The sequence below is a fragment of the Acipenser ruthenus genome, chromosome 2 (assembly GCF_902713425.1).
Source record: "Acipenser ruthenus chromosome 2, fAciRut3.2 maternal haplotype, whole genome shotgun sequence".
NCBI lineage: Eukaryota > Metazoa > Chordata > Actinopteri > Acipenseriformes > Acipenseridae > Acipenser > Acipenser ruthenus.
In genome coordinates, this window is record NC_081190.1 from 38,838,915 (window position 1) to 38,953,671 (window position 114,757).

General features: G+C 38.2%; 5 protein-coding genes across 11 annotated transcripts; 3 read left to right on the top strand and 2 right to left on the bottom strand.

The window, feature by feature from the left end:
* Window positions 1-4,715: 4,715 nt before the first annotated feature.
* On the top strand, window positions 4,716-19,385 carry il7r (interleukin 7 receptor). Of its 3 annotated transcripts, none has more exons than XM_034014596.3 (8): window positions 4,717-4,916; window positions 12,212-12,332; window positions 12,976-13,142; window positions 13,561-13,727; window positions 15,253-15,418; window positions 17,826-17,922; window positions 18,039-18,114; window positions 18,344-19,385. In XM_034014596.3, the coding sequence occupies exons 1-8, from the start codon at window positions 4,841-4,843 to the stop codon at window positions 18,770-18,772; spliced, it is 1,299 nt and encodes a 432-aa protein (XP_033870487.1). In that variant the 5' UTR covers window positions 4,717-4,840; the 3' UTR covers window positions 18,773-19,385. The 3 variants fall into 3 exon arrangements, with proteins under 3 accessions (XP_058851653.1, XP_033870487.1, XP_033870488.1); XM_034014597.3 differs by lacking the exon at window positions 4,717-4,916 and adding an exon at window positions 6,325-7,125; XM_058995670.1 differs by lacking the exon at window positions 18,039-18,114 and having other exon boundaries at window positions 4,716-4,916; window positions 18,344-18,632.
* A 1,016-nt stretch (window positions 19,386-20,401) lies between these two features.
* On the bottom strand, window positions 20,402-35,553 carry capslb (calcyphosine-like b). Of its 4 annotated transcripts, none has more exons than XM_058995671.1 (6): window positions 35,403-35,553; window positions 33,247-33,390; window positions 30,764-30,941; window positions 29,304-29,513; window positions 24,179-24,217; window positions 20,402-22,425 (listed from the first exon to the last, which is right to left on the bottom strand). In XM_058995671.1, the coding sequence occupies exons 2-6, from the start codon at window positions 33,381-33,383 to the stop codon at window positions 22,324-22,326; spliced, it is 666 nt and encodes a 221-aa protein (XP_058851654.1). In that variant the 5' UTR covers window positions 33,384-33,390; window positions 35,403-35,553; the 3' UTR covers window positions 20,402-22,323. The 4 variants fall into 4 exon arrangements, with proteins under 4 accessions (XP_058851654.1, XP_033870493.1, XP_058851655.1 ...); XM_058995672.1 differs by lacking the exon at window positions 24,179-24,217 and adding an exon at window positions 24,008-24,134 and having other exon boundaries at window positions 22,239-22,425; window positions 35,403-35,550; XM_058995674.1 differs by lacking the exon at window positions 24,179-24,217 and adding an exon at window positions 24,020-24,134 and having other exon boundaries at window positions 22,336-22,425; window positions 35,403-35,551.
* Window positions 35,554-50,091: 14,538 nt separating this feature from the next.
* Window positions 50,092-65,052, top strand: LOC117408821 (UDP-glucuronosyltransferase 3A1-like). Its single transcript, XM_034014151.3, has 7 exons — window positions 50,092-50,249; window positions 56,766-56,867; window positions 57,169-57,289; window positions 57,768-58,302; window positions 59,057-59,288; window positions 60,895-61,114; window positions 62,556-65,052. The coding sequence occupies exons 1-7, from the start codon at window positions 50,159-50,161 to the stop codon at window positions 62,830-62,832; spliced, it is 1,578 nt and encodes a 525-aa protein (XP_033870042.3). The 5' UTR covers window positions 50,092-50,158; the 3' UTR covers window positions 62,833-65,052.
* Window positions 65,053-66,126: 1,074 nt separating this feature from the next.
* On the bottom strand, window positions 66,127-99,065 carry lmbrd2b (LMBR1 domain containing 2b). 2 transcript variants are annotated; one of them, XM_034905054.2, is made up of 19 exons: window positions 98,902-99,065; window positions 94,375-94,449; window positions 93,669-93,895; window positions 93,051-93,157; window positions 89,894-89,992; window positions 89,307-89,480; window positions 88,653-88,863; window positions 88,060-88,134; window positions 83,813-83,926; window positions 83,241-83,424; window positions 82,374-82,555; window positions 80,192-80,325; window positions 77,595-77,700; window positions 75,277-75,374; window positions 75,082-75,185; window positions 72,176-72,222; window positions 71,916-72,027; window positions 71,102-71,231; window positions 66,127-69,752 (listed from the first exon to the last, which is right to left on the bottom strand). In XM_034905054.2, the coding sequence occupies exons 3-19, from the start codon at window positions 93,840-93,842 to the stop codon at window positions 69,692-69,694; spliced, it is 2,112 nt and encodes a 703-aa protein (XP_034760945.2). In that variant the 5' UTR covers window positions 93,843-93,895; window positions 94,375-94,449; window positions 98,902-99,065; the 3' UTR covers window positions 66,127-69,691. The 2 variants fall into 2 exon arrangements, with proteins under 2 accessions (XP_034760945.2, XP_033871020.3); XM_034015129.3 differs by lacking the exon at window positions 94,375-94,449.
* A 770-nt stretch (window positions 99,066-99,835) lies between these two features.
* Window positions 99,836-111,763, top strand: skp2 (S-phase kinase-associated protein 2, E3 ubiquitin protein ligase). The gene is made up of 10 exons (XM_034015133.3): window positions 99,836-100,195; window positions 101,544-101,788; window positions 103,346-103,457; window positions 103,878-104,021; window positions 104,170-104,304; window positions 104,755-104,853; window positions 105,333-105,460; window positions 108,484-108,535; window positions 108,781-108,888; window positions 109,488-111,763. The coding sequence occupies exons 1-10, from the start codon at window positions 100,182-100,184 to the stop codon at window positions 109,699-109,701; spliced, it is 1,251 nt and encodes a 416-aa protein (XP_033871024.3). The 5' UTR covers window positions 99,836-100,181; the 3' UTR covers window positions 109,702-111,763.
* Window positions 111,764-114,757: the final 2,994 nt, after the last annotated feature.

The following is a 114,757-nucleotide window of genomic DNA, read 5'->3' on the forward strand; positions in this document are numbered from 1 at the left end:
AGTTCTACCTGCAACATGGGAACTAGTTTCAGCTATGGTACATTTGGCACATGGATTAGCATTTTCCACCGTTGGTTATGGTCTGCATCTTAATCAATCTGAAAAATAAATAGCTTTATTGTTTGAGAATTTTCATTTAGCTGAGTACTTCAATGTTCAGGTCTTGCAGGACGCAAAGCAACTTTTTTTGGCAACCGCGGAAACAACTACTGTACAGTCAGCACTTACATATCCGACCCTATAAAATTTTGACTTCAGTGACTGTTAAACGAGTGTGATGCATATCTGATTTTTTCATCTGATCTGAGTGTATGTAGGTGAGCACGTTGTAACCTGCCCCCTACCACTCAAACAACCCCTGTCCTGCACACACACACACACACGCACATACACATACGCACACACACACACACACACAAACACACACACACACACACACACACACACAAACAACACATTTCATATGGAAAGAAAACATATGACTTGGGTTTGAGGAACTTTACAGAGAGACGTTAATTCCTTCATTGAAATTTATTAGCGCATGAGTTGGGGGAATAACACAGCAGTAAAAGACAAAAACTTGTCTGTTTTTTAAGGGAAAAGAAAAAAGATACAATGTCAAAAAGGTTAAAGGGCTGTGTTTTAAAATAAGTAGGCTTCCATTTAGATGTACTGTCAACAGAAGTAGTATTTTAATTCAGAACAATATGATTCTGAAAATATCATTTGCCAAAAGAGACGACTGAACACGCGAACTGTAATACAGTACATACTTTTAAATCCGGTGCGTATTGTAGCAGTAAGTAAAATTCCCCATTAACGACCCAACAGCAGAATGAAATCAAAATGTTATCCATGCACAGAACTGCATAAAACATAAAAGGCAATGCAATTTAGCAAAATATACAAAAACAACACAGTTTCCAGAATTAAAACAGTATCCAAAGTCAGTCTTCAAAATTGCAGAATATAGTGCTCGATAAGGCCCTTAGGCCACAATACACTATTTTCATGCAATCGGATGCGATCGCTCTGGACAAGTATCCAATCAGTGAGCAAGGAGGAGTCACATGACAACATCTACGCTGACAGGAAAGAACTTGAACTTGACAGGAGAGAGCCGGAGAAGCAATTTCCTGCTCTGCTCCTGTACTCATAGTCATACACATGAAACTGTGGTAAACTGGTAAAAGTTTTCTATGAACGTATAAGTTTACAAGAATCTGGTCAATTTAAACATTTTAATAAAAAATAATGGAAGGGGAAATAAAACTACAAAGTAATCAATCAATTTAAGTAGCTAACCAAGAAAATGTTAGCAAATTAATTCAAAGGTACGAAAGGTGAGTTATTTGTGGGGTTTAATAAAGTGTATACGTGTTGAGTGTTTTAAACATAAAACTTAAACCCTCACAAATATTTCACTTTCATACTTCGGTAATGTTTAAAATAACAATGAAAATAATATGCCCATCAATTAATGAGACAATTTCTCCTGTTTACTAAGAATAATGGCCTATATATATATATATATATATATATATATATATATATATATATATATATATATATATATATATATATATATATACACACGCATACATCCGTTACAAAAAAATGTCGGATTGCACCGAAATGTCACAGTTCACTTGCAAAAGAAAATGCACAAAAGCAACTAAAGATCAGAGATTTTTAAAAAACGCATCACAATATCCAAAACTGTTTAATAATTAACTTTTAACTTTTATCATATATCCGAGTGCTGACTAGTTGTTTTCATATGCTGCCGGCACCCTCACATTTACCCTTTGACTGCTCTTTTGCATCCTACACTGGGAAGTGCATGGCCTTGGAACAGTTATAAAGATGTGTTTCTTCCACAATTTTGTGAAAGCCATGGGTTAATTTGTCTGACAGGAGTGAATTATACTGTTTGAAAATAATCAACTGTATTTATTTGTTGTTGCAAAACATAACTATTTTTATACATAACATGTACAATAAAAAACCCTTTCCTGTTCCATGAATTGAATGACAAAAGTGTACTGTAACCCAAAGGGAAAAATGCCAAAAAACAAACCAAAAAACAAAAACTGCAACTTATAACTCAAAAGAAAAACCAAAAACAAAAAAAAGCTTCTACAACACTGAAATGTGTAAACCTATTGTTTGAAAGTTCTAAGGATGTAACTTTACCGTTGTAGAGTATGTATGTGATTTTAATTTTGGACCTAGAGTGGTTATGTTTTATGGAGCTGAACCACGTACGGGTTATCGATTCGGTTCTGAAGTATCTACACATAAACTAAACATCACTAAGGGGTCAGCCTGTACCTCAAGCTTTACTTTGCTGTTTTGTTGTTGCTGTAAGCCTCCGAATGACCCTGGGGGTAGTGTCCTGGGATTACATAGAGAAGAACGAGGTTCACGTCTGGGCTGGGAATATGTGGCTTTCATAGTTAGGCTTCCAGGCCCATAGGGCTGGGAAGCCTTTTGTTACTGCTGTGATTCTTCTTCTTTTTCTTCTTCTTCTTCTTCTTCTTCTTCTTCTTCTTCTTCTTCTTCTTCTTCTTCTTTCCACCAAAACTTGCTTGAAAACTCACCAGATTCGGTAGGTTGGTAGATGCTTATGCGAAGATGGAAAATGCTAATAAACATATGTTGTGAGTCACATGATTTGGCCGCCATTTTTGATTGAAAAAAAACATTTTGCCTAAATGTAAAAATTTGTTTTCGATAACCACTTATTGCAGAGTGCTGAAAGTTGGTATAGTTGTTGAGGGATAGTCCAAGATTAACTGGTGTTTGTAAGAAGCTGATAGGTTGTGTGGTATGGTGGCCATGCTGCATGACGTCAAAATCACACGGTACAGAGGTCATAATCACAAACTACAAAGATTTTCTTCTCCCAAACTGCTAGTCCAATTGAAACAAACCCAATGTCACATATGATCGTAGTGTGGTTGTCTTTAAAGGGTGTTAAAGGGAAGATGCTACATTAAAAAACATGGCGGCCACATTGCATGACATCATCAACATACAAAACTGGCTTAAAAAAACTCTCTGAAACCGCTAGTCCGATTGAACCAAAAATTGGCACACGTTGAACACATATAGCAACCCATGTATGCTCTATCAAAAAATGTCATTGCCTGTGACCTTTGACCTCTCCTAAAGGTCAAATGTAAAACTGCCTTATAACTCATAATAGAGTGCACATAGGGTCATGGTTACTATGTAAAAATTCCATTCTGCACTATTTGCTAAAGTATATTTTGTATTAGTTAGGTTTTATCAGGGCTAAAGAAACTAAAAAGTATATATTGTAATTGCCATAAATTTAGTTAAGGGGAAACAGATACCAGTAGTTTATTTACAAATTCATATGATTAGGTTAAGGAAATAGTTAAATGTAAGCTATTCCAGGAGCATCCTGTACAATTGATGGTATTATTTACTTTAAAGTGAATACATTCTATGTACATCTTGAGGTGAGAGCTATTTGTTTATGCAGAGTTTGTCTGTAGATACTCCTTGAGTCTCAGATGTTCCTGGAGTCTTTCAGTAGGCAAATTGATAACCTGGTAGGACATGATCTCTGATGTCCTTTAGCAATGATCTGTTAGTTTGTTGATCACAAGATGAGCAAGAGCAATGATTTTATTGGGGGTGTGATATTGGGTGTCCAAGCTCTGTATTCAAGGCTGAAAATCTGCAATGACTTCTAGCTAATGAAAAACAATACATTAGGATATAGTTATTTGTAATATAACATAGTTATATATGCAATATTACAATTTTAAATTCTAAGGGGAAAGTTATAAGAAGTAGGCAAACAATTTCTAGTCCAATTTCAGTTTTGTCATCCTTTTAAACTGATACAGAAATAAATTATTGCATTTATTTTCACCCAGCCTCAGATGTGTAATCTGCCTGCAGTCTATAAACCACTTCCTGCGGGCTTGTCTGTTATATAGTTACAATACAATAGCAGCTGTTTTTTATCAAAAATACATTGGCAAAGCTATACAGATAAAAGCTTTATTCATCCAATACCTTTAACTGTTAGAAAACTGAATATTTGGAGGCAGGGGAATGCACTGTGGAGATGTGTTAGCATACATTTATATCTAGGTACAGTGTTCCCCCTTTATAACGCTGTAGTCGGGAGCCATAGTTAAGAGACTGTGCTGTTTGTGTTCTGCCTTATAACGAGAATACTAGTGTTAGTGTAATGGCATTATGGGGCAAATGGAAGCCATGACCATACCGCCTTATAACCTGTTCCGCAGTATAAAGGGCCGCCTTATAAAGTAGCATGCATGTTGAATCAGTGACGTCCCAGCTGCCCATGGTGGCACTACACCCCTCACCTTATTTATATATGCACATATATGTATACAGTATGTAAATGAGATAAAATCCAAGATAATAGCAGTAAATACTTTAATTTAGTCTGTTATACGCTGAGTTCACAGAAAGAGAAAGTAGACATATTTATACTTAATCTCTTAATTAAAATATTTAGAATTTCCTGTATTTGTTTTTGCCAATTCACAAACCTCATCTCATGCTCCTCTCTCTCTCTCTCTCTCTCTCTCTCTCTCTCTCTCTCCTCTCTCTCTCTCTCTCTCTCTCTCTCTCTCTCTCTCTCTCTCTCTCTCTCTCTCTCTCTCTCTCTCTCTCTCTCTCTCTCTCTCTCTCTCTCTCTCTCTCTCTCTCTCTCTGCCCAAACAGATGGATGTTGGTTTTTATCAGTGAGTCAACTTAAATATACACACAACTTCAAGTCAATGCACCACCACACGTCTGTACCTTAGATGTGTCTATAACCAAAAAAATGAAACCTTTAATATTAACCATTCTACTCATGGTTCAGCCATCTGTATTTGGACAAAGTGGATCAGGAGATGATGGTAAGTGCCATTGCCTATATATACTGGGGTATTTTGGTTTTTGTTTGGAGTCAGTTTATATTTATCATTTGTGTCTAATAATAAATGGTGTTGACATGGCTTGTAGTGGGCTCTGCTAGTGATAACAGGATGTATTTTCAGGTGTCGTGTATTTCATACCTTGAGTGTAACCAAAACGCCTAAATGTTTTTTGATTCACTTGAAGTTAGATATTAGATTTGCAATGGTTTAAAACAAGTTTTTTTAGAAAACACACCTACTGTAAATATTATGCTCATGATTTTGAAGCACAATTTTGTTGCATGCACAAGGGTGTTTGCATACATTTTTGGGGGCAAATTGGAAGTAAATAGCTAATCTAATAGTACCTACAGTAAATGTGTTGAGCTATTTAACTAGCAGTCTGGATTTTAACTGTGTGTTTAAGTTTGTACTTTCAGTTTTTGCTCTTAGTTTAGGTTACATTCCATGTGTTTTTTATTCTTCCTCATACACTGCATCTGTTCTGAGTTTCCTAATCACATGTACAAAATGTCAACCAAAAAGCATTTACCTAATATCTTAATTTAGTGTAAGAATATAGATATGTCAGCATCTTTGTGGAATAAGAGCCTTTGGAGTGATGAAGTAAGTATAACCTGGGTATGGTGGAACCCGTCCATTTTTACTTGTTACTGGAAATGTTTTATAGTCACTGTAGGGTAAGATGATGTGACTATTGTACCATAATCTTCGGTTACTATTAGGGGTCAGGTTGAACAAATGAATAGAAGCTAGACCATATAGACAATTATTTTTGTTTTGTTTTCTTATATTGTTGCTTTGGTTTTGTTTGTCTTTTGTTGTTGTTTTTTTTTAGTTTTTGGATATATATTTTTTAATTTACTTAATGTGTTATGCTCTGGTATTTTTGTAATAGTTCATGTTCTCAGCATCGTCATGTTGAATTTAATATCCTACATAAAAAATGATCATAAAAAAATAGCTAATATTACGGGTAGTTAATAGTACAGTTTAAAAAAAGGGGATGCAGTTTGAAGCTAATGTGCAAATAGTTCAACAGATGTAGGTCTGCATGAAAAAGAGGCTGATTCAGTTCATGCATTGTGGCCATATAAGCAGGATTGAACTCATTCTGAAACAAGGGTAGTATCAGTGCTGTTGCCGGTCTGAGTTGTCAGTCTGAGCCTCTGGCAATAGGTCCATTTAAAGTAACATCACATGTATGGCTGTAAACTAGCAGTACTGTTATGACTTTATAGTGAAAGCCTTTATCATTTTTTTTTAATACGTTCATAGGTTGCACATGCTTATGGTTTAAGTGGAAGTAAAATGTAATGGGGGGGGGGGGGGGGGGGGGGGGGGGGTCTACCTAACATGGCCCCAGAAACTGGTAAATGAGCAGAAAGGTTCTGGCACAATAAACGTTTCTATATTTTGCTTGCGTAACAGTGCCATCTCAGATGACACCCTTTTGCATAGCTGTAGCTGTAGTAGAATGAGTTCAGCGATCACGTGATGATAATGGAAACCAGTGACCAGTGAAGAGACCATGGGCAGCACCAGTGGTACTGTTAAGGAAGGTGGAGGTTTAATATTAAGGGTATTAGTGGAATGAAGAATGCAGCTACACTTTATGGCATCAACACTACACCTTTTCAAGGATTAACAATTTTCTCACTCTTGACCCAGCCAGTGGGTAGTGGAAGTGAAAAAAAGAATACCAACAAGCCTTAAAGCTCATACAGAGACTGATTTCAACTGATTATTGGTAGTTTAAACAATACATTTTTTGGGTTGCCCGATATGCATAATAATAATACAAATCGGAGCATCTGTACCACAGACAACAAATGAAATCAGGAAGTCATTGACCACTGCACCACAGTGTGACAGAGAAAGAATTAATTTTGGTTATAAATCTCCCTCCCGACCTGTGAGGGCGCTGTGTAAAGGGAACAGTGTGCCCCGGACTGGATGGTTTGGCATTCATTCCAGGGTCAGTCGGACATCCAGGAAGGGGGCGGAGCCACAGTACACCAAGTCATCACCGCAGACGGGTGGCAATGTGGCAATCGCGGATTGGAGGAAAAGTGATTGCAATCGCTAACCAAAGGGCCGTGGCTGAAGGTACAAAAGGGAATGTGGCCTAGCGAACTGCTCCTTTGTTATGATTGCAAGAGAACTGCTGAAGGACTGTGATAAAACTGTGAGTGTTTATTGTTTGTTTGTTTTGTTGTACTAATTGTACTCGTTTGTTCTTGTTAGACGGCTAACACGTACCGGGAGCTGTCACTAAACACCAGCACCAACCCAGACAGCACTACACTACTGTTCACTAATAAACTGTATTTCACCACTTGCACGTTAGCACTCACTCTGGACTTGTGATGGCGTTTGTGTTCTGTGTGTGTTTATACGGTGTTTATTATTTCCGGTTTGGTGTGTCCGTGGTTCTGCAGGAAGAGGGCAGCAGTCTCGCTAGATCCACCTGTCAGTCATGGCGATGACACAGAGAGGTGGGGAAGAGGGTGTGTTGGCTTCCCTCTCTCTGAGTGGCTGAGAGGCGGGCCTTGGGGGATTGCTTGGCCCATAAGAACTGTGCTTGGTTGTGCATTCGGGTGGCCGGAGAGAGGATACCCAGTGACGCTGGCGGAAGGCGTCAGTGTAGACAAAGAATAGGCAAGCACGGCTGAGTGAGATAGCCTGCCTTAAAAGAAACTAAAAAATAAAATAAATAATTAAGTACCCGAGAGGACGTGTGTAGTTGTACGGGGAACTCTGGCCACCCCAGTGCATAGGAATGTGCGTATGTCGGAGGCTCGTACTGACAGGCTTAGTGGCAGTGGGGGCACTGCGTAAGCAGCACTTTTGTTTTGTAGTTTTATTACTGTGTTTTATTTTCCCTTTTTCTTTTGCCTTTTGTTTTCCTTATTATTTTTGAGCACTTGTATGTGCACTGGACTGTATACCAGCATTGGTAAACCCGTGGTCCTGTTTACTGTTGCCAGTATTCAGGCCACGGACAACAGCGCCCTCTGCTGGTAAAAATAAATCAGTGCGCCTGAGCGGCGTTACAAATAAAACTTCTGTCTCCCGTGTGTGTCAGTGAATTGCCTACCACCCTTCCAGGGCTGAACCCCAAGGTTTCACTGTGCAATACGCATTGCTGTGTATTGCCCGGGATTATTATTTACAGTCGCTAAACAACCTGGATTATAAAAATAAAGAATTGTTTGGACCATGAACTTTGTTGTCTGTCATCTGTTTAAGCACTGCATCACATCTACACCTGCACACTGCAAACCACTTTGCCACACGTGGTGTTAGCAGTGGGATGGACCACATAACACTATCCGCGCTGCTGGAGGTGCTGGACCAAAGATGGGAGAGGAGGAGAGAGGAGAGGTACCCAGCGCTGATCGAAAGAGTGGGAATAGTGTTACAGCCAAGCGCACCAACAGGACCCGTGATGACGGCCCCAAAGGCAAGGGCGCAGAAAATGACAGCGGAGGATGACCCGGAAGCATGCCTGGTCACGTTTGAGAGACTGGCTACCACCGCATTATGGCCTCGGGAGTTCTGGGCAAGCCTGTTAGGACCCTGCTTGATCGGGGAAGGCCAGGCAACTTAGCAGGCCATGACGGACACCGAAGCCATCGAGTATGACCTAGTAAACCTGGCCATTCTCTGACGCCTGAACATCACAGGGGAAACACACCGATGCGCTTCAGGGAGTACCACAGGATACCCGCCCCAGGGTGGTTGCCCAACGTTTGTGCGACCACATGGTACAGAAGTCGGGGGTACAGATGGGTGAGGCAATGGTCACCGACCAGTTTTGACATGTGGTTGGCGCCGAAACACAAGCGTGGATACAGCGCCACAACCCTGCCACCCTGGAAGAGGCGGTAAAACTGGCGGAGGACTTCGGGGTCTCCCTGATCTCCTCCAAGACCAGCCTACTGATTTCTCCCTCTCCACGGAACAGCAGAGGATCGGCTCCCTCCTCTACTCCACTTCCACCGGGGACAGGACCGAGACCTCCCAGAACCCAGCCCCCAGTGGGCGACCTTAGCTCCCCACCATGGAGGCAAAGGTTAGCCCCCAGCTGGGGAAGATACACTGCCCCTGCCCTGCTGCTTTTTCAACAGCGGGACAAATATGTAGCCCCAGTTCCTTCTGCCCCACCTGTCTGTTTTATATTCCATCAATCTGGACACATCGCCCGGTTATGCCCATCAGCAATGGAGTGTGACGTGGCAACGTGCTATTTGGCACAGAAAAAGGAAAGAGATGGGGAAATGGTCTGGAGGGGCCTTGTATTGTTGATGTGGTTATAGGGAAAGTGAAAACCCACGCATTAGTGGACACAGGATGCGAGCAGACCTTAATTCGGACAGCTCTCTTGGGTGTTGTGTCATGGCAGCCACAAGGTCAGGTGGCTATCTCCTGCATCCATGGAGACACAGTGATATACCTCATTCTAAAAGTATACAGATAAACAGATACAGAATAAACAGGGACAGATAAAACACCACCTGGTAGTAGGGGTGGCGGAAAGGCTACCACTGATTCTGGAACGAGACTGGCCAAACTATAAAGAATTGGTGAAATTAATGGCAGTCTCGGCCAGAGACATAAACGTGGCAGAAAATAGGAAATGGGAAATGATTGGTGATATTTTCCCCTTACAAGCTGAATTGTTTTCCCCCATTTTTCGTCTTAGAAAAACAAAAAAAGAGAGACGGATCGAGAAATGAGAGCATCAATGAGACGAGGTTGGGGTGTGGTGGGAGAAAGCTTGGCTGGTATCAGAGTCGGTACGCAGTGTGACCGAGAGGGCGAGGTTAGTGGGCCATCCAGAGCAGATGTTACTCTGGCCCCTCTCAATATACCGGACATGAAGCACAGACCTAGTGTGGGGCCAAAACAACGACCCCACACTTCTGCATGCCGACAGCCTTGCGGCATCCTCAATCTGTTGAGGGAGGGGTGGGAGGAGCACAAAGGCTCGTCCAAAAATGTAGTGCAGCATGTGCTCCTACTCCGAGATTACCTGGATTTGGTCGGTCGTTTTGCCCAGGACAATCTAAAATCGTCTCAGCAATGGCAGCAGCAACAGTACAACCAAAATGCACATATTCAAACTTTTCAGCCAGAAGACAAAGTACTGTTGCTTCTTCCCACGTCATAATCAAAACTGTGTGCTAAACGGCAGGGGCCATATGAGGTGATTTGGGCTGTAGTAAAGGTAAACTATGAAATTAAGCTGCCCAATTGCCGTAATGAACGCGAAATGTATCGTATCATACCAAGCCCTGGCAGGCAAGGGAGGCCTTATTTATAGCCCCAGGCGAAGTAGTGGATGATTTAGGACTCTGTATTGAAGCTCCTAGCACCAGAGACATTCCAATGGGGGAACAGTTACTTCCAGACAAGAGAACTGCGTAAGTTAATTGAGGATTTCAATGATGTTTTTTTCTGACTTGCCTGGTAGAAATAACCTTGTCGAATATGCTATTATCACTCCCCCAGGTATCATGGTTCGAGAAAGACCTTACCGGATCCCAGAAAGTCGATGGGGGTGGCGTTCGCAAAAACGAACTTGGGGTGATTGAGCCTTCCAGGAGCGAGTGGTGCAGTCCGATTGTGATAGTCGCCAAAAAGGACGGCACCAACTGCTTCTGCGTTGATTTACACAAGGTAAACGCTTTTGCCAAGTTCGATGCCTATCCCATGCCGCGGGTTGACGAGCTCCTCGACAGACTGGGAATGGCGAGGTTCATCTCGACTTTGGACCTGATGAAGGGATACTGGCAGATCCCATTAACTCGCAGCTCCAGAGAGAAAACTGCATTTTCTAGTCCTGATGGTCTGTTCCATTTCATATCCATGCCGGTTGGGCTACATGGTGCGCACGCTGCCTTTCAGAGACTGATGGACCAGGTCTTACGCCCACATCGTGAGTATGCAGCAGCGTATATTGACGATGTGGTTATCTACAGCTCCACCTGGCAAGAGCATCTGGCTAAGATCACGGCCGTCCTACAGTCTCTAAGGGTAGCCCGGCTGACAGCCAACTTGAGTAAATGTGTATTTGCCAAAGTAGAGACTCAATATTTGGGATTTATTATGGGAAATGGGTGGGTGAAACCCATAGCCACCAAAGTTCAGGCTTTAATGAACGCGGCAATCCCCAAAACCAAGTCCCAGGTGAAGTCTCTATTGGGGTTGGCCGGTTATTACCAAAGATTTATGTATGCCACAGTGGTCAACCCCTAAGTAAACCTCACTAGAAAGTGTGCACCAAATTTAATTAAATGGTCATGAGAATGTCAGGGGGCATTTGATACTATTAAGCAGAGACTTTGCCAGGCTCCTACCCTTATTACACCAGAGTTTAACAAAGGATTCATCCTCCACACCGACGCTCCAGATATTGGTCTGGGGGCGGTCTTGTTCCAAAAGGTAGATGGAGTAGAACACCCCATCCTGTACCTCAGTAAAAAGATGCTCCCATCCAGGAAGGGGACAGAGCCACAGTACACCAAGTCATCGCCCCAGATGGGAGGCGATGTGGCAATCGCGGATTGGAGGAAAAGAAATTGCACTCGCTAACCAAGGGGGCGTGGCTGAAGGTACAAAAGGGGATGTGGCCGAGCGAACTGCTCCTTTGTTATGGTTATGAGAGAACCGCTGAAAGACTGTAAAACAACCGTGAGTGTTTGTTTGTTTTGTCGTACTAATTGTAAATGTTTGTTCTTGTTAGACGGCTAACACGTATCGGGAGCTGTCGCTAAAGGCCAGCACCAACCCAGACAACACTTCACCACTGTACACTAATAAATTGTATTTCACCACTTGCACGTTAGCATTCACTCTGGACTTGTGATCGTGTTTGTGTTCTGTGTGTGTTTATACTATGTTGATTATTTTGGGACTGAAAATTGAGGTTTCACTGTTGCCAGGGATTATTATTTACGGTCGCCAAACGACCCGGATTATGAAAACAAATAAAGGATTGTTTGGACCGTGAACTTTGTTGTCTTTCATCTGTTTAAGCACTGCATTACATCTACACCTGCGCACTGCAAACCACTTTGCCTCACACAGGTATTAATTTATTTCTCTGCAGAGGATTGTGACAACACAGTATCACAAGTACAGAAGGCAGGTAGTAGTGATATGGGGGGTTTTCACCCAGCACTGAAAGTGAGTCCTCCTTCTAATAAATACGACCACACCATGATTAATTAATGTAGAACATTGGATTGTATTTTGCTATTTTGAAGAGACCATGGATGAGGCAATTGAACCGATGGAGTGTTTGTCCCACCTGAGTCGGCAGCTGGAACAGTCCCTGGTGTGTAATTTCAACAGAGACATAAGTTACAACATGACAGTGCAAGTATGGTAAGTTTACAATAGTTTTTTTACAGTTTGATGTCAGTAATACATGTCATACAGTAAATAATTCATGCTTTTAACAAACTGGTTTAATTTTTGTATAAGGCTTACTCCATAGATAGCCTATCAACACATCCCACTTTCTATCAAATCTGTTGTTCATCACTTAAAGCATACTGATGTTTAGTTCATGCTCATCACTTGCTAAATCAAGAAGTTTCAAATCCACTGATAATAGTTACACACAAACTGTAACCACAAAATACAAACTATTTTCTTTCAGATAGCTTACATGATCAGTGTACAAATCAAGGGATTCAATAAAAACAGAATAGGAAGCAGCAGCTATCCATTATGCACCCTCATATTGTAGCTATGCAGCAAGCATAAAACATATTCAAACCACATGAGACTGAGGGACAGGGTGTGTGAAAGAGATTGAAGTAGATGCAACAATTAATTATTGATTACAAAAGTAATTTACCTCTTGGGTGATGTAATGTAGTTGTAGACTATTTAAAACCATTTAAATAAATAATCCCCTAACAAAATAATAATATGATTATTTTTTCAACTGTGGACTGTTATCTGTTTGCATTTACATTTGCTTAAAAAAAAAAAATCCTTAATTGTATTTATATTCCAACAGCGGTGAATATGTTAATTTTAAAGGCTGCATGAACATGACAATGGATGACCATGACAACAGATACGTACTAAACACAAAAGAATTTTTAGCTGTCGAGAAATATGAAATTCACACCTTCACCACCTCAAACCGATACATCTCTCAAGTAATAGACTTGAGACTTATTAGTAAGTATTCATTTGTAACATACTTACCATGAATGTGATCCAGAAAACGAGTTTAGTGTTTGCATCTATTAAAAGAAAGCATGGGTCCTTATGAAGGCTGGTTTTAGCCCTGTGTAGTGGCAGTGGCTTGTGGTCACTTTACTTTCGACCTGAGCTGCTTCTCAGTTCTCGTTGTTAACCATCGACATGAATAGCAAAGGATACAAGTCAAAGTGTTCCTATGTAAGTAAGTGCTAGCTCTATCGTATGAACATTCACAGCACAGTAGTAAGCTTCCCTGTTTTCACTGAAAAGCCTAGTAGTAAAAGCTAACCATTAAAGACTTTGTTTATGCTATAATAAATTGTTTAATTACAACACACAATTACTCCATGCAAAGACAAACCTTTTGCTAAATACTGTTTCTTATTTTTTTTAGTTAAACCAATGGCACCTTACAATGTGAATGCTTCTTATTCAGAAAAACACCATGCATCTTACATAACATTTGACACGCCATATTCTGCATTACCGTCAAAAGATTACTTGACAGAAAAACTTGTCCATTCTGTTGCCTTCAGAATTCAGAACAATGGACAATGGGAGGTACGTATGTTACTTTTCTGTTATGTTTTGTGTTTGGTAATTAATCTTAAAAAGTCATCTTTCTTTTGTAATTCATTTAAAAATGCATTTTTTAAACTTATAGTAAGAAACCTCTGTTTAAATGTTGACACAGTTGCTATTATTTATATAAGGAATATTTAAAAGCATCAATGACTTTACACATTCTATCAAACATAGTGAAGTTGCCCAATATGCCAAAGTCTTCATCTAGTAGCCCAAATATTTGTCCACTTTACTTTGTTTGGTTTTTACATTAAAATTATCAGAAGCATGGTGGTGTGCTGTAGAGCACAGTACTATTATGGGCTGTAGATGTGCCTATTTTTCTTCATGATAAATCGAGATAATTAAGTCGCAAATCCTGAATCATGACACAAATTACTCCTTTTACAGTTGCTTTTGTAATAGGGTGAAATGTTCCAGAAAGTAAGAGAATACAATTAGATGCAATGTATTTACATTAAAATAGCATGAGTCTAAAAGCATACCAGTTTTGTTTAGTTGTTATGCCATGAGCAGGAAAATACAGTGAATGTCTCCTAACCTATCCACGAGAACAGCAGGTGTCATCTTATCTTGTGCTCACATGATATAGGGGCTGATGTAAGAAGCTGCAAAACACCCATAACGCGGCCAAAATCTGCACTGCACGAGTAAACCTTGTTTAGCGACCGAAAAAAAACTTTGCCCCTCCTCGTACAAGGTGCAAACCATTGAAGAAGCGAAAACTTTCCTTTTCTTTTTCTTGCGCCAAGAGGACTTGGCTGCCCTTCCTCTGACATTTTTTTGTTTGGCTTGATTTTCATGCTCCACAAATCTCATACAGCGCACAGGCAGCACTCATTGCAACCGTCTTTATCATGATTGCAGCTCATTATTTGTGCGTGTTGAGTAATTTGCATTGCTCTTAAGTTTACATAGGCCACAGTGCAAAATAATTGCCTGGCTGCTAGGCAATTTGGATTATGCAGCCGCAATTGTTTGCACTACGTCTATACTTACATCAGCTCCATTATGTCGTGCGCCCTAAAGACTAACCTTCTATTTGAATTCACATCATATCCCTTTAGGAGTCTGTAACATAGTAATCACCTACAAGCTTTTACATTTTTAACTGCAATTTTCACAAGAATCGACATAAGGATCTTAGGAAATAATTATTCAGAATAGTTGTGTTTGTGTTTTCCGTTAGGCTATCTGTCTGGCACGAATATGTTTGATGCATGTTAGTACTGTTTATCTGTAGTCTTTATTATAGTATATTTATGTGGTACAATATTTCAAAGTGTACTTTTTTAATGCTTGTCTTTACTTTAATTATTTATAGTAGTAGACTAGTTTTTTGTGTTTGAATGTTAAACATGAATGCAATATATATATATTGTTTTGCCAGACAGTCGGTTTTGTTTGCGGGCAACCACTGACCTGCCTTGCACTTGTCTGTGGGACAATCAGAAAAAAATAATTTCAAATCTAATCCTATTTTTCATCCTTTGCTTTTTAGTATCAAAACATAACATACCAGCCCCTCAAGATTGAAGGGAAGTATCTAAAACCTGACTTCACTTATGAAGTTAAGTGTCGCTCTATCCCTAATGGGGACTATTTTAAAGGCTATTGGAGTGACTGGAGCAATGTGGCAACTTTTAAAACTCCTGCAGTACATAAAAGTAAGTATATATGTCTTTTAAGTATTTGGCATGGCCATCTTCCCTATATTTGGCAGAGTAAAACATTTTCTGGGAATGGAGCTAACCATGTTTTGTCTGACAACATACCTGAAGCATATAATAGTGTAAATGGCTGACACGGAGGTCAATAAAAATAAAATATTACTACACATTTTTGCAGATTTTATTTAAAATTAAAGTTATGAAGCAGTTTCTAAATATAACACAAACTGTGTCAAAGCCTGTCGTACATTTGTACACGTGCAATGCAATGCTAGCAAATGATCTGTATGGTATTTTTGATTGTGTACGCCTTCACACATATACAGTGGCTCTCTTTGACTGGGCCAGTCCAGGACATTGACCTTTTTGCTCCAGGATTTCTCTGCTGCATCCATTTTGCCCTCTATCTTCACAAGCTTTCCAGGCCCTGATGCAGAGAAGCATCCCCATAGCATGATGCTGCCACCACCATGCTTCACGGTAGGGATGGTGTTCTCAGGATGATGTGCGGTGTTAGGCTTGCGCCAAACATAGCGCTTAGCGTTGAGGCCAAAAAGCTATATTTTGGTATCACCAGACCATAGAATCTTCTTCCACTTGGTCTCCCACATGCCTTCTGGCAAACTCTAGCCGAGATTTGATGTGAGTTTTTTTCAACAATGGCTTTCTTTTTGCCACTCTCCCATAAAGGCCAGTTTTGTGAAGCACCCGGGCTATTGTTGCCGTATGCACAGTGTCTCCCAGCTCAGCCGTGGAAGACTGTAACGCCTTTAGAGTTGCCATAGGCCTCTTGGTGGCCTCTGTGACTAGTGCCCTTCTCGCCCGGATACTCAGTTTTTGAGGACGGCCCGTTCTAGACAGATTCACAGTTGTGCCATATTCTCTTCATTTTTTAATAATGGACTTTACTGTGCTCCGGGGGATATTCAATGCCTTGGAAATGTTCTTATATCCTACCCCTGATTGGTGCTTTTGAAGAACCTTATTCCGGATTTGCTTTGAATGTTCCTTCATCTTCATGATGTAGTTTTTGTTAGGAAATGTACTAACCAACTGTGGGACCTCCCAGAGACAGGTGTATTTAACCTGAAATCATGTGAAACACCTTAATTGCACACAGGTGGACTCCATTCAACTAATTATGTGACTTCTAAAGACAATTGGTTGCACCAGAGCTTATTTAGGTGTGTCATAGCAAAGGGGGTGAATACTTATGCAATCAATTATTTTCTGTTTTATATTTGTAATTAATTTAGAGTAATTTGTAGATTTTATTTTTCACTTTGACATTATGGACTTTTTTTTGTGTTGATCAGTGGCAAAAACTCCTAATTAAATCCATTTTGATTCCATGTTGTAACACAATAAAATGTGGACAAGTCCAAGGGGGGTGAATACTTTTGAGAGCCACTGTACAATTATTGTGACCTCTGGACTTTGTGTGAAAGATTTATTGCAGCTGACATGGAATAACCCATAAGCAATAATTAACAGTAATTCAATAAGAAAGAGAGCACCATATGGGAGGCTAAAAAAGTCTATTTTTTTAAATAACAGAGCAGACTGGAGTTCTTCATAGAAACATCATCTTAAAACCTGTTAACTGCAATTTGTCAGAAAATCCAGTAATAGGCGGACACATCTAGTTACAATAGGAAATCAAATGAGTTGAGTAAAACATACCTTCAGTTTAAATTAAAGCCTTCACGTATTTCTATATAATTATTCGATTAAACATATAATCTAAGCAGAATACACAAATGAAGTAGTTGACAGATATTAATTAAGTTTCAGTGAGGCAGCTCAAAACAGTTTGCCAGCCTAATTTTGCATTTGTTAAAATAAGAGACGAGGTATATAAAGGTGTTTACAGTATACTTGCTTAATCACGGACCATGATCTAAAAATATATGGCAAGTTCAGTACCATGTCTGAGTCATCTGAAACCACATTTCCATCTTGCCAACAGCTTAATACATATTACCACAAACATTGGGCAGTCAATGTGGTCAAATTTGTTTACAGGAAATGCACTTTGTCAGAGTAGAAATTAGTATACTAAATATTTCACAGAAACATACTTGCAAGACCTCAAGAGACCCTCCAAATGTACTATTTTTTCACCCCTGGCAAATAATCTTGACTCACAGTCAGTAGTTAATATTTCATGCTGAATATTAACTGGGTGGGCCAACTGCTCAATTTGAAAGGGGGTTTGAGGGAACTAAATAACACTTAACAAAAGGCTCTGTTAAATAATAATAATAATAATAATAATAATAATAATAATAATAATAATAATAATAATAATAATAATAATAATAATAATATGATCAAGTAAAATTATTTGTTATACGTTACCAACCGTTGTTCAGCATAACTTTTCATTCTCTTCTTTTCACAGATCCTGATAAATCTGTATTACTTTATACACTCAGCCCTGCCATCTTAATTCTGCTGCTCATCATCTTTGCAATTGCTTTTGTGCGCTGGAAGGAAAAGTAGGTTTCCCAAATATATACACATTTTAATGCATATATTTACTGGGTGTACATGTACTGTTTTAAATGGGTATTACTCTTTGTAATGAAAAAAATAAATACTGTTTCTATTTCAGTATAGTATTGTGTCTTTGGCCAAGTATTCCAAACCCCAAAAATACTTTGGAGCAAATGTACAAGAAGCAAGGTCGGGTCAGTGCAGTTTTCTTTTCTAGTTTATGTTTGAAATCCAAGGAACCATAACATTGCATTAAACTGTTTGGATGTAATTTTATAAAAAAAAAAAAAAAAAAAAATTATAATACTGGCTTTGTTGTCACCAGACTGAAAAAATGAAATCACTACAACTAACTTTGCTCACTTGTGGGGCATTCCTGGCCAGAAAAAAATAACCACCATAACACATTTTGTTCAAATCTAGGGTCATAATGCAAGCTTCAACCCGGAGACATTCGGAGACCACAATATTCACATGGTTAATGGAATGGAAGAAAAGGTTATCGGTGAATGCCTGCTTTTCCCTTCTCCTGCTGACCCACCGGACACACAAGAGAGGAGTCAGGCGAGTTTGCATCTGAAAAACGAATTGCCAAATGTGGTGGTGTCCCAGGCCCAGGACCAATGGCTCCTGAGTGAAAGATGCAATGAAGATGGTGCTGACCCTCAGGCTACCTCAGATATAGAAGGCTGCTCTCCTGGGATTACAACCTCAGGAAGTAACCCCTCAAACAATGAGCCTGCACGTGACAGTGTGTGTGCTTTAAACCCTCAGGTGGGTTTTCAAGTGGGTCAGGCAACTAGACGAGATGAGGCATATGTCACAATGTCCAATTTTTATAAAACGCAATGAATTGTACCCACATGTAACATTTACTAATGCATCCACACGTAGGCATCTCCCAAGACTCAAATCAAGGAGTCAAAGGACCAACTCTTTTTGGAGTAATTTTCATATTATGGGCTATTTTTTATTACTCTATCTACAGTAATTTAATTAAGTTTCTTTGTGGTGTATATTAGCACAGTACATCAAGTAGCAATATAAAATTGACCATGGTTGTTGGCTATGGCTTACACTAACTGCAAAAGCATGTTTTTAATATTGTAAATCAAGGCATTATATAGTCACAATCCATTGCTGGTCAGTCAAAGGATTAAGTGATGTGTATTTAACTTTTTGCAATTTTAGCTAATTACATATAGTAAATGTAAGTTTTTTTTTTTTTTTTTTTTACTGTCTAAATGTGTATTAATAGTACAATGATTAGTAATAGCAAGTAGAATATTATTTTAACATGATTCATTCAAAGTGCATTGGCTGCTAATGGTCTTACAGAGTTAAAATCGTTCTGCTTTTTTATTTTGCAGTAAAAGTTTTATGAATTAAGAACAAGATTCTCAAACAATCCTGCAGTATACCTCAGAATCTCCATGGGTTTAATAAACTAGCATAATAATCTCAAGAGTTGTGTTTTATTTCTCTGCTGTCTTCATCTAATAGGTTGTCAAAGTCTTTATAGAATAATCACTCTCTTTTTGTTTATCTTACATTTTTAAACAATTTGAATACATTTACTATAAAATGAACCTGCGCACTTGATAGAAAAGCAAGAAGACGCTCTTCCATTGTCTGCAACATTAGATGCAGCCAGAGTTCTGCTTCTTGTCCTGACTTGAAAGTGCAGCTTATCTTTACTGACTTCACTTAAAAAATGCATGTTACAGTAACACTATAGTAGGTGTTAGTAATTCAAGTGTAACTACATATGAACAAACACACAATTTCTAAATGAACTCGTATTCAATCGGATTTAGACAGCATCTCTGATATATTGTCTTCATGGCTTCATTGATGTGTGTGCATTTTCAAAGACAAAATGGGGTTCCTTATATTATGTGATTTAAATATTTCACTACATACCTGTTTAATATTCTATTAATATCATAAGGCATCCCTGCGAATGAAGCAGTGGAGTAGTGGTTAGGGCTCTGGACTTCTGACCGGAGGATCGTGGGTTCAATCCCTTGTGGGGGACACTGCTGTTGTACCCTTGAGCAAGGTACTTTACCTAGATTGCTCCTGTAAAAACCCAACTGTATAAATGGGTAATTGTATGTAAAAATAATGTGACATCTTGTAACAATTGTAAGTCGCCCTGGATAAGGGCGTCTGCTAAGAAATAAATAATAATGTATAAATTGTGAAATTTGCCACTACACATGCTAATATTTCACAAACCATTTAAGCTGGCATCGCCAATCTAAATTAATCTAATGCAGATCTATAGAATAGTCGTCTGTTTTCTGTGTTATTTGGATTAAAGGTGACATACTGAAATATATTATCAAACCTCACAATGCTGTCCAAAATGGGTTTTTTGAAGAGAAATGTTATGTTACTCACAGGTCATATTCGTAAAAAAAAAAAAAAATAATAATAATAATAATAATAATAATAAAATAAATCAAGACAGATTACTACATTAACAACCTGCTCCTTTAATGTAAGGTTTGTGTCGGCACATCACAACAAATATTAACATCTGTACAACACAATTATTATTGTTTATTTTTTTTAAAACAATGTAGGCTGAAGGAATTGAAGAACAGTTATTGGTCAAATTATAAACATAAATGTTCACTGATTTTGTGACTACAACCCTAAAACTGTACAAAGAAAAATATAAAGTTGCTGCAGATATGAAAGAAAACATGTTTTCTTTTCTCATTTGTGCATGATTGTTACTGTTTTCTTGTAATTCAACTATTATATCCATGCATTGCATAATAATTGGGTAAAACTACCACATAAAGAGTACTGGACTGAAATAAAATAAATATATTCATGGCTTTACCTCAATCAAATCTTTGTCTTTATATAACCCCCCCAAGGACAGTATGCCGCTGGATGTGCAATAAAAAGTGATTACATCTAGAAGAGTCTAGCAGGCAGAAAGCCCAGCCTACCAGATAAGGAAAGGCTAACACAATAGCACAACATGATAGAATCCTCCCGTGGCTAATTGAAGGCAGTCCTGCAGAAGTACTGTAATGAACAGTTTTCCGAAGTGCTACAACAGAAGTAAGCTATTCTATTCAACTGGTTTAATAGGTACACAGAAATTAGTAATTGCTTACAACAGGATCCGTGGTTTAAATAACAAAAACACTGGAAGATCAAGGCTGTCCACCCCTTTTCTCCAATCAATGATAAACCTTAAATCTTGTACATTTTCTCGTTAAACCACTAAGCAAAAGTGTTGACACATCATCTGTTGCTTGTATATGGTTTGTAATCAGCTGGTTTCACAGTCCTTTACTATCAGTAACTTGGACTAGCTCACCAAAGGTACTGTAACATTAGGCAGTCCTTAATGGCAGTAGTGGTCTGTGAAACCAGCCATACAAGAGTTAGCAAATTATGTGAAAAATTTAGAGCTAGAAAAACTACAACAGGATCAGTGTCTCCGTGAAGGCTGTCCACACCCACTGTATGCTGATAAAACACATTAAGAAAATAAAGAGGGCTAGAAATAGTTAACACCTAGGAAAGGAACTACAGCTATGGCCAAATGTTTTGCATCACCCTATAGAATTAACTCGTTTTGCTTCATAAAGTTGAATGAAACCTGCTGAATAATGTTACGTTAACATATTGAATAACGTACCGCTTTGTAGTTTTCCATATACTTAACCAATAACTGACAAAAATTGAAGCATCAGTAGAGTTATGCTTTGTTTCTAAGTGCTTCCCAGAAAGCAAACTACATGAAAATAGAGATATGGATCTGGAACCAAAATAAATGGCCTCTTAAAAAATCTGCTTTCAAATTGGACAGATTTGAATTAAAAAAAATAAAAAAAATGTACCTCAAAAAGTTGTTGTTTTTTTATCCAAGGGAGCAAAGCTTTTGTGTCATGGACTTGGAATGCTTTGGTCACAGTAGAGCTGTTAATCTGCATATAATTGCTGTTAACATGACCAAAGAATGTTAGCGTGTGAAGACATGCCTTGCACCTGACTAGCTTTTATTCACCCTGATTTCATTATGGAGCCACACTGTGAGCACTCTCATCCACACTGAAAAGCTTGCAAAAGGGAAGAACAAAGGGGATGATCTGTTGAACACATGGAATATCATCTCCAGGTTTGTTCTGCTAAAACATATCCTTCATAAAGATCAATGTGATGTTCAGGTCCAGATATCCAATTGTAATTGTTTTTTTTTACTGTACTCATGTTTGAAAACAACATTCATTCAAACATATCTAAAAAAACAAAACCAAAAAAAAGTATTCGCTGTAAATCACGTCTGTTTTTTTTTTTTTTTTTTTTTTTTTTTTTTTTTAATTGAATACAATTGTCTCTCTGCCCAAATGTAAGTCCAGGTAAACCTCAAATCATAGTTTCCATGCATTCTTCATCATCACAATGAAATAGACATCGTTGTCAATAGAGGCACTGACTCCAGAGTAATAATTTATAAATTCCTCTTTGGTAACCTGCACCAGAATAAAAAAAAATGGGGAAAAAAAGCAGTTGTTATAATTTGCATGTGAAGAAAAAACAAACAGATACAACATTCCAGAGTTTTCTTCAATATCAGCGTGACAGAACTCCACTTCAAAGCAAATTGAAATATGTGTTCACTACTGCATGTGCACTGTATAAAACACAAGCAGACATGTAACTAGTGTTTTATTTTCACTATTATGAAACCTGTATTTAAAAACAATCTTGAATAGTTTTATGCATACAAATACTACTTATTCCAGGGCTGTCTGACTGCTCTTGAGCCATATGCTGTAGAGCTCAATGAGCAACAACATATCTCTTTTGATTTATAAGTTAATTATCTCTTTTTAGGCTGTCAATGGGTTTGAAAAGAAAGTCTCTGTCTCTGTCAAAATACAAAACAAAATACTAAAGCAGTGTTTTACTCTGGGATAAAAATGTGGATAGTATTTATTCAGCTTTTAAGTTTTAGTAACCTAAAAATATTGAGGGTTACATTCTTATATTCTGCTGTATTTTGCCGGAACATCACTGATAATGAGGTTGGTCTGTGAGTTATCATCCTGGTACACTGAGAGAATGAATACTAGGGATGAAACTGAATCAAGCACAAGTTGTTTGTTGTTTTATGATTGGTTCAATTTAGAAGGCCTGACCCTAAATTGCAAAACTTCATTTTATATTACACCCACATAAAACCAAGAAATTGAACTGGAATATTTGTACGGATTGTTAGTATACAGACACAGTAATCCTTTCAAGGCCATAGATATAGCACAATAATTTCAGTAAATTGTACCTAATATGCATTGCCATCACTTGTAAACGTGTATTAGATTTTTAGTGGAGAAATGTATTGCTATTTCAATGCTACATTTCTACTTAAAGGCCGGGCCACATACAAGAATGCAGCAGACATTGATAGCACGTGAGTCAGATGGAAAGCAGTGACTGGTTACTGGGCAAGTTTTTTTTTTTTACATTCTCATATATATATATATATATATATATATATATAAACATTCTGAGTCAGTAACCTGTTGTTGCTTTCCCTATGATGTGTTTTCAATGTCAACTGCAGACCTCCATGTAACTGCCATGAAATTACAATTCAAAAAATGAAACACACATCAACCATAATGTGTGAGTCTTAGTCTTAAAATCCACATTCTTAATTTTAGGTTTCAGAAAGACATTTGCAAGACCAGCCAAAAAAAATACATATATATATATATATATATATATATATATCTTATTTAAGCTTGAATGGGATTACTGCCTCCTAAATTCAGAAGAAAATCTACAAATATCGGCAGTGTTATAAATGAGTACTATTGACTACTGGATTAATGAATAATTCAGAAAAGGATTCAACGGTTGGTTAGTAACACACTCATATGTTAGTTCTACTTCTTTACAACAAAGAAGAAAACAGCTGGAAAGGTTTTGTGTTGAATCACAAGGTCAAGACATCAGTCTCTGTGAATTAGGAAGGAATCTCACACACATGTAATTAGTGCTGTAGTGTTTATATTCCTGAATGCAGGTGGCTAGATGGAGGTTAGTTACCCTAAAGCCCACATGTTGCATATTAGTTTAGTTTCCAGGCATTTTTCATCATGATGACAAAGTAGACATCGGTGTCAATCGAGGCGCTGACTCCAGCATAGTAGTTTAGAAACTCCTCTTTAGTAACCTAGTAGTAAAAGCAGTCACATAACAAATAAAGCAGTTACATACATGCAGGGAATAATAAGACACAGCAGCTTTCAAGCAGTCCTAAAAGAAACATTGTTTTAGTATAAACAAAAAAGGATATTTATTTTATTTATATATATATATATATATATATATATATATATATATATATATATATTATTTTTAATTCAAGAATATGCTGATTTGTCCAATACAACACTATAGATTAAAATGATGTACAGTTGCTCCCTTCAAAATGAATTCCTGTGTTGTGGGCAAATTTAACTGAAGTGAGCATAACTGTAATCTGAGCATATGAACTACAGTACAAGAAGTGATTAGGTAATGGTTTATTTTATTTTGCATTAGCATTATTTTTGCAATTGAAAAATCTATGTATCCAAAACTGTTTATTAAAATGGTTTCTGTTAATAAAAAAAAACAAGAAATAGTTTTTAAATCCTTGGTTAACTTAACACCCACAACTACCATTTCTGTGTTATATCATCCAGTCTGATTGATTTCAGCCCATTGAATGGAAGATTAAAAGGATCGTCATCACATATTATTATTATTTATTTCTTAGCAGACCCCCTTATCCAGGGCGACTTACAATTGTTACAAGATATCACATTATTTTTACATACAATTACTGGAGCAATCTAGGTTAAGTACCTTGCTCAAGGGTACAGCAGCAGTGTCCCCCACCTGGGAATGAACCCACGAGCCTCCGGTCAAGCGTCCACAGCCCTAACCACTACTCCACACTGCTGCCATAGGTGCCACCAGGTAAATACTAACTAATAGCTTTTGCAGCAGGATGTTATCTCCAGATAAGTTAAAGCGCAAAGCCCACATACCTGCCACCTGATTATACTTCAGAAAGTTTCATTGAATGGGTTGATAACAATCAGATCCGGTATAATTGGAATAATTTTAAGTCAGTAAAAACATTATGCCAAATATACATTTAACACCAATATCCAGCGATTTCTGCCGAAGGTTGGTTTGTACCAAATAAGTGGCCCGGGACGCTAAAAGGAAAATGATCTTATCAAGATTATGTTGAGGTGTTTAACACTGTTCGCAAGAGACAAATGAATGTGAAATAAAGTTATGTAGAAGTGTAGAGACAACTGAAATACCAATAATGTCTGTTATTTGGAGACATTTTATGAAGGGCCCAGTTTTTCTACTTACCAACAACAGCACTCTTAATAGGATCCTGAAGAAGAGATGTGTATTTAAAAAGGGCCGGTAATACACAGCACTTTGAAATAACAACTAATGTAGGTTACACTATTGATACCGAGTTTCAATTCAAAATAAAAACATCATTTTAAATAAGAATTAGGGGGGAAGAATTAGGACTTGGAATTGGAACTGGAATTGAAAAAAGGGAACTGATCCCAACCCTGGTGGAAATAGCCTGAGGACCAAGGGTAGGAGTCATTTCTAGAGTGGATAAGGTATGGAAAGCTAGCATGTTTGAGGCAGAATCCCTTGAATCCTTTAAGGCCCAGCTCAACAAAGTTCTGAGATCAATTAGCTAGCTACTAGATGGGCCGAATGGCCTCCCTGTTCTTATTTATGTTTTTATGTTGCCATTTAAAATAATTTAGACTCTTACGGCATCTTTCTTTCACAGACTGCATGGATTTTGTTTTATCATCGAGACACAAGGAGGCCTCTAAGCAGTGCTTAATTTGTACAGAAAGATGTGCCGGGGCGCAAGCAGTGACAATAATAGTAGAGTTCTTAGAACCACACATTCAAAATCATAAAAAAGTATATTTGAAAGAGTACTGTACTACTGTTACAAGTTTACAATCACATATTCAACATCATGTTTGTTAATTCTCCATGCTCAAGCATCGCTTTTTCGCCTTTCCAGTAGTTTCGCCAGGTCAGAGCAGAGAAATACACCCAATCCACCTTCAAAACAAGCCCAACCCACTTCGGGGGTGAAGGCGGATTACAAGCCTACAAGTGCATTGCTCTGTGTGTTATACACTAATAACTTTGAACACTCAACAAAAGATAAGTTGTTCAACTACATATATTACAGTGATGCCATATTGAAAGTAAACAGGTTGTCACTTTATTATTGTTAGCTATATGAAAACTTTAACTAATTATTGTACATTTTTCACACCAATAAGAAACCATTTCCTACTTGCAAAGCATGAAACACTAGAAACCCTACATACTCTGGTCTCCTCGCTGTATTCAGGCCTCAATGCTTCTGCTGCCTCGCTGCGGCACATGTTCGCATTGAAACGCTGTAGCATGTTTTGGCTCCGGACAAAATCTTTGCAGCAAATCCCCAGACTCCTAAAGCCATAACTGACTTGCAGTATGCTGGACTGTGGCAAAGTGCCCCGCCCCTGTGTGCATTTGTGTGTTTTGTGTATGTATGCGTGCGTATGTTAATGTTGGTGTATAGATTGGTACACGGGATATAAACGGGTCTGTGTTTCACGTGTGTTTAAAGTGTATAATTATATTTAGGCACGAGGATGGCACATCACTTCACGTGCAGATAAAATGTGTATAATGTGTGGCACAGGGTTGCACGTAATGAATTCACGTGCTGGGATTCAAGTGAGTAATTAATTAGTAATTGAATCCCAGCACAACAGTATATATAGATGCACGTTTTAGTCACTTGTGGTTGGTGTTCGGTGAGTGGAGAACGGGAGAGAGAGAGGAGAAACTAAAAAGTGAAAGAAAGAAAGAACGTAAATATTGCTTTACTCACCGTGTTTGTTCGTCCCTGTTTGTTAGTGTGTGTTCGTTTTTGTCTGTCTGTTTATTTTGGCGTCAAGTGCCGTGTCCTGTTTTGTATTCCATTGTTCAAACCTTTTATTTTCTGTGCTGTTTTATTAAATGCTGAGCGAAACCATTCGCTCAGCTCCACCAAAACCCCAAGTCTCTGTCTGTTTACTCCCTGCTTCTGGTCTGACGCCACCCACTCCGGCCGTCTTTGTGACATGGACAAAGACTCGTTACCTGTTCCTGTGCTTGGACTTCACTATGTTAATCTGAGAGAACATTCGTTTTCACATCAGCATTGCTTTAGAGGCCTGGCCAGTAGGGAGAGTGAACAGGGCTAGTTCTTTACAGCCCCGTTCACCACTAGTATCTGTGAAGTCGTAAACTTTCACCCCAAACTCTGCTGCATTTTTGTCCACTGCTGGAAGCTGATGTCTTGATACTGAGTACCTATGATGCCTAAGTCACCTTTAAACATCCTCATCATGGAGACAGACGTGAGAGAAGATTTGGCCTGTGAGAGAATAACTGATGGGCTAAATGCTGACATTGATTTCCAGATATTAATATTTGCTGAAAGTCTTAATTGTACTTGTTTAGCTGCTTCTAGAACAAAGTACCAGCATCTACTTTCAGTTTTGTTTCCTGTGCATTATCAAGGTTTGCATCTGCCAAAAGCAGCACTAAAACCGTCGAACATGGAGGGTGCAATAATGTTGTTTATCAATATCGTACATTTTGTATGATGCAGGTTCACATCTTTCTCAAAACATGATCCAACAAGCTCTTCCAGGTGATCAAGAGAACTAACTGCTGTGTGGCAAGCGACGTAACAGGCCAGTTTAAGCTCTGTTTGGCGCATGGTTGTAGAAGATTTAGCCACAGTAAATCCAATATCTGTTAGGCGCATGAATGAAAACGGCTGAGCATTTTTATTGTGTTTGTCTGTGCTCATGTGCAGAAAAAGGTCGGTGCGGTCACAGGAGACAGTACCTGTCTCCTGTGACTGGTTTAATCCAATCTTTTAGGTTCTTCTCTTGCTCCCACTCTTTACAATACATTCAATCGTACTTAGCCCACTTATAATAATAATAATCATAATTTTTACATAGCGCCTTTCATAGTGGACCACCATCACAAAGCACTTTACAAGATACAAGACTAGGGTGTGTGAACTATGCATCAGCTGCAGAGTCACTTACAACAACGTCTCACCTGAAAGCACAAATGACTTGCTTAGGGTCACACAATGAGTCAGTGGTTGAGGTGGGATTTGAACCGGGGACCTCCTGGTTACAAGCCTGTTTCTTTAACCACTGGACCACACAGCCTCCTCTATTTATTAGGAGGCATATTAGAAATTGAAATAGCCTTAGATTATGATATTTTACAACCAACTATGCGACACGAACTCTACTAAACATGAATAAAAATGCATTCAACATCCACGTTCAACATAGGCAAAACCGCAGTCCCAAGTGGGATGAGCAAGCAGCAATGGCCGTCAGCAAAATAGTTCAAATGTAGTGGTTATTAACCAGTCTATCTTACCACATATAGAGAAACGCAGGACCAAATGGGGGGGGGTTCTACTGTTTTAAAAAAAGCACAAAAAAAGCAACCATTTTGAAAACAAGCCCAAACAACTTTGCTTATAATATAATGCATAGACGTGGCACACTACCTTCAAGTAAGAAAACAAACACGAAAATAGGGTAGTGAATCAACAGAAAATAGATGGCTGCCGTGTGGAAGCACTGACGGCCCGCAGCATAAGCAATAGCACAGCAATGCCCCGCCTCCGCTCTCACGTCACTCAGCTGCCTCGTACCAAAAAACGAGCGTCCCTGGCAGCGGACTCTAAATGCTAAATTCTCAAACAGCATGCGTTTAAGAGCAAAGAATAGTATGACATTTTTAACTTTCATAACAGCCCCGGCACAAATTAAGCACTGCCAAGGTGGTAATATTTTGCTGTATAAAAAAGTTCCAGGTTAAAAAAAAATCTTAAACAGGAAAATTCTCCATGTTCAAGGGAGAAAGATTGTTACATTAAATCTTCTATGTTTATTTATTTTTGCTTATTTTGCTTATTTAATTTTTGCTATATTAACCTATGCTGACTAAGTGCTAATTACTTTATACTGTAATAATTAAAATCACATACTTTAGGTAAACACATCATGTAGTCAACCTGGAAAATCAATAAATCAATAAATAAAGTTTGGTTTAATTTGTCCCAGTTCTGATGACATGTTCCCATAGTCATGTCCAGTGTTGCCTGGTCTCCAGTCACCTTGCTGCAAATCAAAGTTGTTTTGCCAATACAAGAAAGTAATGCAGCAATGTCAGAAAAGCTGTGTGTTTTCTTTTATGTTTTAGAACAACATACCTTTCCATCTTTATCATAAGGAGAATCAAAGCTATCAAGGAAAGTCCTGAAAACCTGATCCTCCGTCCACTCTCCATTTTGATATTTGGGGTGATACTTTGCGTTGTAAACTCCTCGCAGGTCTTCAATCGTTATCACCCCATCACCTGTCTTGTCAAGTTTTCGAAAAGCTTGCATGATGACTTCTTTTCTTGTATTGGACATTGGTGGCTGCAGAAAATGATCATATATACTGTATTATTCAAATTTTCCAGTTCTGTTGAACCTATATTTTAAGCTTCTGCTAATTTGCTGTCAGTTATGCATGGATGGACACATGGAACTGACTGGTCTAACACACAGAATTAATGGATTACTTCATATGATGTACATTTTCCTAAAAATTCATTTCTTTACCTTTGTGTTTGTTCTATAAAATACTCCTCAAAGCTTTGAGGTGCGAAAGCATATCAGTGTTGCACAAGATTTGGTGCACAATGCTTCAGTGCTTCAGTGCACAGTGCAAAACTGATATTTCCCCACCATGAGACTTGAGGAGTCTTTAAGAAGCCATTTTTACTGTAACTTAGTAAATATGGCAAATCATGACCTAAGCAAACACAACAATGGAGATTAATACAGAACACACATAACAGGTAAGAAATTAAATATATTAGGAAAATGAAAAGGATATTGAGTATTTGTTATGCCCCTCTCAAACACATAACCATGCTTCTCCACATTTTTTGCCTGACTTTTACCAGTTAGAAATACATGCAATCGTACCTTCAATATCACAGGGAAGGTAAACAAAAAAGGAAGTGGTGGGGGCTGTCGGTGGTGTTATGAAAGTGTGTATTATGTTCATTGTTTTAGTAATCAAAACTGAACAACAGAACAGGCCTACACAAAAGTGTGTTGTTTGTTTGTGAATATAAATAATTGGTATGGGTTTGATGTTTTATAATGCTTACATATTACACTTTTTAAGTAGGAAGGGTGGGATGTGATTAAAAATACAATCAACAATTTATAAAAAATTGTTGAAGTGTCTTTCCCAGATGAGTATTACCTGTAACCATTCTCAAGGTGTTATAAAATTGGGTGTGTGCTGGCACACTTAAAAGCATATTTTACTAAACAGGAAGCAAAAAGTACAGGGCATGTTGTTTTTTTCCGGCATGACTGGCACTCAATAACATCAGTAAAAAGATGAGTTTTAGTTTTTGTGTTTTTTTCCTGTTTATCAAACTTTTAACAATCTCCTTTTTAACAGTAATGTGAGATTTTATTCGCAAAGAAAACTGCTCAGGTACATACAGTACCTACAGTATATACAATAGAAAACAATACTAATATTACAGTGATATACAACAAACACACAAATTACATAGTTATAGTTTAAGCTATACTAATATTTCCTGCTGTTGCTACTGCACATACAAAAAAAAACCTCTTGAAATGTGTGACTCAATATTTACCCTTAATGTAATGAGGAATTCATCAAAGTCTATCATTCCGCTTCCATCTCTGTCAAACTTTCTGAAAAGTTCCATTGCATCTTCCTTCTCTATCATCACTCCATAATCGTTTAACCCTTTCAGGAACTCTTTGAAATCAAGTGATCTGTTGTTATCATCATCCATTATCTTGAAAGTCCTGAATAAAGAAATACAAGCACCCTGTGAACAACATGTCAAGCCATAGCTTTTGGTTTGTTTGTCTGTGAGGCCCCCCTGTGGATCTATTCTGCCATAACACCGTCTTTCATTTTGTCTAACAGATTAATATATTAAACCATCTCAAAGCTAAATTGAGAAAATGTGCATTTAAAAATAAATAAATACAGGGTTAGAAACTCACCCTAGCCCTACACCCAGGGTTTACCAACTACCATTAATTAAGTATATTATTTAAATGATTCAGTAGCTATGAGTTTCAACAACCCATTAAACATATTGTTCTTCCTCTATATTGACATGCAGCTTCTAATAGTCAACGTACAGATGCAGGCGAGACTTATTCAAGTGCGATCAGTTCAGAGTGGATGTAGCAGGGGCCTGCTTGCTCAGACTCCTAGCACCTGTTGAATATACCTGAATAAGGGTAGTTCTGAAACCCACTACTTGGTGCAGGGCTAGCAGAAATTTCTAACCCTGTAAATACCGGTATATATGTTTTTGCTCAAAAGAGCCAACTTCCCAGTGTTTCGGTATGGGCTGTCAAGGGAAAGTGTGTTTATAAAGTTTTATTCTGTGAAAACAAACAGTGGAATTACTTATAGGCTTTGATGCCATGGTAACTACACTCACTTATTTCTATTTAAATCTATTGATGTGTTTGTGATGTAATTTATTATTATTTTATTATTATTATTTATTTATTAGCAGACGCCCTTATCCAGGGCGACTTACAATTGTTACAAGACATCACGTTATTTAATGATGTAACTATCTGCTATTCCTTTCTATTTAAATTTTCAGGCATCATTGTATTAAGTCTACTAATCCATGTATTTTCCTTTATTCCTCTGTAATGCACATTATCTCATTTTATTTCATGTTATGTTCATTTTTTGTAAAGGGTTGAACTGTTGGTTAATGTACTTTTTTATTTCTTAATTGACAGGTGATTCTGTATTCTTTTATATTATGTTGTACCTGTCTCTCCTACGTATTTTATTGTGTTTCATTTTTGGCAGAATGCACCATAAACAAGGTTGCTAGTTTTGCAAGACAGATTTACCTATATAGGTGCTTGCTAAATGCATGCCATCATTCTGCTTGTAACTTTTATTTCCAAACATAAAATAACTATTTTCTAAAACTATCTTGATCATATTTAATACCTCTTCTGTAGGTATTATGTTCTTCTCTTTGCTGTTGTCCAGTGCCTCTTTACATGCCTCTAAAGTGTAATTCCTAGGAAAACTGGGGTACAGGGATTTTACATCCATGCAAAATAAAATAGTATTCTCTGGAAGTTTAGTCTTCATTCTATTCATTCTTTTCATTCCTTTAACATTGCTAGGTAAACTTTCAACACGTGGTTGCAGCTGCTTCTCAGCTATTTCCGCAATAATGTGAGTTGAGTTATCAATTGTGCTGACAATCATTCACATCGGGTATTTTTCTTTGTGGATTTATGGATTACCTCTAATCAAACCTGTTCTTGGATTTTGTGGGAGCATGTCATTTTTTAAAATTATTTTAATATAAATCAATGTTTATACAATCTTTCTGCAAAAATTCTGCCTTTTTTATTATGTTATTAGTTTTTGCTTCATGTATTTATATTTTGCAATTCAGTCTCTCCTGCTTTCATATAATCAACTTTGTTCCTTATTACAAATATGTTCCTTATTATCATCCTCTATTAATTCATTCTGTGCTAGATAAAACAAAATACTATTTTATTCAAAATAAAAACAAATTGCACAGCCTGATTTAAACTCAAAGTATTGATCGATCTCCTATTTAAATGTATATTAGCAATGTCACCATTATCCCTGTCGCCCTCTTCTTGTGTGGAAAATATTATTTACTTGTTTTCATGCATATTTTTTGTGCTATGCAGACATATATCGAATACAGTGTTGTAGATGAAAAGCTGCTTCCTATGTACTGTACTTTCTGTGCTGTCGCTCAAACTCACTCCAATGGCATACCTGCCACCAGACCATGTGACTTACAGCACAGAAACCAAGATGCATGCTTGCATATCCTGATTAAGAAGAAAAAAAGTGAAGATTTTAATCACAAGAAAGTGATCATATATATATATATATATATATATATATATATATATATATATATATATATATATATATATATATTAAAATGATGGTTATCACTCCTTTAATCTATGTAAGAAACAAGCATTCTTTCTGACAGTTCAAAGAATTTACTTATCAAAGGTGATGTCACATTGTAAAATAAAAACATATTGCAGATTTCTTTAATACCTGCCAAGTCCTTTGATGCCAGATGATCCCCGTGCTAAGCACTGCAGTCGTAGTTTCTCAATAGGGTCTGAGCACTGTGAGAGTTGCTTTTTGGCATTTACAGACATTTCTCGGTCGTGTCTTGCTGTACCAGCCATTATGGTCCTACAAAAAAAAAAAAGGTACCTTAAAAACACGTAAAGCTGCACAATGGCAACAGAGAATGTTATGTGCATGTTTTACTTAAACAGAAGATTTGTTAGTTTCTTAAAAACAAGCAAATTCCTTCCCAGTGAATATGAAATGGATACTGTTTTTTTTGTTGTTTCTTTTTTAATTAAAAATGTTTCTAAGTACATAAAGTACACAGCAAATGTATATGACATTTCATCAGACTGAACCACTATATATAAGGGTTAAAAAAAAAGTAAGAATTGTACTTGCCAGTACAGTATATCATTCTTTTACATTAGAATTAAAAAAAACAAAAACACAGCAGTGAGATACTGATCATGTATCTGTTATCATCGTTGACCGTTTTTAGATTGTCTTCGAATGAACTAATAAAAGAGTGAAAATGATCCCAATACCAATACCAATACTCTCTTTGGAGAGGATAATTCGCACTAGAGTTCAGTTAACACCTAAGTTCGGTTCGTTTGTGCAGGTGTGAAACGTCAAAAATATTAGTTTCGCATCAGAGTGCGCACCAAAGAAGAGGGCTAGGGTTCACCTGAAAGGGTGGTCTCGGCTCGATTGAGGGCACTGTAATGCGTTTCCCCTTCAAAGTCGGCCAGTGTGAAATCGCGTTAGAATTAACAATGCAAAACAAACCGAACCGAATGTGTTTGAAGTTTGAAGTATTGGCAGCCCCTGTCTTAACTCAAATAATGAACCTGCAATCTTTACAGTACTCGCTAGCATGAATGACTGTTCAAGAAACTTCAAAAACATAGCATTGCTAAATAAGTATAGTTTAATACACAATATTTATTAAACTAAATACACCGGAGAATAACACTGTTTCCAATTCTCATTTTATTCTGCCAGGGCACTGTATATATTATAATTATTATTTTTACATTGTTATTTTTACGTTACATATATAAATAACTTGGCCTTTCGCTTAATTGGTCTTTCTGCCTTGACACACTTTTTCTGCGTTAATGGTCATTACAATACAATCATATTGAGGAATATCCACTAGAAAGTGTCCTGAGGGCATCAGATGATTCTCTGGCATTTGTCATTTACTCCCACCGTTCACTTCCACAGCTCTACAACTCTACAAAATCAAGCCACCCTGTCCCTAACCCAACCCAACCCAACCCCTGCCCTAAAACCTAACCTCAAACCCAATACCTAACCCTAAACCTAACCATTAAGAATCATCTGATGCCCTCAGGACACTTACTAGGGGTATTCCTATTACTGTGTGCTGCGGCGGACTGAATGTTTAGTGATGAACATCCGCAATCTGGGCAATAACAGGAAGATATCATTTTGGTCACGTGCACAAATCCAGCCGATCAGATTCACTTAAAAATATGCTGTATAAAAACAAACGCATTCTGGTGCGATTACAATCGATAAGACGAACGTGAACTGGTTTGAGGAAAAATGCAGTTCAGATATTCTGGCCAATCGAAGCAAAATTGCAACAGTTTAGTTCGTTTCCAATTGAATTCTAAATCGGATCTTCACAAACGAACTAGATATGAAAGATATAAACGTAAATTACAGAAATAGTGATTTTTACATCGTTTTAGGGACATTTACTGATTTAGAAAAAAGACAAAGTGCGTTATAATCCAATTTCAAACACTTTTCTTTCTTTCTTTCTTTCTTTTTTTTTTTTTTTTTTACCAGTCTCACTTTTACTACACGAGTCCCGTTTTACCAGTTCTTTGGTTTAATTAACATGGCGAGTGCCACGTATTATCTTAATATATAAAGTAAACTTCCAAAATATTTAATATTAACTTACTAAGCAGTATTCTGACATTCTATGCAACAATATTAGCATTTTGCCTAAGGTAGCCTAGTATTAAATCAGCAAATTGTGATTAAAATTAGGTCAAGTTGACACTTAAATAAAATAACCATTATATCAAAGTTAAAGTTTAAATTAGGTTTGAATGAAATACACACGTTTTTAATTGCAAGTAAAGTCTTACCTCTTTTGTAACCTGAAAACTGCAACCACAGACGCTTCGTTCCAAACTCCTACAACCTACTGTGGTAGCAGAGGTCCCTCCCCTAGCCTCGGGGGTTGTCTTGGTAACATACACACAAACCAAAAGTCTTGTGTGATTGGTGTACCAGTCACTGATAGAAAAAAAAAAACTTTTATGAACGTAGCACACACAGCAGTTGTTATTGGCTTCCACGCTTCAGTGTTTCCAAGGAAATGCACAGAGTAAGGAATGCGGATGCGTGTGTTTAAATTTTAACACCAGGAAGCTGGTAAAACACTAGGAAACGTGTTCTTTAATGATGTTTTCATGCAACTCTCCTCCAATGCATTTTACAAAGCATTATTTTTATATTAGCCTATAGTTACGAGAATGTATGTAAATCAAAACTGAGAAAAAATAAAACGACGTAATTATGCCTATAAATACATTGATCTATATCGAATAAATTTGGTAGAGCTCATCAGCATACTTTCTTTTTGTTTCATGTTCGCAAAGAAATGCACTACAGATAAGGCGTACAGGTATGCAGCCAGTGAAGCCTAGGCAAGGTAACCAGGAAAAACAAATAAGGTGCGCATCAAGCAAGTATCTGCAGAGATAAAAGGTCATACTCACTTTCCCTGTATAAACAGCCCTAAAATTTGACACTGCAGGTTAGTTATTCAAGTACAATTATGCCTACTGACAAATTGCCTTGGTGTTGGTGCTACTAGCAAGCCTGTTGATCAACATAGTGAGGACAGACAGGCAGACAATCATAGTTGGGGCTACAATTTTAAGGCATGTGGACAGAAAGTTCTAGCACAGAACCAACAGTGATAACAACATAAGAAAGTTTACAAACGAGAGGAGGCGATTCAGCCCATCTTGCTCGTTTGATTGTTAGTAGCTTATTGATCCCAGAATCTCATCAAGCAGCTTTTTGAAGGATCCCAGGGTGTCAGCTTCAACAACATTACTGGGGAGCTGGTTCCATACCCTCACAATTCTCTGTGTAAAAATAGTGCCTCCTATTTTCTGTTGTGAATGCCCCTTTATCTAATCTCCATTTGTGACCCCTGGTCCTTGTTTCTTTTTTCAGGTCGAAAAAGTCCCCTGGGTCGACATTGTCAATACCTTTTAGGATTTTGAATGCTTGAATCAGATCACCGTGTAGTCTTCTTTGTTCAAGACTGAATAGATTCAATTCTTTTAGCCTGTCTGCATACGACATGCCTTTTAAACCTGGGATAATTCTGGTTGCTCTTCTTTGCACTCTTTCTAGTTCAGTTTGAGAATTAATCTTTTATGCGGGACTTTGTCAAAAGCTTTCTGGAAATCTAAATAAACCATGTCGTATGCTTTGCAATTATCCATTGTCGATGTTGCATCCTCAAAAAAATCAAGCAGGTTAGTTAGACACGATCTCCCTTTCCTAAAACCATGCTGACTGTCTCCCAGGATACTGTTACCATATAGGTAATTTTCCATTTTAGATCTTATTATAGTTTCCATAAGTTTACATAAAATAGAAGTCAGGCTTATTGGTCTGTAGTTACCTGGTTCGGTTTGTCTCCCTTTTTGTTTTCCAGTCTGTCGGTACAACCCCTGTGTCAAGAGACTGTTGCATGATCTTGGTTAGTGGTTTGTAAATAACTTCTTTCATTTCTTTGAGTACTATTGGGAGGATCTCATCTGGCCCAGGGGATTTGTTTATTTTAAGAGCTCCTAGTCCCTTTAACACTTCTGCCTCTGAAAAGAAAAATAATTTCACAGGGCTCTACCAATTATCAATTTATTGTAATGAAATTTGCGTAGTTAATTTGATTTAACAACACTTAGGTCTCTCTTTGTATTAGTGCTGCACTATTACAACCTGTACTGTCCTGGCCCTGTGGGCACAAAGTGAATAAACTAAACTATATTTTCAGATTAACAGGTATTGGTATGATAGACACAACACGGTATTCATTTCATTTGATTGTCTTTCAACCCAAACTGCCATATTTGAAATGGAGTAATCTTCTCAGCCTGATTTTTGGGTCTCGACCAAATCCCTATTGCAATTAATGGTGTGATCCCCTCTACAATCCGGAACCTGTCTATTCTGGAATCCGGCATGATTTTGAAGTCTCTTCTGCCTAAAATCTGACTGTGCAATCCAACAACGGGTCATGTGATTTTTCTTTTCTAATTTTAGAACTAGTATAAAAAACAAAACAAAGCAAAAGCAAGAGGTTGTGTATATACTCACATGTCCCGCCAGCACCATGATGAAGTGTGTAGTTGCTGAACAGCAAATAAAGCATCTCAATGTCCACACAAGCTATCTCTTGAAATAAAATGTTGAGCTTTTTTGATAAGCGCACATTAACCAGAACACAAGAAAAAATTCAAAATCGTAAGACAAACCGTTTCAGACATTAAAGCTACATGACGAAAACTTGAATGCCAACAGAAAGCACCTGAATGCTGCATGCAGGTACAGTACGAACAAGTGAATGTGAATCGCAGGTGTAGCACAGGGCTGCGGAGATCCGAGTGAAAGGACAGCTGAACGGCTGTTAATTTCAAGTGTGTTAAGATTAGTTTAAAATAAACAAAATGGCAACCAAAAAACGTAAAATAGCTGACAAACACAGATTTTCATTACGAGAGTAGATGTTAAAACATCATGCTGATTTGAACTCGGCTCTCGCCAAGATAAGCACCAACTAACACGTAGCTTTACAGTAAACTAATGTGATCCATCTGTGTCTCCATCCATTTGGGTTTCTTTCTATCTGATGATGTAGATATCCTTCTGCCTGGTGTTGATGGCTGAAGTGTAATGCTCGCTCCAGGGTTCAACTTATTTTGCCTCCCCAGCGCATCAGCACACACAATGACTGCGATGCTGGCTCCGGGGATCAACTACAGTGCGGTCTCCCTGGTGCATCAGCATGACAACCATCTGGATTGAGCTAAGTAGGGTACATCTCTGGGGTCTTCTAGAGGGCACCTTCCATCCTCCATCCTCAGTGTTTCGTCGACTAGCCCACGACACCTCAAGAGGGCTTGACAGTGATTCTGGCGTCCCAGCATCACCCGCCTCCGTCCCTGTGACAGGCTGACCGTGGTAAGGAGACTCAGAGTCAGGATGTGCAGGGAAAATAAAAGACTTTTAATCAAACAAAATACACAAAACAAAAGGCACAATGGCCAACCAAAAAGACAAACACAAAAACAGGCTCTAAACAAACTATACCAAAAATAACCACTCACTCTCTCATACAGGTCTTCTCACTCTCACAAACACTCACCCACTAACATACCCAACCACTCCCTTTTATACAGGTGCCTGGGCTAATTGGGCAATTCGCACCTCATTAGCCCAGGCACATTCCACACATTCCTCACACAAACTCACTGAACCACACCCCAAACTCACTCTAAACAATACAAAAACCACAAAACCACCACAAAATAGGCTGCACCCCATCACAGTGCCCCACTCAACTCAGCCCAGCTTCCTTACCTGTACATCAGTGTTGCTTTCTTTCTATTGTGCTTTAGATCCCCAGCCAGAATCTTTCCGTCTCAACCACATCCAGTTCCTGCTTCTTTCTGCTGCTTCAGATAAGTTCTTCACTGTGGTACGCAATTCTTGACCACTGAACCCGACATCTCAGAGAAACCGGGTTATAGAGTGTGCCTCGACAACCCACCCTCACTGGGTAAACCTGGACTCTCCATCCTCGCTGTTCCACTTCAGCAGCTAGTTGAGCATACCGAAGTTTCTTCCTCTCATACGCCTCATACACAGCATCCTCCCGTGGCACTGCTAACTCTACCAGATGAACAAGGCGTGCTGATCCAGACCACAAGACAATGTCTGGTCAAAGGTTAGTGGTGGCAATCTCAGGTGGAAAAATAAGCCGTTAACCAACATCTGCCAGCATTTTCCAGTCTCTAGCAGCTTCCAGTTGTCCTGGGCGAGGCTTGGTTTTAACACCTTTTCTTGGTGGTTGCTCTCCTGAACAGAGGAATATTGTCTTTTGTGTGTAATGCTTTGATGGAACTGGTGGCAACTTATTGGTCATGTTACGCTTGTCTTCCAATGCTAAGGCCAAACATCGCAGCACCTGGTCATGGCGCCAAGAAAACCGTCCTTTGCTAAGACCCATCTTACATCCTATCAAAATGTGCCATAATGTTGCAGGTGATGAACACACCCACCCACCCAGAGGTTGCTGTGTCAAAAGACTGTGTCTGTGTTAAAGAAAGCAAACTTGCAACGTCACCATGATTTAGTAATTTAAGAAAAGACAAGGTACGTAACTGTCACAACTGGCTGTAAAAATAAATAAAAACGGGTTAAATTAACAGGCTGGTTTGCAATGTGTGTCTGGTTATAGCATTTAATGGGGTGGATGTAAAAGGGGACGAGTGCACTTAAGAGTTTGCACACAGCCCTGTATCTGGTTAATTGTGTACACACAGCCCTGTAGGGGGAGGACTATAAAAGGCTGACACAGGAACAGGAAAAGGTGGTGACCAGGAAGAGGAAGCACTGTTGGAGCAGGACTTGAGAGACAAGAGAAGAGAAGAGAAGAGAAGAGAAGAGAAGAGAAGAGAAGAGAAGAAAGAGAAGAGAAGAGAAGAGAAGAGAAGAGAAGAGAAGAGAAGAGAAGAGAAGAGAAGAGAACCGAAGAGAAGAGAAGAGAACCAGCTGCAGTTGGAATTGAACTACTGAAGCAGTGAAAATACTTATCTGGGAAAGAAGTATTGGTGCGGTAAAGTAACCAGTGTTGTTCTATTTGCCTTAAGAGGATTACAAATTGCGCTGTGCACACGTAGGGTACAGGGGCATTGAATTTAACCAACAAGTGCACAGTGCTACAATGAACCAGGGGAGCAGCAGACACGGCCCTGGCAGGAGAGGATTTTGGAAGTCCGCAGGCTCAAGCTGGCACCTCAAGGCCTGGCTAAAGCCCTCAGAAGTTAAGTAACAGGCTGTGCCGGAAATCCTGTTGCGTGGGGTACTTTAGCTATTTAAAGGGGTGAAGCGTTTGAGAAAAGCTACCTTACAGTGATAATTGCAACAACACTCAGGGCCGTGCTTTGTTTGTCCCCTTCCCAGGTGGCGACAATGGACCAGCCAGTGGGTTGTGGAGCAATAACATTAAAAAGGAGAGTATTTGCTACTGCAGCCAGCATACCTCACCTTTCCAGCAACACCCCAGGAACGCCCAGGATCGCAGCAACATTACACCAAGTGAGGAGCGACATTGCAGCAGGCAAGGGCCAGGACTATTGGAGAGACATTGAGAGAATCCAGTCCAGGAGAACTTAAGTACGGAAACAAAAACAATTGGGATTTATTGAGGGGATTGTATTTTGTTTATAGGGGGCACTATAATCAGTTAATAAAATAGTGCTTTATGTTCAGGATGTGAGACAGTGCACCCCAGCCAGAAGTATTAAGGGCATGTGGTTGATCACTATGTAACACAATTTTTGTTCCTGGGTAGTAAGTGTTATTTCCTAATTGCTTATGCCTCAAAAGTATAGAAAATGGCTATTATTCCCCACAAACTTTGCTTTTGTGACCAGGACAGTGATATTTTGAAATTTACCTATTTCAAATGAGAAAACGGGCGAATTTGTGTCTTTTCATTCACATAAAGTCAGAAAAAACAACATATGAATCCAAATTAACATGTATTTATACTAAAGTAATACAAAAATGACTACAAAAGATTTAGAAGTGAGTAGTTTTTCGAGATTTACAATTATACTGTAAATCACTTTCAGCCCCCAAACTACTAAATACTGTCCTTGGTAGCGGCGTTCAAAGTCCAGTATATCCTGGTGGAAGCGCTCGCCTTGCTCCTCCGAGTACGCTCCCATGTTCTCCTTGAATTTATCAAGATGAGCATCAAGGATATGGACTTTGAGGGACATCCTACAGCCCATTGTGCCGTAGTTCTTCACCAGAGTCTCAACCAGCTCCACATAGTTTTCAGCCTTGTGATTGCCCAGGAAGCCCAGAACCACTGCGACAAAGCTGTTCCAAGCCGCTTTCTCCTTACTAGTGAGCTTCTTGGGGAATTCATTGCACTCCAGGATCTTCTTTATCTGTGGTCCGACGAAGACAGCGGCTTTGACCTTTGCCTCAGACAGCTTAGGGAAGAAGTCTTGAAGGTACTGGAAGGCTGTCGACTCCTTATCTAGAGCTCTGACAAATTGTTTCATAAGGCCCAATTTGATGTGCAGTGGTGGCATCAGCACCTTCCGGGGGTCCACCAGTGGCTCCCACTTGAGAACTCCCCACAGAGAACTCTTGGAAGGGTCCATCATGCAGAAGTAGCAGTTGCTTGAGTGGTCAGTGTGTTCCCGCCAAATTCTTGGGATAGCGAACTTCATGGCTCTCTTTTCCTCTCTGTACCATCCTACAAAAATACATTTATTTCACCCATGACTAATGTGTAAGAGATTCTCGCAACATTTTTCATATATGATATATTTTTTCAATAACATTGAAAATTGTAAAACATTTTAAAATTAAAAACTTTTACAATTTAAAAAATTTTAACAAATTTTATAACATAAAATTCCGAGCAACAATTGTCCATCTTACCTTCCAGAGTTTTTTTGCAGTGCTCGCAGGTGAAATGAGGTGCCCAGGGTTTGTCTTGATCCCGGCATGCATGCCGAAATATGCCTTGTAGGCCTCACACATCTTAGAAGATGCTTCCACGGAGTAGTTTTTCGCTCTTGTCTTGATAAATTGGCCGCAGACATAGCAAAATGCGTCTGCCGTATGCTTGCAGCCTCTTGATGCCATCTCAGAAAAATGCAGATATGTATCCACTTAGGCAGCTGGAACTAAACTGAACTGGTGGGCTTAAGGCCCCTGTATTTATACTACTATTTATATTACTGGAAAGTTCTAGAAAGTTCTAGAAGTTACTCCAAGTTTACTCAGCACTGAATCTATCTGGAATGTTCTGGAACATAGGTAAATTTCAAAATATCACTGTCCTGGTCACAAAAGCAAAGTTTGTGGGGAATACTAGCCATTTTCTATACTTTTGAGGCATAAGCAATTAGGAAATAACACTTACTACCCAGGAACCAAAAAAAAAAAAAAAAAATTGTTACACGTTGTAATGTATTTTGAAGCCTAATATATTTACATAACATTTATTGTGTGGGAGGGAGGGGGTATTTTAGTACTTATGGAGTTTAATGTGTGGGATATATATGCTATCAATATTTTATGGGGTTTTAGGGGGGATAAAGAAGAGAAATGAGTGTTATTATTATTTATTAGCAGACCCCCTTATCCAGGGAGACTTACAATTGTTACAAGATGTCACATTATTTTTACGTACAATTACCCATTTATACAGTTGGGTTTTTACTGGAGCAATCTAGGTAAAGTACCTTGCTCAAGGGTACAGCAGCAGTGTCCCCCACCTGGGATTGAACCCACAACCCTCCGGCCAAGAGTCCAGAGCCCTAACCACTACTCTACACTGCTGGTTGTTAACACGTGATCAAGCAAATAATCCATTAAGTTTTATTTTATATAGCGCCTTTATCATAAAACACTGTACAGAGTATCATAATGGAATTGTGGGTAAATTGGTGGATGTAAACACTTAGTAGTAATTAGTAATTAATTACCTGCCTTATTTATAGTACTATGGTTTATTTCTGATTGTTATCACTGGAAAATTTTGGGGAATAACTTACCAGCATCACATATTAAATTGCAGGATTATACTTGCCTGTATTATCTGTAAAGAAAAAAAAGAGCAGGGCCTGGATTTGAATGGTATTTTTACGATTGAACTTGTGGATACAAATAAAATTGTCTTTGTTGAACTGACCTCCTCTGTGTCTGGTGTTTACTGTGCATGTTGTAGGGTTGAGTTCTGGGATACGGTGGTTATAGTAAATCAAATTTAGTGCCACTGCTTCAGAAACAGACCTGTGACATTTAGTTGCACGTTTTTGTGGACAGCAAAGTCTGTTTCGTCCACAGTTGAAAGATTTGAAATTGCTTGGCACCTGGCAAAAAGCAAACAACCTTTTACAGAAGGGGAGTTGATGAAACGGTGCTTCCTAGATTGTAGCGATTCTCTGTTTGCAGAGATGACATTATAAAACAGATCTCCAGATTACAAGTGTCAGATTTCAACTTTGCAGTGACCTCAAATGCTGAATATTTCAGTCTGGCACTAGACGAGTCTACTTATTGTTCTGACACAGCACAGCTCATACAGTGCCGTGAAAAAGTATTTGCCCCCTGTCTGATTTTCTGCATTTTTGCACATTTTTCACATTGTATTTGGTCAGATTTTTTTGTGGGTTGTAGTAGTATACAGAGGGAATCTGAGGAAAAAATTACAACAAAGTTTGGTGCTTCTTTCATTTGTTTGGTGTGCAAGGTAATCAAACATGCAATCTTCAGGTGTGAAAAAGTTATTGCCCCCCCCCCCCCGCCTAGTTAACTCAACCCAATTAAAGGGATAATTAGGGTCAGCTGTTTGAGTACTTTGGTTAACAACCAGGCCTGATTTGGGCCAGCCCTGCCCAATATAAATCTGACTAACTTTGGCCCTTATCATCAGAGTGAAGTTGTCAACACACAGGTTCTAGAGGCACATCATGCCATGAACAAAAGAAATTCCTGAAGACCTCCGGGAAAAAAGTTGTTGATGCCTATCAGTCTGGAAAGGGTTACAAAGCCATTTCTAAGCCTCTGGGGCTCCACCGAACCACAGTCAGTGCCATATTGTCCAAATGGAGAAAGTTTGGGACAGTAGTGAATCTTCCCAGGAGTGGCCGTCCTGCCAAAATCTCTCCAAGAACAAGGTGTAAAATCGTCCAGGTCACAAAGAACCCTAGAACAACATCCAGGGATCTGCAGGCCTCCCTTGCCTTGGCTAAGGTCAGTGTTCATGACTCCACCATCAGAAAGACACTGGGCAAAAATGGGATTCATGGCAGAGTAGCAAGGCGGAAACCATTGCTCACTAAGAAGAACATGAATGCTGGTCTCAAGTTTGCCAAAAAGCACCTGGATGATCCTCAAGAGTTCTGGAACAATGTTCTATGGACAGATGAGTCAAAAGTGGAACTTTCTGGCCGACATGGGCCCCGTTATGTCTGGCGAAAACCAAACACTGCATTCCACAGTAAAAACCTCATACCAACGGTCAAGCATGGTGGTAGTAGTGTCATGGTTTGTTGATGCTTTGCTGCATCAAGACCTGGACGCCTTGCCATCATTGAAGGAACCATGAATTCTGCTCTGTATCAGAGAATTCTACAGGAGAATGTCAGGCTATCCGTCCGTGAGCTGAAGCTGAAGCGCAGCTGGGTCATGCAGCAAGACAATGATCCAAAACACGCAAGCAAGTCTACATCAGAATGGTTGAAGAACAAGAAATTTAAAGTTTTGGAACAGCCTAGTCAAAGTCCAGACCTAAACCCCATTGAGATGTTGTGGCAGGACCTGAAACGAGCAGTTCATGCTCGAAAACCCACAAATGTCACTGAGTTGAAGCAGTTCTGCATGGATGAGTGGGCCAAAATGTATCCACGGCGCTGTGAGAGACTAATCAATAACTAGAGGAAGCGTTTGGTTGCAGTTATTGCTGCTAAAGGTGGCGTAACCAGTTATTGAGTCTAAGGGGGCGATTACTTTGTCACACAGGGGCATTGGGTGTTGCATAACTTTCTTTAATAAATAAATGAAATATGTGTCAAATTTTTGTGTTATTTGTTCACTCAGGGTCCCTTTTTTATCTAATATTAGGTTTTGTTTGAAGATCTGATAACATTCAGTGTCAAAAATATGCAAAAATGCAGAAAATCAGACAGGGGGCAAATACTTTTTCACGGCACTGTAGTTTGGGTGCGTTTTCACAACAGAGAAAAATTTGTGGAGGAAATGCTCACTCTACTTGCTCTTACAGGGCAAATATTTATAAACAACTGATGACATTTTTTGAAAGGTCTGGTAAAAATATTGACTTGAAGAAACTTGTTTCCATAATGACAGATAGCGCACCCTCCCTGGTCGCAAAAGAAAAGGAACTATTGGCTCTGTCTAGAAAAAACGAAAACATGACGGATTTCTTTGCTAAGAACAACTCTGCTGCAAACTGAAGAAGGGATATCTTCAAACCACAATGGAAAGTGTTTTAAAAATGGTGAACTTTATCATTGGACATGCACTCAAGCACAGGCAGTTCCGCTCTTTAGTGGCGGAGTATGAAATGCAATAGAGAGATTAGTCGCTTCGCGCCGAGGTTAGGTGGCTAAGTAGTGGGCAGGTTTGGGCTCGTTTAATGGATCTGCTTCCTGCTGTGAGAGGTTTTTTGAGAAGAAAAGTGTCGCTTTGGTTTGCTGTCGTTCATTAATGACAAAATATTCCTGTTTCGAGTGGCCTTTCTGACAATATCACCCAACATATGAACATGCTTAAATACAAGCTACAAAATCTTACCTACTCTGTTGAACGATGTGTCCGCAATTTAAGCTAAAATGGCTCTTTTTTCAGATCAGCTTCGTGAGAAGGGTTTCACGCACTTCCCAGTCCTGAGCTCACAGGTAACACAGTTACACAACCCTGCATCATTTTTGCCAGCGGGCCCCTGACAAGCAGGTAAATTCAGCCATTGCAGCTGTGGAACCCCCGTTGGACTTGCCAGAGGGCGAGCTCCAATGGCAGCAGGGTCTGGATGCTGAGCTGGCCCCATGCTGAGAAATATATCTTACAGGGTAAAGGGTAAGGCTCTCCCTTTATTATTATTATTTTATTATTATTTATTTCTTAGCAGACGTCCTTATCCAGGACGACTTACAATTGTTACAAGATATCACATTATTTAGTATAGCATAGAGCATAGCAGTAAATATATTATTTATCATATTTATTGCTGTTGACGCCAACAACCTACCACATTGGCTTGGTTTACATGCATTTGAAAATCGACTCTACAGTCACGACTGTGTGATGCTGTCACGCAAATACATCGTGAAACAGCAAAAACATATATTTTTGGAAGCGCGATTTTAAGGGCAGGGTCAATCGCTTTCTCACGATAAAAATAGCTGTAAAAACCCATGTAAACCAGAGCAGGAATCGTGCTTGTGGCTCACCAGGTTTCAGCAGTCAAGATCCCGTTTTTTTTTTATTTAATATCACATAATCTCCAGCAGAAAGGCCACACAAAACATAGACCCCCCCCCCCCCCCCCCAACACACACACTGTACATTTATGGACTACTGCAACACTAGAACCGCCGCGGTTATACTCATACCTGCAACCGCCGGTATATTTTAAACACCTTCAATATTAAAATGAAAGACAAACTATCGGATACAACTCAAATCAAACATCTGCACAGCCAAAACGCCGTATTTAAATCAACAATTAAACATAAAAGGGTTTATTTTATACATATAAAGCACTACTTAAAATTAAAAACTGTAATAAAATAAACATTTCAAAAGAAACTAGTGTGTAAACAGGTATGTGCACATACAAAACTGTAAAAACAAAAGTAGTTTTTAATCTAAAACGAAAGTAACATGATTTATCTTGCATGTGTGTCACTCGCTGCACAGAATCATAAAATTATTTTAGTTTTGGAGGCATAGTTACACAGCGCACGGTTTTTATTAAGACAAAAGACTTAACTACAGAGGTGTTTATATAATCTTTTTCTTTGTTTTCTTTTATTTGGGGTCCTGGGGCCAGGTTCGTTATAGCCGAAGGCTCGTTATAATGAAGGGCGAGGGTGTACTGTATTTCATTTCACCTATTGCACCTCCCTTATAAAAGTTTACCATGATCATTTTGCATGGTAATTGCATGGTTTTCCCATGCTTTTCTTATGGTTATACTATATATATATATATATATATATATATATATATATATATATATATATATATATATATATATATATACTATAGTAGTTTTCCATGTTTTTTAATATGCGTTATCATTCTTCTGTGGGCTTTTACAATGCTTGTTTGCTTTATTGCACATGCTTTTACTATTGGAAACTTTTATAGGTTTGGAGTGGAAAGGGCAACCTTGCTCTAGTGGAAAACTTTTATGAAAACAAATGGAAAGCATTACTGGGGTATGCCCAACTCCTCCCAACCTTGTTGAAGTACTTGCTTTATAGTTGAGTTGAGGCTGCTCAACCATTTATATAGCAGGATACCTAAAATAAATACTCCCCAGGCAGATTTTTTTTTTTTTTTAATACCTGCTGCAATTATTTTTATTTACCCACCACCATACTGTCGCCGTTACTTGATATTTACATTCTTCTCCAAATCATTTTTAAACAAGTTTGAATATGCCTCTGAAACAGAACAATCCATCCAACAGCTAAACCATAAACACACCAGACTCGATGCAATTTTTCATTGGGAGACAAGACACTTTCACAGCGACATGACCATATACACTAGAGGCAAAACCGAGGCGATGCGACAGATTGGAAAACTATACAGTACCTGTTATTGGGGTCTATTTTTCATTACATGTAAATGTGTACTAGTACGTAGTCTTAAATGGTTTCTGATTCATTTTGGATTAGTAATTAGTGTTCTTTTACTTTCAGAGCATATGATGATTTGGAGTAAATATGTTTGAGTGTTTTGTGAAAATATGAATTATTGCAATAAATAAAGCTGAAGTGGAAAAGAATGTATTTGAAAATAGTGTATTGTCCCCTTATTTCAAGCTACAAGGTTAGTGTGGTTTGGAATATGAAACACTTTTTGGCTGAAAGTCATTCTGGTGACCCTAGCAGCTGATCTAGCACTTGTCAGATGTTATATAAGTAAGCAATAAGCCACACCAGACATATCTTATGCACATCTGGCTTAAGGCTATAGGCTGAGTGCCGTCAACCTCCAAGAAATGCTGCAAGATATGTCTTACCACACATCCTGGAGTGGGTTATTGCGCTTCTAAAATGGCTTTATCTGCTTATTTACATGTTAAGTCCTTAACTCTCAGTATGGTGTGTGGCAAAGTGGTTTGTAGCGCACAGGTGCAGTGGTGATGCGGTGCTAAGGAATGATAGACAGTTTACGGTGAAAAAGCAGCTCTTTATTTGCTGTTAAATAATAACACCTGGCTCTACACAACGATTTGTATCGCTCAGGTTTGTCACGTGGGTTCAGTCCCGAAATAATAATAGAAGCGGACACACACTTTTAAACACACACGATCACAAGTCCAACAGTGAGTGCTCCAAGTACAAGTGGTGATTCCATACAGTTTATTCGTGACAACAATGGTGTAGAGTGATCCAGGATGGGTGCTGGCTTTTAGCAACAGCACCCGGATTAGTTAGCCTTCTACAAATGAAAAATAACACAGAACACAAGACTGGCAAATAACACACACAAAAACTCACGTTTTTCTACACAGTACATAAGAACATAAGAAAGTTTACAAACGAGAGGAGGCCATTCGGCCCATCTTGCTCGTTTGGTTGTTAGTAGCTTATTGATCCCAGAATCTCATCAAGCAGCTTTTTGAAGGATCCCAGGGTATCAGCTTCAACAACATTACTGGGGAGTTGGTTCCAGACCCTCACAATTCTCGGTGTAAAAAAGTGCCTCCTATTTTCTGTTGTGAATGCCCCTTTAATCTCCATTTGTGACCCCTGGTCCTTGTTTCTTTTTTCAGGTCGAAAAAGTCCCCTGGGTCGACATTTGTCAAAACCTTTTAGAATTTTGAATGCTTGAATCAGATCACTGCGTAGTCTCCTTTGTTCAAGACTGAATAGATTCAATTCTTTTAACCTGTCTGCATATGACATGCCTTTTAAACCCAGGATAATTCTGGTCCCATTTCTTTGCACTCTTTCTGAGCAGCAATATGCGTAACCATAACACAAGGACCAGATCGCTCGGCCACATTCCCTGATATACCTTCAGTCACGCCCCCTTTGGTAGTGAGTGTAATCACGTTTCCTCTAATCCATAACTGACACATCGCTTACTGCAGTAAGGCGCTGACTTCTAGTATTATGGGTTCGCCCCGTTTTTGGATGGCCGACTTCCAACTGACCCTGGTATGAACTGTCAAACCATCCAGTCCAGGGCACACCGTTCCTGTTATACCGTGCCCTCACAGGTCGGGAGGGAAATTGTTGACTTGGATTCATTTGCTCTCTGTCACAGGCAGCGAAAGTTTTCTTTTTAAACTGTTGATCCAGACACACTTTGATCTTCAGAGGGGATTCGCCCCAAGCCTGCAGTAATAGCCGTGCAGTAAGACAATTCTTAATGCACGGTCATGTGATCTTGTTCAGCCAATCGTGGCATTTAATTTATCCAAGCCATTTTATAATGTGTACTTATATACCTTTATGTTCTATGATAGTCGTAAAGGTTTCAGTCTGTACAATTTCATTTTTTGGTATATAAGCAGCTGATATATATTTGCTGTATTTAAAGTTTATTTAAAGCAGGTTTAACCAGAGACTTATTGAAGTTATTGAAGAGTTTTTTCCCCTTTTTTTTCGGTTTACCCATAATTGCTGTATTTTGCTTCTATGATTGGAGGGTTTGTCAATGGTCAGGCCTGAGCACTCCCCCCCACCCCCACCCCCACCCTCTCTCTTCCACACATACACAACATTTCCTCAGCTCAGTGTGCGCTGGAGATCAAACTGTCAGAAACACACACTTCCTCACCTCTCTATAAAGCTCTGAAATGGCCAGCAAAGCTTTGGTTCTTGTCCTTCTTTTCCTGGAGCAATCCATTCCTTCTGAGTGTGCAAAGATCCTGACTGTGTGCTTAATAGGTAAGTTACAGGGATGGTAAATAAGAAAGTCTATTAAGTGAAACAAAGGAGCTAACTGACTCTTCTGCAGTAAATAGTCTACTACTATACTGTTACAAAGAAAGTCATGTGTGATGTTACAGAAATCAAACATATTGCAGGTAGTTTTAACATGCTGGTACAAGTCTACGTTACGCTTTTCTGGTTTGTTTGTTTTTAAATGTTTTTTTGTTTAAGATCTGTAGTTATATTGTGAACCAGCAAGACTTGTTGGCAGTATTTGCATGTTTGGGATTTCTAGGTGCTGGGGGATAGGATGTGGTACTGAAAAAAATAACCAAGAAGTGTTGAGGGCTGTAAAAAACTGTAGTCAGTGCATTCATTACAGATTAAGTTCATTTAAAGTATTTCAAAGTTTTTTAAATAAACTTATGTTCAGGAAAATATATGCCTTTGGTCATGCAACGTATTGATAACATGAAATAACATCTGATATCTGTTCAGCTTACAGATATCCTGAAAATAAAATGCATAAATGTGTTGCATAGGGATGATTTTACATATTTACCTTATTTCAAATAATGTCCAACACATTCAAACTGAGCAGTGCAATTTACTAAAAAACTTAAATTACCAGTACATTTATTGTTTAGCATTTATGCTTGACCAGAACTTTGGCATGCCCTTCTTATAGTTTTCAGACTGCAAACATGTAATATTCTGGAGCATTTTATTTTATTTTATTTATATATTTCTTGAAAATATGTTACAATGTTTGTAGTATGACGCATGAATCATTTGTGCAGTTTTGTATTTGTTTGTTTCAGAAATTCTTTACCTGTACAGTACTAATAAGTATACTGTAGAGTTGCTTAGATTTCTTACCAGTGCTTGAATACATTTCAGGGATAAGATGTTTTCCTTTTAAATTACAGAAACAAAATGAAATAAATATAGTAGTAATCTGAACAAAAACAGTTGAAACAAACAACTGTAGCAAGAACAGGCCCCAATGATTTACGAAGAAAAATTATAGCTGCAAACCTGTGGAATTGTATGAATGTTTATTATTTCCTGTTTTATTAATAAAAAAGCACTTACTGAATACTAGAAGCATGCGCAAAGCAACATTTTTAAAATATTTTGGATGCATGCACTTAAAAAAAATGTACACAAACTACACATAATCAGCAGTGGCTGACGCATGGATGATACTGCAAAGGTAATAATAATATGGACAGTACTTTCAGAAAAAAAAATAGCTAAAATAAATATATTGCTTTAGGACATTATTCTGATATTAATTAGTATTATCTCATTAACCCATTAAGTTCCATTGTCCTCATTTGAGGACAGGCTACTTTGTAATTTTTTGGAGCATTTTTATTAGGCATTGTAACAGGGTGAAGTGTTACAAGTGTGTGTCGTCACTGAACAATATTGAGGCAGACACAGAGCATTGGGTGTTGGCACACCACACAGGCGCACAGATTTAATTAACACATGTGCTGACACTAGGGTATTCTCACGGCGACTCTGGGAGCCCAGAAGTAGGTCATAGGGGAGGTTGATCCCAAACAGTGTAGAGAGGGTTTGCGTACAGTAGTAGGTTCCTGGAGCGGGACATTCCATTTTGTTAAATGTGACACTAGGGCTACCAATGCTGGTACCTTAGTGTCAGCACCTGTGTTAATTAAATCTGCATGCCTGTGTGGCATGTCAACACCCAATGCTCTGTGTCCGCCTCAGTAATGTTCAGTGATGACCCACACACGTAACAAATCCCTGTTACATATAGTGTCAGAAGTGGGACGTCAGTGGTCCTGTTGAGACAAGACAGGATAGGCTGGCTGCAGGCCAGGTCCCCTGTTGCCATTTCTCGGGCCCTTTGAGATGGCGCCAAAGACGGCCGCGGACCCAACCCCAAACAGAAGAGGAACCAGCCGTAGGTATCGAACAGAACAGTGTTGCCATTCTGAGGGGGAGGATATGTGACAGGGAGATGGTGTCGTTGGTTCTTGGGTGCATGTGTGTCTTTATGGAAGCAGCTGGGATGTGCAACAGGAGATGCGTTGCTAAGGAACTAATTGAGCAGGTAGGCTCACCCGGTGCTGAGAAGTTTGTCCAGGGAGGCTGTGCAGAGCTCAAAAGGCATCTGCACCACAGCTCAAAGCGACTGCAGCATCATGCTACATAGAGGGCCGCTTTGTTGACATCAAGGAGGAGAGTGTCTTCTCTGCAGGATTAACTACACAAAACCCTTCCACTGCAAGACGGTACTGGTGAAGGCATTACCTAGCCAAGGCTGTTTTAAAAGGCTGTTTGAAGAGGCAGGAGTCGCCGTGAGAATGCCAGGACTCCAGGAGCATAGAAGTAGGTCAGTTTAGGGGATGTTGATCCCAAACAGTGTAGAGAGGGTTTGTGTAGAGTGCAAGTTCCTGGAGTGGGACGTTTCTTTTAGTAGGACTAGCGTCCGCCATTTGTGTGGCCAACTTTTATTTTTAGCTTTTTCTTTATTAAATGTGACACTAGGGCTACCATTGCTGGTACCCTAGTGTCAGCACTAATCAAATCTGTGCAGCTGTGCGGCGTGTCAACACCCAATGCTTTGTGTCCGCCTCAGTATTGTTCAGTGACAACCCACACATGTTAAGTCTAAATGTAATGTATCAAATTACATAAATATAGCTTGTGTTCTGACTTTTTTCAAAGAAAAATGTATTTGGTACTTTATGAATTAACACAGAACACAGAATACCAAAACTTTCTATTTTAGCAGATAAATCGGTCAGTTTGATATTTAAATATTTAAATACTACTATAGATATTCACATATGTATGATGTGAAATATAATAAACTCACAATTTTTTACATGAGCCGTTTGTACGTTGGATGAACCTTCATTGTAAAATGAATGTGCTTATTTATATTTACCAACACCTGTTTTGGACCAGGAATGGTTTGTGAGATCACAGCAAAAAAAAAAAAAAAAGGATTGTTTATCTGTGTCTGTTTTACATTCTAAGAGTTTTTTTTTTAACTGCTGCTAATACTATGTTACGGTTTTCATTATAAATATGTTGCTACCATTTTTGTAGTCCACAACTATTGTAATGCAATAGTAATATAGTTAAACCTAATTAAAGGTGCATTGCCCAATTAGAAAGTATTAATCATTGTAGATGACATTCAGAGCTGTCCACTATTGCAAGGGTGTAACTGGCTTAAAGAGTGACAGAAGTAGTAGCCAGTAGGCTTCAAGGGATCAAGGAAGCTTGTGTCCCTCCCACTAAAAATAAAGTAATTAATAAATACTTGTCCTCAGGTCAAAAACAGTGCATGGAAATATAAAGCATGGAAGAGTGTTGCAAAATAATCCTATTCCAGATGCATGTGTGGGAAACTGCAGTTTTATGCTTTAAGACAGGGGTGGGGAACCCATGTTCCTGGAGGGCTGGTGTCCCTCCTGGTTTTTGTTCCAACTGTGCCCTAAATGACTTAATTAGACCAATAATTGGTAATAAATGGTCCAATTAAATAATTTAGGGCACAGTTGGAACAAAAGCCAGGAGGACACCATAAGTTTACCATAAGAGAAGTATATATAAAATATAAAATAAAAAGTCTAAATTGTTGTTTTAGGGTACATGCTGGGTTGACAAAGAGCACAACTGATACAATCAGAGTTAACGTGCCAGGAGAATTCCAAGGCCCAAACTTCCTGCTTCTGCTTCTGCTAATGATTGTTATCCAGTCTAATCAGTTGCAGGCAGCACCCTCTGTTTTGTTTGGAGCTTGTGGCACTCAAGTCCACCTCCCTGCCAAGTATAGAGACCCAGCGCTGTGGTGGTTCACATAAGATGCTAATGTGTGCGTGCCAGCCTGTTTGATAAACAAGCAGAAAGACACAGATTGACATCAGCATCTGGAGCCTTAGACCTGGTCTAAGGGATTCTGGATAATACTTATCACCTGTTCTCTCAGTATAATATTAAAGATTTTTGGAAGCAAAGCATGCTGCCAGCTGAAGCAGGTAATTACCCCACTAGCACACAGCCAGAGCTAAAATCATCTAGATCAGGAATCTGAACAGAAAGCTAATATGATATGCAAGCTCTTCTCAAATATTGTCTGTGTTTGTAGGATGCCTTCTGTGGTGGATAAATGATACAATGTAAGGTTTAAATGTATATTATATTGGTTATAAGGATTTTACCAAACTTTATCTTTTAGAAATAGTATTAAAGATGTCTGTTGACATTAACATTTATAGTGGTATTCTAACAGATAATGATCAACTCTGTTTATTTTCAAAGAAACCAATGAATTGGATGTAGCTATACCAATGTAGTAACTATGCACTACACTTCACAAGGAGGCATCGGAGGTCTTTTGTTTCAGTGTGTTCAATAAGAGCCTGTCTCCCTCCCTCTGTCATTGGAGTTTGCTGTTCTCTGTTCTGTGCAGCATCAGCAGCAGCACACACTCAAGCTAGATACTGCATATGCTTGAGTGGGCATGAAACTAATAAGAGACTTTCTTAAAAACATTGAAAATGAACATTTCACTACATAATAATCATAGAAGGTGTGAAAACAGTGCTAAAGCTAGCCATTTGTAAATTAAATCAGTGATTTGATGTGAGATACATATCACAGTTTTTTTGTTTTTTTTTATGCCCAGATAGATAGGTTTATACATTAAAATGCAGATTTAGTGAACCAATAGTCCATATTATTTTTAAAGGAAAAGCAGTGAGTTTGCTGTCCAGCTCAAGATATTTATGAACCTTTGACGTTAAAACACAGGATATGGTCCTTTTAAAATAAATATTTTGGAATAATGGTTTGAAAAGGAGCCAGATAAACATAGTATAACCTAATGTGTTGGTTACTGACTAACCCCACGATTGGCACACAGCCAGACCAAGTCAAACCTTTTCCCATTTATGAAAAACATCACAAACACAGCAAAGCATGAATTCAACAGTGAGCGAGTACATCTGTTCAAACAGGGAATTCAACTATAAGCTGACTGCTCATTATCCATGTGTATATGTTTCTTTTGCTTTTGTTGCTGCAAAGAAAACAGGGAAACAGAAGCTTAAAAAAAACTTGAATAGGAAATGGCTTAGCATGAATCCCTCCTAGCAATAACAATTATTATTAATTGTTTATTTAGCAGACGCCTTTATCCAAGGTGACTTACAGAGACTAGGGTGTGTGATCTATGCATCAGCTGCAGAGTCACTTACAACTACGTCTCACCCGTAAGACGGAGCACAAGGAGGTTAAGTGACTTGCTTAGGGTCACACAATGAGTCAGTGGCTGAGGTGGGATTTGAACCGGGGACCTCCTGGTTATAAACCCTTTTCTTTAACCACTGGACCACACAGCCAACAATGCACTCAACTAAAATCCTGTTGGGTTTTTAGCTATTAAAAAAGCACCTTTGTTTTTTCATTGAAAAACATATGTATTGATGTTCTCAAGTTATATATATATATATAATAAATGTGAACTTTTTCCTTTACACCAAGCCAGTTATTATTTTTATTATTGATTTATTAGCAGATGCCTTTATCCAGAGCGACTTTCAATTGTTACAAGATATCACATATTATTTTTTTACATACAATTACATTATTTTTTGCATATTATTACCCATTTATACAGTTGGGTTTTTACTGGTGTAATCTAGGTAAAGTACCTTGCTCAAGGGTACAGCAGCAGTATCCCCTACCTGGGATTGAACCCACGACCCTCTGGTCAAGAGTCCAGAGCCCTAACCAATACTCCACACTGCTGGAGTATTTATGATAGGTATAAAATGATTTATAATGCTTTACTGTCCTTCTTTTTGCTTTACCGAGCTGGTGTTTACCATACTTTCAGTGTGCTTTACTACGATGCTCTATTGATGTATCATAGCACAGTCAACTTTTTAAGAGTAATTTTCTCCAAACAGAACTGTAGTTATCTAATACTGTATTGTTGTTGTGCAATGTAACCAAATGTTAAATGGGAGAGCTGCTGTAGTGATCTTGTATTGTAGTCACAGTGTAGTTCAGTACGTGGCAGCTGAACTGCAGTCTGTACTTGCCTCTCCCAGCACTGGGACAGGGCCTCTTGAGGCTCTGCTTCCTGCTTGGGAGCTTCCTGTGGCTCATGTGGCCCAAGATGAATGAGTTTTAGTCAATGACCCCTGCCATGATCCTTGTGGACAACTGGGACAAATCACAAAACCAACACAACTGTCAGTTTAGCAGCAGCTGAAACAAACACTGTGGAGACGTGGGAATGTTACAGAAGACTGGTGGATATTTTATTAGATTCTGACTGGTTTACATTCCCCTAAACAAGTGGTGAATAAAGTTAATTGTTCATGGCATCATTCATACACTAATCACCCAATAATGTAGTTGTGTAAAAATTTTGCTACAGCAGTTGTGTCTACTGTTTTTACTTGTGTTACTGTGAAGTATAAAATATTCGCCATTTTTCTTGATAGCTGATCAGTTTGTTTTGCCTTGAAGGAGGTAGTCATTACATGCTGCTGGATGAGATCTCACATACCTTCCATGAGAGGGGACACAAGGTGCGAATGCTACTACAGATGGGAACCCCCATTATTAAAGGTAAACATATCAATTGGCATCTATAAACTTATAAAGTCTATTTGTGTTAACAACTACTATTTAAAAATATAAACACATAATGGGTGAAAAAAACTCATAATGGTACTAGTACTCACTAGCTATTAATTAGGAAGCCATAAAATGTAAACAGTATAGAGTATAGAGTTCCTTTTCCTGTTTTATGGCATACAAGAACAAACAGGATATTTCTTAAACGTAACAACTTTGTCATTAAAATGGTTTTTATGTGTATTAACAAAAGATCAGCACTGCTTTTTCTTATTTGCTTTCTTATTTATAGGATTAAACTACGTGGGTCGACCAAACAGTTACCAGATTACGCAATGGTCTGTCAGTGAGGAATATATCAAGGAATACAACAAGTGGTTTTTCGAAAAACAGAAAGAATTTCTACAGGGCAGGTATAAGTTTTATTAGAAGAAAAAAACAGAATTGTGTATTCCTGAACATTTGTGTCACTATTTTAGATAATGTAAAGCAAGTGGGTTTTTATATTTATAATAACGATAATACTAATACAGCTACTACTACTAATAATAATACGAATAATAACTTGCACTGTATGGCAAGATTAATATATGCCTACAATAGACTTTCACTGTAAAACAACCTTTCGTTTTCCACATCTTACTAGTGGTCTTGACTGATTGGGTGAGGAAGCCGACATATTCTTTGAGGTTGTGCCGAGTAAACGCACTTTGTTGTGACCCAGTGGATGCTTAGTTTTTGTTCACAATTTCTAATTATTTTTTATTTTAATGATTTTTGTATACTAACTACTAAATTTGGATATTAAAGGAATAAGACAATTATGTCCTGGAACTTGCTATGAGCTATATGTTCAATAAATTATTCTATGTTTTTGTTTTTTTAATGCAGGGATTCACTAAGTGGATATATACATTTCATGGGACAACTTGCCCACCAATGTGATTATTTACTTGGGGATTCAGAGTTAAAGGAGTCTTTGAAACGAGAGAAGTTTGACATTGCTCTACTGGATGCTTTTAACCCATGCTCCTTCCTGGTGGCAGAGTGGTTAGGCTTACCTTATGTGGCATTTTTCCCTGGGAATTTACTAAATGTGCACCAAATTGCTCTCCCTAGCCCCCTATCCTATGTCCCTGTCTACCGTTCACAACTGTCTGATCATATGGACTTCTGGGGTCGTACGAAGAACGTCCTAATGTTCCTGTGTTCCAGCATTGCAGAGAGACACATACAGGCTCCGTTCCACAGTGTCATCCAGAAGCACTTCAGAACAGACGTGCAGCCATCTCTCTCAGACCTTTACAGGAAGGCTGAGCTGTGGGCTTTCAACACAGACTTCTCATTGGAGTTTCCTCAGCCTCTCATGCCAAACACTCTTTTAGTCGGAGGGTTATTGTCAAAGCCACCTGAACCAGTCCCCCAAGTAAGCATTCCCTCCAAATACTGTAATAAAATACATTTCCAAAATGAGAAAAAACTGCAAGCACATCCAAGTTTTTCATTCTTTTGTGGGAGACTGCCAAAAAACATCAAGCTCTAAAATACTGGTGTCAATTTTGATTAATACAGCCGTTCTTCAACCCCAGTGGTGTTTTCCCCCAGGACTAATTTATTGACATTGCTGCATACAAAATACATTGGAATGAAATCCGCTGTTAAATCATTAATACAAACCCCATGTTGTTTGTGGCTCAACAGAGGGGGCACTGACCCATTTGGGCTAAAACTCAAATAGTGCACCAACATGATGATTACAGGGTGCTGGTTGACTTGCCCTCCTTCATATTGTATAAATAATAGTGGGTAGCATCGCAATACCACTTTTACCACTCAGAAAGGGACACCATTAGCACTACACAGTACCTGTATTGCTGCTGTACCCAGTTACACAAATGCCTTTCCTATGTGACAGTGGCAAAATACTGCTCTGCAGTTTAGAGCCTTGAGAAATGTATCCACAACACCTGGTTTTCATTTTCTGATTGATGTTCATACACATAAAGCTCCAAAGGTGCAAATAAAACTGGAAATGGCATCTCTAATGATTTATTTATGAAGCCTTTCGAGCTATCAGGGATCATCAAGTCTTGTATTGCCTTGATTTAGGCAGTACCACAAAATCAAATACATTGCAAGCTGACTCCCAGTGACTCGGAGTTCTGCTTTTCTTATTGCAGGATCTTGAAGAGTTTATCTCCAAGTTTGGCGAGGCTGGGTTTGTGGTAGTGACTCTGGGCTCCATGCTGTCTTCTGTCCCACTATCAGAACTCCTTCAGGAGATGAATGCTGGATTCGCCCTGATCCCACAGGCAGTGATCTGGAGGTATCACCACTCTCAATGGCCAGAGGATCTCCAGCCTGCTGCCAATGTGAAACTTGTAGAGTGGCTGCCTCAGAACGACCTGCTAGGTAAGAACAGTGTAACATTTTATACATATTCTCCATGAAGGTATAAATGACTCTGAACACAAACGATATTACAATACATACAGCAGAAGTACAGTGATAAAATGTCTGGCGATAGAATTGTATTTTCGCTGCGCCAATACCTTTCACACCAGTTGTGATGTCATGGCAAATTCCCCCCCAATAACATATGTAATGAAAACATTTTTTTTTGTGTTTGTTTTACTGTAAAGGCTTTGTATTTAATCAAGCACACTTAGATCATAACAAAAGCAAGACAAGTATCAACATTACAATTAAATACTAATAAAAAACGCACAAATATATTTGAATTTTTACTGTTTGGCAGGCACGCACGGACTCTCCACTGACTTTTCAGAATGCTTTCAGTAAACGTAAACGAATCATACACACCAGCTATATCCAGTTCCCTGGAAATGGACTCCCAGATGTTCTCCCTCATTGCCGTGTCTTTATAATTTTTGTGTCCTTTATTGTACAGCTCTAGGTATTTTGGTACTGCAAGAAAATCTTTTCTTCACCATTGTTTATTGAAGCCTTCAAGGCATGCAAGGGAAGCTGTTCCTCATTGGTCAGTTCCCAATCTGTCGCATGACAAAATCACAAACTTGGACACCAATCCTATTTTTTTCGCATCGCTTCTATGTTGCTTTTGCATCGCGTCTGCGTCGTTTCAGTGTCGTTCGTTGCATCGCAGGCAGTGTGAACGTCTTGTATCAAAAATACATGTTTTATTTATATTTTGTCGCGTCCGGTGTGTGGAGACCTTAAGAAACATCAAATTTCATTTTCATACTTGTTTTTTCCTGTCCCCTTACCATTTATGATGATTGTAATCATTCTGAGGGGAAATTTCTTATTGCAATTACTCAAACGATGTTTTTTTATTCTTTGTTCACAGATTTCTCTTCAGTTCTAATTTCCTGCCATAGACATATAATGTAGGCTAGATCATCCAATGTGTCTTTATAGAAGAGTCATTACCATCTAGTCATCTGCAAGTTTGGATCAAGTTTCCTTTTGTTTTGCTGGCAATAAACAGCTTCTCACTAGATGGGGATGGCACTTACAAATATAAAGATACACTGGCCTACATTACATGTCTATGGCAGGCATTTACTTTAGATCTGAACTCCTAGCCTAAGCAGACTTATCAAAATATTTTAAAAAATACAATATTTAAGTCATGCAAAACTCTAAATGGTAGCAAACATAATAAAGTAAGAGCTCAATAAGTCACTGTAGGTGGAAGACACCAGCAAAAAAATATTATCATGTCAGTCAAAAAAATATATACAGTGTTGAAAGATGAATAAAATCAAACAGTAATAACACACTTTAACAATTAGGAGTGTGAGGTACTGTAGTTTAACATTTTGTATAGCCTGTTCTGAGAATTTGGCACCACAAAATAGCAACAGAAGTCCAAGTAAAACTGATATTGTTCTTTTTTTTATTGAATCTGTCAACGTTAGTTTTCTGAACACTAACAAATCCAAGCACAGTAACACTCAATAATGTTCCATAATCTACTCCACGAGTCATCTGGAAGTTGGGTGATGACTACATGTTCTTGTTGTTCCACAAGGACACCCAAGTGCTCGCCTGCTGGTGACCCACGGGGGGCAGAACAGCCTGATGCAGGCAGTGTACCATGCAGTACCAGTGCTTGGCATCCCACTCTTTGGAGACCAGTTTGATAACATGGTGAGGGCTGAAGTGAAGGGTCTGGGATTGGCACTGGAGGCAACTGAACTGCGAAGGGAAGGCTTCGCCCGTATCATGAAGAGACTCATCACAGACAAACGGTATGTTAGCTGTTGTAATAGTAATCTGTCTGATAATGCTTTCCATGAAAGGTCTGCCAGATATACAGTACTGTATACATTCAGCATATCATTAGTGTGTGGTGAATTACCAGAAGTGTTTAAGAGAACATCTATAACATGACCCTTATGGTTTTCACTGTTTGCTGTGGCGTTCTCTATATGTGCATGGTGATGTGTGGCTTCCTATGTGATGCTTGACATAATAAACCAGATCTGGGGCTCTATTCATAAAGCTTTCAAGAATGTTAAGTTTGTCTTTATGAATAAAATGCAGTTTAATATTCATGAAACTTCTAGACAAGGCTTGATATAGTTAATGCATTTTAGGCATAAAAACTAAATTTTGAAAAACATTCATTTTAAAAACTGAGAAAATGTGAAATGGATATATATGTTCTTTTTAAAGCTAGGACCATAGATCGGATTTTGGTCAAAACTGAGAACAGGCCTGCAAGAAGAAGGAAGGATATTACGAATGTGATAAATGGCTTTGGTTCAAAATTGGCAGAGGATCTACAAAGAGAGCAGGGGCCTTAGCAAGAGGGATCCGTTCTTGTTTATTTTCAGCAATTGTACTTTGTATTCTTTGTTATTTGGGGAAAAGCTATGGTGTGTGGTTAAAGACTTTCCAGGAAGGATTTTGTTTAGTCAAGAGATTGTCCGTAGATGTCCTTAGTAAACCACAACTTAGTAAAAGCAGTTTGAAAGCATGGCGGAGCACTACTCTCCTGGCAGAGTCTATGGAGCAAATCCTTTGCAGAAATTTTAGCTAATCGAATTCAGCAGGGGCGGGGAAAATATTTTATGAGCAGTAATCTGATAATGGTCAAATAGGTGGACCAAGCTGCTTTTTATTATAAACAGGCACTAAGGGATTGATTTGATTAACCTATACCCAGTTGATATAAACCACAGCTGGATTTTTTTTTGAGAATTTTATAGCACTGGGGAATCACTCTGAATTGGATCAACCACCTATCTGTGGCTATCCCAGGATTACCCCTAAACTAAATTATTTATGCAATCCAGGTGGATACTCTGGTACTATAATATGCTTTAAAAGCAGGGTATAAGTTGCTCCAATTGTCAACCCTTTAGACTTCCTTCTCCCCCACAGAGGTCTTCAGGTCCACTTTATAACAAACAAGTGTGACTCTTTTATGACCCTCTCACTCATTCTTTGTACCTATCCATTTAATTATCTTGAGACTGTTATTCTTTTTTTTTAAATTGTTAGTTTTTTTAGCATATTGTTCTCTGTTAAAGGTAGTAGTATATATCTCCTCATGTGTATATACTCCCATCAAACACACCTCTATAATTAACCAGTAATACTTAGCTAAAGCGTGAAGTTTGTATTATCCTGAATAATATATTTTGGAATGTTTGGTTTATGTTGATCTTCTGTTTCTCGGCTCAGGTACAAGACTTCAGCCTTGGCACTGAGTGTGATCCACCGCTCCCACCCCCTCTCCCCAGGCCAGCGTCTAGAAATGTGGGTGGAACACATCCTCGAGTCTGGAGGAGGAGCTCACCTACGCACCTACAGTCTGCAACAGCCCTTGTATCAGCAGTATCTCATAGATGTTATCTTGGTACTTGTTGCCTCACTGCTCTTGCTGTTGTATACACTGATCAAAATAGGAAGAACTGTGAATAGGATGATACGTAACACAGGAAAACTTAAATCCAGTTGATTTGTTATGTTTGACCAAAAAAATATATTTATTCACCTTTTTGAGTAACATATTTATTTTTGTTCTTTATTGAATCATCATGAAACCTATTGATTGTGCATGGCTTTGCCACTTAATACAATGATGTTCAATTTATTCTTTGCTACCAAATGCGGCTGAGCAGAGATATCCAAACTAAGGAAAATCACAGCAAATGAAACATATTGTTGACTTTAGTAACCAGTATCTCTGGCCCACTCAACCACACTATGTCAGTGGCTCAACAGGTCAGAAATGATTACTACATTTAAAGTGCAAAACCTGTTGTGTTAACAGGTTTCATGGTGTTCCAATGAAAAACCCGAGTCAAATAAGTACTCTAAAAGGTGAGTGATTTATTGGATTTTGTAAGCCCCTGAAAAATGAATGTAAAGAAAAAACAAGCCTACTTATGTATGAGGTAAGCAACCTACGGCTAATGTAATGTAAGCAGTGTAGAGTAGTGGTTAGGGCTCTGGACTCTTGACCGGAGGGTCGTGGGTTCAATCCCAGGTGGGGGACTCTGCTGCTGTACCCTTGAGCAAGGTATTTTACCTAGATTGCTCTAGTAAAAACCCAATAGTATAAATGGGTAATTGTATGTAAAAATAATGTGATATCTTGTAACAATTGTAAGTCGCCCTGGATAAGGGCGTCTGCTAAAAAATAAATAATAATGAATGTTGGATTTAAGTAAAAATGTGCGGAGAATTACACTATGAGGTTAATTAGATAAGATTTTTGAGCATTTTACAGCACTGTGGAATCACATTGTATTGCATCAATTCTCATAGAAAAAAAACACACAAAGTCAATGGTTAAGAACAAAAGGGTAGTTACGGACTGATCAGTTAAAAAAAAAATGGAACGAAGATAAAAAATGTATTTTATTCAGAAACCAGTTTGGGTATAGTAGATTTTGATTGTTATTCTGACAGATAATCTTTGTTATATGATGTTAATACAATATTATTTTTATACTAACAATGCATAACATTTTAGGATTAGATATTTTTTATCAGTTGCAGTGACATACAACTCGACAGCAGCCTGAAACAGAAAATTAAACACAGATGTTGTGAAATGCTTTAGGCAGTCTTGAATTTTTTATTTTTTTTAAATCAAATTAAGGGAAATTAAACCCCTCACTAAGTGTAGTCCTTACAACAGTATGTAAAACATGACAAGTCTTCCTGGGGGATGTAGTAAAGATGAAAAGGAGTCAGTACTACAGACCCATGTGGTTTGGAGCTCTTTATAGACCACAAGAATGAACTGCTTGAGCTTGACTTGGACAAGTTACATAAACCATGAGGCTCCGTGGCTTATTCTCTTTATACCCTCAGCAAAAAATATCTCTGTTGACTACATTGTATAGCATGTGTTTGCAGAAGTGATACATGGTTTCTGTTGGTTAACTAACGCAGAACTTGTGGACTGTGGAAGTCCCTAAATACCTCAGTTTGGGTATTTCGAAGCCCTTGCTGCTTTTCTCAGAGGAAAACTGTAAAGTAAAAACTGTCCCACCAGAGCAGAGGAGCTAATAGGTAAAACTCTGTGTCAAACCCCAAAACCTGAATCGCCATCACAGATGGCCAGCTGCAAAGAGAGCCGCAACCCTTGAAATCACATTTCTCTGAAGGGACACCCTGATTGAGTTTGGCATTTCATTCTCTGCAAACTAAATAGTCTGAGAGGCTCTTACAGCTCTGTATTGTATGGAAAGCACATGCTGTTTGGAAGAGCCTTGCAGCTCATGAATGGAGCCCTGTCACGCCTCAGTAACGGCATGTCTCACGTGGGCCCTGAACCTCAAGATGGTCCCTTATTGTCACTGTTATTATCTCTTAACAGGACTGGGGAGCCAGTTGAGGGTGGTTGGCTTGTGAAGTAAAAATGTGAACGAGTCTGCCACTGTGCAGTTCAGAGTTCCCAAGCTGGCTTCCTTCATTCTGCATGATGTGATATTCCAGATGGCATTTAGATAGGAAGCACGACACAAATGAGTATCATATAGAGACCAGGGGCCTTTCCTCTTCAGCCCCTTTATTGTACCTCAGCTGCAAAGTGCCAATGTTTATTAACTGATTTGCAAAGAATCTACTGTATGAGGAATACACAGCAGCTTATCAAATGTACAACTACACTGTAGACCAGCTTAGAACAAATGTACAGCTTGCCATTAAATTAATTATAATTAGGGCTTCTGTTTTTCATGTTTTATTCATTGTATTTTTTGGTGCTTATTTTTAGTTATTTTCGAGTTTTATGTAAATCTTTTTTTTCTAGGCTTTTGTTTTTCATATACTGTTTGAAATTAGTGTTTTCGGTTACTTTCCAAAATGCTTGAGCGTTTTTCTGCTGTCAAAATATGTATAGTAGGAACTCAACAGTACTTGCACACTTAAGTTGTACCTTCTTTCCATTGCTGTCTTCCACAACGAAATCCGTATGGTCACGGGCACATTCTTCTGGGGTTTTTGTGTGTAGGCATTTTTGTACATTTCACCACAATTCTGTTTTAAATCATCTGTATCTTAATTGAATACAGCTTGAAATCCCACTAACAAGCCTCCATCCTGATTGTAATCTCGTTTTAAATCTTGCAAGCGGAGTCTCCAATAGAAATGTAGGAATGTGGTGTCATTCAGTAGTTGGGGCGAGTTTAAAGTATTGAGAACGAATCAATGATAGATGCAAGTCAGGAAGGCGGGACATTGCCCAGCAGCACTGGGAAATGTATTTATTATTATTTTTGTAGTAGGTTTTATTTTTTAATGGGAATAGGGTAAAGTCAACATGAATTGATTAACCATTTCCACAGTTTTCTGGTGTTTTTTGGCTATCCACCGATTTCATTTTTTTTGTATCGGGGGTGTTTTATCTGGTTTTATTCGTTAAAAACGAAAATTAGAAGCCCTAATTATAATATTATAAAACTAAAAAGAAACATCTCAAAACAATAATTTACCGGTTTTGATTAGCAATTAAGTGGATTTTGCTACTTTTATAATACTGGTTTAAATAGTGAACAACTTTGTACTTGCTTCAGAATCAGGCCCTGCGTCTTTGTTGTGAATTTGTAGTCCACCCTGCATATTTTGACTTGTCAGGTTTATAAGAAAAAAGATAATTAAAATGTCAATCTCAACATGACACAACTTTAAAAATATTGTGGTCCTAGTAATAGCATACTGTAAACTATAACTGTTTTTTGTGTCATCAAATTCTGTCTTCATGATCTTGCAATAAAATCTGAACACAAAAAAAAGCAAGTAAATAGAATTCACTTTATTTAGTACACCACTACATTTCTTTGGATTAAATATCATTTCAGATATACAGAAATTTGAACCATTACATCAATAAATTATATAATTACATAAACATGACATTATCTCAAAGTCACATACAGTAAAGGGATACTATGAAAGCATATGCCATCAGATGACATGATACATGGAGGCTGCTCATACATTAAAGCACGTGTGGATGGAATTTCTATTATTTTATTTCCTTTTTTTATTTCCTTTTTTAGATTCTGGTTATGCAAATTTAGAGTAACTACTAACAATGACTTCAATTATCACTGACTTTACCTAATGTTATTTTAGGTAAAGCAGTCCAAAGGCCAGTCAAAATGTTTAATTTTGTACAGCAAAAAGACTAACTGGTTGAAAGCATTACATATACAGTTTATTGAAGTACTGACAATATAAAGCAAATTATCCCTAAAGGCAGCAGCGCTGTTGTGTAATTTCTAACAGCAGCAATAGAAAACATGCTAAAAAAGAAACTGGCCCTGGAACTGTGTTCCTGTTTAAAATGCTAGGCCCTTAAAGGGTTAATGGACCACTCTATTGACAATCAAACAGTTGCAGTCACAAACAAAGAGCCTGGCATTTACAAAGATGTTCAGCATAAAATAACATTCCCTAAAATGTTAAATATAGTTTAGTTATGTGCATATGGTGTGTGCATGTATGTAATATTTAAAGCATGTATATATAAAGCATGCAAGTGCTACCAATACTATTTAAATCAAGATTCCCGATTAACAGGTTTCAGCTTCAATCTGATCACTGTTCCCATGGCTACTGCTCAGAGTAGCCTTGGGTTGAAGGAGCTTTCACACTTGCAGGGCAGACACAAAAAGGCACCATTGAAGGGGGCACTCAAGATGTGCTTACATTACCTACTGTAACATAATAAGGCTACTTCTGTAATGGAGTCAGGGGCTGTCTCAGATGCTTCTCTCTGTCTGTCTTGTTCAAAGAAAAATATTTAGCTACTGGCCATTCAAACTTAGAAACTTGTCTGTTTTGTTTGTTTTTTTTTGGCTGCAGTACTCTATTAAAAGCCTAGGAGGACCAAGTAACACTTTCCTCAACAGAACTTCACTGCAGCGCCAAGAACAAATAACAATATAAAATAAATATGTAAACTAAAATACCAAAAAGAAATACACAAAAATGTAGGATAAAAAATAAAGTAGGATAACAATCCGTTAGGTGCGTCACAATGATTTGATGCACTTGAAAAAACACCTTTAAATAGCACAGTCTGATTATGTAACCTTCAAAATATGTCCCTTTTTATTTTATTTTTGTCAATGTTTGCCATGCTCGATCAGTTAAATATTATATTCATCTGCTGTGACGGTTACTTCTAAATTAAAGTACATAAACCAAACAATAATAATAATAAATGAAGCGTCTTTGGCACACTGCAATGACTGGACTTAATCTGTACCTATGATTCACTTTCAAAATGCATTTGAAAAATATAGTGACAATTAAATCATTTAATCACTATGACGAATGTACCAACATGTTAAAATAATATTGAATACGCCAATGCAACTTTTAAAATAACAAACCTACAGGTTTAACTTCTGACATTTATTAAATCAATTTAAAAATTTAAAAAAATAAGCTTCCAAAAAAACCCCACAGAAATGCCTAATAAATTACTGTACTTTACATTTAATCTAATAAAATCGCACAAGAACAAAACACTTTGTAACCTCCCTTTTATGACGCGTGTATTTGGTGGAGCAGTTGCTTTTTTCTAAATTAGTCAGTGATCTCTTTGTCCTTACTTAAAAAGTATGCTTTGAGATACAGAAGTCATTAACCTGGAAAAGCACAATAAAAGCAAATATTTATATAAGCAATTGCTCAGTCACAAGTTAAATGTAGCACATGTATTTACGATTCTAAATGATCGTATCAATCTAAATGTTCTTTCTTCTGGCTGCCAGTTTATGATGTTATAGCATAGTGTATAAAAAAGGTTCAGAAAAGAGCAATGGAGTTTGCTTCACTCTGCCATTACTGCACCTTTTCCAGTGTTTCAAGTACAGTGATGGTTACACAGTTCTGAACCTCCAAAACAAGGTATAGTATTTACAACATCATAAGTTACGTAACAATAGTGAAATCAAACTGATCTAAGGCTATCTAGAGAATCCAGGTGGCTTCCAGTAAAAGCCACACAACCATGCTTAATACATAATAAAGTGCTGCCCAAAGCCATTTTGTTAGACAGGTAACTAAAATGCTTAAATGGTAGTAAAAGCACAGTACATAAATATTGAAAATGCAATTATCTGAGTAGCAGCTACTGATTAGAGAATAACCTACCCCTTCACACATAGAGTCATTACAAATATACAAAACACAACTAAAAAGATTGGACAGCATAAAATAATTCCTTCTTAACCATATGAAACAGATTCTTTTTTCTTTCGGTTAGCTGCCGTTTGCTTTTTGTTTTTATTCATTAGGGGGGTGTCACATTTGCTTTCTTTTAGTTTTTTTTTTTTTTTAGGTCTTCTGTGTCTCAACATTTTTTGCTTCTCAGCAAAGTGAATGAAAATTCTGCATGTACTAAATCCAATTTCATATATAAAACAACCTCTGAATACTTCCCATATTATATATGTTTAAAAAGCTGCAGGTGAATAAATAAAGGGTCAATTTACTACTTCCAATTATCGCCTAAATTAAATAAAAACCAAAAAGCATGATTGTACAATTGGGGTGTGATGTGATAAGACTACAGCCTCACTCCTCGTAGAACCCCTGTACTATCAGCAGACAAGGCTGAACTGAACTGTCTTGTATTGAACTTGTATTATATTGAAGAATCAGTTAAAACCTCCACAGGCTGTCACTGCCCTTGCAAAACTACAAGAATATTATTATTATTTGTTTATTTAGCAGACGCCTTTATCCAAGGCGACTTACAGAGACTCGGGTGTGTGAACTATGCATTAGCTGCAGAGTCACTTACAATTACGTCTCACCCGAAAGACGGAGCACAAGGAGGTTAAGTGACTTGCTCAGGGTCACACAATGAGTCAGTGGCTGAGCCGGGATTTGAACCGGGGACCTTCTGGTTACAAGCCCTTTTCTTTAACCACTGGACCACACAGCCTGTCAGATTCTTTTTTCCTCCCTCAACTGGGCATGGGCGCTACATGTGAATACACGTAACATTTCACGGAAGAAAAAAAATGTAGTTACATAATTACAAAATACATAATGTAAAAAAAAAAAAAATCAAATAATGTAATTGTATGTAAAAAAAGAATGTGATATCTTGTAACAATTGTAAGTCGCCCTGGATAAGGGCGTCCGCTAAGAAATAATAATAATAATATTTTAATTGAACATCAGAGGTAAATTGTTAATACAACACATTCACAGAAACCTGAACACCTCCTTTCAGCCCGCAGTTCTGCACGGCCCCCTGGAAGACCCCAGAAGAGAGAGAATTGTAAAGAAACCCATGAGTGGGTGTTCACTGTGATCGGCTTCAGCTGAAGTTAACCAAATCAGACGTCGTCAAAGATCCGGCTTCGAGACATTGACAAATATCTTCCCACTGCTGGATGCCTTTACAAAAGAAAAACCCATCGAGAATTAAAAACTAGATAGTACAAATGCATTAAATCTGTAATTTATTCTTTTAAAAATGATCCTTTTGAAATAATTCAGGTTGGGGAAAAAAGGAAGCACATATGAACGTGCACTTCTAAACTTAAACTGAACATCTCATTCCCTCCATGAATGTGCGTACTGCAAAGTAAACAAGCCCTTTCTCTTCACAATGTGTAATTAGTAAGCTTTAAAAAGGAGCACTAACCTAGGTTAAAAAATAACACTGAGCTGGAATGACCCATATGCAGATATTTCAAAGACAATGCTGTAGATGAAAAATTGCTTCTGCTTCCTGTTTCCTAATCACTTCATGTTTTTGCCATTGAAACACTCAACTGGCCATGCTGCAAACCATGTGACTTGCAGCAACAGTGCCAGGATGCAGCAGTTTAGCAAAATTTAGTCGTTGCCAATTATTTTTTTATTATTTTCTCCCAATTTGGAAATGGCCAATTATTTTTAGGTTCAGCTCACCGCTGCCACCCCTGCGCTGACTTGGGAGGGCGAAGACGAACACACGCTGTCCTCCGAAGCGTGTGCCGTCAGCCGACCGCTTTTTTTCACACTGCAGGCTCACCATGCAGCCACCCAAGAGCTACAGCGTCGGAGGACAACGCAGCTCTCAAGCAGCTTACAGGCAAGCCTGCAGGCGCCCGGCCAGACTACAGGGGTCGCTGGTGCACGGTGAGCCGAGGACACCCTGGCTGACCTAACCCTCCCTCCCCCTGAGCGCCGCCCCCTGGAAGCTCCTGTCCACGGTCGGCCGTGGAATAGCCTGGACTCGAACCGGCGACGTCCAGTCTATAGAGCGCATCCTGCACTCCATGCAGAGCGCCTTTACCGGATGCACCACTTGGGAGCCCCCCCGTCATGTCATTTTTGGTTCAGTTCAGTTTTACCATACGGGATGTACATTTCATTATTTGTGTTTGTAAACTGTGGTAACAGGGTCAAGGATATATATATATACTTTTTTTGAAAGAGGTAACTCGGTAGAATGTATACTCGCTAGACTAGCAAACAAGTAAAAAAAAATTATGGAAAATCTTCTAGCGAGTATATTTCTTGCGAATAACCTGAAAACGTAGTGACACATGCAAATTAGGCTATGACATCACGAAACGTCACGGGGAATTCCCTTTGACTCGCTAGAATTTGCGGTGGATGGAAAACAATTTTTTCGCCCTCATGTCGCTACTATTTTTGTAGCAATTGTACCGAGTAACTTATAAACTCGCTCGATAAATGGATGGAAAGAGCACTAATGACATTTTTAGAAAGCCAAGTGCAGGTTTTTGTTTTACCTTCCAGCTTCAGCATCAAGGGGGTCATCAGCGAATGTCTCAGCATTAAAATCCATGGGCTCGGCCTCCTGTAGCAGCTCAATCCGGTCCCTCTCAGGACGGTTATTCGACCGTGTGTACTTCATTGCTTCTGTGACCAGAAAAAAAAAAAGAAAGGTCACAGGAGGTGGTGCGAGTTATGGAGCAAAATAAAAAGTGCTTTTGAAATATAAGCCAACAACCCTGGGGCTTATAGGTGAGCCGATCTAGGCTTACCACCAAAAAAATTAAGTAATAATTCAAAAGATTAATACTTGATCAGTAAAGTATTACTCATTTCAATACAGACTTGATTGCAGAAGCAAAGTGCTAAATTAAATTAAAGCAGAGTCAGTCATACAAAATAATATAAATAATCAGTACCAACACAGAACCATAATGCTGGGAACAGATCAGAATGGAAGAAAACACTGAGTACACACTGTTTGAATGTTCCAAATGCAAGAGCAGGCACTGAACATGGCCGTGTCTATGGAGGCTAGATGAACATGGTCATGTCTGTGGTGGTAGATGAACATGGCCATGTCTGTGGAGGCTACAACTGGGTAGAAGTGTCCTCAATGTGTCAGGGCATGTTTTACTGTTTTTTTTTTTTTTTTTTTTTTTTTACATTTTCAGCAATTTAATTGAAAACATAGTAAAATAAATAAATAAATAAATAAATAAATAAATACATAAACAAACAAATAACTAAATGCAACACAAAATCTTCTAATATAAGAACTCATGGTTCTCCTAAAACAGTGTGTCCCGAGACACAGTTTCTGTCACTTACGCCTGTTGCTGTTGTTGGTGTCGGAGTAGTTGGTCTCTTTCATTTCAGACGATTGTACATTCCTGTTGCGAGTATAGTCCTCTCGCTGATTTCCATAGCGCTCCTTCCATTCCTGAAACAAACAAAAAAACTACATCTTAGTAAAGGAACCTGCTTTAGGCAAATATGCATGCAAGCTTGTATGCTTTATGTTATTTATTTTATTTATATATAAATAAATAAATAAATAAATAAATAAATGATAATGAACTGAAAATTACCCTTCTTCTATTTTCTCCATCTTCTACTCTTTGCCGCTTTCTTTTCTCTGCAGAAAAGTATATACAGTATGTGCGTTAAGTAATAACATTTTAAGAACACCTGTTTTTCTTTTTTACTTTAGCATGCCCAATTATTTACCCCTGATTTTCTCCCCAATTTGGAATGTCCCCAATTATTTTCTCTTCTCACAGCAGCAATTCCCCACACACATCTCAAGAGATTCAAAGGTTCAGTAGGCGTCCTCCGACCAAGCCAGCTTCCTCTTTTACACCCAGGAACCTGAGAGTGGATGTCATTGAGCTACTGGCCTCTGGTGGCAAAGGCCAGCACTGCAGGTCCGCTCTGAGCTCACTGGGCACCTGGCCAGTAGGGTTCACTGTAGCGTGATGAGGAGATGCAGTCCCTACTGGTTTTGCCTCCCTAACCCACAGGAGCACCAGAGCCAATGCGATGCTTCATTCGGAATCCCCAGTGAAGACTGCCGACTCTGCACAGCCCAGACGCAAACCTGCGCTGTATGACTCGCCCTGCGGCTGTGCTTTTACCAGGTGAGCCACTAGGGGACCCCGCGAATGCCTGTTTTTATAATCACTACATTGCTACTTTTAGTAAGAGCCAATGTTAACTACAGTGCCTTGCGAAAGTATTCGGCCCCCTTGAACTTTGCGACCTTTTGCCACATTTCAGGCTTCAAACATAAAGATATGAAACTGTAATTTTTTGTGAAGAATCAACAACAAGTGGGACACAATCATGAAGTGGAACGAAATTTATTGGATATTTCAAACTTTTTAAACAAATAAAAAACTGAAAAATTGGGCGTGCAAAATTATTCAGCCCCTTTACTTTCAGTGCAGCAAACTCTCTCCAGAAGTTGAGTGAGGATCTCTGAATGATCCAATGTTGACCTAAATGACTAATGATGATAAATAGAATCCACCTGTGTGTAATCAAGTCTCCGTATAAATGCACCTGCACTGTGATAGTCTCAGAGGTCCGTTTAAAGCGCAGAGAGCATCATGAAGAACAAGGAACACACCAGGCAGGTCCGAGATACTGTTGTGGAGAAGTTTAAAGCCGGATTTGGATACAAAAAGATTTCCCAAGCTTTAAACATCCCAAGGAGCACTGTGCAAGCGATAATATTGAAATGGAAGAAGTATCAAACCACTGCAAATCTACCAAGACCTGGCCGTCCCTCTAAACTTTCAGCTCATACAAGGAGAAGACTGATCAGAGATGCAGCCAAGAGGCCCATGATCACTCTGGATGAACTGCAGAGATCTACAGCTGAGGTGGGAGACTCTGTCCATAGGACAACAATCAGTCGTATACTGCACAAATCTGGCCTTTATGGAAGAGTGGCAAGAAGAAAACCATTTCTTAAAGATATCCATAAAAAGTGTTGTTTACAGTTTGCCACAAGCCACCTGGGAGACACACCAAACATGTGGAAGAAGGTGCTCTGGTCAGATGAAACCAAAATCGAACTTTTTGGCAACAATGCAAAACGTTATGTTTGGCGTAAAAGCAACACAGCTCATCACCCTGAACACACCATCCCCACTGTCAAACATGGTGGTGGCAGCATCATGGTTTGGGCCTGCTTTTCTTCAGCAGGGACAGGGAAGATGGTTAAAATTGATGGGAAGATGGATGGAGCCAAATACAGGACCATTCTGGAAGAAAACCTGATGGAGTCTGCAAAAGACCTGAGACTGGGATGGAGATTTGTCTTCCAACAAGACAATGATCCAAAACATAAAGCAAAATCTACAATGGAATGGTTCACAAATAAACATATCCAGGTGTTAGAATGGCCAAGTCAAAGTCCAGACCTGAATCCAATCGAGAATCTGTGGAAAGAACTGAAAACTGCTGTTCACAAATGCTCTCCATCCAACCTCACTGAGCTCGAGCTGTTTTGCAAGGAGGAATGGGCAAAAATTTCAGTCTCTCGATGTGCAAAACTGATAGAGACATACCCCAAGCGACTTACAGCTGTAATCGCAGCAAAAGGTGGCGCTACAAAGTATTAACTTAAGGGGGCTGAATAATTTTGCACGCCCAATTTTTCAGTTTTTTATTTGTTAAAAAAGTTTGAAATATCCAATAAATTTCGTTCCACTTCATGATTGTGTCCCACTTGTTGTTGATTCTTCACAATAAATTACAGTTTCATATCTTTATGTTTGAAGCCTGAAATGTGGCAAAAGGTCGCAAAGTTCAAGGGGGCCGAATACTTTCGCAAGGCACTGTACAATATAATACATTTGTATTTAACTTTTCATACTGTAAAGTGTTTCAACATGTTATTAAGTACATGTAAATAACAAAACAAGACTGCAAAAAGTAAAACCCTTAAATGCAGCCTGGATAGTCTCAAATTATAAAATTACCAGATGTTGCAATGGTGGCCAAGTTCCACTCAGAGTGTGGTTGAAATTCCCTTTGTCCCAGATAGACACAAAACAGCTGTATATTCATACCCTCAGATTTTTAAACAAAATGAATCCTTAAGCATTTACACTCCTGGTTTTCCTGTAACCAATCTCTGCTAGCAACCAAGTTCATACAACTTTAGTAATCTTAACAATTACATTTCAAATATCACAAAACCACCATGATAGATAGATGACATTAAAATTGTAACATCTTTTATCTCGTAGGGTGCATTAGTCCTGCCTTGCCACTTATCTTTAAACTTAACAAAACAGGATGTCTAACTAATGTACTCTCCTCAAAACATGGGCTCTACCTTTATTGAGCTAACAGTATCGTCATTAAGTATTTATTGCTAGAGGGCTACCTGAATCAATGCAAACTTTACAGTTAAAGGTTCAATTACCAGACACTGCTTGATTTTGAAACTGTGAGCGATCAAGCTGTTAATCTAAGCAGTTACCTCTCCGAATAAGCTCCTTGCCCTCATCTATGAGGTCTGAAGTCATGTCATTGTCCCCCACGAATTGCTGGAACCCCAGTAAGTTCAAACAGCGAGTTCCTAGACTGAAAACAGAAACAGACGATTAATTACAGTGTATCTCATAAATAAAAACTTTTTAAGCCTTTTTTCAACATGGAGTTTAGCAATCCTTACCTGAAGTATGTGGCTATACAGAGAAGAACGATCAGCATGGGATAGTAGATGTAAAACCCATCGGCAATAAAGGAGAGCACACGCATTGAACCCATGATCTGAACAACAAAAGAGAAAAAACACATTGTTACAGAAGCTCTTTTAGGTTTGCCAGCAGCATAAAATTGAATAAACATTTGACTCTGCAACATAGTTACCACGTCTGCATGCTTTATGTTGAATTTTATATCAGAACTATTCGCAAAGTTTTAACTAAGGAGTTGTTACAAAGTCTGTTTTATGAATAAAATAACGTTTTTTTTCTGAAACGGTTCTTTAGTATTGTTAATGAAATCACACATACAGCTATTGCCAAAAGTTTTCATCACCCTACAAAATGAACTAATTTTGCTTCATGAAGTTGTACGAAACCTGCTGAATAACGTTACGTTACGTTAACATGCTTTGTAGTTTTCCATATACTTCACGAAATTTCGAAATCTAATGTCAAATACTGTACTACTATTATGACTTCTAGTAGACACTTGCGATATCATTTTGTAGTTTATTTGATTACATGATGCTACATAAAAAGACTACAATTATGAGCATAAAGCTTTCTTTTTTTTTTTTTAGATGTCTCAATCCTAACATTCTAGGCGTGCAAACTTTTGGGCATAGCTGTAGTCCAGATCATTTATTTATTTATTTTTTTAAATATCAAACTTGATTTAAATAACTGTTGGTGAATAGAGACCATTGTTCAAAAACTTTTTTTAAACACATTCAAAATCATAACAAGTTTATTTGAAAGAGCATGTCTAGTGTTAGATTTTATAATCATGCATTCCATATCATATACAAATTAGTAGTATGTGCAGTATAATATAAATTAAAGGGGGGGGGGGGGGGCGACTATGTATTTTGCCCGTCCACTTTTTTTGCTCTGTGTATATGCACTATTATTGTGTTTGTTATGGTTTGGTATTTATATGGTTTAAAATGAAATAAAAAATAGAAAGGCATTCAGATGACTCCACATAGTCTGACACCTGGGGGGGGGGGGAACACATACACCACACCCTACACAAACAGTGGTTTGACCCATGCTTTTTTTGAATAGGGGAAGTTTAGGATAAGTTCCTGCGTGGGTGGTAAGGGTACAGGCATGAACATGTTTAATTTCAGCAATAACCCTAAATAACACGTTGTTCCTGTTATTAAGCAGTAGTAATAATTGGAAGCAGTGGTATTTAAAAATAACAAAAGTCAGTTTTCACTATAGTGAAGTAGGCAACAATTTGTTTTTTCATTAAAAACTTGTTTATTCAAATGAATGTTCAGCTTTCATATTGAAGCTTGTTGTGTACTACTCATTCAATCAAGCTAAGTAGTGTAAGAATCTGCTTGTATCGTTCAAGATGTTTTTCAAAGCAAGTAAGCTTATTTGTGTATAAAAAACGACAATAGAGTCGCAGTCCTTCTTTCGCAGCCAGTGTCATCTTTATGGCACGTAGCTGAAATCGTGAAGTAATTAAATGTGCCTGGCAGCGGACTGTGTTGAGAATTTTAAGAGAACGCAATTGCGAGCAAAACACTTTTAACATTTTTAACTAGCTGAAAACGGGCCAGGGCTATGCCTCGTCAAGCCCCGGCCTGCACCGGCACAAATTAACCACTGGTATTACTACTTCAGCCTCAGCATTTGATAACAGATTTAGCATATGTTATCCTGCTCTTTGGTTTGGAAATGTTAAGGAATATGCTACTGCAACAAGAACACTGATCAATTAGTATTTGTTTTTTTGCATTTAGGAGTTACTGGTAAAAGCAGTGGCAGTTAAAAAGGCTAAATAAAATTGGCTTTTAGCTGGGAAAAACATTTTAGGAAAGAATATAAATTCACAGAAAAAGCAATGAAAAAAAAAAGAAATCTAAATCAAAATCTTTTTATTGTATGATTGAAATTTCTCCAAACCATTTTTCACAGTAAAAAGTTAAGGCTTGGGCACTTCACAGTTTAACTGATGTGGTCCTGGGAAGACCATTCTGAGAGGGTTTGGTGACATCTACTGGAAGAGAATTTTAAAAGTTCCAACAGTACTGCTGTGATGAAATAACATCCCTTCTAACTTGTGTGTTGTCTTAGCTGGTGGCATATACATAAGAGGGCCAGGGACTATTATGCGAGTTATGTTTATGAAATATATAAATGTCCCTATATTTTAACAACAAAGGAATCATATCCATGCAAAATAGTGGTAATTATATTGATATAACTGCAAACTTATATGCCATGCAATGTTTTTTGTTTGTAATTTTTTTTTTTTTTAACTTACAGAGGTGTAGGCAGTCTGCTCTCTATTCTGGTGGGAGATGGCAGAATCCATGTGGATCAGTCCCAGGAAATTCAGACACAGTGGAGGAGTCAAACGGCAGAATAACCTGAGATCAAACAAACAGCACGGAACATTATTATTATTATTATTATTTATTTCTTAGCAGACGCCCTTATCCAGGGCGACTTACAATCGTAAGCAAAAACATTTCAAGCGTTACAATACAAGTAATACAATAAGAAACATTAAAACAAACCGCTAACATACAGCATGCAACGTGACGGTACAGAAACCTGTTGAGAACAGACTCACAGAAACAAAGACACGTAGAGCTGACTAGAAGGGAAAGAGCACTGTAGTTTGTTTTAAAAACCTGGGGGGTTTCAAAAGTCCCACCCAATTAGTTCAACATTGTTTTAGATTAATAAGATTAAGGTTGCCACTGTACTTGTAGGACTAAACTGCTCTCATTATGCCAGTTCCCTGTTTAGAGATTCCAAGATGCAGTAGTCTCTGCATACAGGAACACCTCTTAAGAGAACACTTTGTCTTAGGGAACAACCTTGTGGTGAAATTTAATTTTCCCATTGTAAATGTACTGCCTAAAGGAACATGAATTTTGCTTAAAAGAACACCTTTTTAGGCACCGATAGCGATTAGTTGCTAACCGATTCAAAACTGATACAGTACTGTTTTATAACCTGATACCTCATCATCATCAAACTTAACGGTTTATTCAATCTTTTCAAAACTGACTTATCGCGACATGCATTTAGCATGTGTTAATTACTGTTAGAGCTTTGTTAAGTTAGTTTATTATTATCGCTTATTAGCATTTGTATTTATTGATTATTATCACGATTGGCCTTAGCATATTGTGTCCGGTGGTCAACTCTGTCTTAGAGAACACTTCGGCTAAGAGAATATTTCAATTGCTTCCCAAGGGTTGTTCACTTAGCCCAGGGTCGGTAAACTTTTTGTGCACGAGAGCCAAACTGAATGGAAATTTAGAGGAAATGGTCTGCAAAGAGCTCATCAAAACACACCATTTATGTACTTTAAAAGTGCAGTTACAAAATATCACAGTACAAAATATTGCATGATAAAATATAAAATTTCAAATTATCACAGTATAAAATATCACATCACAGAATATCATAATACAGATAAGAGCAGTTATGAAAGTACAATAAGATCAAATTCAAGTAAGAGCAACATAAAGAATACAGTAAATAATAAATAAAAGCAAGTCTGACCAAGCGCAGTTAAAACTTCTAGTAAATATCTGCTTATACAGTATGAGTAAAGTCCAGTAAGAACACTTCTTACTGATAAATGAATAAAGATCCTGTGAAACTTGCTGAATTTAAACTTCCACCTTTATTCGACCATGCCAGTAGTTTACTATGCCCTGCTTTCATTTTTGTTTGCAGCTCCTCGCAGGCCTTTTTTTACACTTCATCTTGTGGGTATTTCTGGGTCTCTCATGTTTTGTCGTAAATTTGATTTTTTTGTTTGAAGCCAGTCGTTCACTGCATACGAGACAAACTGGAAATCCTGACTTCTCCACAAAGGCGTACATATCAGTCCATTCTGGCTGAAAAGAACGGTATTCCTCATCTGACTTCTTTCTTTTTGCCATTTATTAAATGAAACTAAAGAGCTCTACACTACACTTCGAAACTGAAAAAATACAGTAAAAGCGGGGTTACAGATAGTGACGTGTGCATATTGCTCGGTAACAGATCTCTCAATCAATCAAAACACGATGAAACAGACTCCAGGAATACAAGCACCAATAATAGCAGTGGGTAGGTGGATGTAAAAAATAGATAAATAAATAAAATAAATAAATAAATAAATAAATAAAGCAAGATCTCACGTCTCGAGTTGGTCAATTAATTCATTTTAATTTTAATTTTTGTGTGTATGTGTGTGGCAAGGTGAAAGCCCTGCTGATGCACAAGTGTGTGTGTGTGTGTGTGGAGAATATTGGATTGGCAGAGAGAGGGATAAATCCCTCCCTGTCAGAACACAGGGGAATGTGGCTGGAGCTGTAAATGGAATAAATGATTAATGATTAATAATTAATGATTAATTAGGCTCCAGCTACAGGTGCATAAAAAGGGTGATCACAGCTGTTAATATTAGAATGAATATTGGTGAAGGTTGGTGTGCGTTGGTATGTTTTGCGGTGCTGTGATATATGGACAATTATCGTTGCTGTTTAGGGGCGATATGAAGCCGTGTTTCGGTCTAAAACCACGGTGTAGTGACAGTGTTTAATATTGTTTTTGTATAACTGTTTGTTTTGGCCCTTGTGCCTTTTTATTTTGCGAATGTGTTTTGTTTAGTGTTTGTTTGTTATTAAACGTGTCTAATAGCGCTTAAATTGCAGCTTTCTTTCTTTCTAGCGTGGCCGTGACGCTAGCCTGTCACAGTGTGTATTTGTGACTTAGAGACTCAAGAGCCATATTTGGTTAATTGAAGAGCCAGATACTACTGTATTAAGTAAACAAGAGTGGCAGATAGGCAACAAATGCCCCACTAATTGTCATTCTGAACGCATTGTTGTTTCAAATGGGTCTGCTACGTACATTCCACTGAACTGCAGGCTGTAGGCATCTGTCTGGTGATGTGAAGCCAGGTAGTAGTAGTTAAAGACTCGGATCCTGAATACAGTGGAGTAAACGCAGGTGCACAGGAAGAAGATGGTGAGAAAACAAGCCATCTGTAATTAGAAGAGAACAGTCAAAATGAATCTTGAATCATGCAACAGTATTATCCTTTGTAAGCAAGAGATTGTATATATGCCAATATCCATAATGTAATTTCAGGAGAAGATTAAAAGCAAAACCTAAAGATTGAAACCTCTACGGAGTTATTCAGTTAAATTAGAAAACATTAAGTAATGCTGGAGATCTAGCTTCATTATATTGTTAACGGATCATGAGCATGTTGTAGATATAAAAACATGTACACTAAAGCATATTGCAAAGTAATACAAACCTGAACACATAGCAAAGACTATTTTTTTATGTAAACACAGCTATGGTTGTTTGAATGTGTATGGAATATCTGGCTATGCATTGTCTTTAGTGGTGTTTTATTGCTGTACTGTACAGTGCTTAATTGTAAGGCTGTATTAAAATACAATAACATGCTTTAACAAACTCAAGACACATGAGAGAATGGACTATTCTCTACAAATGAGCCCCAAGCAGTTTTGAACAGCTGTTTCAAATGAAAAAGTGCCAAATGTCTCTAAGGAGTAACAAGGTTTATTAAAAAGATTTTCCAAACACTGCCAGTATTTTATGCAGGCCTGCTGTGGGTAATTGCTTGACCTTCTTGTGTAAAGCAGCCATTTAAACTGTTTCAAATTCTGAGCAGCAATTTCCGCCAACATAATTTTTTTTTTCTTCTCCAAACCGAAATATTAAATAGTACACTGAAGCACAATGCTTGCATATTTTTTGAATGGATTATGTAATAACCATTTGCCTTTTTTCAGCTTTAAAAACCTTAAGAAATAATTACTAACAAAACAAAATACTTCTTGTACCTGTTCACAGTTAAAATGGCAGTAGAAGACGTTTCAATTTGTCTGGTAATATTTATGTTAATATAATGCAAGGCATCACTGTGGCTAGAATCACAAATCTTCAGAGGACATTGATGTTGATTTATTTATTTGCACCAACAGCTCAGAGATGCTTGCAAACCCAAAACACTGAACTGTTTACTGGCTTCTTTAAATGTTGGATTATAAGATTTCAGTTCCACAACTGAAGTATGGTCTCATTCAAATGTATTAGGCCTGTGTAGGTCTTTCTCTACTCAAACAGTACTATGAGATTCTGGGTTTCAGTTAATGTGAAATTAGCTTTTTACTGAATCATTGTTGATGAGCTCCTCCAGTTTGGTGGAATGAGTTTATGGAAGAACCACACACAGAAAGCTTGCTGTAAATATGAGGCCATTTCTTACCTGACATTCTCCAGCACTGTACAGTATGTGGTATTTACCTATTTTAACCAAAACACCCTGAGATCAGCTTACTCTCCTACCACTGTCTTCCTCCCTGTTCTGGTAAAGTTTGGCCCTGGTCATCTCTCTCCATGCATGGCATTTCTGCACCTAAACTTGGGGCTTGACAACTATCATGGTACAACCTACAATGTAATTTAACTAACTTGTCCCTTTTACACACTTTCTCCACACTATACAAAATCCTTCAAATATTCACAATGGACTTCTCCTGATGTTTCTTATATTATTCATGAGTGGAACCAGGAATAGATCAAACTGCTATGCAATGGGAGTCTTATTTCCATTCATGTTATCAGAGGGTTGCGTCTCTAGGGTTTAAATAATTCTATCAAAACATTGGACCTCTTATAAACCAATAACATTCTTCCCAGAAATTCAGAAAAATTGAGACTGTAAATCTGTCATCCTGCTGCCAAGTGTGAATTGCAGAGTTACAGCTTACACTGTATAAATAACATTTTAGAAAAAATGTTGTACTTCCTTTACAGCACCTTTATTATACATGTACCCACAGAAAGTACATGATCCAAATATGTATTTATTAAGAACCTGTGATTCAAAACACATCATCCACTGGCTCTTGTTACTTTACTCCAAACACTACAGTTCACCCCTAAAATAGGGTAAATAAAACATTTTGCTTTAAAGATATATATGAGGAAAGTCAGCATTTTCAGTTTATGTTAAAAGGTGTCCCACACATGCTTTTAAGTTTGAGTCACTTACCTCGATATACAGGTAGTTGTAGGTCTTCTCAGCCAGCTGAATGAAGACTGCGAAGAGTGAGAGGACAGGCTGGGTGCTGAAGAAAGTACACTCAGACCAAACCACCGCAACAGAAAATAGCGTGAGCATCACGGCCAGGATCCGGTAACACCACTGCCGCAAGAGGCACTCCCAGTACCACTCTGTGGAGCCGGACACACACACAGACAAACAAAGCGACAGCAGTCACACAGGGTCATCGAGGCAGCAAACAGCCAACAGTCTAAACACATGTTCACTAAGTTCTGTATGCTGACATGCAGAACTCCAGAACTGATGCTGAAGAAGACACCGACAAATACCTTGACCAGAACATATCTGTGATATAATAGTATATTTTCAAAAGCTAGGCCATGGTATCATGAATGCCACGTTTGTTGAAAGTGCATGAGGGTCAGCAGCAACAATATCCCTACTGCCCATCCCTGAACTTAAGGTGCTCTCTGTAGGCAAATGCATAAGCCCAACCCTGTGTGTATTTACAGCACAGCTTGTATTACGGTATCTATTTCTTACCGATATTGAAAAGAACAACATTTAACTTTTTTGACAGGATATAATAATTGCAAGTGTCACAGAGTTGTACACTCCCCAGCGAACTCATATTGTGTTGAATCCACTATAGAGCCATGTTGAGTACAACTGTGTTACTTGGTATGGCTCATTGAAGAATAATAATAATAATAATAATAATAACAATAATAATAATAATAATAAATACATACATACCATACAAACAAACAAACAAACTAGTGTACAACAGGTACTAAAGGGTTAACTTCATGTTGCAGAGCTCAGAGCTTACTGCTGCTAGTCCTCTGAACTCACCTACTGTCGGTGTGTAGAGATACCGGGAGATAAAGCCCTCTGGTTCCTGGGGAGTGCAGCTCCTGACAAACTGGTGTGTGCCGCTGGTCTCATTCTTCGCCACATCCTCCAAGTGGAAGGCTGTCTCCAGAAGAATCTGCCACTGGACCCGGGTACGGTTATGCCTCTGCACTGCGTAAATCACCTTTTCAGGAAGAAAGCAGATATACAGATAACTGAATCATCACAACAAACACATTTTTATTAGGTTAATAACAGGTGACTTTTTTTTCTTTTTAGCGTCAACATTCTGACCTTGAAGAATGCAATTTTAACCCCAAAATCAATTTTAAACAGATGTTTTACAACAGAGAACTGTATATAAAATCATTTAAGGAAGCTATGCTGGATATGGGGCAAATTCCAGTACCTATTCCACTACCAATAGAACAAAATAAACAACAAAAGCACGCTTGACTGCATTTTTTGTTCTTACATTTTTTCCTTATGCTTAATGCACCATAATAAATTGATGTTTTAACCTTTATTTCTAAGTAACCTAGGAAACAAGTTTGTCAAATTATGTACAGTACCTGTTTATGCAGCTTAACCAAACTTTTCTCACTTGGATACACGTTTTGTTTCTCATCAAAATCTTCATAATCATCCATGTTCCGTCCCATTTTCTCCTGGTACTCGGTCGGGCACTACAGAGATCATTGAAAAACATTAAAACGACATTCAGTTAGAGAACTGAATAAATTAAAAACGCCAAAAAAACAGTGCTTTAGCAGTAGTTAGTAGGCGCTTGTGATGTACTTATTAATGTTGTTGAAGCTGACACCCTGGGATCCTTCAAGAAGCTGCTTGATGAGATTCTGGGATCAATAAGCTACTAACAGCCAAACGAGCAAGATGGGCCGAATGGCCTCCTCTTGTTTGTAAACTTTCTTATGTTCTTAGATGTACAAACATACACATCTGCATTAACACTGTGTTAGTAAGGGTTACCCTTAAATAGACTCTTAATACCATCTACATTTTCAGAATATATAATTTCTTATCTGTTTAATATCGTATGTGTTCTGTATAATTATACACTGCTATTTCTGCTTAGATCAGGCTTACTAATAAATATCCCTTTAACCTCAGGGGCTGCTTTGAAACACTCCTAAAAGCAGTTTTTCTAAATGGAAGTGGCTTAACAAATGACCACTAAGGTTATGCAACTCTAATTTTTGCCCCTTCTGAAACTGAATTTGTAAATGGAAAGCCTCTACACAATATCACAGTTGCAGAGGGGGTACAAATTACTGCTGTACATGCCAAGTGGTCATTATTCAAACCAGACCTAGTGGAAAGATAATGTTAGTTATGAAGCCAGGTAAATGAAGATCAAAAAAAAAATCAATCACAAACAAAGTATACAAAAACACACAACAGAAAAAAGTTAAATATTCAAAATATGTAGAGGGTATAAACTATCCATTTAGGAGATCTGAGATTCTGTAACAGCAAAGGATTTTTAAATCTCCCCACAGCATATGGAAACTCAGTTCCCTCTTTGTCTGAAGAGCTCCTCTGTCTCGGCAGAAGAGCTACTGGTAGATCCAGTATGACCAAGATGTGTCATCTTCTCTGTAGGCAAATGCATAATCAACACTGCATATTGATACAGGGAATCCCCTGCAACAGTGGGACTTAGTTCCTCAACACGAGTTTACTTTTCTTAGTATTCTGCATTCTTAAGGCCTCACACTGCCTGCGATGCGACAGGCGATACTGAAGGGTCACTGAAGCGATGCGAAAAAAATAGGGTTAGTGTCTATTTTTGCAATTTTGTGGCACGATAGCTAGGGAACTGACCACTGAGGAAGAGCTTCCCTTGTGCGCCTTCAGTAAACAATGGCAGAATTATTCCTGGTTTAAAAGGCATATCATATGCAGACAGGCTACCTCCAGACCCTCATCTCTCCCTACACCCCCACTCGACCTCTCCGCTCCGCCTGCACTAGAAGACTGGCTCTACCTCCGCTACGCTCCCCTGCCTCCCGAGCCCGCTCCTTCTCCACCCTTGCTCCGCAGTGGTGGAACGACCTTCCTACAGATGTCAGGACTGCCCAGTCCCTGACCACATTCCGGCGCCTCCTTAAGACTCACCTCTTCAAACAGCACCTGTAGAACTCCTCTGTTGTATCCTGGGACACTATCACCCTTCATTTAAATATGCTTTATTTTGCTCTTATCTGCCCCCTATTTTACTGCATTTAATCCTGTACCTCAGAATATTGTAATCTCCCAAGTGTTTAATCTGTAGTATTTTGTACTTAATCATATCCTGATGTAACTATCACTACTTAATCATATCCTGATGTAACTTTCACTATTATCTGCTGTATTATTGAATTGTGGTTTGTCACACTTGAGAATTATTGTATTTCTTGTTCTTATTGTATGACTTATATTGTAACACTTGAATGTATTTGTATTTGCTTGCGATTGTAAGTCGCCCTGGATAAGGGCGTCTGCTAAGAAATAAATAATAATAATAATAATAATAAAAGTGCTGAATCTATTTAGTCTTGAACAAAGAAGACTACATGGCAATCTGATTCAAGCATTCAAAATTCTAAAAGGTATTGACAAATGTCAACCCAGGGGACTTTTTCAACCTGAAAAAAGAAACAAGGACCAGGGCTCACAAATGGAGATTAGATAAAGGGGCATTCAAAACAGAAAATAGGAGGCACTACTTTTTTTTTTTTTTTTTTACACAGAGAATTGTGGGAGTCTGGAACCAACTCCCCAATAATACTGTTGAAGCTGACACCCTGGGATCCTTCAAGAAGCTGCTTAATGAGATTCTGGGATCAATAAACTACTAACAACCAAAACAAGCAAGTTGGGCCGAATGGCCTCCTCTCGTTTGTAACCTTTCTTATGTTCTTATGTTCTAATAAAGACCACACAAATTATAAAGAGACGACAATGAGAGAGAACATCTGGCAGTCCATTTCCAGGGAACTGGTTATAGCTGGTGTGTATGATTAGAAAATTCCCCAAATCTTAAGATGCCCAACACAAAATTTTACACGCCCAAGTGTGAAACTGAAAAACACTTTTTTGCTGCTGGTGACTCCACACCGATAGAGGACTTCTGGACTGCATGTCCTGCTGTGTGTCAACAGAGTGTCTCGTGCCAACAGTCTCAAGCATCCAATGTTCCACTGCTGCATCCTCTTAGTTGCCTTTTTTTTTTTTAATCAAATAAGCATACATCCAGTGCTTAATTTGTGCCGGGGTTTGCCGGGGCACAGCCCCAGAACCTCTGGGCGTGCAGAGTCATATCCCCGGTACCTCCAGTTAAAAATCTCATAAAATGCTTTATTTTTAAATTCTCAACACAGTTGTATCAAGTCTGCAAGTTCTTGCATGCATGCTAGAGAGAGACACATTTGTAGCCTACTTTAAATTACTTTACAATTTCAGCTTGAGTGCCTTTAAGTAAGAATACACTCGATTGTCGTTTTTTTATACACAGATAAGCATACTTGATTTGAAAAACGTCATGAACGATACAAGCAACTTCTTACACTACTTGGTTTGATTAAATAAGTAGTACACAACAAAATATGAAAGCTCAACATTAATTTCAACAAAGAACGACAACTTTTTAATGAAAAGAATATTGTAGCCTATTTCAATAGGAACATTAGCCTGCTATATTATATTAAACCAAAACAATAACAAATAATAACAATCTGGTTCTCTCTTGCCTTTTTCAATGAATATAATTTAATTAATAGAAAATAAAAGCCTAATTAAGATAACAACTACCTAGCCTATGTTTAATTAATCGTTTTTGTAATCTACCAGCGGCTTCTGTTTCATACACATCACTGATAATAGTGCAGACCGCCGCGGGTCAAACCAATGTTCGTGTTGGGGTGCATTTTTTTTTTTTTTTGTTATTTCCCCCCAGTTTCGGTAATCCATTGCAAATGCAATCCGTTATCACTCCGACAGCAGAATAGCTTAACCAATAGCAGCTCAAAATACTCGGGCATCACATTTTCTACTGTTCGTGCAGGTGCACAGGGGCACAATACTAGAACACATGAGATGCTGGCTGGAAGTGATGTAGGTAAAAAAAAAATAAAGTGATGTGGGAGCAAATACGGAAGTTTAAATCTGTAATAAAGTAATCGCTTGCTTTTGTTTTAGGGCATTGAAAAATTGTAGGTGCCCGACTCGGGCATGTAAGCAATTTTTTTTTTACATGTCCCACCGAAATATGTACATGTCCTGGGCATGTCGGGCAATATAATTTTCGAACACTGCCTTTACTGAAATAAGTATTCTGAAAAGCTATTATGTATTCTACATTTTTATTAGCTGTATAACAGAAATATCATATGTGTGATTTTTTTCCAGCTGATGATACAATCAGAGGAGAGTCGCCTATCACATCGCAAGCGCCTGTCGCCACTGGTGTGAAAGGTAGTGTCACAGTGAAAGTACCATACAGTTACCTGGAAGGCAATGTATTGTATTGTATTGTAGTGAAGTTTATTACACACGTGTACAAAAATGTAATATACTGTATGTACAGGAATTAAGGTGAAAACCCTTAATTACCAAAAACTATTTAATGATGCAGTTTTAAACCAGCATGCACAGCAGTTTTGGAATCAGAAACATTATGGAAGCCAAGATAGCATTGATGTCCTGTATCTGGTTTGGGTTTTAGTCTTCCTAGCACTAAAACAAGTGCATACGTTTCTGTACCCAAGATTACTTTTCGTCATGATAGAATGAGAAAGAATATTTTCAGCCTTACCTTTTTAAGAATAGTGTCAATGTTTTTTCTCAGGGGGTGGTTGTACTTTATGCATTCACTGACTTTACGAACCTCCTATAGAAAAGGAACAAAAGGACAGCTCGGTTTGAATATGGCTCACTGACAATAAAAAATAATAATATCAAAATATCAAAAGCCAGCTTTTGACATTGCATTCCGATTCCAAATCATTCAGTTCTGTACCTTTTATTAAATTTTAAAGAGTAAATGAAGGCCAAGTTTCACGATATTTTCTTTTTGACTTTTATGACGTCTTTAGACCGGTCTACTGTCAGCCATGCAGCCAGGGAATAGCCGAGGGAGACAGCTACTTCTGGCAAAGTGCACAAGACCTGACAATTTCAAAACCACTAGAAGCCACTCAATTGTGCTCGTTGTTTGAAAGGTGGTAAAATATCCTACTAATGTTCTTCAACTTGATGAAATATAAAGTGGGGATGAAAAATAGTACTACAGATGGAAACAAGCATTACCAGGATTTTTGAAAATACAGAAAACGGTATGGATTACAGCCAGGACAAAAGTAAGTAATACATACATATTTCCACATAACAGAGAATTTACAATCATACCTCCATTGCATCCTCCAAGCTTTCCTCTGCATCAGCTTTTTCTGTCATCAGTTTAGCTGCCTTGAAGTAAGTTTTCATCAGCAAGTGTCCTCGCCTCGATGCATTCCAGTAGGAGCGTGGGATTTCCACCAGCCCATAGCCCAGCAGCAGCACCAGGAGGAACAGACCCCAGGTGTTGGCTGCTGTGATCCCAATGGTTTGCAACTGGTACCTGAAACACAGTATTTTGTACAGGTAAATATGCCTGGCGTACCTCAGTCAAATACATGGCGGACAAGACACAAAAAAAGTATTAAAAAGCACACACTCACAACATTGGCATATGTCATTATTGATATTTTTTTGAAAACTACGTTCTCTAAATGCATATCTGTGTTGTCAATTCTGATATAAGCAGTCCACTAAATATACTGTAGGTTGCCATCATCCAATAGATTTAATGGAGTTTTTTTGGATAACAGCCAAATTCAATCAGAAACACCAAGAGGCTAGGATGTATGATAATAGTTTGATGAAGATTGGTTCAAAATGAAGGCAGTTATCATGTTCTCCTTGTAAAACAAGACAGACAGACATGCAGGCCGATGGGCAGACAGGATCAGCGCATAAGGGTTCCTATTTTTTGAACGAGGACCCTAAATAAAAAAAACTTACCAATCAAGGTGCCCAATCAAATTTGGGTGTACAGCAACATAGATTAACAGAGATCCGAAAATCAGCAGATATGTCCCATAATAGATTGCATTCTCAATCAGGGCAGTTTTGATTTTCCCTGTGATGGAAAACCCTCCTGATCTTGCATAGGACTGCATGAAAGGTAACAAGAGCCTGCAAGAAACAATTAAGAAAATACAAAAATGGAATGCACTGATGCAAGTGTCACACAGTGATAAAATATACAAAGCTCTGTGATAATAGCAAAAGGAGCTATCCATGATTAGCATTAAGTTGAATACACAGCATCCAGATTCTTCATTTTATATACTACAATGTTGATCAGATACAAACTGTTTTCGTTGGCTAGCCTGAACTCTGTAAGTTAGTAATTACCATAGATTACAGACTTACAATGGTCAGTTAAAGTAAAAAATACCCGGGAAAACCATGTATATAGTCATACCAATTACAACAAAAACATCTGTAATAAATAAAAATAAAAAAAACACACAATGTGCACGTGTAAAATGGTAATAAAAAGAAAAAAAAGAAACACACACAAACTGGTTTTATTGATAACTTACCAGGTCAGGCACTGGGATGTCCAGTAGACCACACGCCAGAATATGGGCATGATACCATCTGGAATGTAGCTCCATGGTTTGTAGCACTCTTTGCGTAACCTTTGAAACAACGACAACAAATAATGAAGTTTTGGTCAGGAATATTTTAGATGTTACAATCTAGTGTATCACTGTAACGAAAAAATAAACCATACAGTGTGGACTAACAGAAGTAAAGTCTAGTTCTGCAAGGAAGAAAGTAACATACAGTACATCCCCCACACATACACATGTAAATCATTAGCATTGTTGAAATACAAAAACACATGCTATCCTACTGTACATGGCTAAGACTTTTGCACAGTAGTATTTATACACACACATATATATTATGGAATATATATATATATACATGTCTTAGACATGTTGCATTTTCCTACTCTGATGTATTATGAGCATCAACAATTTACTCAAAGCCTCCACTAGTGTTTTCTACTATTATAACAACCTTGACTTACATAAAGAAGGAAAAACATTGAGTGAAATAGCTCACATCACTCGATTTTCAAGGTGTGGTATCCGAAGCATAATCAACAAGTACAGAGAAACATCGGTAACTGACAAACCAAGGACTGGAAGACCCAAAAACCTGTCTAACAAGGATGAGCAATACTTAAAGATAATAAATACCCTTAAGGAATAGAGAGAAGACAAGCGCTGAATTGACAATAGAACTGGCAGAAGGCACAGTTGTCGTTGTCCAACCATCAACAGTCCAAAGCACCTTTGACCATTGTTCCATAGTCCATTTTCTGCGTTCGTGTGCATATTTTAGCCTTTTAGTCTTGTTCCCCTTTCTTAACAGAGGTATTCTTACAGCAACACATCCTTTAAGTCCTGATTTCAAGAGTGACCTTCGTACTGTTGATTTGATGGACAACATCTGTGCCTTCTGCCAGTTCTGTTGTCAATTCAATGCTTGTCTTCTTACTATTCCTTAAGGATATTATCTTCAAGTATTGCTCATCCTTGTTAGACAGGTTTTTGGGTCTTCCAGTCCTGGGTTTGTCAATTACAGATGATGTCTCTCTGTACTTGTTTATTATGCTTCAGATACCACACATTGAAAATCGAGTGATGCAAGCTATTTCACTCAAATGTTTTTCCTTCTTTATGCAAGTCAAGGTTGTTATAACTGTAGAAAACACTAGTGGAGGCTTTGAGTAAATTGTTGATGCTCATAATGCAACAGAGTAGAAAAATGCAACATGTCTATGACTTTTGCACAGCAGTGTGTGTGTGTGTGTGTGTGTATATAATTATATATATATATATATATATATATATATATATATAGTGCCTATAGAAAGTCTACACCCCCCTTTCAAAATGTTCGCCTTTTGTTGCCTTATACCCTGGAATTTAAGTGCATTAAAATATTTTTTTTTCATTTATCTACACATATCTTTCATTTATCCTACCCCCACAACTTCCAAGTGAAAAAAAATTTCTACAAATTTCTAGGATATTTATTTAAAAATAAAAATTGAAATAGCTTGGTTGGATAAGTTTCCACCCCCCTTGTAATAGCAATCTTAAATTAGCTCAGGTGTAACCAATCACCTTCAAAATCACACACCAAGTTAAGTGGCCTCCACCTGTGTTAAATTGTAGTGATTCACATGATTTCAGGATACATTCAGCAGTTCCTGTAGGTTCCCTCTGCTGGGTAGTGCATTTCAAAGCAAAGACTCAACCATGAGCACCAAGGCGCTTTCAAAAGATCTCCGGAACAAAGTTGTTGAAAGGCACAGATCAAGGGATGGGTATTAAAAAATATCAAAGGCCTTGAATATCCCTTGGAGCATGGTCAAGACGATTAAGAAGTGGAAGTGTATGGCACCACCAAGACCCTGCCTAGATCAGGCCGTCCCACCAAACTGGATGACTGAGCAAGAAGGAGACTGATCAGAGAGGCTACCAAGAGGCCAATAGCAACTTTGCAAGAGCCACAGGCTTTTATGGCCAAGACTGGTCAAAGTTTGCATGTGACAACAATATCCCAAGCACTCCACAAATCTGGCCTGTATGGTAGGGTGGCAAGAAGGAAGCCATTACTCAAGAAAGCCCACCCTGAATCCCATTTGAAGTATGCAAAAAAACAGTCAGGAGATTCTGTAGCCATGTGGCAAAAAGTTTTGTGGTCTCACAAAACTAAAACGGAACTTTTTGGCCTAATGCAAAGCGTTATGTTTGGCGCAAACCCAACACAGCGCATCACCCAAAGAATACCATCCCTACTGTGAAGCATGGTGGTGAAAGCATCATGTTATGGGGATGTTTCTCATCGGCAGGGACTGGGGCACTTGCCAGGATAGAAGGGAAAATGAATGGAGCAAAGTACAGAGAAGTCCTTGAGGAAAACCTGCTGCCTTCTGCAAGAAAGCTGAAACAGGGACAGAAGTTCACCTTTCAGCATGACAACGACCCAAAGCACACAGCCAAAGCTACACAGGAGTGGCTAAGGAACAAAAAGGTAAATGTCCTTGAGTGGCCCAGTCAGAGCCCCGACCTAAATCCAATCGAAAATTTGTGGCATGACTTGAAGATTGCTGTCCATCAACGCTCCCCAAGGAACTTGACAGAGATTGAAACAGTTTTGTAAAGAAGAATGGTCAAATATTGCCAAATCTAGGTGTGCACAGTTGGTAGAGAACTTTCCCAATAGACTCACAGCTGTAATTGCTGCCAAAAGTGCTTCCACCAAGTATTAACTCAGGGGGGTGGAGACAATTATGATCTTTCAGTTTTGTATTTTTAATATAAAATTTTTTTCTCAATATTTTTTTTTCCCCTTAACAGTATGGAGTATGGTGTGTAGATAAGTGGAAGAAATCATCATTTAAATGCATGAAACTCTGAGGCACTGACACTATAAAAAAGTTCAAGGGGGTGTAGACTTTCTAGAGGCACTGTATATATATTTTTTTGGTTTGGTTTTGTTTTGTTTTAAATCCGTAGCCCAACTACTCATTCAAAACTAGGTGAGTGACCTGTGTTTCTGAATTCAATACTCTGTGTTGTGTTAAAGAAAGACCATACTTGGTTGCATCACAATTATAGAAGTGATCCTCAAAATACAGGTAGTGCTATAATGTAATCAGAGTTCCCTTCATACCCTGCTGGAGTGATGCTGTCATTTCTTGTGGACTGATTGGAATGAACTGTTACTGCAGAATTGGTAGAATGTTCTTCATTATCAATCTTGCACTGCTTGTAAATAGTCTGAAAAAAAACAAAACAAAACAAAAAAAAAAACAATTGCTCATTGGTTTTATTGCCGCAGGTCATTATAAGCTGTGGTAGGAAAAAGACTTGGGAGAACTTACCACCTTAGTCTGAGACTTGAAATACAGTAGTGAAGTTACTGAATAAAGGTAATGAATGTGGGGTCTAAAGTAGGCTTGGCAATTTCCTGCATCCTGATTGGCTGCTGTCCAATTAAATGTGGTTAAAATAGTTTGTCATCTTGTGTGTTAGATAGAGAAGGCAATCTAATCTAATCCTTGATCCTGTTCTGTATATATAATACACCTCTAACTCTAATATTGATATTCCACATTTAACCGCTCTTGAAAAAAAATAAAACTGCTATGTTGGTTCACTTACCCCTGGTGCCAAATGGCTACAGTAGTAGTTCTCAAAAGTACATGACAGGAATGGTGAACTTAAGCAAGATTATCATTCATCTAAAACATAAATAATGCTCTGAGTTTGCCACTAAAGAGATCCTTACCGTGCTGACATCCAGAGGGAGAATGAAGACGATGAGGAAGCAGAGGTACCAGGCTAACAGCGTGCCAAAGAGCACCATCTTATGCTGCTTCTTAAAATCCCCATATCGGTGAAGCAGGAACAACGCCAAGAAAAAAACAACCACAATTTCGATTCCTAAAGCTGCCCCGCTCATGGTTCAATTGACAGTTATTGGACCCCAGTTATAGATGGTGGTTCATAACGAGTCTGGAAAGAGAAGATACATTTAGATTCTCAGTTCCAAATTAACATACAATGATAGTCAGGTGTCACTTCTGACTGTATAAGAACAATAGGAGTATTAGGAGGCTCTTTGGGGTGTTGCTTTTGAAATGGGAAAGCAGGGAACAGTCAGTTTCAGATGCAAAAAACAAACAGATAATTCCAACAAAATACTGAGTGTATATTACAAACATACACAGGCACTAGGGCTGTTGAGGTTAAATGTGAAACTGGCACTTATTGTTTTAGAATGTTTTCCCTAGAGACAGTGAAATGTGTTCTTTTTGCCCTGCTCCACTAATCTCCACTCAAGCACATACACTGGCTTCAAGGAATCCATTAATAATTTAGGTAGTCTATTCTAAAAAAAGTGCCACACCCTCAAGAGCTTTATTAGAATCTGAACAACAACTGGCAAGCAATTAGGGGATTATTATGTCCAACAGCAGCCAAAAAAACCAAACCATAGCAACGAATGTACATCAGTCTTGGGTGACGCTGGTTAACAGCAGATGGATCTGCATCTAGTGCAGACAGGCCTGTAATAAAGAAAGATGGACTGAAAATAAAATCTTACAGCAACAGGATTCAGATTTGCGATATGCAATTGTGCAGTACTTTCTTTCAGGTTTTTAAGATTTACCAATGGAACGGCCCTGTTAACAGAAACGTGTGGGTGGGCAGCTTCACATGAAGGATGATGACGCACATCAAGGTCAGACGGTACAGGCTTGAAAAAGACTGAAGTCAATCAATCTGCAGTGACACTGACTGCCGTAGCTTTTTTGTTTGGATTCTTTACAGCACCAAACACAATAGCATCTCTCTATCGTATTGGGCTGCAAAAAATCATGTAGACAACAATCTTAAAGTTAGAGGCCACTGACTGAAATGCACTCGTGCAACTCAAAAGGAACTCGTGTACGCAGGGGTTTTCTTGATCAAGGGGAGAAGTCCCCACGATGGCAGAAAACCCTGCACAGTTGCGAATATTCAATGTGCAGGGTGTAAGGGAAGGGTCAGTGATATCCAGAAGGCTGCCTTCTGTTTTTCGGTATGTTTTGTTAAACAGGCAAAGTGGTATTTGGTTATAATCCTGCTTCTCCATAGCCGTATTTTAAAAATGTGAAATACAAAATTGAGAAATTATTCTGAAACCCATAACTTTTTTTTTTATATCCATCTATTTTTAGTTAAATATTAAAACTGGTGTTTCTATGAAAAAATGCTTTCTTTCTATTATAATCTAATTAATTAAATTATCAAACAAAACAATGTAAATCTCGTGGTTTTGTGACTCACACAATAAATCCTTTGTCTTGAGGACTGTTCAGACTTTAGACCACTATCTTCAGATAGTGTAGCAAATTGGTTAGAATGGACACATGGTTCAGATACGAGCAAAGGACCTAGAACACTGATGAATGCACTGGATATAACGTGTCTACTTGACTTAATTTCTTAAAGATTTTTCTTAAAGGAAGCATTTCCCTGAAAAAACAATTCAAAAGTATGACCTTCACTGCTGCTATAGAGTACTAATGTATGTCAAACAAATGGCTGTACAGAAATGCATCAACAGACTTTGTAATAAATTCTCTGTGTTCTGCAAGCTCTAGGACAATCCATCTCTCTGTGCTCGATCTCCTGATATGTACAATAGCCACACATTTATGTACAGTTGATTCACTACAGACCATATGTTAAGTAACAGCTGACACTGCACATGACCTTAATCTGGCACAGTTTGAAGTAAAAATAAACACTCAATAGATTAATTTAGAAAAGTTCAAAGGGAAGCTACAGTTGATATTTCACAGAGGACATTTCCCTAACTTTATAATGGTTTTAAATTCCCTTTCCATGTGTGTGTTTGTGGTATAGATGTAAGCGACTGAAAGAAACTAGAATTTGGCCAACCAAAAAAAGCTGCTGCGTGATCCCCACAGGAACTGCACTTTGAGCTGAAAGGGAACAGAAAGACATAGTTTTCTAAACACTGCTTTAACTTATTATTTTAAATGTTTTAAGAATAAAATGCAGCTTGATATTCTTCAGAATTGCTTAAAAATATGAAACATTATTGTAGTTATAAAAATAGACGTTTCCTAATAAGACGTTGATTCATAATACAGTTTTCAAGGCTATGGTCTATGTAGGATCATATATTCCAATAAATGCAGGATAGTAAATATAGTTTCTATGTTTGTTTGTGCATAGCTGTTTGAAAATCGAGGCTATTGGAGTTATGTGGACGACAAGAAGGTAGTGTAAAAAACACATTACCGTATACTGCATTGTGTGCAAAGCAAAGCTTTGTGCAACATTAGGTATGAGTTATTAAGTGAAAATTATTAAAAATCCCCAAAAGCAAAATTACAATAACTGCTAATAAGTTATATAATTCTGAATATCCTGCGAGCATGTGTGCAGTTTCCATAAATGGACAGAATTAATTAACCTAAATAGTTTAACAATGCTTGACTACAATAATAATGATCCCCATCTAGCAATCAAGAGACCAAATAAAGAAATTCCCAGCTTAGATCAGTGTGTTGTGACCCAAGAACAAACCAAACGACTGGCATTAGTATCTTCAAAACAAAAAGCGAGCCATTTACAAACACAAGAAAATACCTTTAGAACAGAATGTGCTTCTGGAGAAGAGTTCCGAACTTAGCCAAGAGATGGACAGACAAGGAGGTAACCGACTCAAGTGCTCCGAATGACTGCAAACCCTGAGTGAATCGTCTCCTTGTACTGTATACAGTATAACTTGCTGACACATTATTCATGGAAATGCTGGAACAGTCCTACTTTCACATCAGCCTTAGCAAAAGTTACAGAATGTCAAAGGTGTTTGTAGAGGAGATAAATTTGTATTGTATTGTCTCGGCTTTGTTATTTTGGTACTTTCAAATGTTAACTTATAGTTTGCAAGTTTTTCATTTGAACTGGTACATTGCTTTCTTAAACAACCGATTAAAAAAAAAAACACTCAGTTTACATCTGGTGCAAGGTACCTCCTATTTCAGATATAAGTAAAAGAGCACATTCATAGCTTTCACAATTTTGTGTCAAGATCTGAATGCCATAGATACTAAACTGTCTGAGCACTTAGCCCAGGGGTAGAGGACAGATTTTTCACTTCTGGACAACCATTTGAGTAAAGTTGGTATTGGGAATATTGCCTTAAATACAGACTAAAAGGAGGGCATGCTAAATATTGTTTGCCAAGAATGTGTTGCACTTGCAATGTTTACATGTAACAACGTAGGAAGAGAAGACATTTTTAACCAATTACTGGCATAACATATTGGAAATCTGAATTTCCAACACGTTTACAAGCAGAAGCACATGCTTTTTGTCCACTTCAGAAGGACTGCTTGTTGGCTGTCCCTGCCTTGCCATTTTAATTTAAGATTAAAGTATTTAAGTTAATAAAATAGGCAAATTGGATAAACTCATCACCTCTGAATTTTGTCTCTGAAGTTAACATAGGAACATGGAATGTTTTTTTTTTTTTTATATATATATATACCTTTAGCTTAGTGAACGCACCAGCTGTCAAGATCACAAAAGGCCTCCTCTTTAGGTGACAAGTGGGAACTGATGGAAAAAAGCAAGTTCCTCTTACAGGTCAGTTCATAACACTGGTGAAGGTTTATTTACCTTCAATTCCCTCTTCATCAGAAGAGGCCTTTGTGGTCTAGAAAGACACTGTTATTTTATACAGCTATATATTCACCTGATCCGAATTAAAGGCATCAGCAAAAATCCTTTTGTTGTGATTATCATATGTGGACTAGCACAGCACATCCTTCCACAAACAAAACTGGAAATGATTACATAGCAGCAACTTATTTTTTGAATTTAACTGCAGTAGCCTGAAGACAACTGTACATGTACTATTGAACTGTGATGTGAAAAAGCCAGACATCCAATCAAATGCTATTCAGCCAGAAAGCTACTATTTATCTGCCAACTGAAGAGCTTTGTCACCTGTGAAATTAGACAATCAGCCTGTCAGATCACACATTGTAAGGCTGTGTCTTTGGTGACAATAAAGCAAGAGACTGTGGGCACTGTTTTGAAGTGCAAAGGCTAATTTTCTGAAATAAAAAATAAACAATTGTAATGGTATAATACAATAAAGTTGCATGAAAGAGCTGCCAATGTATCACTGTGAATAGCTCTTAGTTCTGTCAGAGTGCAAAGAGCAAAGTTCTTGAGAAGTATTGTCCTTAAATTTAGAGAAGAGAAAATTGGTGTTTTTTTTCTAACAAATAGGGAAATACGCAAATTTCTGCATTACAATTGACAATGTGCCAAGCTCAATGGGAAGTGTGATTACTCCAGCACCCCTTCTCCAGTAGGAATCGCTCTGGGGTCATTTGGATTTATTTATTTATTTATTTTAACATGGGGCAGTAATTACAAGAGAGTGCCCATTTTTATGACAAGAAAAAAGCTGAGGTACATTAAATAAATACAGCAAAATTCACCAACAAGGCGTGATCTTCAAAAGACCAGGGATTTTGGGGCAGGCTTTTGATTAAATACATAATTCTGAATGCTGAATACTAATTTACTACTGCTCCTAGTAACACGACAGGCTAAGCACCCAAACCCTATTAAAACGAAGCTGACTATATACTTTACATTATCAAAGAATGAGTGCGTACTACTAATGCTAATTGTTTAACATGCTAGTCTGTACTGGGTTTACTGTGTATAGAGTCCGTATATGTGGTGGTGTTGGTGAATTGCTGACAAGCAAAGATACATTTGCCTCAACCAGGGTCTGTCCAATATCCATCCATGGAATCCCTACCTACAACGCTGTACACCTCAATATAAAAGCCCATGCTATGAGCTTTGTTGTTTATTTTTCTTGTTTAATTTGATCTGTTTTTTTTTTTTTTCTCACATCACCACTCATCTCTTACTGGTTATTTGCATTTGACTAATAAAATCTAACATTATCTTACCTCTTCGCGGTGGCTGTCAGTAATGATGTGTACAGCACTCCCACTTGTAATGTTTCAAATTGTTAAATTACAGCAATCCTCCGATGTGTATGTTTCATAAAAGGAGGCGCGTCATACCATACTCGCTGTAGTTTCCTGCCTGTGATGTCACGCTCGGTCTACCGAGGGTGCTGGGATATGTAGTCTTTAAAGTGGACTACCAAATGAGTTGCACACCACAATTTAGTATGGAAAACTATCATTCCCAGAAGTCACTCAGAAACACAGCGTCAGTTTCGCCGACGTTTCACACCGGGTTTCAGCTGATTCACAATTGTGTTTTGCTTTTGGAAGCTATCCATAATTTAGAATTGCGACAACAGCAAAATTGCTGACCATGACGGAACAGCCTAGTTTTTGTTATTTCTTCCGTCTCTCGCAGGAACATTTTGGTTCACCAGGTGCTGTATATCATTGTCATTATTATTACTTTTGAAAATCAAAACATTTAAAAGTGTACTGTACAAAAAACATTTACCATTAACACATACACAACCGTCCAGTACTACGAGACTAATAATATTGTTCCTCAAAGTATAGTGGGATCATACAAATTGTGTAACCTCGTTTTAAACGAACACATTTTTTTATTGGGTAAGGACACACAAGAAGGGAAATATATTGTGGCATGGTCACACATTACAGTCAGCACTTTGTTCACCATTGCCCGTAAATATTGCCCCCCTCCCCCCCAAATTCAGCTGATCTAATTAGCATGGGCTGTTTCATCTACGGCTCAGTGCTGTTATGGCGTTCAGGGCTTTGAAAGGCTTTGCTCTCTTGTACATTTTAAGACACATTTGTTTTAAACGGTATTTCATATACGCTAATCCGGTATGTGTTGAGGTTTTGATAGGCTATTATACAGTTTTATTTATTTATTTATTTATTTATTTACAGGTTTTATTTGTTGAACCATTTTGGTGAACTTATCCTGAAAAAAATAATATATCGGGTATTGTGTGGGTGAGAATACAATATTTATTCAACTCCATGCTGTCCAGTTCCATTGAGCGTTTGTAGAATTTTTGTAAATTTCCTTTAACGTCAGAACACTGAGAGCCAATCAAATTGCACTTCCTGTTTCACTGTTCCAAAGTGTATCTAGTTTAATTTTTAAGGCGGGCTAAGAAGCGGGAGGTTTAAATTGTCCCGCTTATACACTAATATACTGAAATTAACACTATATAAATACGTTTATAAAACGATCTGATTAGGACGCATAACTGGAACAAACGAAGATGTTCAGAGAAAGGTAATGTTGTTAAATCCTTACAATACATTTTAAATGTGGGGTGATCCGAGATTCTGTAGTTACTGTAACGTTATTACTGGAGGTGGAAGACAAAAAGGAACAGTTACCCAGAATATTAATATAAAGCAAGACTGTACATGGCTCGGGGCTAACATGATCGTTGATATTTCAGCATGAAATAATGAAATTCAACTGACCTGAGGATTGTACAGCGATACAAAAATAATGCAATGGACAACAACCCACCATCGCAGCAGCGGTACTGCATTTTAACACAGATCATCAAACAATTACATATGTACTTTATGTAGCATGCCGAAATCTAGCACAGTATAAAATGATACATTATTTGGAAATGCATTACAAAAATAAAGATAGTCAGGTCACATTTTTAGGAACATTTTTTTATCAAGGTCTTTATTTGTAAGTTCTAAGGTATTTTTGAAAAAGTTGAGCGCGTGCAATTAAGTCTGCTATTGTTTGCTGTAAAAAAGAATTCTCGATACCACTACATATACTATACATGCTGCAGCTTGTATGGTAAATAGTAGTCCGTACAGTGCAGTATATATGTGTGTGTGTGTATATATATATATATATATATATATATATATATATATATAAATATAAATAAATAAATGACCGTGCCCTAGGACGTGTTCTGTTGTATAAGAACATAAGAAAGTTTACAAACGAGAGGAGGCCATTCAACCCATCTTGCTCATTTGGTTGTTAGTAGTGTATTGATCCCAGAATCTCATCAAGCAGCTTCTTGAAAGATACCAGCGTGTCAGCTTCAACAACATTACTGGAGAGTTGGTTCCAGACCCTCACAATTTATATAAATTATAAATTAGTGTTCGTGTCGATCTGCTACGTGAGCTCAAACAACAGCACCCGGGCCTAAGTTTTTTTCTATCTTGTCCTCCGCTCAGTTTGTAGCTTTTTGCCTAGCTCATTAATTAGGAATGGACTTGTCTGCTGTGATCAGTTTTCCCCATATGGTTATGTAGCATTTGTTTGGGTTAACAAATAGACCCTTGGCTACAGTCTAACACAATATATAACTCCAGGTAAGAATATAAATACGAATGTATTATTTCTGGGGTTTTGTTTAGCTTTTTGTTGGTGGTGGTTTTTTTTTCATCCACAGAAGTATATTTTAGACCTAATACAGCTAAAGCCATATACATTTGGAAACTGAAGGTATAAGATCTTGGTATTCCAGTAAAGAACTAACTATAAAATAAATTTGCATTTTATTGGAGCACAGAGGTCCACCTTGAATGTTTATTTTCTGTAAACTATATTTTATTGAAAACCTTTTTTTTTTTCTTTAAAAACGCAGAAAGCACCTTCAGGAGCTCCCTTCCTCCAGTGGGAACTTGCCAAAGTGGACACAGCTGCAGGAAACCAAGAAGACACACAAGGTCCCTTTCGAGGACAAATGTGAAAATGAGTGCACTCCTCAGGATCTGATACAAAGCTGGTCTCCTCCGCAGAAAAGACCCCGAATCTGCAAAGGGAAAGAGAATGAAGACGTCCCCTTTGTTCTCGCTCGGAGGCCAAGGAAAAAGCGAGAATCCGAAGCAGGTAGGACATGACGGGAGCGTGTTGTCAGTGCTGTGTTTCTGAAGAGCATAAAGTCAGCAGAATATATCCTAATTTGTATTTATAACACTATGTAACACAATTTTTGTTCCTGGGTAGTAAGTGTTATTTCCTAATTGCTTATGCCTCAAAAGTTTAGAAAATGGCTATTATTCCCCACAAACTTTGCTTTTGTGACCAGGACAGTGATATTTTGAAATTTACCTATTTTCCAGAACATTCCAGATAGATTCAGTGCTGAGTAAACTTGGAGTAACTTCTAGAACTTTCTAGAACTTTCCAGTAATATAAATAGTAGTATAAATACAGGGGCCTTAAGCCCACCAGTTCAGTTTAGTTCCAGCTGCCTAAGTGGATACATATCTGCATTTTTCTGAGATGGCATCAAGAGGCTGCAAGCATCCGGCATTCCTGATGGGTCTCCAAGGCGGTTTTACCAAGTTTCCCTGCTGTCTTTGCCTTTGGGACAGCAGGGACACCAAGGCGCACTACCACAGGCGGGACTGGCCACAGCGGACCGAGTTCTCTGTGGGGAGGAACAACGTTAAGTGGGAGCCACTGGTGGACCCCCGGAAGGTGCTGATGCCACCACTGCACATCAAATTGGGCCTTATGAAATAATTTGTCAGCGCTCTAGATAAGGAGTCGGCAGCCTTCAAGTACCTTCAAGACTTCTTCCCTAAGTTGTCTGAGGCAAAGGTCAAAGCCGGTGACTTCGTCGGACCACAGATAAAGAAGATCCTGGAGTGCAATGAATTCCCCAAGAAGCTCACTAGTAAGGAGAAAGCGGCTTTGAACAGCTTTGTCGCAGTGGTTCGGGGCTTCCTGGGCAATCACAAGGCCAAAAACTATGTGGAGCTGGTTGAGACTCTGGTGAAGAACTACGGCACAATGGGCTGTAGGATGTCCCTCGAAGTCCATATCCTTGATGCTCATCTTGATAAATTCAAGGAGAACATGGGAGCGTACTCGGAGGAGCAAGGCAAGCGCTTCCACCAGGATATACTGGACTTTGAACGCCGCTACCAAGGACAGTATAACGAGAACATGATGGGAGACTACATTTGGGGGCTGATTCGTGAAAGTGATTTACAGTATAATCGTAAATCTCAAAAAACTACTCGCTTCTAAATCTTTTGTAGTCATTTTTGTATTACTTTAGTATAAATACATATTAATTTGGATTCATATGTTGTTTTTTTCTGACTTTATGTGAACGAAAAGACACAAATTCGCCCGTTTTCTCAGTGGAAATAGGTAAATTTTAAAATATCACTGTCCTGGTCACAAAAGCAAAGTTTGTGGGGAAGAATAGCCATTTTCTATACTTTTGAGGCATAAGCAATTAGGAAATAACACTTACTACCCAGGAACCCAAAAAAAAAAATTTGTTACACGGTGTAATCCTTGTCTTGACTACTTTTTGTCAAAACGCTTGTATAATTCCATTATTATTTATTTTTGGTACTGCTGCTTAAGTGTGAAACCTGAAGGAATTAGACTGCAGCTAATATTTTCTTTGACTCTTTGTTTCTCCAGTGATTTCCTGGGACAGCCTACCTGACGAGCTGCTACTGAGAATATTTCATGGCCTTCCATTGGTTGACCTACTTAAGGTTTCCCGAGTCTGTAAACGTTGGCACCGCCTGGTGTAAGTCATTTTTCAGGAATATGAATAAATAAGTATGATGTCTGAGCTGCAGTTCTTATCCTTTTATGATCCCTGTTTAAAAAATAACTAAATAAATAAAAACTAGCAACGGTAGTAGCAAACGTTAGAGAATAAAAGAAAAAACAGGAAAGAAGCATAAGCATACACATACAGTTAGACAGAAGACCTATAACTTAATCCTCTTTATTGGTACCTTCAGTGTGTGTGTGTGTCATGAATCAGGAATTTTGGTTTGGTTGTTGGTCTCTTTTAAAACCCCTGTTAACTATTGCTGTCAATTACACAGGAGGCCTTGGGGTATTTTTTTCTGGACAGACAGCTGTGTCATGAATGTTCAAGCTAAATGTGGAAGACTCCCGGGAGCTGGCACTGGTTAATCAGTGTTTCTTTATCCTCCAGGTTCGATGAGTCTCTGTGGCACAGCGTTGATCTGAAAAGAAAGGCACTGCTCGCGCCGGCCCTCAGTCAGGTCCTGACAGCCGGGGTGGTGGCCTTGCGCTGCCCCAGGACCTGCATAGGCAAACCTTCTCTCAAAAACATAAGGTGAGCTGGAGACTCTGCCCCTTTCATGAATTTCTGTTCTCACAATCATTTTTGCAGTCGTTGATGCTGCTTTGTTAGTGTTGTGTTAACCTCAGTCCCCATTATTTGAAACTCGCTAGATTTATTGATTTGTGTTTTGCCTTTGCAGGTCTCTGCGTGTTCAACATATGGATTTATCCAGCTGCACAGTGAGTGTAGCAGTGCTTGAGGACATCATTGGCCGTTGCTTCAGACTCCAGGACCTCAGTTTAGAGGGACTGGTTCTTTCAGATCAAGTCCTCATGTAAGTGCCTTAGAAGCACTATCTCCATAGCAATACTAATGTATTTGTTCTGTGTGAGAGGTTGTTTTATATATATATATATATATATATATATATATATATATATATATATAAATAAATAGCGATGACTGAAACAGAACATGTACCAAAGCTCTAATGCACAGCATATCTTAAGGATGTGGCTGCCCTTCTAAGATCTAATTTCCAATTGTGAATTAGAAACCTAAACAAAACAGATACAGGCTTAAAATAACACCTCAGACAGTTTTTTAAGAAGCCATTTAAGATGAAAGTGTTGATCTTTTGCATTTAAGGGGTCAACTTTTTACCCATCCAAGAAAAGAGGTGAACACTGTACGTGGAGCTGAAGATGTATAGATGCCGTCTGTTGATAAACCATTGATAGGCTGAAAGATTGTAAGACTTGCTTTTTACTTGCCTCTCGTCTAGATGTTTAGCACAGAACCCTGAGCTGCTGCGGTTGAACATGTCTGGATGTTCAGGATTCTCTGCACATTCACTGGGAGAGATGCTCCACCACTGCACACGGTAAGTCTTTCTCTCATTTAGGGCGGCCTCTCAAATCTAAATTCCTCTTTAATGGCCAAGGGACTTGATAGGACAGATGGTTAATGTACCAGCCTTTCCCCTGTGGAGGCTTGGGTTAGCCCTTTGACAGTAGTCTACATCACAGAGCAATAATATAATCACCTTTAATCCCCAAAGAAGCTTGCAGGGTGATGTGGGGAGACTTTAGTCCAGTTTGCACCAAAAACATCACATCAAAGAAAGAAGAAAACATGGTTTGACTAAGTTGAATCTGTCACGTCACTGATAAAGTACAGAGAGCATGCCTTCAGAGTATTATTGTTGTTTTTGACAGTTCTGTATGAGCCACTATAGCTTTAAAACTAGACCCTGAACAGAGCTGGACAGATTTGGTAACAGTCCTGAGCATTGCAATGAAAAGTGTTTCTTGCATGTTAAGCCCTTTTTTTAAAAATTCTCTCTGTCTTTGTGATTTACAGGCTGGATGAATTGAACATGTCCTGGTGTGAATTCACTTCGGACCATGTTAAAGCGGTCGTGAACAACATTCCTGAAAGCGTCACGCAGCTAAACCTCAGCGGGTACCACCAGAACTTACACATTGCTGGTATGTACAGGAATGACCTGTCGCTGTGAAAAATATTGACATAGAAAACTTTATTTTATTAACATGTAAAGTAGTACGCTTGCAGTGCCTTTTTTTAGCTCCTCATCACATAAATAGAATTTAAAATACAGTCAACCACGGTTAACTCCATGGCCATTTAGTGTCGACTTATATCCAAGGGGTCAAGTTAACCACGGGTTAACCTGCATGGAAGTAACAGAACTCACAAGTTTACAGTTACAGTGTTTATAAATTTATTTTTAGTAAAAGAGGAACTGTACTGAAACAAGCTCTCTAAGTGCTCTGTATATGTAACAAATGCATCTCGCTGTGCCAATTTTGTTAAAAAGTTAAACGTTAGGCCAGTATTTCAATTTTTTTGTCAGCTTTCTGGGTCAGCTGGAAATGCAGGCTGCCTCCATATTGGAACCTTTCTGGCGCTGCTGTTACGTCATATCGTTGACAGCCACCGACACCAGTGAACGCCGGCACGGTGAATTATGTCGGAATGCAAAGCGTTCGGGTGCAAAAATAACAAAAAGAAAAACAGTAACAAAGTATTTTTGTGTGCCTAAGCCTTTAAACCAACAAAGGGCGGCCATAACAACACAATGGCTACATAATATAGGAACAGGACATACGGTCAATAGAATACTATGTGTGACTATAGAGCGAGTCAACGACAGGACGTCACACAAAGCACGATGGAAGAGAGCTCCAGTACATTCAATGTTCATTTGTTTTAATGGTTTGTATATGATATACTGCTCTAGGAGAGGCTGAAAATGCGTCAGAAGCTTTAGTTAACATATTTTCTATTGAAATGGTTATGTATTCATTTGCATTACAGTTCCTTTAAAATTACTTATAAAAATGGTTGAAAGAACTGCAGTGAATTAATCAATTACAGTATACAGTACTGTACAAACTCGGTGTAATGTCCTTAATCTTTAGTAAACATGTAATGAAGACTCAAATGCACATGAGCTTTATTCCGTGGTTTATTAGTTAACATTAATGGGCATTTCCACGGTGCAGTACTGCTAGTCTGCACCCGGACACACAGGAGCGGTATGCACTATGCGGTACAGTAGTTGTCAGTACCACACTGAAGGCTATATACTCGAATATAGTTTACATACTGTATATGGGTAAAGGTTTTGCATCACCTAGTAGAATATTAGGATGCAGACCTTAATTAAAAAAAAGAAAAAAATAAACCTATGAACATCATTTTGATATTTTATTTAACATCACGCAATTTAAGAAACTACAAAATGGTATCTCAGAAGTCTACCGGAAACTACAATAGTAGTACAGTATTTCATGTTAGATTTCGAAGTGTCACATATTTCAGTTTTTGGAACTACAAAGCGATATGTAATTTCAATATGTCAACGTAACATTATTAATTCTATAGGGTGTGATGCAAAACTTGTGGCCATAGCTGTAATGACCCCCATAGAATCTACTAAGTAAAAACACTGGTTTGTTTTTCAAAGTTGTCTTTCTGTCATCTATATGCAGGTGTATGAACTGAGTGATCTGAGCTTACCAAAGAAACACAATACATTGCTGACAGCAAGTAGCCTACTACTAAAGTGTTAGAAAATATATCCTTTTACAGCCAGTTATTTAGTAGAAATAGTAGTGAACTATAGAAATAAAAAAAAAGAAAAGAAAAAAGTCATAACAGTATAAAATTGATAAGCCTCTTGATAAGGATGCTTATCAGGAGGCTGTGTGGTCCCAGGTTCAAATCCCGGCTCAGCCACTGGCTCACTGTGTGACCCTGAGCAAGTCACTTAACCTCCTTGTGCTCCGTCTTTCGGGTGAGATGTAATTGTAAGTGACTCTGCAGCTGATGCATAGTTCACACACCTGAGTCTCTGTAAGTCGCCTTGGATAAAGGCGTCTGCTAAATAAACACATAATAATAATTATCAGGGGTGATGTATAAAATACTGACTTACCTGTCCTTGTATGAAATATGGGAGGGATCAAACACGTCAGGGTGCTTGGACACCTCCTTAGACAACAGTTTCATTCATGATTTTTCCTGGCAAGCACGTGTTGTCACCATTTGGCTGTCATTGGTTAATCCACCAACGGTACCATGCAGCAGCCAGAAAAAACTAGCAGTATCGTCCTGCGCTGATCTGTCCAACACCATATGAAAGCAATGGCAGCGATACAGGCGGCAAAATGCGTTGTGCCTGTCTGTCTGTCTGTCACAGGCTTTAATCGTTCCACTTCCTTTATGCTAGGATCAGCAGTACATTTCTGGACACTACACTGCAGCACAAAGGAATATCCACTAGGGCATCAGATGATTCTTAAGGATTGGGTTGGGGTTTTAGGGCTGGGGTTGTTAAGGTTAGGGTTGGGGTTGGGTTAGGGTCAGGGTGGGTTGATGTCGGAGAAGTGCCGAGCTCAGGAAGTGAAAGGTGGGAGTGCTTGGCAAATGCTCTAGAATCATGTGATGCCCGGAGGACAGTTTCTAGTGGATATTCTTTTCTGCTGCCACTACACTTGGTACAACTTGTATAGTTCGATTGAAATAATAATTAATCAAATAACTACATCATTATTTTTATGAAAAAAATCCAACCACAAACTGTTCACTATACTTTTAGGTATTGGCTTGTACTGTTTAATTTGACGACTTAAGTTAACAAATGTACATTATACAGAATTAACTCGGTGAACAAAAACCAGTACCGGTAATACATGTCGAGCTACGAGTAAAGCGCGGTGTCGAATTAAAAAGTAAGAGGCAGGATGCATATGTTTTATATGGAGAAAACTCTGGACCAAGGCTGTCTGTCGAATTAAGCGAAGGTGTGGAGTTATCCACCAGTCGAGTTAACCGAGGTTGACTGTATATTTCAATTCCTAATACACAAATGTGGAATACTGTTGGTATGTAAAGAGAGCGACTGAAGTAAAAGGTAAGGGTCCTCATATGAGTTTTTCTAAACTTTGAACTCTTGTAACTTCTGAAATCTTGTATTTCCAATTAGATGTGGAGGTATTAGTGGCAAGATGTCCACACATTGCTAACCTAGATCTGAGGTGAGTAACACAATCTTATTTCCTTCATTTTTTTCAGTTTAGTTCAGATAGGTTCCAAATTGAACTGGAAAAAAAAAAAAAAAAGATTTCCGTAGTTTTAAATTTCTCGTAACATTAATTGTTCTACAAATGTATTCTGGAATAACCTCCAACTTAATTTATGTACTTTGTTTATATTGTTTATTAAATTGAGCATTTCATTTTTCTGTCACTAACAGTTTCTCTCACTTTGCCTTCATTTCCAGTGACAATGTCTTGCTGACATCAGACTCTTTTCAGCATTTCCGCAAACTCCCAGCCCTCCGTCAGCTAGCCCTCAGCCGGTGTTACCAGATCCACCCAGTGGCCCTGGTGTAAGTACAGCCTTTTAGGAGACCTGGTACAGACCCCCACAACAGCACTGTAATAAACATAGTATATACAGTACTCCACTGGAGCACTGCATTGTGCTAGGTGAATGGATGTGGATCAAATTGCTATGTAATGGGAGTCTTATTTCCACACCTGACATAGACAAGGTCTAATCACTTCAATAATTATCATAAGAGCTTAAATCAGGTGCACATGATCTTTCCCTTCTTCCCGTCCCTATAATCATGGAATCTGTTCCAAAAAAAAAAAAAAAGTAATAGATCTAGTTTTTAAACCAAAAGTATACAATACTGACAGTGGTCAAATGCTCTATTTTTTAGTGTACATCCACTATTATTAGTTTATATTTATTGAAATTATATTTTAAAACATGTTTACTTTCTTTAAATAGCATAAAACAGAAACTAATGCATTATTTTATCATTTGATGGGCACTAATGCCAAGAGTCTTTTTTGTGTGTGTGTGCTGAAAAGTTAGATGTCATTGTGTTCATACTGTGCTGAAAGGATGCAGCACACACTGCCTTTAAAACTATATTACTGAGGTTTCTGACCTTGTTTGCTTGGTTTTATTTCACAGGGATTTTGAGAACCTTCCCTCTTTGAAGATGCTGGAGGTTTTTGGGATCTTGCAGGACACGAACCTACCGATTTTGACAAAAGGCCTGCCGCACATTAAAATCAACTCCTGCTATTTTACCACCATCGCCCGACCCACTGTGGGAAGCAAGAAGAACAGGGACATCTGGGGCATCTCCTGCAGGCTGACCTACAGAGCTCCGTTCACCGCATAGTGAAGGGGCACTGACATTGCCAACCTGACATTTTAAAACTACAGAGGTAGTTTTGGGAGGGTGGTGGTGGTTGTAGCAACTTCACCCTAAAGTTTCAAATACCTCCTCTGTGACAATATGCCACCCCACACAAAGGACACAGCTGTTTTATGCAATACCTCCACAGTAAATCCCAGATCTTTTTACTAACTGTACAGCCTTTTTAGTGTCCATTTGTTAAACAATGGCTGATTTTAGCATATGTGCAGATGATGATGATGATGATGGTGGAGATGAAGGTATTATTTTTAGAAGAAACTTGGAATGATAACTTGTTTCTATTGAATTGTTTTAATGTGCACCACTTCTGTTGGAGTGAAGTAGTATTATTTTTATTTAATTTTTTAATTTAAATACCCATTACTTAATGCTTTTATGCCCTCTGGAGCATAAAAGCATGTAAAGTGGATGATTTATGTAAAACATCCATCTGATTATTAAAACTCTGCTAACAATGAAGCATGGAGAACAATAAAACCAGTTTGTTTCTCATTGATGTAACTTAAAAAAGGATGGTGAGTAAGTAGATTCAAGAAACTGCACAGAGTCCTTTTCTTCACTCAGTTGTTAGGTTTATTGAAATATGCAGGGAGCCTGGTCCCAGGTACAGGACAAACAGAATACTCGTTCTTACAATTGTTGCATGACATTAAATACCCTTCTGCATAGGTGTCTCTCTCCTCCTCTTTCTCTGACACTTAACCAATAGAAAAGGTACAACTCATTATCCTATTACCATATATTTCATTCAGTGTGAGTGTGTGTGTGTGTGTGTGTGTGTGTGTGTGATCTAGTGTGAAGATCTCTGAACTCAGTGCATTCTTCAGACCCCTGGTGCCACAAAGGTCCATACATCTGGTTTTTGTCATCTTCCTTGTTCCTATCTCTCCGATTTGCCTAAGACCCTTTGATCCCAGTGGCATTATCTCTTTGGATCTCTCTGAAGTCTCAGAGCCTGGTCTCTTCTGGTCCCCTTGAAAACTATCTTTATGATCCCGTCATAAACCAGCTGTATTTTCTAAGCAAAAACCTGTTAACTAGTTTTATACCCTAGTGGACACCCCCCGAAGGGCAAGCTTCTTTCATGTCAGGGCTGGAGATCAAAGGACTTGTTTGTACAGCCGTGTGCTGCTGGCCAGCCATTTGCTTTGACACAAAAGAATCTTAACTTCTCTACCATATTGCAGCTTTCATCTATCACAGCAGTGCTTGCATTTTTGGAACTAACAGTTTTTTCTATCCAATGTTAAATCACTTTTCAGAAAAATAACATGAATACAGCCGTCATTCCTCATGCGTAGCAAACTGCTATTCAATACTTGTTCCATGTTTTCCAACACTCATATTCCAACATGTCAACTCTCTTGTATGGGTAAATACTGTGCTTCCAGGCAAGAGGATTTATATGTACAGAAATGATGTTTTAAGGTGGTTTGCTGTAGTTTCTGATCTACATGGAATTGTAATATGCATGTAGAATGATTTTTAAAAGGTGTGGTAACTGTATTGTACCACCTCAAGTGTGGTCTCCTCATAATTGTGCTGTTAAAATTGGGTCTGAAGATAGAAAAATCATGTATTCTGAAGGAAAACTATATACAGATGAACACAGTAACTGAAATGTTTACATGCTGACTTAGTTTTCCCACAGATATTATGATTTGACTTGTTTAAAGTTTTTAGGAATTCAGGATTTTTTGGGTACTACCGGACCAGGATTTTTTTTTTTTTAAATCTGGCAGCTGCTGTAGTTGTAGGTTAAATGTTTGCATTTTATGACACTCAAATTGACTGGCTAGTATAATTGTATTATTATTGTTTTTTCTTATTGAAATGTTACATGAAGTTGATGCCTATAACGTTACATTGTCGATGTTGACTAAAACTAGACTAAACGGGATCCTTTTTAAAGCTTTGTACTCCAGTGCTGTTACTTTTTCTGACTTGGAATGTTGCCCAGTCATTGCAAAACTATAAATAAACACTAGGGGACACAATACTAAAATAAAAGATTTTAAAAGAATATCTTGGGATACTGAAGTACTGTATTTCTCCTCCATTCGCCCCTATAATGTGCTGTTGTCTGTATTCAGTTGTTATTTTAAAATGTTAAAGGGGAAAACAAGCTTCTGGGTGGAAGCAATTAAGAAATAGAGAACAGCTTCATCAGCTGCATTGTTTTCTGTTATCTCCTACAAACAAACCCTGTGAGATTGAAATTAAAAACTTAATTCAGTAGCTTCTTTGTTTAGCACCTTGTGAACAGGCTGACTCGTGTGGCGACGTCAGGCCAAGAAATGCAGGACACAAAATGGCGACTGAACGCACTCGTGCACCGGTTTATTATAAAATAAATAAAAGGTTTGAACAAAACAGAAACAAACACTGAACTCAAAAGAAAACGGCATGTTGACCAAAACAAACAGACAAACAAAACACTAACAACAAGCCCCAAAACAAGTATGGTGCTGGAAGGTCCAGCATGAGAAGCAATTGTTTTATTTCTCTCCTGACTCAAGTTTTCTCCCTGAACACACCAACCCCTTGAGCGTGAAGCACTTGCTCTTTTATGCAGCTGCGCCGAGACTCGATTGCTAATCAATCATTCAATCGAATCTCGGCACAGTCTGCATGTGAACTAATTGCGCAGTCCCCGTGCCCCCATACAAATACCCACTTTAATCTGCATGTGAAGTGATTGTGCCATCCCTGTGTCTAAATACAAATATGCATTTTAAATCGCCTGTGCTACATAATCCACACTCTGTGCACCACTACACACATACATATAAAAATCCCACATACAACATAAAATACAAAATACGCACAGGCGTTTCATTCTATTTGCACTGGGCACTATTTGCTGGCGGTCTCCAAAGAGAAGCTGAGGATTGCATTTGCATGGAGACAGTTGCTCCCTCATTTACGCTTTTTCCTAATCCAGCATCTTTTCTGAGCACCAACATGAATTTCACAAATGCACCAAAATTAGTCAGACTAAAAAACAAGCCTGGGTTTTAGGAGCATTATAGCAGTGTTTACCAATCCTGATCCTGGGGACCCACTGTCTGCTGTTTTTTTTTTTTTTTGGCAAATGAGCTCTCAGTTACTTAATGAGACCCTTAACTGAATTGACAGTTTGCTGAATTAAACCTTTTTAATTGTTTTCAGCTCTTAACAGTTGCATATTTCAATAAGCTATACCATTTTATAAGTAACTCAAACTGCAACTGTTTAAGAGCTGAAAAGGTCTAATTAAGCAAATGATCAGTTCAATTAAGGGTCTAGTTAAGTAATTGAGAGCTCAGTTGGAATGAAAACCAGCAGATACAGTGGGTCCCCAGGATTGGGAACCACTGCATTATAGGACCTTTCATGAACAAAACTAACCTGGCTACAGCAGTACTATAATATCAATTTAATCCATGGCCTGGATTAGACCCTTTTAATCAAATGCAAACGATTGAAAAGGGACTAATGCTCATCACTGACTAACGCTATCTGTCCAGAATTCTCTCATTTGAACTACAGTTAGACTAAGATCATCCTTGCCTTGGCAATCCTAATGCTTTGCGTTCAAGCTAAAAAAAATATATATATCTTTGGATCAATGTAATTAAAGTTCGTGTGTTGCTGTTGTAGGTATTGTTTTACAAAACTTAATAGTACAATTTGGGATTTAATAAATTAGTGAGACAGTTTTTCTACATGTAGACAAGTACTTTTAATCTTGACATTTTTAATCAATTAATTGGAGCAAGTTCTGTATGAATGGAATTGTGGTAATAGTCTACCCTGAAACATTCAGTAAAATAATACAGTTTCCATTAAAATCTAGCTGAATAATTTTAGCACAAAAGCTGTTTCAGTAAATGCATGCATAATGTTTTTGTATTTAATTTGATTAAAGTAATATCAACAAAAAATGTAATACATTTAAGATAACTCGGATGGAAATAAGACTTCTATTGCATAGCAATTTGATCCAGTCCTGGTTTTACAATGGGTTTAATTTGGACACTCCTGAACTTGTTACCTATACGCTAATCAACCTATGCAATAAGAGTCTTATTTCCATCCATCTGTAACTTAATCTTTAGTTCATTTAAACACTGTAATGTATGCGTGTGAATTCTATCATCAAATAATCTGTTTTACAATAATCATGTAATCTGTGTTTTTTATAAATGTTTATAAATGTTTTTTCTTGTTTGTTTTTTTACATGTTTGTAACAGTTGTAAAATAAATGTTTATATAAAAAACACTACTAGTTTTCTAATTTCATTGTTTCTTAAACTGGGGCCAGCTGCAACATCAGCATTTCAAAACCAAACTGGAAGTTTGCACTAATTTGTTTATTTAGCAGATGCCTTTATCCAAGGCGACTTACAGAGACTAGTGTGTGTGAACTATGCATCAGCTGCAGAGTCACTTACAATTACGTCTCACCTGAAAGATGGAGCACAAGGAGGTTAAGTGACTTGCTCAGGGTCACACAATGAGTCAGTGACTAAGGTGGGATTTGAACTGGGAACCTCCTGGTTACAAGCCCTTTTCTTTAACCACTGGACCACACAGCCTCCTATAATAGCAAAGTTATCTTCTGATCTTAGCAGTTATGAATAAAATCTTGTAAGATACTTGGAATATGCTGTGCATTGTAGTAGCCAACACATCTGAACCAATACTATTGTATAGTTATGCATGAATACAAAGCTTAATTTATATTGACTGAAATATTGGGGAGAAAAAAGCTCTCAACTGCATGGTCACATGATTATAAAATATAGTAGTAGAAACTGTACACTTGCTCATGTCATGGGAATATTTTTTCATCAATATTTCAGGGGTAAAATCCTGCCTGGACACCCATAGTTGTTAGCCTTCTTGCTGATTTAGAGAAATGGTTAGACATTTGTATACTTGACTGGGTTTGTCATTGAGTGTTTAATTTGAGGACTTTGTGTGTGTGTGTGTGGATTACGTCTGGCTGTGACAAAGAATGCAGCAATTCCA

Excerpts from the sequence above, each read along its gene's own strand:
- lmbrd2b (XM_034015129.3), bottom strand. The coding sequence starts at position 93,842 with ATGAGCGGGGCAGCTTTAGGAATCGAAATTGTGGTTGTTTTTTTCTTG. Across the intron at positions 89,993-93,050 it reads GACAGCATCACTCCAGCAGG|GTTACGCAAAGAGTGCTACA; the intron begins GTATGAAGGGAA and ends GTTGTTTCAAAG. Across the intron at positions 77,701-80,191 it reads AGCCTGCAGTTCAGTGGAAT|GTTATTCTGCCGTTTGACTC; the intron begins GTACGTAGCAGA and ends GTTTGATCTCAG.
- LOC117408821 (XM_034014151.3), top strand. The coding sequence starts at position 50,159 with ATGGCCAGCAAAGCTTTGGTTCTTGTCCTTCTTTTCCTGGAGCAATCC. Across the intron at positions 57,290-57,767 it reads AAAGAATTTCTACAGGGCAG|GGATTCACTAAGTGGATATA; the intron begins GTATAAGTTTTA and ends TTTTTAATGCAG. Across the intron at positions 58,303-59,056 it reads CACCTGAACCAGTCCCCCAA|GATCTTGAAGAGTTTATCTC; the intron begins GTAAGCATTCCC and ends TTCTTATTGCAG.
- skp2 (XM_034015133.3), top strand. Across the intron at positions 101,789-103,345 it reads AAAGCGAGAATCCGAAGCAG|TGATTTCCTGGGACAGCCTA; the intron begins GTAGGACATGAC and ends TTGTTTCTCCAG. Across the intron at positions 108,889-109,487 it reads ATCCACCCAGTGGCCCTGGT|GGATTTTGAGAACCTTCCCT; the intron begins GTAAGTACAGCC and ends TTTATTTCACAG.
- il7r (XM_034014596.3), top strand. The coding sequence starts at position 4,841 with ATGAAACCTTTAATATTAACCATTCTACTCATGGTTCAGCCATCTGTA. Across the intron at positions 13,728-15,252 it reads AGAACAATGGACAATGGGAG|TATCAAAACATAACATACCA; the intron begins GTACGTATGTTA and ends TTTGCTTTTTAG. Across the intron at positions 15,419-17,825 it reads AACTCCTGCAGTACATAAAA|ATCCTGATAAATCTGTATTA; the intron begins GTAAGTATATAT and ends TTCTTTTCACAG.
- capslb (XM_058995671.1), bottom strand. The coding sequence starts at position 33,383 with ATGGCTGGTACAGCAAGACACGACCGAGAAATGTCTGTAAATGCCAAA. Across the intron at positions 29,514-30,763 it reads AATTCCTCATTACATTAAGG|CCACCAATGTCCAATACAAG; the intron begins GTAAATATTGAG and ends CATTTTCTGCAG. Across the intron at positions 22,426-24,178 it reads TGTCTTATTATTCCCTGCAT|GTTACCAAAGAGGAATTTAT; the intron begins GTATGTAACTGC and ends ATTCTGGTGCAG.